The sequence below is a fragment of the Panulirus ornatus genome, chromosome 8 (assembly GCF_036320965.1).
Source record: "Panulirus ornatus isolate Po-2019 chromosome 8, ASM3632096v1, whole genome shotgun sequence".
Taxonomy (NCBI): Eukaryota; Metazoa; Arthropoda; class Malacostraca; order Decapoda; family Palinuridae; genus Panulirus; species Panulirus ornatus.
The window spans coordinates 33,120,211-33,264,389 of NC_092231.1; the positions used below are offsets into that span (position 1 = coordinate 33,120,211).

General features: G+C 42.5%; 1 long non-coding RNA gene and 4 other non-coding genes across 5 annotated transcripts; 2 read left to right on the forward strand and 3 right to left on the reverse strand.

The window, feature by feature from the left end:
• Positions 1-20,124: 20,124 nt before the first annotated feature.
• LOC139749682 (uncharacterized) lies at positions 20,125-112,699 on the reverse strand. The gene is made up of 3 exons (XR_011713012.1): positions 112,522-112,699; positions 21,334-21,445; positions 20,125-20,205 (listed from the first exon to the last, which is right to left on the reverse strand). It is a non-coding gene; the product is annotated as an uncharacterized lncRNA (long non-coding RNA).
• Positions 76,310-76,381, forward strand: TRNAP-AGG (transfer RNA proline (anticodon AGG)). The gene has a single exon. It is a non-coding gene; the product is annotated as a tRNA-Pro (tRNA).
• TRNAP-UGG (transfer RNA proline (anticodon UGG)) lies at positions 81,139-81,210 on the forward strand. The gene has a single exon. It is a non-coding gene; the product is annotated as a tRNA-Pro (tRNA).
• On the reverse strand, positions 82,073-82,144 carry TRNAH-GUG (transfer RNA histidin (anticodon GUG)). The gene has a single exon. It is a non-coding gene; the product is annotated as a tRNA-His (tRNA).
• Positions 82,664-82,735, reverse strand: TRNAP-CGG (transfer RNA proline (anticodon CGG)). Its single transcript has one exon. It is a non-coding gene; the product is annotated as a tRNA-Pro (tRNA).
• Positions 112,700-144,179: the final 31,480 nt, after the last annotated feature.

Below are 144,179 nucleotides of genomic sequence, written 5' to 3' on the forward strand. Positions count from 1 at the left end.
TAGAGGATAAATGATGTAAAGGTAGGAAATACAGTTGTAAAGATGAACAGACTGTACAGGAACATTACATGGTAACCAAAGATTATCCTCATTTTCTATATTCTAATCAAAATTCACCAGACTCATACAAAATTGGGCATTGCACTAACTACTGATGAATTTCAACAAACAGACAACAAACCAAGTGGCTATTTGTGTCATCAACCAGACTTATGACAGGACATGATTTCATGCTTCCCTTATCAACATATGACGTTATTGTTAAGATACTTCAAACATAAATTTTGGCCACTAGGCAAGATTAGGTAAGGTTTTTATCGTTTCTCTTCCTTGGCAAGATTAAGTGAGGTTTTCATAGGTTCTCTTAATCTGTACTGCAGAAATGTTACTTATCATCCATTTCTCTTTATGTGTGGGTAAATAGATTATTGAACCAATTTGCAAAAGCAGATTGAAAATTACCATAAGAATCACATATTCTGCAGATGATTTCAAACATAAGGTAAATACCAGCTGCTATGAAGGGTTAGATGAAGTTTTTGTGGTTTTGTTGGTTTTTACAAGTGTTTCACCAGCATTTGAATTAGTCACCACCACATTTTCCTTTTTATTTTCGACCATTATACATATGTCTGTAATGTCTGTATTATTTGAAATCAAATGCGATGCTCCACATCATGCTCAACAGCCCTCAAAATATTTTGAAATCACTACATTATCATTGAAGAGGAAAATTGCTCCAAAGCTATATTTACATGTACCTCATTTGATAAATTTACTTTTTCTTGTCCAATGATGAACAAGTCAGTAGCTGGGAGGGCTATGAATCACAGGGGAAGCATGAGGTTTGAAAAACAATGTCTGTGAAACATATCTAGGTATCCACTGAGCCTTTCATACTTTCACTAAACTGTCCTAAATAACCCTAACTTGTCTCAATGTTTAACTCCATATATGTAAAATATGAATTATTCTCATCTCAGTAAGCTCACAAGATCAAGCAAATGTAGAGACAAATCATCTTAGTGCAGAGATGAGTACAGGGCTGTGAGGATGACAAAAAAGGATGTGGAATTATTAAAGTAGCTGAAACAATTAGGTAAATCAACTTAACTTAGTAAAACTTAACCTGATTTCCAGTATCTGCCATCCATGCTGGAAAGTAGAGGCATATTTGAGTTTTCCCAGGCACTATCAAGTAACTGAATATCATCTATTCAGTTTTTATTCCTTTATGAATGATTCAACTGATGTCCCAGAATCCATTAGAGTTAGAAATCACTGTATTAAAGGTTGTCTGTATTTGTACTTGAACAACCGTGCAATACTCCGATCTTGTGGTTGAATAACATATCCACAGGTATGTTAAAATGTAATCTAACCACATTGTCCTTCACCAGATGTACTTCAGGTTGGGCAGAACATTTGTCAAGAATTACCAAGATTTTGCCCTTTAGATCCACTCCCCCAGACTTGAAATGAGCTCTAGTGTCAGATGCAAAATGACTTTTGAATCACTATAGGGTAAATGTATATCCATCCTCTTTTATTGGCATGGTAAATCACCAAAAGTTTTGACACCTTTAAATGTCATATGATGTAAATGTTTATCATTTACCATTGATTTGTACTTGTGTGTAACTACAGTTTTTTGATAACAAAGGAGAGTCAATTTGTCTTTTTTTTTTTTTTTTGTTCCAATAGGTGCCTCCTCATCCTCAGTCACTTAGGTTTCCTGGTCAGACAGTGCTAATAAAGAGAGATTTCATTAACAGTATTAATCTGCTTCAAAATTTAACTTGTCAAGGCTCTTGGCAACCACTTCATTCTTGGCAAGTGCATTCTTAACCACAAACAGCATGCACCCTAATACCATGCCTGTTCTTAAATTTTTGCAGACCCAATCATCCCTATGGCTAAACTTTTTATTGAATATTTTTATTTTTTCCTCTACTATTTCACCAGAAATACTAACATCATTATTCAACAAAGCTTAAACAACTGAACCAAAACACCATCCAATTCTCAATTCTTTTATTTGTTGAATGAATAATGAATGACCCTAGTCATCTTACTTCCAATGTCAGCATGGAATGTAAGGATTTTTTTTCTTCTTCAACTTCTTCAAATCTTACACTTTTGAGGACATAAATATTGTAAATCTCACGCAGAGCTCCAAATGAAGTGCCCTTGTCAACATTTTGAAAAAAATCTTCTTGTACTAAAAATGAAATATATTCACATATAACATCAACATTTGGACAGTTTGCTGATAATTTTGCAATAATATTTAGGTGTAGATTATCACTGAAGAAACCTGTGAATACTAAGAGGTTGCCACCATGAAGATTGGCTTACACCAGAGGATGTAAATAACAGCTGAGGGATCACTAGAAAACCACAATACCACTTTAGCCATGGAGCAGTTTGGCAAACTAATTCCGAATTTCAGAAGTTCTACCAAATTATGAAATTTCCTATTACTCTCTGAACCATGGATGTTTCCAGACCATGGAATGCCAGATTATATAGCTTCACCCTTTACACACCCAAGTAACTCAACCTAAACTAACCTAATTTAATCCAACCTAAGAAGTAATATAGCTACATCAGAAAGTAAATCTCTCGAACGACAAGTAGAAATTTGTGAAATTTTTTGTAACGCTTCATGCATCTTTTATTTTTTTTTTGTAGGTAATGGGGACCTGAAAGTATGATTCTTGATACCTTGCATGGCTCTAACTCCCTCTTTACTTGACTTTTATCCATTTTTCTTACTTTATGTGTTTATGTATTCACAAGATTTTATTATTCATTGTTGTTACTATCACCTTTGGACAGGTGAAAGGTTTGTTTGTCAGGTTTTAACAATAGATGTAAACTAGCTTCTCTTAATCACAGAATTCTAAAGTTAGTTTCATGATAGTCTAGGGTCACACTATTCCCTGACAAGCTGCTTTCAAAATCCAGAGAACATTATTTTGATAATGATGTGATTAGTGCCTGTGTTCACAATAGAATAGATAGGTTTCATGTCTCAGAAGCTCTGGTGATCTAAAAACATGAATTCTGTGCAACCTTGTCTTATGTAAGCCCTGTGTAATCTTGGTGTCAGATCTTTTACACTTCATCATTATAACGTGAATTTCATACTAGATCAGAAATGAAGCAACATATGTGGCCCTATGCAAAGGGAAAATGATTTCTGTAGATTTCAAGTGTACTATAAGAAGTTTTTCATTTTTATAGTAATTGACATCCCACAAGCAAAAAACATGCTTTAATGAATGCCATATAGCTCCATAGGTGTTTGTCAACCTAACTCTTAAAGGTGGAAGGGTTGAAGAGAGAGAGGAAGACTAAAGAAGGAAGCACATTCCATAGCTTTGCTCTTTGAGGAAAGGAGGTGGCACCATAATGATCATTTCTTATATGGCTGGTCTCCCCACAAAATATATGGAAAACAGCATCCAGGGCTGTACAACAGGTCCAAGTTTTAATGGCAGCAACACAAACTGAAGGCAGACAGCCAAAATTAACGAACATAGAAGTATTTGACATCAAAATAAAGTCAATCAGTTTTGGCCTCTCTGGAAAATTAGAAAAAATTCTAAACGTTTTGCTGAATACTATCATTGGTAATTTTGTTGTTCTTTCACAGTGATTTTCAGTGCCCCGATCTTTTTTGAGCTATTTATTGTAGTAGGATAAGAAGTATGGATATGAATTACCAATCACTGGTATCAATGTACCAAAACAAAGTCTGTAAACTTTGTTGCCAAAATCTAGTAGATATTATTCATGTTTAGATTAATTTTTTCTTTCTTTTCTTTCGTACTATTCGCCATTTCCCGTATTAGCGAGGTAGCGTTATCAACAGAGGACTGGGCCTTAGTGGGAATATCCTCACCTGGCCCCCCCCCTCCGTTCCTTCCCCCGGAAAAAAAAAAGATTACCATTACTGTGTCACAAAATGAACGAATGTAGGAAAGCATATTATTGGCATATTTCAATCACTTGGTCACACAATCACTGGTAAGTAATTTGCTTTACAGTTTAGAAGATAGCTGGAAATTAGGATGATCAACAGAGGGAACACATAAGTAGTGCAGAAATTCAGTGATATCAGTGAAATTCTTATATGAAATACCATGAGTGCTTCACAACTCCATATCCTTTGGTGTACCAGTGCTATCTATTGTTACATTAACTTCTTTAAAGTTTGGATAAAAGATGTGAAAAAGGGATTCCATTTTTCCAGAAGTACAAGCTAAATTAGAAGGTTAGATCAAACTAAGTTAATCATGACACTTTTGGTCATACAATATTTATTATATTTAAAAGCTTAAATCAATTGTGATTATTTTGGTCACATGAATAAAAACTTAGGGTTCAAAGCATGCTAAATTTGGTTAGGATATTAAGAGTATATTAGATTATGGTATCTATTTTAAGTAAGACCTGTCTTAGGAATTCAACCTAATAACTTATCAACCTTATTATCCTTGCAAAAACAATCATCTTCTTTGAATTTTTCATTAGAAATCTCTGTGAATCACAGTGATTGTGTATTGTGGAGCTGTTGGAGTATTTGTTCATATGTGTGAAAATTATATCAATCAGTTTGTTGCAGTTAGTTATTAGAAATTCTTCATTCTGATATGAATTCATCTAGTCAAGGGAAAGAATCTTGAAAGTAGTTAGGATGTTGAAGCAGAGGGTAAACATTAGTTAAAACAAAAGCAATATCAAATGAAGATTACTCAAAGCAACCATCTTGGTCTATTATAAAGATTAATATATTGGAGAAACTCTTTTTTATCTTTCTGAAAAAGGTAAAGCTGAGGAGCAGGAAGAAGAGTTTTCTGATAGCTGTCTGAGTGTTTCTTGTATATCTTTCCTTCTTATTAAATTTAAGCAGAAATATATCAAGTTCTCTTAGTTCTGATATAAGAATGCTCAAATAACCTGTTTATGTACTTGGCTGAAATCATCACCTCAGCATGTCCTTTCTGTAAAATATTTTTCATCTCAAGCATATCTGTGGATGTGTTAGGAATGAAATGTTTGATGACAATATATAGTGTGAGGTGGTTTGATTAATAAGTAACAAAATGACAAGAAGTGGTTGTGGTTATGAAAAGAATATGGGTAAGAGAGCTGGAGAGAGTATGCTTAAATTGTCTAGGCATATGGAAGGAATGAGTGAAAAGAGGTTGACAAAGACTTAAGTACTCCAACAGATTCTTATGTGTCAGATGTGGAGGGGACAAAGAGAAAGGAAAGACAAAATTGTCCATTCTAGGCGCTTCTTTGGTAATACAGGAAAATGGCGATCAAGTTTGAAAAAGTAAAATCTTTATCATAACTTTTCACAGTCCACTGGTAATAGTGACTGTCAGTTTGGACATGTAAACTTGTAAATATCAATTTATGATATGATAAATCAGCCTATTTTAGTTGCATGATTCAGATCTTGAAATTTATTGTTCATGTAAACTAATATCAAAATTGTACTTAGGATGTGTCTATACATGTTAACTAATTATTGGCAATTAGCATTACAGTGGAAAAATATAAAAGGAAAAGTTCAGCAATTATGATGTTTTTATGTTCAGTCATAGTATATAAATGTTTTTTATTTTCAGGTTATATCATTCAAAATAGAATTTAAGGCAGGCGTCTTAGCAACTTGAGAATAGTTATGTCATATCATTAAGTGGCATTCACTCTGTAAAATCCAAACGTATTTGTAATGAATATCTTTTTGATTAACCTGTGACAATTAGTGACATGTAAGTGAGCTGGGCATGGAAGATGAGGAAAAATATCTTGTTACTGTAAAACTTTTTTTCCATAAAAGTCAGTAGAACCTACAGAAACCTTAACTTTCTTATAGAGTTCAGAAAGTTATGAAATATCTAGGATTTTGTCATGTGGACTTTCTTAGATTAGATTTTATACATAAGTCTCTTGCTGTCCTTTGCTTCCAGTAAAGACATTTCTTATGTATATAAAATGTTTGTTCAGTTGCATAATCACCTTTAGTGGTGGCCTTAACTTGATGAGGGATTGACAAACCGCTTATTTATCTCCACTAGCAGCTTCACCAGTCACTTTGATATCGTGTACATTCATGATTAGCCATAAAAGTGTTAGCTTCTGAACTCATACCATGTTCCTTCTCTAGCTCTGCATACAAACATTAAGGTTTCTCCTAAAAATAAACTACATGCTTAAAAGAATGTTACATTGATTCTGGTCTTCCTTCCACATACCAAACAGTCATATCATATTCTCCATGAAGATGATGGACTTCTGCTGAGTGATTGTCGTAGCAGCTAAGGGTGAGGGGTGTCACACTTGGAGCATATTGTTTAATTTTCTCTTCATCCTCATGAATTGCCTTCACCTACATAACAGGCAAGCCAAGCACTCTACCAATAGCCACATGTCATTGGCCAACATTAAACTTCCTCAGCATTCAAATTCAACTTCCAAACTAATTCTCCTCTTGAATTTCTGTTTGTCAGAAGCATAAGTATCACTTCGGCATTTTCCACATGGTTTTATAGGTTTGATAACGTTTAGGTAGCTGAATCACACTGTAATCAAAACTAGCTTTTTCAAATATAGCAGTATCAATCAGACTGGCTTGCAGGGAGGAATTCAGGTTATTAATCAATGCTCCTCTACTATTATGTTGAGTATATTTTAGATGTTTGCACGGTATTCTAAGCTTTTTAAAACTTTAAAGAATTGTACATGTCCACATTATTTCCTCTGTTCTATCACAGACTTAGCAACATATAATTGGTCTGTATATAGTGTGGGCTAGGTATTCTGTTTTGTGTTAAATCTAGTATAACGATTACATCATCCAATTCCATTGGAAGATATGATTAGCTAAAAGTATACAGTACAAGTCTATATTCATAAGATCACAGATGTTCAGTATAGATTTCAGGTCTACAATATAAAGTTCTTCCTCTCTTTTATCTATTTGTTTCTCAATGATTTTCTTATCTTTAATATTAATACCCACTGGATGAAAGCAGAGAACAATAATAATCAAATTTCAAATTTAATGTTGAAAATAAGGAAACTTTGTCCCCTAGAAATATTGGTTGTATTTTCCAAGGTATTCTTTCTCCATCTTTAGACGTGCTTTTGTACATAAATCTTCCATCATTTGACACCCTGAATTCAAACTTGGGTCATATAAATGACTACCAGTGATTGTATCCACTTAAGTATGATAGGACTAAAGTGATCCATGAGATCCTACATCACCTCATGTGACTTAACAGATGAAGCATAACTTACCTGCACATTTCCAATGATTCCAAATCAACTCCAGGGTCACCACGATAGTGTTTTAATGATAGGTATTAAATTGACATAAATTAAATTAAATAAATTAAAATAAATTAAAGTTTTTATCGAGGATGTAAGGCATGTGTACGTGTAGGAAGAGAGGAAAGTGATTGGTTCTCAGTGAATGTAGGTTTGCGGCAGGGGTGTGTGATGTCTCCATGGTTGTTTAATTTGTTTATGGATGGGGTTGTTAGGGAGGTAAATGCAAGAGTCTTGGAAAGAGGGGCAAGTATGAAGTCTGTTGGGGATGAGAGAGCTTGGGAAGTGAGTCAGTTGTTGTTCGCTGATGATACAGCGCTGGTGGCGGATTCATGTGAGAAACTGCAGAAGCTGGTGACTGAGTTTGGTAAAGTGTGTGGAAGAAGAAAGTTAAGAGTAAATGTGAATAAGAGCAAGGTTATTAGGTACAGTAGGGTTGAGGGTCAAGTTCAATTGGGAGGTGAGTTTGTATGGTGAAAAACTGGAGGAAGTGAAGTGTTTTAGATATCTGGGAGTGGATCTGTCAGCGGATGGAACCATGGAAGCGGAAGTGGATCATAGGGTGGGGGAGGGGGCGAAAATTTTGGGAGCCTTGAAAAATGTGTGGAAGTCGAGAACATTATCCCGGAAAGCAAAAATGGGTATGTTTGAAGGAATAGTAGTTCCAACAATGTTGTATGGTTGCGAGGCGTGGGCTATGGATAGAGTTGTGCGCAGGAGGATGGATGTGCTGGAAATGAGATGTTTGAGGATAATGTGTGGTGTGAGGTGGTTTGATCGAGTAAGTAACGTAAGGGTAAGAGAGATGTGTGGAAATAAAAAGAGCGTGGTTGAGAGAGCAGAAGAGGGTGTTTTAAAATGGTTTGGGCACATGGAGAGAATGAGTGAGGAAAGATTGACCAAGAGGATATATGTGTCGGAGGTGGAGGGAACGAGGAGAAGAGGGAGACCAAATTGGAGGTGGAAAGATGGAGTGAAAAAGATTTTGTGTGATCGGGGCCTGAACATGCAGGAGGGTGAAAGGAGGGCAAGGAATAGAGTGAATTGGAGCGATGTGGTATACAGGGGTTGACGTGCTGTCAGTGGATTGAATCAAGGCATGTGAAGCGTCCGGGGTAAACCATGGAAAGCTGTGTAGGTATGTATATTTGTGTGTGTGGACGTGTGTATGTACATGTGTATGGGGGGGTTGGGCCATTTCTTTCGTCTGTTTCCTTGCGCTACCTCGCAAACGCGGGAGACAGCGACAAAGTATAAAAAAAAAAAAAAAAAAAAAAAAATTAAATTGACATATATCATTTACCCTTATCCATCCAGAATTCGAATTAAAGTCATGTATTCTCACAGCTGTAAGGGGACGCAGCTTACCCATCTTGGGCCATCTTCTGTGGTCTATGAGAAACCATTCACCTTATACAACCTAACTAGTCACAGATCACTTATCAACTTTAGGGATTTCAATCACAAACATGTATTGTGTATATAAAATTATCATCTTTTCACCTTTAAATGCCCTTGATTTGAACCAGGGTCATACAAATGACAACCAGTGGATATTTTATTGTATTTGACAAAATAGAATTTACTCATCTCACACTGTCTTTTGTTAGTCATGAGATCCTCTGTTATCTTACCTGATCTGAAGGGTAACCCACTTACCCTTGGCTGGATCTCAAAGAAGTACATCACATATGAAATTGATGCAAACCATCAACCAGTGGATGCCCAGGATTTAAACCTAGGTTAGGAAAATGACAACAATTAATCATATCCACTCAGCTATGACAAGGCAGAAGTTATCTATCTGAGACTGTCCCCTCGGGTTCATGTGTGTCACCTTGCATGGTCTCATGGGTGAAGGGTAACCCATCCACATTTGGGTAAAGATCTTATGAAATCAACTGTGGTTGAGCGTGGATACATTGTTTCTCATGTTAGGTCACACAAGGTGACGGGGAATCTTATGGACCATAGAAGATGGTGTGAAATGGGTAACTTTAGGTCTGTCATAGCCTAATGGATATGCTCACTGCTTGTTATGTTTATGAACTGGATTTGAATCCTGGGCTATCTATCTGTATTTTGATGCCTGTTCCACTTGGAACTCCTTCAAAGGGATGGCCACTTTGACCATGAGATACCACATCATGCCAATGCACTCTGTTTCTGCACGCCTCTCACCCTCATGCATGTTCAGGGCCCCAATCACTCAAAATCTTTTTCACTCCATCCTTCCACCTCCAATTTGGTGTCCTGCTTCTCCTTGTTCCCTCCACCTCTAACACATATATCCTCTTTGTCAACCTTTCCTCACTCATTCTTTCTCCATATGTCCAAACCATTTCAACACACCCTCTTCTGCTCTCAACCACACTTTTTATTATCACACATCTCTCTTACCCTTACATTACTTACTTGATCAAACCACCTTACACCACATATTGTCCTCATACATTTCATTTCCAACACATTCATCTTCCTCTGTACAACCCTGTCTATAGCCCATGCCTCACAACCATGTAGTATTGTTGGAACTACTATTCCTTCAAACATACCCATTTTTGTACTCCAAGATAATGTTCCCTCCTTCCACAAATTCTTCATTGCTCACAGAACCTTCAACCCCTCTCCCACACTATGACTTACTTCCACTTCTAGGGTTCCATTTGCTGCTAAGTCCACTCCCAGATATCTAAAACACTTCACTTCCTCCAATTTTTCTCCAATCAAACTCACATCCCAACTAACTTGTCCCTCAACATGCTACACCTAATGACCTTGCTCTTATTCACACACTTTTCCAAACTCAGTCACCTACTTCTGCAGTTTTTCACCCCAATCATCGGCAAACAACAACTGACACTTCTCAAGCCCTCTCATCCCCAAGAGACTGCATACTCACCCCTCTTTCCATAACTCTTGCATTTACCTCCCTAACCACCCCATCCATAAACAAATTAAACAATCATGGGGCCATCACACACCCCTGCTGCTTACCAACCTTCACTGGTAACCAATCATTCTCCTCTCTTTCTACTGGTAAACATGCCTTACACCCTTAATGAAAACTTCTCGCTGCTTCTAGCAGCTTACCTCACACACACCATATACTCTTAAAACTTTCCACAAAGCATCTCTATCCACCCTGTTATATGCCTTCCAGGTCCATAAATGCCAGATACAAGTTCATCTGTTTCTCTACATTTCTCCACATATCTGCTAACACTTGAAACCACATTGCTCATCCCTAATCTGATGTTTTGTCCATGCCTTCACCCTCTCAATCAATACCCTCCCATACAGTTTTCCAGGAATATTCAACAGTCTTATGCCTCTGTAATTTGAACACTCACCTTTATCCCCTTTGCCTTTGTACAGTGGCACTATACATGCATTCTGCCAATCTTCAGGCACTTCACCATGATCCATCAACAACAACAGTCACTCCCTTTCTTAATAAATTCAACTGCAATACCATCCAAACCCACTGCCTTGCCTGATTTCATCTTCTGCAAGGCTTTCACTACCTCTTCGCTCTTTTGATAATGATGAAATCTATTCTAAAAATAACAAATGCCACTGTATTATCATCTGATGATAAATAAAATATTTACCTAAATATGATGAAGTCATTATACTCTGTATAAGACACTCTAAACATTTCACTTTTAATACTACTTTGATCCAGTATTCATCCCATCAACAAATAGACTCAATGTCATTTTCATATATAAGGAGAAGGTGTTTCATAAAACAAACTTATCTGTCTCATTCTTTTATTTCAATTGGATAAGTAGATAGGGTATAACTAATGTTGGCCTATGTAGTACATACAAATAACTATTCTTATACAAATAGTGCAATGCATGCAAACAAAAAGCTTAAATAGAAATAAAAATAGCATGCATGAGTGAATGTTGATAATCATGCAGAGGTATAAGAAATGGAAATTATAACACAATGAAGCAGTGACATGACTTTAATGAGAACAGACATAACATGTTCTGGCATAATAAAAATTGCCTAAATATAAACATTTAGAATAATCTTAACAGTATAAGCTCTCCTGAGGTTCTAACATACACTGGAAAAATTGAAGATATAACAAATATGCAAGCGTAAATATAATCATATGAAAGAAAAAGACAACATGCAAGACAAAACATACCATACAAATGTAAACACAATGCAACATATAAAATACAAAATAAAGTAAATTTGTATATGCTGAAAGTAATGTAAAGTAACATACATATCATTGCACAAATATAATGTTCTAGCTCCAGATATGGAAAAATTTAATTCATAACGATGTTTACTTACTTTAAACTGTACATACAATTGGAATACTTCCTATCGTGCAATGGGAAAAGGATTACCAACAGCACAATATTCAGTTATGTGTGATCTTCATTAATTTTCTATTCTTTGTCTCGCCAGAAAAACTGCAGTGTGACCTTGGCCTCTTCATAAAGTTTTATTTAAGAATTTGGTAAAATAATAAACCACCCTTTTGACACACACTCATAATTTGCAGTTTTGCTCCCTCACATAAATTTAAGTTAGAAGTTATGTTTTCAGGCATTTTATCTATAATCTGATAAATGTTCCTTTCACATACTAATTCGTCAATATTGCTCTGAAAGACATTTTCTCATTTCCTAACAGTACCAATAAACTCTTGGCCTTCACCGTGTAAATATAAATATTTTTTCACGAGACCTTTTCTTTTGATATATTGTAGTGTCTCTGTTAAGTTCTGGAATATTATCAAGAATTTTTGATTAACAGGCCTCACAATTGTGCTTTAATAGAAGCCTGACAGACATAATCAGTATACGACAATGAGTTCATCTCTATTTTGGAAGTTAAGCTTTCCTAAAATTACTATATGCCTATTAAAATCAGAATGATCATTATTATCAAAATCATCAGCTAATGGATCAAAAGATGAAAAAAATTGCTTAGCTTTCATGATCATCCTCTACATATGGGTTACAAGAAGAAATCACTCATTGAATTAATATTCTTATATGAAATTCTAGTTTCTAAAACAAATTTTGAATCATCATTTTCTTATGAAATGGGAGCATTTTCATCACTTTGAATATCAAGATTGTTATTTTCATTTTTTTAGTAAATGTTAGTATATAGTGATTGCAGTGCAGTTTCTTTTCAATGACTTCATTAAATGACTTGTCATTGTAGTCCTAATTAAGTTAAAGAGCTTTGGAGCTGTTGGTGTGTCATTATTGCCACCAGAATTTGTAATGACACTAAATGAATTCTCTCAACAATCTTGGTTGATTCCATTAGTTAATAAACCAAAATTTGTTTAAACATTATTCTAAGGTAATTTCAAACTGATATTTAAGAGCCTCCCACTGATAGGGAATTTTACCTTTATTACCAATTATTTTCCATGAATTAACCCATATTTTGAACATATGATTTTCTATCTGCTGATTATCTGGATAAATTGTACACCAGTTTACTTTGAAATGATTTTGCTGCGAAAAGTTAAATGTGTCAAACATCATGTCCATTTAACAAATAAAATTAGGAGTATCCATTACTTCTGATGGCAAAGCCCCTAATTCTCTGTGAGTACATAAGCCAGCAGATACACTTCTACAGAAAACTTGAAATGCCAAGGAAACTGATTTTATCAAAGCCATGCCGAAAAATGTTTCTCTGAGAGTTTAGGAGCAAGACGAAGGTACATTTTGGCATCTCTTCTATAAAAATGTTCTATATATTTCCAGCTGACAGTCTTTCCATCAATTTCAAAGTCATACTTCATCATGTTATTTCTGACACTTCAATAAATGTTTTTTTTTTTCATACTATTCGCCATTTCCCGCGATAGCGAGGTAGCGTTAAGAACAGAGGACTGGGCCTTTGAGGGAATATCCTCACCTGGCCCTCTTCTCTGTTCCTTCTTTTGGAAAAAAAAAATGTAGGGTATCATAAAAGAAGTATATCTTGTTCTCATTGTGACTTATTGATGGTGATTTAATTGAAATGCCTAGTTGGTTGTAAACACTCCTATTTATGGGATCTTGGTCACAGATTACAAATTTGGGGCAAATCAGAATATTTCAGTTTTGTGGGGCAATCTAGAATCATTCTTTTAAGAACATTAGCAATGGTACTACTGTGGAAAAAAAATATCCCAAAGTCTGCTTCCATTTTGAAGACAACCCTCTTGCAATAAATACCATACTGTACAGAGCAATTATTAGTATCAATATTCTCCTAGATATTCATACCCTTGCATGTATCTTTACTTATAGTACACTCCTCTCTTTATTGCAATGGCATCAAAAACTATGCCACGTACACACACCTGTTCACTCATGGTGAATGCCTTTTTTTCAAGAACCTTAGATATTGAATTATTCCACCATAGTGAAATGGACATTTTTTGTATCCAGTACCTTTGCATTCATGGTGTTGGGAGAACAAATATTTGAGACAGTAGGTTATGTGCTCTGGCATTCTTAAAATATAGGGCAAGAGCAAATGCACGATGAATATCAGAGTACCTACGGCCCTTGGCTAAATTCAACCAGGTAGTAAAAAAATCAAAGGCATAACTGGAAGCATACTTTATTATTTGAGAAGACATAACACATTTATGGCAAGAACTTGTGAAATTTTGAAATCTCAAATTCTTTTTGATAGCCTATTAACTCTAATTCTGTAATGGTAAATTAAGGTTGCGGATTTGCTTTTTCTTCTATTACATCAGTCATCAACACCTGAAAAAAAGTAAAGACATTTGTATAAGAAATTTCAATATACATCAAACAATATTTTTTCTCATGCTGTCCTGTAAGTATAGTTTTTTGTATAAATATACTTTCAGTGATATCATCAGCTACTGAGCACAATCTGATGAATACTGTCTGGTTATACAATAAACAGAATATACTTTCATTGGGAACATCGGTGAAAGGGGCAAATGGGGAGACGATAACAAGTAGTGACGAAGTGAAGAGATGGAGTGAACATTTTGAAGGTTTGTTGAATGGGTTTGATGATAGAGTGGCAGATATAGGGTGTTTTGGTCGAGGTGGTGTGCAAAGCAAGAGGGTCAGGGAGAATGGTTCGGTGAACAGAGAAGAGGTAGTGAAAGCTTTGCAGAAGATGAAATCCAGCAAGGTGGCGGGTGCGGATGGTATTGCAATAGAATTTATAAAAGAAGGGGGTGACTGTGTTCTTGAGTGTTTGGTAAGGATATTCAGTGTATGTATGGATCATGGTGAAGTGCCTGAGGATTGGCAGAATGAATGCATAGTGCCACTGTACAAAGGCAAAGGGGATAAAAGTGAGTGTTCAAGTCATAGAGGCATAAGTTTGTTGAGTATTCCTTGGAAATAATATTGGAGGGTATTGATTGAGAGAGTGAAGACATGTACAGAGCATCAAATTAGGGAAGAGCAGTGCAGTTTCAGAAGTGGTAGAGGATGTGTGGATTAGGTGTTTGCTTTGAAGAATGTATGTGAGAAATACATAAAAAAACAGATGAATTTGTATGTAGCATTTGTGGATCTGGGAAAGGCATATGATAAGGTAGATAGAGATGCTTTGTGGAAGGTTTTAAGAGTATATGGTGTGGGAGGTAAGTTGCTAGAAGCTCTACTTGTTAAATAAAATCTATTAAATAAATTAAAAAACTAAATAAATAAAAATGTGACTAAAGGTGTGTGGATGTAACCAAGATGAGAAAGAAGGTAGTATGTTTGTGGATGATAAGGTAGATAGAGATGCTTTGTGGAAGGTTTTAAGAGTATATGGTGTGGGAGGTAAGTTGCTAGAAGCACTACTTGTTAAATAAAATCTATTAAATAAGTTAAAAAACTAGATAAATAAAAATGTGACTAAAGGTGTGTGGATGTAACCAAGATGAGAAAGAAGGTAGTATGTTTGAGGATAGGAACCTGGATGTTTTGGCTCTGAGTGAAACGAAGCTCAAGGGTAAAGGGGAAGAGTAGTTTCACCATGTCTTGGGAGTAAAGTGAAGGGTTGGTGAGAGGACAAGAGCAAGGGAAAGAGTAGCACTACTCCTGAAACAGGAGGTGTGGGAGTATGTGATAGAGTGTAAGAAAGTAAATTCTAGATTGATATGGGTAAAACTGAAAGTGGATGGAGTGAGATGGGTGATTATTCGTGCCTATGCACCTAGGCATGAGAAGAAAGATCATGAGAGGCAAGTGTTTTGGGAACAGCTGAGTGAGTGTGTTACAAGTTTTGATGCATGAGACCAGGTTATAGTGATGGGTGATTTGAATGCAAAGGTGAGTTATGTGGCAGTTGAGAGAATAATTGATGTACATGGGGTGTTCAGTGTTATAAATGGAAATGGGGAAGAGCTTGTAGATTTGTGTGCTGAAAAAAGACTAGTGATTGGGAATACCTGGTCTAAAATAAAAAGAGAGGCATATATAAGTATATAAGCATTATTGGATTACGTGTCAATTGATAGGCGCATGAAAGAGTGACTTTTGGATGTTAATGTGCTGACAGAAGCAACTGGAGGGATGTCTGATCATTATCTTCTGGAAGCAGTGAAGATTTGTAGAGGTTTTCAGAAAAGAAGAGAGAATGTTGGGGTGAAGAGAGTGGTGAGAGTAGGTGAGCTTAGGAAGGAGCCTTGTGTGAGGAAGTACCTGGAGAGACTGAATGTAGAATGGAAAAAGGTGCAAAGAAAGGACATAATGGGAGTGGGGGAGGAATGGGATGTATTTAGGGAAGTAGTGATGGCTTGCCCAAAAGATGCTTGTGGCATGAGAAGCATGGAAGGTGGGCAGATTGGAAAGGGTAGTGAGTGGTGGGATGAAGAAGTAAGATTGTTAGTGAAAGAGAAGAAAGAGGTGTTTGGATGATTTTTGCAGAGAAATTGTGCAAATGAATGGAAGGTGTAAAAAAGAAAGAGGCAGAAGGTCAAGAGAAAGGTACAAGAGGTGAAAAAGAGGCAAATGAGAGTTGAGGTGAGAGAGTATCATTTATTTTCAGGGAGAATAAAAAAAACATTTTAGAAGGAGGTAAATAAAGTGCGTAAGACAAGGGAACAAATGGGAACATCGGTGAAGGGGGTTAATGGGGAGGTAATAACAAGTAGTGGTGATGTGAGAAGGAGATGGAGAGAGTATTTTAAAGGTTTGTTGAACGTGTTAGATGATAGAGTGGCAGATATAGGGTGTTTTGTTCAAGGTGGTATGCGAAGTGAGAGGGTCAGGGAGAATGATTTGGTAAACAGCAAAGAGGTAGAGAAAGCTTTGCGGAAGATGAAAGTCGCAAGGTGGCGAGTTTGGATGGTATTTCTGTGGAATTCATTGATAAAGGGGGTGACTGTGCTATTGACTGATTGGTGAGGATATTCAATGTATGTACGGCTCATAGTGAAGTGCCTGAAGATTGGCGGAATGCATGCATAGTGCCATTGTACAAAGGCAAAGGGGATAAAGGTGAGTGTTCAAATTACAGAGGTATAAGTTTGTTGAGTATTCCTGGGAAATTATATAAAAGGGCATTGATTGAGAGGGTGAAGGCTTGTACAGGGCATCAGATTGAGAAAGAGCAATGTGGTTTCAGAAGTGGTAGAGGATGTGTGGATCAGGTGTTTGCTTTGAAGAATGTATGTGAGAAATACTTAGAAAAACAAATGGATTTGTATATAGCATTTACTGATCTGGAGAAGGCATATGATAGAGTTGACAGAGATGCTCTGCGGAAGGTATTAAGAGTATATGGTGTGGGAGGCAAGTTGTTAGAAGCAGTGAAAAGTTTTTATCAAGGATGTAAGGCATGTGTATGAGTTTGAAGAGAGGAAAGTGATTGGTTCCCAGTGAATGTCGGTTTGCGGCAGGGGTGCGTGATGTCTCCATGGTTGTTTAATTTGTTTATGGATTTGTTTGTTAGGGAGGTGAATGCAAGAGTTTTGGAGAGAGGGGCAAGTATGCTGGTCTATTGTGGATGAGAGAGCTTGGTAAGTGAGTTAATGGTTGTTCACTGATGATAAGGCACCAGTGGCTGATTTGGGTGAGAAACCACAGAAGTTGGTCACTGAGTTTGGTAAAGTGTGTGAAAGAAGAAAGCTGAGAGTAAATGTGAATAAGTGCAAGGTTATTAGGTACAGTAGGGTTGAGAGACAAGTCAACTGGGAGGTAAGTTTGAATGGAGAAAAACTGGAGGAAGTGAAGTGTTTTAGATATCTGGGAGTGGATTTGGCAGCAGATGGAACCATAGAAGTGATTCACAGGGAGGGGAGGGGGTAAAAGTTCTGGGAGCGTTGAAACATGTGGAGGGCGAGAACATTATCTCGAAAAGCAAAAATGGGTATGTTTGAAGGAATAGTGGTTCCAACAATGTTATTTGGTTGCGAGGTGTGGGCTATAGATAGAGTTGTGCAGAGGAGGTTGGATGTGCTGGAAATGAGATGTTTTAGGACAATACATGGTGTGAGGTGGTTTGGTTGAGTAAGTAATGAAAGGGTAAGAGAGATGTGTGGTAATGAAAAAAGTGTGGTTGGGAGAGCATAAGAGGGTGTTTTGAAATGGTTTGGTCACATGGAGAGAATGAGTGAGGATATATGTGTCAGAGGTGGAGGGAACGAGGAGAAGTGGAGACCGAATTGGAGGTGGAAAGATGGAGTGAAAAAGATTTTGAGTGATCGGGGCCTGAACATGCAGGAGGGTGAAAGGCGTGCAAGTAGAGTGAATTGGAATGATGTGGTATACCGGGGTCAACGTGCTGTCAATGGATTGAACCAGGGCATGTGAAGCGTCTGGGGTAAGCCATGGAATGTTTTGTGGGGCCTGGATGTGGAAAGGGAGCTGTGGTTTTGGTGCATTATACATGACAGCTAGAGACTGAGTGTGAACGAATGTGGCCTTTGTTGTCTTTTCCTAGTGCTACCTCGCGTGCATGCGAGGGGAGGGGGTTATCATTTCATGTGTAGCAGGGTGGCAAGGGGAATGAATAAAGGCAGCAAGTATGAATTATGTACATATGTATATATGTGTATGCCTGTGTATGTATATATATGTATACGTTGAAATGTATAGGTATGTATATGTGCGTGTGTGGATGTGTATGTATATACTTGGGTATGCGGGTGGGTTGGGCCATTCTTTCGTCTGTTTTCTTGCGCTACTTCGCTAACACAGGAGACAGCGACAAAGTATAATAAAATGAATAAAATACATATTATCAAGAGGTGAAAAAGAGGGCAAATGAGAGTTGGGGTGAGAGAGTATCATTAACTTTTAGCGAGAATACAATGATGTTTTAGAAGGAAGTAAAAAAAATGTGTATGACAAGAGAACAAATGGGAACATCGATGAAGGGGGCGAATGGGGAGGTGATAACAAGTAGTGGTGGTGTGAGAAGGTGATGGAGTGAGTATTTTGAAGGTTTGCTGAATGTGTTAGATGATAGAGTGGCAGACATAGGGTGTTTTGGACAAGATGGTGTGCAAAGTGAGAGGGTTAGGGAGAATGATTTGGTAAACAGAGAAGAGGTAGTAAAACCTTTGCGGAAGATGAAAGCCAACAAGGCAGCAGGTTTGGATGGTATTGCAGTGGAATTCATTAAAAAAGGGGGTGACTGTATTGTTGACTGGTTGGTAAGGATATATATATTGGTATTGATATATATATATATATATATATATATATATATATATATATATATATATATATATATATATATATATATATATATATTTATATATTTTTTTTTTTTTGCTTTGTCGCTGTCTCCCGCGTTTGCGAGGTACCGCAAGGAAACAGACGAAGGAAATGGCCCAACCCACCCCCATACACATGTATATACATACGTCCACACACGCAAATATACATACCTACACAGCTTTCCATGGTTTACCACAGACGCTTCACATGCCCTGGTTCAATCCACTGACAGCACATCGATCCCACTATACCACATCGTTCCAATTCACTCTACTCCTTGCACGCCTTTCACCCTCCTGTATGTTCAGGCCCCGATCACTCAAAATCTTTTTCACTCCATCTTTCCACCTCCAATTCGGTCTCCCACTTCTCCTCGTTCCCTCCACCTCTGACACATATATATCCTCTTTGTCAATCTTTCCTCACTCATTCTCTCCATGTGACCAAACCATTTCAAAACACCCTCTTCTGCTCTATCAACCACACTCTTTTTATTACTACACATCTCTCTTACCCTTTCATTATTTACTCGATCAAACCTCCTCACACCACATATTGTCCTCAAACATCTCATTTCCAGCACATCCACCCTCCTCCGCACAACTCTATCTATAGCCCATGCCTCGCAACCATATAACACTGTTGGAAGCACTATTCCTTCAAACATACCCATTTTTGCTTTCCAAGATAACGTCCTCGACTTCCACACATTCTTCAATGCTCTCAGAACTTTCGCCCCCTTCCCCCACCCTATGATTCACTTCCGCTTCCATGGTTCCATCCGCTGCCAAATCCACTCCCAGATATCTAAAACACTTCACTTCCTCCAGTTTTTCTCCATTCAAATTTACCTCCCAATTCACTTGTACCTCAACCCTACTGTACCTAATAACCTTGCTCTTATTCACATTTACTCTCAACTTTCTTCTTTCACACACTTTACCAAACTCAGTCACCAGCTTCTGCAGTTTCTCATCCGAATCAGCCACCAGAGCTGTATCATCAGCGAACAACACGTGTTATGTTTATAATTCATTCAGAATGAGCAACTAACGATCAATATGATTACCTAAATGTGATGCAGATACTGAGTCCTTCATGATAATCCTCAGGTGAAGTGCCATTTCTTTCTACTTTTTCCCTTCAATTTCTATAAAAGGAAACAGAAGAAGGAGTTAAGTGGGGAGTGCTCATCCTCCTCGGAGGTTCAGATTGGGGTGTTTGAATGTGTGTGGATGTAACCAAGATAAGAAGAAAGGAGAGATAGGTAGTAGTGTGAGGAGAGAAACCTGCTTGTTCTGGCTCTGAGTGAAACGAAGCTCAAGGGTAAAGGGGAAGAGTGGTTTGGGTAAGTCTTGGGAATAAAGTCAGGGGTTAGTGAGAGAAAAAGAGCTAAGGAAGGAGTTGCAATACTCCTGAAACAGTTGTGGGGGAGTATGTGATAGAGTGTAAGGAAGCAAATTCTAGACTGATGTGGGTAAAACTTAAAGTGGATGGGGAGAGATGGGCGATTATTGGTGCTTATGCACCTGGTCATAGAAAGAAAGATAATGGAAGCAAGTGTCTTTGGAGCAGCTGAGTGAGTGTGTTAGTAGCTTTGATGCATGAGACCGGGTTTTAGTGATGGGTGATTTAAATGCAAAGGTGAGTAATGTGGCAGTTGAGGGTATAATTTGTGAACATGAGGTATTCAGTGTTGTGAATGAAAATGGTTAAGAGCTTGTGGATTTATGTGCTAAAAAAAGACTGGTGATTGGGAATACCTGGTTTAAAAAGAGAGATATACATAAGTATGCGTATGTGAGTAGGACAGATGGTCAAAGGGCAGTATTGGATTTCATTTTCAACAAGAATTTCACCACCTCTTGTCTTGACCAAACCATAACTTAAATGAATTAATAAATTAAATGAATTAAAAAACTAAATAGATAAAATATAAATATAAATACTTTCATTGGAATCTTTTGATTATTAGGAAATTACAGATATACATATCATTAAGAAAGAAACCTTTGAAGAATCATTGTATAATAATTTCAGCTCTACATGAATATGTTTAGTGCACTTGTGACAAATATCATTACTGAGGAACTCTGTAGACTATCATTTTCAAGAAAAGTGAGCAAACAGTGCAAATACGTAACTTCATATATATGCCTGAACTTTACTGAGAATATGAAATATACATGGATATGATAACGTAATTTTCACAAAAGGGCAGTATATCTATGCTAACATTACTCGAAATGCAACATCCAACCTGAAGAAAAGGGCTTACCAGTGGATGCAGCTCCTGAAGTTGTTCTCGCATGGGATACAGTACTAGAAGGACATTTCTGAGGTTGATGTACCAGAGGATGCAGATTCTGATGTTCCAGAGGATTCCATTTCTGGAATTTAAGTGATTATCTATAATATCTACTGTTTACTAAAAGATACAAAATTTATGCACATTTCTGAATCCAGAATGAAAAAGACCTTTCTTGTGTTTTTCTAAATATGCCTTCCTATAGTTTTGAAATCAACAGAAATGAACATATTTTTTAGAGATTATGGAAATCCTCCCGTCTCGTTTTTGATTTTCCAAAAGAAGGAACAGAGAAGGGGGCAAAGAGAGGATTTCCCTCAAAGGCTCAGTCTTCTGTTCTTAACGCTACCTCGCTAACGTGGGAGATGGCGAATAGTATGAAAAATAGTATGAATGGAGAAAAACTGGAGGAAATAAAGTGTTTTAGATATCTGGGAGTGGATCTGGCGGCGGATGGAACCATGGAAGCGGAAGTGAATCATAGGGTGGGGGAGGGGGCGAAAATCCTGGGAGCCTTGAAGAATGTGTGGAAGTCGAGAACATTATCTCCGAAAGCAAAAATGGCTATGTTTGAAGGAGTAGTGGTTCCAACAATGTTGTATGGTTGCGAGGCGTGGGCTATGGATAGAGTAGCGAGCAGGAGGGTGGATGTGCTGGAAATGAGATGTTTTGAGGACAATATGTGGTGTGAGGTGGTTTGATCGAGTAAGTAATGTAAGGGTAAGAGAGATGTCTAGAAATAAGAAGAGCGTGGTTGAGAGAGCAGAAGAGGGTGTTTTGAAATGGTTTGGTCACATGGAGAGAATGAGTGAGGAAAGATTGACCAAGAGGATATATGTGTCGGAGGTGGAGGGAACGAGGAGAAGTGGGAGACCAAATTGGAGGTGGAAAGATGGAGTGAAAAAGATTTTGAGTGATCGGGGCCTGAACATGCAGGAGGGTGAAAGGCAAGCAAGGAATAGAATGAATTGGATCGATGTGTTATACCGGGGTCGACGTGCTGTCAATGGATTGAATCAGGGGATGTGAAGCGTCTGGGGTAAACCATGGAATGTTCTATGGGGCCTGGATGTGGAAAGGGAGCTGTGGTTTCGGGCATTATTGCATGACAGCTAGAGCCTGAATGTGAACGAATGGGGCCTTTGTTGTCTTTTCCAAGCGCTACCTCGCACACATGAGGGGGAGGGGGATGTTATTCCATGTGTGGCGAGGTGGCGATGGAAATGAATAAAGCCAGACAAAGTGAATTGTGTGCATGTGTATATATGTATATGTCTGTGTGTGTATACATATGTGTACATTGTGATGTATGGGTATGTATATTTGCGTGTGGGGACGTGTATGTATATACATGTGTATGGAAGTGGGTTGGGCCATTTCTTTCGTCTGCTTCGTTGCTCTACCTCGCAAACGCGGGAGACAGCGACAAAGCAAAATAAATAAATAAATATTATTATTCTTTTATTATACTTTGTCGCTGTCTCCCGCGTTTGCGAGGTAGCGCAAGAAAACAGACGAAAGAAATGGCCCAACCCTCCCCATACACATGTATATACATACGTCCACACACGCAAATATACATACCTACACAGCTTTCCATGGTTTACCCCAGACGCTTCACATGCCTTGATTCAATCCACTGACAGCACGTCAACCCCGGTACACCACATCGCTCCAATTCACTCTATTCCTTGCCCTCCTTTCACCCTCCTGCATGTTCAGGCCCCGATCACACAAAATCTTTTTCACTCTATCTTTCCACCTCCAATTTGGTCTCCCTCTTCTCCTTGTTCCCTCCACCTCCGACACATATATCCTCTTGGTCAATCTTTCCTCACTCATCCTCTCAATATGCCCAAACCACTTCAAAACACCCTCTTCTGCTCTCTCAACCACGCTCTTTTTATTTCCATACATCTCTCTTACCCTTACGTTGCTCACTCGATCAAACCACCTCACACCACACATTGTCCTCAAACATCTCATTTCCAGCACATCCATCCTCCTGCGCACAACTCTATCCATAGCCCACGCCTCGCAACCATACAACATTGTTGGAACCACTATTCCTTCAAACATACCCATTTTTGATTTCCGAGATAATGTTCTCGACTTCCACACATTCTTCAAGGCCCCCAGGATTTTCGCCCCCTCCCCCACCCTATGATCCACCTCCGCTTCCATGGTTCCGTCCGCTGCCAGATCCACTCCCAGATATCTAAAACACTTCACTTCCTCCAGTTTTTCTCCATTCAAACTCACCTCCCAATTGACTTGACCCTCAACCCTACTGTACCTAATAACCTTGCTCTTATTCACATTTACTCTTAACTTTCTTCTTCCACACACTTTTCCAAACTCAGTCACCAGCTTCTGCAGTTTCTCACATGAATCAGCCACCAGCGCTGTATCATCAGCGAACAACAACTGACTCACTTCCCAAGCTCTCTCATTCCCAACAGACTTCATACTTGCCCCTCTTTCCAAAACTCTTGCATTTACCTCCCTAACAACCCCATCCATAAACAATTGTACAAAGGCAAAGGGGATAAGAGTGAGTGCTCAAATTACAGAGGTATAAGTTTGTTGAGTATTCCTGGTAAATTATATGGGAGGGTATTGATTGAGAGGGTGAAGGCATGTACAGAGCATCAGATTGGGGAAGAGCAGTGTGGTTTCAGAAGTGGTAGAGGATGTGTGGATCAGGTGTTTGCTTTGAAGAATGTATGTGAGAAATACTTAGAAAAGCAAATGGATTTGTATGTAGCATTTATGGATCTGGAGAAGGCATATGATAGAGTTGATAGAGATGCTCTGTGGAAAGTATTAAGAATACATGGTGTGGGAGGCAAGTTGTTAGAAGCAGTGAAAAGTTTTTATCGAGGATGTAAGGCATGTGTACGTGTAGGAAAAGAGGAAAGTGTATACATATGTGTACATTGTGATGTATGGGTATGTATATTTGCGTGTGGGGACGTGTATGTATATACATGTGTATGGAAGTGGGTTGGGCCATTTCTTTCGTCTGCTTCGTTGCGCTACCTCGCAAACGCGGGAGACAGCGACAAAGCAAAATAAATAAATAAATATTATTATTTTTTTATTATACTTTGTCGCTGTCTCCCGCGTTTGCGAGGTAGCGCAAGGAAACAGACGAAAGAAATGGCCCAACCCCCCCCCCCCCCCCCATACACATGTATATACATACGTCCACACACGCAAATATACATACCTACACAGCTTTCCATGGTTTACCCCAGACGCTTCACATGCCTTGATTCAATCCACTGACAGCACGTCAACCCCGGTATACCACATCGATCCAATTCACTCTATTCCTTGCTCTCCTTTCACCCTCCTGCATGTTCAGGCCCCGATCACACAAAATCTTTTTCACTCCATCTTTCCACCTCCAATTTGGTCTCCCTCTTCTCCTCGTTCCCTCCACCTCCGACACATATATCCTCTTGGTCAATCTTTCCTCACTCATCCTCTCCATGTGCCCAAACCACTTCAAAACACCCTCTTCTGCTCTCTCAACCACGCTCTTTTTATTTCCACACATCTCTCTTACCCTTACGTTACTCACTCGATCAAACCACCTCACACCACACATTGTCCTCAAACATCTCATTTCCAGCACATCCATCCTCCTGCGCACAACTCTATCCATAGCCCACGCCTCGCAACCATACAACATTGTTGGAACCACTATTCCTTCAAACATACCCATTTTTGCTTTCCGAGATAATGTTCTCGACTTCCACACATTCTTCAAGGCCCCCAGAATTTTCGCCCCCTCCCCCACCCTATGATCCACTTCCGCTTCCATGGTTCCATCCGCTGCCAGATCCACTCCCAGATATCTAAAACACTTCACTTCCTCCGGTTTTTCTCCATTCAAACTCACCTCCCAATTGACTTGAACCTCAACCCTACTGTACCTAATAATCTTGCTCTTATTCACATTTACTCTTAACTTTCTTCTTCCACACACTTTATCAAACTCAGTCACCAGCTTCTGCTGTTTCTCACATGAATCAGCCACCAGCGCTGTATCATCAGCGAACTACAACTGACTCACTTCCCAAGCTCTCTCATCCCCAACAGACTTCATACTTGCCCCTCCTTCCAAAAGTCTTGCATTTACCTCCCTAACAACCCCATCCATAAACAAATTAAACAACCATGGAGACATCACACACCCCTGCCGCAAACCTACATTCACTGAGAAACCAATCACTTTCTTCTCTTCCTACACGTACACATGCCTTACATCCTCGATAAAAACTTTTCACTGCTTCTAACAACTTTCCTCCCACACCATATATTCTTACTACCTTCCACAGAGCATCTCTATCAACTCTATCATATGCCTTCTCCAGATCCATAAATGCTACATACAAATCCATTTGCTTTTCTAAGTATTTCTCACATACATTCTTCAAAGCAAACACCTGATCCACACATCCTCTACCACTTCTGAAACCACACTGCTCTTCCCCAATCTGATGCTCTGTACATGCCTTCACCCTCTCAATCAATACCCTCCCATATAATTTACCAGGAATACTCAACAAACTTATACCTCTGTAATTTGAGCACTCACTCTTATCCCCTTTGCCTTTGTACAATGGCACTATGCACGCATTCCGCCAATCCTCAGGCACCTCACCATGAGTCATACATACATTAAATAACCTTACCAACCAGTCAACAATACAGTCACTCCCTTTTTTAATAAATTCCACTGCAATACCATCCAAACCTGCTGCCTTGCCGGCTTTCATCTTCCGCAAAGCTGTCACTACCTCTTCTCTGTTTTTTTCGTTCATTTCAAGCTAGAAGTTTCAGTTTTCCAAATTGTTTCTTACATTTTTCATATGTATATATATGTATGTGTGTGTGTGTGTGTGTGTGTGTGTGTGTATATGTGCGTATGTATGTGTATGTGTGTGTATGTGTATATGTATATATATATGTATATTATCCCTGGGGATAGGGGTGAAAGAATACTTCCCACGTATTCCTCGCGTGTCGTAGAAAGTGACTAGAGGGGACGGAAGCGGGGGGCCAGAAATCCTCCCCTCCTTGTATTAACTTTCTAAAATGGGGGATATATATATATATATATATATATATATATATATATATATATATATATATATATATATATATTATCCCTGGGGATAGGGGAGAAAGAATACTTCCCACGTATTCCCTGCGTGTCGTAGAAGGCGACTAAAAGGGAAGGGAGCGGGGGGCTGGAAATCCTCCCCTCTCGTATTTTTTAATTTTCCAAAAGAAGGAACAGAGAAGGGGGCCAGGTGAAGATATTCCCTCAAAGGCCCAGTCCTCTGTTCTTAACGCTACCTCGCTATCGCGGGAAATGGCGAATAGTATGAAAAAAAAAAAAAAAAAAAAAATATATATATATATATATATATATATATATATATATATATATATATATATATATATATATATATATATATATTTATTTATTTTTTTCTTTCTATTATACTTTGGCGCTGTCTCCCGCGTTAGCGAGGTAGTACAAGGAACCAGACGAAAGAATGGCCCAACCCACCCGCATACACATGTATATACATACACGTCCACACACGCACATATACATGCCTATACATCTCAACGTATACATATATTTATACACACAGACATATAACTATACACACATGTACATAATTCATACTGTATGCCCTTATTCATTCCCGTCGCCACCCCGCCACACATGAAATGACAACCCCCTCCCCCCGCATGAGCTCACGTTAGCACTAGGAAAAGACGACAAAGGCCCCATTCGTTCACACTCAGTCTCTAGCTGTCATGAATAATGCACCGAAACCACAGCTCCCTTTCCACATCCAGGCCCCACAGAACTTTCCATGGTTTACCCCAGACGCTTCACATGCCCTGTTTCAATCCATTGACAGCACGTCGACCCCGGTACACCACATTGTTCCAATTAACTCTATTCCTTGCACGCCTTTCATCCTCCTGCATGTTCAGGCCCCGATCACACAAAATCCTTTTCACTCCATCTTTCCACCTCCAATTTCGTCTTCCACTTCTCTTCGTTCGCTCCACCTCTGACATATATATCCCCTTTGTCAATTTTTTCTCACTCATTCTCCCCATGTGACCAAACCATTTCAAAACACCCTCTTCTGCTTTCTCAACCACACTCTTTTTATTACCACACATCTCTCTTACCCTTTCATTACTTACCCGATCAAACCACCTCACACCACATATTGTCCTCAAACATCTCATTTCCAACACATCCACCCTCCTCCGCACAACTCTATCTATAGCCCACGCCTCGCAACCATATAACATTGTTGGAAACACTATTCCTTCAAACATACCCATTTTTGCTTTCCGAGATAACGTTCTCGCCTTCCACACATTTTTCAACGCTCCCAGAACTTTCGCCCTCTCCCCCACCCTATGATTCACTTCCGCTTCCATGGTTCCATCCACTGCCAGATCCACTCCCAGATATCTAAAACACTTCACTGCCTCCAGTTTTTCTCCATTCAAACGCACCTCCCAATTGACTTGTCCCTCAATCCTACTGTACCTAATAACCTTCCTCTTATTCACATTTACTCTCAACTTTCTTCTTTCACATACTTTACCAACTTCAGTCACCAGTTTCTGCAGTTTCTCACCTGAATCAGCCACCAGCGATGTATCGTCAGCGAACAACAACTGACTCACTTCCCAAGCTCTCTAATCCACAACAGACTGCATACTTGCCCCTCTCTCCACAACTCTTGCATTCACCTCCCTAACAACCCCATCCATAAACAAATTAAACAACCATGGAGACATCACGCACCCCTGCCGCAAACCGACATTCACTGAGAACCAATCACTTTCCTCTCTTCCTACTCGTACACATGCCTTACATCCTCGATAAAAACTTTTCACTATTTCTAACAACTTGCCTCCCACACCATATATTCTTAATACCTTCCGCAGAGCATCTCTATCAACTATATCATATGCCTTCTCCAGATCCATAAATTCTACATACAAATCCATTTGCTTTTCTAAGTATTTCTCATATTCATTTTTCAAAGCTAACACCTGATCCACACATCCTCTACCACTTCTGAAACCACACTGCTCTTCCCCAATCTGATACTTTGTACATGCCTTCACCCTCTCAATCAATACCCTCCCATATAGTTTCCCAGGAATACTCAACAAACTTATACCTCTGTAATTTAAGCACTCACTTTTATCCCCTTTGCCTTTGTACAATGGCACTATGCATGCATTCTGCCAATCCTGAGACACCTCACCATGAGTCATACATACAGTAAATAACCTTACCAATCAGTCAACAACACAGTCACCCCTTTTTTAATAAATTCCACTGCAATACCATCCAAACCCGCTGCCTTGCCGGCTTTCATCTTCAACAAAGCTTTTGCTACCTCTTGTCTGTTTACCAAATCATTCTCCCTAACCCTCTCACTTTGCACATCACCTCGACCAAAACACCCTATATCTCCTACTCTATCATCAAACACATTGAACAAACCTTCAAAATACTCACTCCATCTCCTTCTCACATCACCACTACTTGTTATCACCTCCCCATTAGCCCCCTTCACTGATGTTCCCATTTGTTCCCTTGTCTTACGCACTTTATTTACCTCCTTCCAAAACATCTTTTTATTCTCCCTAAAATTTAATGATACTCTCTCACCCCAACTTTCATTTGCCCTCTTTTTCACTTCTTGCACCTTTCTCTTGACCTCCTGCCTCTTTCTTTTATACATCTTCCACTCATTTGTATTATTTCCCTGCAAAAATCATCCAAATGCCTCTCTCTTCTCTTTCACTCATAATTTTAATTCTTCATATCACCACTCACTACTCTTTCTAATCTGCCCACCTCCCACTCTTCTCATGCCACAAGTATCTTTTGCGCAGTCCATCACTACTTCCCTAAATACATCCCATTCCTCCCCCAATCCCCTTACGTCCTTTGTTCTCACCTTTTTCCATTCTGTACTCAGTCTCTCCTGGCACTTCCTCACACAAGTCTCCTTCCCAAGCTCACTTACTCTCACCACCATATCATTATCAAACTTTGTTGCTGTTTCCCGCGTTAGCGAGGTAGCGCAAGGAAACAGACGAAAGAATGGCCCAACCCACCCACATACACATGTTTATACATACACGTCCACACACGCACGTATACAAACCTATACATTTAAACATATACATATATATGCATACACAGACATATACATATATACACATGTACATAATTCATACTTGCTACCTTTATTCATTCCCGTCGCCACCCTGCCACACATGAAATGACAACCCTCTACCCCCGCAGCACGCGAGGTAGCGGTAGGAAAAGACAACAAAGGCCACATTTGTTCGCAATCAGTCTCTAGCTGTCATGTATAATGCACCGAAACCACAGCTCCCTTTCCACATGCAGGCGCCACAGAACTTTCCATGTTTTACCCTAGACGCTTCAAATGCCCTGGTTCAATCAATTGACAGCACGTCGACTCCGGTACACCACATCGTTCCAATTCACTCTATTCCTTGCACGTCTTTCACCCTCCTGCATGTTCAGGCCCCGATCACTCAAAATCTTTTCCACTCCATCTTTCCACCTACAATTTGGTCTCCCACTCCTCCTCGTTTCCTCCACATCTGACACATATATCCTCTTTCTCAATCTTTCCTCACTCATATATATCAATCCCTGGGGATAGGGGAGAAAGAATACTTCCCATGCATTCCCCGCATGTCGTAGAAGGCGACTAAAGGGGACGGGAGTGGGGAGATAGAAACCCTCCCCTCCTTGGATTTAAACTTTCTAAAAGAGGAAACAGAAGGAGTCATGCGGGGAGTGCTCATCCTCATCGTAGGTTCGGACTGGGATGTATAAACGTGTGTGGATGTAACCAAGATGAGAAAAAAGGAGAGATAGGTATTATGTTTGAAGAAAGGAACCTGGATATTATGGTTCTGCGTGAAACGAAGCTCAAGGGTAAGGGGGAAGAATAGTTTGGGAATGTCTTGGGAGTAAAGTCAGTGGTTGGTGAGAGGACAAGAGCAAAGGAAGAAGTAGCACTACTCCTGAAACAGGAATTGTGGGAGTATGTGATAGAGTGTAAGAAAGTAATTCTAGATTGATATGGGTAAAACTGAAAGTGGATGGAGAGAATTGGATGATTATTGGTACCTATGCACCTGGTCATGAGAAGAAAGATCATGAGAGGCAAGTATTTTGGGAGTAGCTGAGTAAGTGTCAGTAGCTTTGATGCACGAGACCGGGTTACAGTGATGGGTGATTTGAATGCAAAGGTGAGCAATGTGGAAGTTGAGGGAATAATTGGTGTACATGGGGTGTTCAGTGTTGTAAATGGAAATGGTGAAGAGCTTGTAAATTTGTGTGCTGAAAAAGGACTGGTGATTGGGAATACCTTGTTTAAAAAGAGAGATATACATAATCAGGGCATGTGAAGCGTCCGGGGTAAACCATGGAAAGCTGTGTAGGTATGTATATTTGCGTGTGTGGACGTATGTATATACATGTGTATGGGGGTGGGTTGGGCCATTTCTTTCGTCTGTTTCCTTGCGTTACCTCGCAAACGCGGGAGACAGCGACAAAATATATATATATATATATATATATATATATATATATATATATATATATATATATTTTTTATTTATTATACTTTGTCGCTGTCTCCCGCGTTTGCGAGGTAGCGCAAGGAAACAGACGAAAGAAATGGCCCAACCCACCCCCATACACATGTATATACATACGTCCACACACGCAAATATACACACCTACACAGCTTTCCATGGTTTACCCCAGCCGCTTCACATGCCTTGATTCAATCCACTGACAGCACGTCAACCCCGGTATACCTCATCGCTCCAATTCACTCTATTCCTTGCCCTCCTTTCACCCTCCTGCATGTTCAGGCCCCGATCACACAAAATCTTTTTCACTCCATCTTTCCACCTCCAATTTGGTCTCCCTCTTCTCCTCGTTCCCTCCACCTCCGACACATATATCCTCTTGGTCAATCTTTCCTCACTCATTCTCTCCATGTGCCCAAACCACTTCAAAACACCCTCTTCTGCTCTCTCAACCACGCTCTTTTTATTTCCACACATCTCTCTTACCCTTACGTTACTCACTCGATCAAACCACCTCACACCACACATTGTCCTCAAACATCTCATTTCCAGCACATCCATCCTCCTCCGCACAACTCTATCCATAGCCCACGCCTCGCAACCATACAACATTGTTGGAACCACTATTCCTTCAAACATACCCATTTTTGCTTTCCGAGATAATGTTCTCGACTTCCACACATTCTTCAAGGCCCCCAGAATTTTCGCCCCCTCCCCCACCCTATGATCCACTTCCGCTTCCATGGTTCCATCCGCTGCCAGATCCACTACCAGATATCTAAAACACTTCACTTCCTCCAGTTTTTCTCCATTCAAACTCACCTCCCAATTGACTTGACCCTCAACCCTACTGTACCTAATAACCTTGCTCTTATTCACATTTACTCTTAACTTTCTTCTTCCACACACTTTACCAAACTCAGTCACCAGCTTCTGCAGTTTCTCACATGAATCAGCCACCAGCGCTGTATCATCACCGAACAACAACTGACTCACTTCCCAAGCTCTCTCATCCCCAACAGACTTCATACTTGCCCCTCTTTCCAAAACTCTTGCATTTACCTCCCTAACAACCCCATCCATAAACAAATTAAACAACCATGGAGACATCACACACCCCTGCCGCAAACCTACATTCACTGAGAACCAATCACTTTCCTCTCTTCCTACATATATATATATATATATATATATATATATATAAACCCCCTATCCCTGGGGATAGGGGATTAAGAATACTTCCCACGTATTCCCTGCGTGTCGTAGAAGGCGACTAAAAGGGGAGGGAGCGGGGGGCTGGAAATCCTCCCCTCTCGTTTTTTTTTTAATTTTTCCAAAAGAAGGAACAGAAGGGGGCCAGGTGAGGATATTCCACAAAGGCCCAGTCCTCTGTTCTTAACGCTACCTCGCTAACGCGGGAAATGGCGAATAGTTTAAAAAAAAAATACATAAGTATACGTATGCAAGTTGGACAGATGGCCAGAGAGCATTATTGAATTACATGTTGATTGATAGGCGCATGAAAGAAAGCCTTTTGGATGTTAATGTGCTGAGAGGTGCAACTGGAAGGCTGTCTGATCATTTTCTTGTGAAGGCGAACGTAAAGATTTGTAGAGGTTTTCAGAAAAAAAAGAGAGAAGTTTAGGGTGAAGAGTGGTGAGAGTGAGTGAGCTGGGAAGGAGAATTATGTGAGGAACTATATGAATAGATTGAGTGCAGAATGGAAAAAGATGAGAGCAAATGACGTAAGGGGAGTGGAGGAGGAATGGAATGTATTTAGGGAAGCAGTGATAGTTTGCGCAAAAAATTCCTGCAGCATGAGAAAGGTGGGAGGTGGGTAGATTAGAAAGGGTAGTGAGTGAAGGGATGAAGAAATAAGATTGTTAGTGAAAGAGAAGAGAGAGGCATTTGGACAATTTTTGCAGGGAAATAGTCCAAATGAATGGGAGACGTATAAAAGAAAGAGACAGGAAGTCAAGAGAAAGGTGCAAGAGGTGAAAAAGAGGGCAAATGAGAGTTGGGGTGAGAGAGTATCATTAAATTCTAGGAAGAATAAAAAGATGTTTTGGAAGGAGGTAAATAAAGTGCGTAAGACAAGAGAACAAATGGGTACATCGGTGAAGGGGGCAAATGGGGAGGAAATAACAATTAGTGGTGAAGTGAGAAGGAGATGGAGTGAGTATTTTGAATGTTTGTTGAATGTGTTTGATGATAGGGTGGCAGATGTAGGGTGTTTTGGACGAGTTGCTGTTCGAAGTGAGAGGGTCAGGGAGAATGATCTGGTAAACAGAAAAGAGGTAGTAAAAGCTTTGTGGAAGATGAAAGTCGGCAAGGGGGCGGGTTTGGATGGTATTGCTGTGGAATTCATTAAAAAATGGGGTGAATGTGTTGTTGACTGGTTGGTGAGAATATTCAATGTATGTATGGTTCATGGTGAAGTGCCTGAGGATTGGCGGAATGCATGCATAGCGCCACTGTACAAAGGCAAAGGGGATAAAGGTGGGTGTTCAAATTACAGAGGTATAAGTTTGTTGAGTATTCCTGGGAGATTATATGGGAGGGTATTGATTGAGAGGGTCAAGGCATGTACATAGCATCAGAATGGGGAAGAGCAGTGTGGTTTCAGAAGTGGTAGAGGATGTGTGGATCAGGTGTTTGCTTTGAAGAATGTATGCGTGAAATACTTAGAAAAACAAATGGATTTGTATTTAGCATTTATGGATCTGGAGAAGGCATATGATAGAGTTGATAAAGATGTTCTGTGGAAGGCATTAAGAGTATATGGTGTGGGAGGCAAGTTATTAGAAGCAGTGAAAAGTTTTTATCGAGGATGTAAGGTATGTGAACGAGTAGGAAGAGAGGAAAGTGATTGGTTCCCAGTGAATATCGGTTTGCGGCAGGGGTGTGTGATGTCTCCATGGTTGTTAAATTTGTTTATTGATGGTTTTTTTAGGGAGGTGAATGCAAGAGTTTTGGAGAGAGAAGCAAGTATGCAGTCTGTTGTGGATGAGAGAGAGCTTGAGAAGTGAGTCGGTTGTTGTTCGCTGATGATACAGCCATGGTGGCAGATTCATGTGAGGAACTGCAAAAGTTGGTGACTGAGTTTGGTAAAGTGCGTGAAAGAAGAAAGTTGAGAGTAAATGTGAATAACAGTAAGTTTATTAGGTTTAGTAGGGTTGAGGGACAAGTCAACTGGGAGGTAAGTTTGAATTGAGAAAAACTGGAGGAAGTGAAGTGTTTTAGATATCTGGGAGTGGAGCTACCAGCAGATGGAACCAGGGAAGCGGAAGTGAGTCACAGGGTGGAGGAGGGGGCGAAGGTTCTGGGAGCGTTGAAGAATGTATGGAAGGTGAGAGCGTTATCTCGAAGAGAAGAAATGGATATGTTTGAAGGAATAGTGGTTCTAACAATGTTATATGGTTGCGAGACATGGGCTATAGATAGGGCTGTGCGAAGGAGGGTTGATGTGATGGAAATGAAATGTTTGAGGACAACATGTCGTGTGAGGTGGTTTGATAGAGTAAGTAATGAAAGGGTAAGAGAGATAAGTGGTAATTAAAAGAGTGTGGTCGAGAGAGCAGAAGAAGGTGTGTTGAAATGGTTTGGATACATTGAGAGAATGAGTGAGGAAAGATTGAGAAAGAGGTTATATGTGTCAGAAATGGAGGGAACAAGGAGAAGCGGGACCAGTTGGAGGTGGAAGGATGGAGTGAAAAAGATTTTGAGGGATCGGGGCCTGAACATACAGGAGGGTGAGAGACGTGCGAGTAATAGAGTGAATTGGAACGATGTAGCTTATTGAGGTCGACGTGCTGTCAGTGGATTGAACCAGGGCATGTGAAGCGTCTGGGGTAAACCATGGAAAGTCTTGTGGGGCCTGGATGTGGATAGGAAGCTGTTGTTTCAGTGCATTACACATAACAGTTAGAGACTGAGTGTGAATGAATGTGGCCTTTTTGCCTGTTTTCATGGCTTTACCTCGCTGAAGTGGGGGGCAGCAATGCTGTTTCCTGTGCGGCAAGATGGCTCCGGAAATGGATTGAAGGCAAGTAAGTATGAATATGTATGTACATGTGTATATATGTATATGTCCATGTATGTGTATGTATATGTATGTATGTGTATATATTGATATGTATATGGATGGAATTACTATTCTTTTAAACCAATTTTTGCTTTCTGAGATAACGTTCACTCCTTTCATACACCCTGTGACTCACTTCCACTTCCATGGTTCCAGTCCGTGACAAGTTCACTTCCATATATCTAAAACAGTTCACTTCCTCCAATTTTCCTCCATTCAAAATTACATCCCAATTACCTTGTTCCTCAACCCTGATAAACCTTATAATCTTACTCTTATTCGCATTTACTCTCAACTTTCTCCTTTGACACACTTTTCCAAACTCAGTCAACAACTTTTGCATTTTCTCACTTGAAGCAGCCACCAGTGCTATATCACCAACGAACAGCAACTGAGTCATTTCCCAGGCCCTCTTATCTCCAACAGACTGCATATTCGCCTTTCTCTCAAAAACTCTTGCTTTAACCTTCCTAACCACCCCATCCATAAACAAATTAAACAACCTTGGAGATATTACACACCCCTGCCACAGACCAACCTTCACTAGGAACCAATTACTCATCCTTGATGAAAAAAAAATCACTGTTTCTAGCAGCTTACCTCCCACGCCATATACACTTAAGATCTTCCACAAAGAATCTGAATCTCCCCTATCATAAGCCTTCTCTAGATCCATAAGTGCCACATACAATTCCATTTTATTTTCTAAATATTTCTCACACATTTTTCACAGGAAACACCTGATCCACACATCCTCAACCACTTCTGAAGCCACTCTTCTCCTCCCCAGTCTGATGCTCTGTACATGCCTTCACCCTCTCAATCAATACCTTCCTTTACAATTTTCCAGGAATACTCAATAAACTTATGCTTCTTTAGTTTGAACACTCCCCTTTCTCCCATTTGCCTTTGTACAATAGCACTATACATGCATTCCACCATCCTCAGGCACTTCACCATGATCCATACATACATCAAATATCCTTACCAACCAGTCAATAACAAAATCATCCCCCTTCTTAATAAATTCAATTGAGATACCATCCAACTCGCCACCTTGCCGGATTTCATCTCCCGCAAGGCTTTCACTGCCTCTTCTCTCTGAACCAAAACATTATCCCTGACCCTCTCTCTTCGTACACCACCCCCACGACCAAAACACCCTACATCTGCCATTCTATCATCAAACACATTGAACAATCCTTGAAAATACTCCCTCCATCTCCTTCTCACTTCATCACTATCGGTTATGACTTCCCACGCATTCCTCACGTGTCGTAGAAGGCGACTAAAGGGGGCGGGAGCGGTGTACTAGAAACCCACCCCTCCTTGGATTTTAACTTTCTAAAAGGGGAAACAGAATAAGGTGTCACGCGGGGAGTGCTCATCCTCCTCGAAGGCTCAGATTGGGGTGTCTAAATGTGTGTGGATGTAACCAACATGATAAAAAAGGAGAGATAGGTAGTATGTTTGAGGAAACGAACCTGGATGTTTTGGCTCTGCGTGAAACGAAGCTCAAGGGTAAAGGGGAAGAGTGGTTTGGGAATGTCTTGGGAGTAAAGTCAGGGGTTAGTGAAACGACAAGAGCAAGGGAAGGAGTAGCACTACTCCTGAAACAGGAGTGGTTAGGTTAGGTTAGGTTAGGTTAGGTTAGGTTAGGTTAGGTTAGGTTAGGTTAGGTTAGGTTAGGTTAGGTGATAGTGTAAGAAAGTACTCTACACTGATATGGGTAAAACTGAAAGTGGATGGAGAGAGATGGGTGATTATTGGTGATATGCACCTGGGCATGAGAAGAAAAATCATGAGAGGCAAGTAGTTTGGGAGCAGCTGAATGAGTGTGTTAGTAGTTTTGATGCACGAGACCGGGTTATAGTGATGGGTGATTTGAATGCAAAGGTGAGTAATGTGGCAGTTGAGGCAATAAGTGGTGTACATGGGGTGCTCAGTGTTGTAAATGGAAATGGTGAAGAGCTTGTAAATTTATGTGCTGAAAGAGGACTGGTGATCGGGAATACCTGGTTGAAAAAGAGATATGCATAGTATACGTATGTAAGTAGGAGAGATGGCCAGAGAGCGTTATTGGATTACGTTTTAATTGACAGGCGCACGAAAGAGAGACTTTTGAATGTTAATGTTCTGAGAGGTGCAACTGGAGGGATGTCTAATCATTATCTTGTGGAGGCGAAGGTGAAGATTTGTAGAGGTTTTCAGAAAAGAGAGAATGTTGGGGTGAAGAGAGTGGTGAGAGTAAGTGAGCTTGGGAAGGAGACTTGTGTGAGGAAGTACCAGAAGAGACTGAGTGCAGAATGGAAAAAGGTGTGAACAAAGGAGGTAAGGGGAGTGGGGGATGAATGGGATGTATTTAGGGAAGCAGTGATGGCTTGTGCAAAAGATGCTTGTGGCATGAGAAGCGTGGGAGGTGGGCAGATAAGAAAGTGTAGTGAGTAGTGGGATGAAGAGGTAAGATTATTAGTGAAAGAGAAGAGAGAGGCATTTGGACGATTTTTGCAGGGAAATAATGCAAATGAGTGGGAGATGTATAAAAGAAAGAGACAGGAGGTCAAGAGAAAGGTGCAAGAGGCGAAAAAGAGGGCAAATGAGAGTTGGAGTGAGAGAGTATCATTAGATTTTAAGGAGAATAAAAAGATTTTTTGGAAGGAGGTAAATAAAGTGCGTAAGACAAGGGAACAAATGGGAACATCAGTGAAGGGGGCTAATGGAGAGGTGATAGCAAGTAGTGGTGATGTGAGAAGGAGATGGAGTGAGTATTTTGAAGGTTTGTTGAATGTGTTTGATGATAGAGTAGGAGATATAGGGTGTTTTGGTCGAGGTGGTGTGCAAAGTGAGAGGGTTAGGGAGAATGATTTGGTAAACAGAGTAAAGGTAGTAAAAGCTTTGCGGAAGATGAAAGCCGGCAAGGCAGCAGGTTTGGATGGTATTGCAGTGGAGTTCATTAAAAAAGGGGTGACTGTATTGTTGACTGGTTGGTAAGGTTATTTAATGTACGTATGACTCATGGTGAGGTGCCTAAGGACTGGCGGAATGCTTGCATAGTGCAATTGTACAATGGCAAAGGGGATAAGAGTGAGTGCTCAAATTACAGAGGTATAAGTCTGTTGAGTATTCCTGGGAAACTATATGGGAGGGTATTGACTGAGAGGGTGAAGGCATGTACAGCGCATCAGATTGGGGAAGAGCAGTGTGGTTTCAGAAGTGGTAGAGGATGTGTGGATAAGGTGTTTGCTTTAAAGAATTTATGCGACAAATACTTAGAGAAGCAAATGGATTTGTATGTAGCATTTATGGATCTGTAGAAGGCATATGATGGAGTTGATAGAGATGCTCTGTGGAAGGTATTAAGAATATATGGTTGGAGGTAAGTTGTTAGAAGCAGTGAAAAGTTTTTATCGAGGATGTAAGGCATGTGTGCGTGTAGGAAGAGAGGAAAGTGACTGGTTCCCAGTGAATGTTGGTTTGCAGCAGGGGTGCATGATGTCTCCATGGTTGTTTAATTTGTTTATGGATGGGGTTGTTAGGGAGGTGAATGCAAGAGTTTTGGAAAAGGGGCAAATATGCAGTCTGTTGTGGATGAGAGAGCTTGGGAAATGAGTCAGTTGTTGTCCGCTGATGATACAGCGCTAGTGGCTGATTCAGGTGAGAAACTGCAGAAACTGGTGACTGACTTTGGTAGAGTGTGTGAAAGAAGAAAGCTGAGAGTAAATGTGAATAAGAGTAAGGTTATTAGGTACAGTAGGGTTGAGGGACAAGTGAATTGGGAGGTAAATTTGAATGGAGAAAAATTGGAGGAAATGAAGTGTTTTAGATATCTGGGAGTAGATTTGGCAGCAGATGGAACCATGGAAGCGGAAGTGAATCATAGGGTGGGGGAGGGGGCGAAAGTTTTGTGAGCATTGAAAAATATGTGGAAGCCGAGAACGTTATCTTGGAAAGCAAAAATGGGTATGTTTGAAGGTACAGTGGTTCCAACAATGTTATATGGTTGCGAGGCATGGGCTATAGATAGAGTTGTGCGGAGGAGGGTGGATGTGCTGGAAATGAGATGTTTGAGAACAATATGTGGTATGAGGTGGTTTGATCGAGTAAGTAATGAAAGGGTAAGAGAGATGTGTGGTAATAAAAAGAGTGTGGTTATAGAGTAGAAGAGGGTGTTTTGAAATGGTTTGGTCACATGGAGAGAATGAGTGAGGAAAGATTGACCAAGAGGATATATGTGTCAGAGGTGGAGGGAACGAGGAGAAGTGGGAGACTAAATTGGAGGTGAAAAAATGGAGTGAAAAAGACTCTGAGTGATCGGGGCCTAAAAATGCAGGAGGGTGAAATGCGTGCAAGGAATAGAGTGAATTGGAACGATGTGGTATATCGGGGTCGACGTGCTATCAATGGATTGAACCAGGGCATGTGAAGCATCTGGGGTAAACCATGGAAAGTTTTGTGGGGCCTGGATGTGGAAAGGGAGCTGTGATTTCGGTGCATTATACATGACAGCTAGAGACTGAGTGTGAAGCCTTTGTTGTCTTTTCCTAGCGGTACCTCGAGAACATGTGAGGGGAGGGGGTTGTTATTTCATGTGTGGCGGGGTGGCGACGGGAATGAGTAAGGGCAGACAGTATGAATTATGTACATGTGTATATAAGTAAATATCTGTGTGTGTATATATATATGTATACGTTGAGATGTATAGGTATGTATATGTGCGTGTGTGGACCTGATATACATCGAAGAGACGAAGCTAGGACGCCATTTGGTAAACATGTTCACCAAATGGTGTCCTAGCTTCGTCTCTTCGATATATATCAACTGACATTTATTTCTCTCTTGTGTCTCCCCTGATGATGTCATTATCACACGAAAGTGCACTTGGGAACTTATCGTGTTTGTTTAAACAGACGAAGAATGACCTATCCACTCATATACACATATATACACATAAACGCCTATACAAACGCATATACATACATATACATATCAACATATAAACATAGATACATATACATTCACATTCACTGACATATACATGTATACATGTATACATATTCATACTTGCTACCCTTCATCCATTCCTGGCGCTACCCCCCCCTTACATGAAACAGCACCTCTACCACTTACTTCAGCGAGGTAGCGTCAGGACAACAGACAAAAATGGCCATATTCGTTCACACTCTAGCTGTAATGTGTAATGCACCGAAACCACAGCTCCCTTTCCACCTCCAGGCCCCACAAAACTTTCCATGGTTTACCCCAGACTCTTCACATGCTCTAGTTCAATCCATTGACAGCACTTCGACCCCAGTATACCACACCGTTCCAATTCACTCTCTTCCTTGTACGCATCTCACCCTCCTGTATATTTAGGCCCCAATCGCTCAAAATTTGGTCTCCCGCTTCTCTTCGTTCCTCCCACCACCTTATGACACATATATGCTCTTTGTCATTCTTTCCTCACTCATTCTCTCCGTATGTCCAAACCATTTCAACACACCCTCTTCTGCTCTCTCTACCACATTCTTTTTTATTACCACACATCACTCTTGCCCTTTCATTACTTAATCAAACCACCTCACACCACATATTGCCCTCAAACATTTCATTTCCAACACATCCACCCTCCTCCGCACAACCCTATTTATAGCGCATGCCTCGCAACCATATAACATTGTTGAAACCACTATTCCTTTAAACTTACCCATTTTTGCTCTCCGAGATAACATTCTCTCCTACCACACATTCTTCATCGCTTCCAGAACCTTCACCCCCTCCCCCAACCTGACTCACCTCCGCTTCCATGGTTCCATTCGCTGCTAAGTCCACTCCCAGATATCTAAAGCACTTCGCTTCCACCAATTTTTCTGCATTCAAACATACATCGCAATAGACTTGTTCCTCAACTCTGCTGAACCTAATAACCTTGCTCTTATTCACATTCACTCTCAAAAGATTGCATACTCGGCCTTCTCTCCAAAACCCACCCCATCCATAAACAAATTAAACAATCATAGGGATACACCCCCGCCGCAGACCGGCCTTCACTGGGAACCAATCACTCTCGTCTCTTCCTACTCGTACACATGCCATACATACTCACTGCTTCTAGCAACTTACATCCCACACCATATACTTTTAAGATTTTCCACAAAGCATCTCTGTCGCCCTATCATATGCCTTCTCCAGATACATAAATGCTACATACAAATCCATTTGTTTTCCCAAGTATTTCTCACATACATTCTTCAAAGCAAAAACTTGATCCACACATCCTCTACTACTTCTGAAACCACACTGCTCTTCCCCAATCTGAGGCTCTCTATGTGCCTTCATCCTGTGAATCAATACCCTTCCATACAATTTTCCAGGAATAATCAAGAAATTTATGCCTCTGTAATTTGAACACTCACCTTTATCCCCTTTGCCTTTTGTACTATGCATGCATTCCGCCAATCCTCATAAACAACACAGTCACCCCGTTCCTTAAAAAATTCAACTGCAGTACCATCCAATCCCACCGGCTTGCCGGATTTCATCTTTCGCAAGGCTTTCACCACCTCTTCCCTCTTCACCAAACCACTCTCCCTGACACTCTCACTTCGCACACCACCCCAACTAAAACACCCTACATCCGCCACTGTATCATCAAATGCATTCAACAAACCTCCGTCTCTTTCTCACTTCATCACTACCTGTTATCACTTCTCCGCTTACCCCCTTCACCGATGTTCCCCATTTGTTCTCTTCTCTTATTTACTTCCTTCCAAAACATCATATTATTCTCCCTAAAGTTCAATGATGCTTTCTCACTCCCAACTCTCATTTGCCCTCTTCAACTCTTGACACTTCCTCTTGACATCCCGAGGCTTTCTCTTATACATCTCCTATTCACTTGCACTCCTTCCTTGTAAGTATCGTCCAAACGCCTCTCTTTTCTCTTTTGCTAACAACTTTACTTCTTCATCCCACCACTCACTACCCTTTCTAATCTACCACCTCCCACCTTCCTCATGCCACATGCATCTCTTGCACATGACATCACTGCTTCCCTAAATACATCCCATTCCTCACCCACTCCCATGTTATTTGCTCTCACCTTCTGGCATTCTACACTCAATATCTCCTGGTACGTCCTTGCGCAAGTCTCCCTTTAAAGCTCACTTACTCTCACTACTCTCTTCTCGACATTCTCTCTTCTTTTTTTTGAAAATCTCTACAAATCCTCACCTTCGCCTCCACAAGATAGTGACCAAACATCGTACCAGCTGCCACTCTCAGCATATCAATATCCAAAAGTCTCTCTTTTACACGCCTATCAATTAACATGTAATCTAGTAATGCCCTTTGATCATCTTCCCTACTCACATACGTATACTTATGTATGTCACTTTTTAAAACACGGTATTCCCAATCACCAATCTTTTTTCTAGAAAGCAATGAAAGGGTAAGAGAGACGTGTGGTAATAAAAAGAGTGTGGTTGAGAGAGCAGAAGCGGGTGTGTTGAAATGGTTTGGACATATGGAGACCATGAGTAAGGAATGGTGGACAAAGATTATATGTGTCAGAGGTGGAAGGAAGAAAGAGAAGCGGGAGACCAAACTGGAGGAGGAAGGATGGAATGAAAAAGACTTTAAGCGATCTGGGCCTGAACATACAGGAAGGTGAGAGTCGTGCAAGGAATAGAGTGAATTGGAACGATGTCTTATATCGAGGTCGACGTGGTGTCAATGGACTGAACCAGGGGATGTGAAACGTTTGATGTAAACCATGGAGAGGTCTGTGGCGCCTGGATGTGGATAAGGATCTGTGGTTTCGGAGCATTACACATAACAGGTAAAGATTCGGTATAAAAAAAAATGGCACCGTACATTACGCAGAACAGAGACGAGGGTCGGTGAGTATCCAACCACCTTGGAGGCAGTTGACCCAGCCCGGGGGGAATAGCGTTAACATCTACTAGGGATCCTGTTAAGCCATACCTCGCCCTGTTACACAGGATGTCTTTATAAAGTGTGTAAGGCTCGCCCTCCTGTAAGGATAACGAGCCAATAATATGTCTACTAGAGACACTGATAACTTCAATTCCAACTGGGCACCAGCAATTTTTGAACAACAGTAGAGATCTTGTCGTACGTCAGTATGGGCCTCTGGGGAATATTAGCAATGTGTGGACGGAAACAGCGAGCTGTAGCAAGAACTTACATGCACCGCGCTGCATGTTGATTAGTGCTTGACCTGGGGAACGTTGGCCGTCGCTCGGCGAGGACTGCCGAACGCCCGGATCCCCCGTGCATGTACAGTCCAACCTGACCGGAAGGACATGTATAACCAGTTGATGCTGCCTTAAGTGAACTTTTAATACCAGAGGCCGATAAAAGCTGCTAGTCGGTATTATGCTGAGCAGTAGTAATTACAATGTAGTGCTTGTACTGAAGTGTGTAAATGCATTACCTAAATCTCCATTACACTCGTGAATTACAGTATCTTAGTTATCATTAGCAAGGGTGTTAGGATGCATGCTATATTATTTCTACAGCTGTTTTCAGAATTAAACGTCAAATGCAAGAATATTTGCGACCTTTCTTTACCCTACAGGAAAGTGAGTGGTGAAAGTATGCTTGGCAGTCAATTAGGATATTTGGGTCATTAATGTTCTCATTAAGGGGGTTTACCTAAACCATGGCATATGGGCCCCCATGGTAATCTCACTTGATCGTCATCATCGACTATCAAGTAATGATCAGTTTCTTTTCTATTTTGTCTTACCCTTATAACTGGTAGGGGAGCGTGTTGCCCAGTGCAGTACTCACGATCTATAGGCTACGGAGAGATGGAGGCTTGGATAGAAATTGTTAGCCATTATCTGGGTGGCAACACCAGCAGTGATGGTGTTGGTCACCATGTGGGGCTTGGTGACGAGCGGTGGTGGCAGCGGGTGGAGTCAGCACTCCGTCCCACTCACGTGTTGGGACAGAGAGGCCTCGGTGGTGAGCTTGACATCCGGGGGCGGTACAGGGTTGGGAGAAGGGGAGAGAAGCTGACTACCCCCGGGTTTGCCTATAGGAGACACTGGCCATAGTAAGGTACACTATGGGCAGCTGTGAGTAAGGACGGGGTGATGGGGGTGTATTACGCAAGAACAAGTGGAACAGAGATGGAGGGACGATGGTAAGACAGAAGCGGGGAAGATGAGAAAGGGAAGTGAGTGACAGGAGTGTAGGACACAGTATGTGAGATGGGAATAACATGGCAGTTGGCGATGCAGCGTATCTGGTGGTAACTGGCTAGAGGCACAGTCATTAAGGTCTAAATATCTCGAAAAATTAGCAAGGCATTTGTAGATGGGTCGCAGGGCTTGATAGTGTATAGCCGCGATTTTAGCCAGTTAGGCTGTGGAACAGGATTGAGGTACAGGTGGCGCCAGGATGATGGGTGAGGAATGGTACAATTGTCGGCTTGGTATCCCTACAGTGTGGGCTGGGGACAGGAGAGAGCTGGTGGTCAGGTACAACTGCTGTACGGAGGAACTTTCTCTACAATGTGATAATGCATCTCACTCCCTTGCAGTGTCCTGGACACGAAGACAAAAGGTCGGCCACATTGGTGGAGTACTGCAGAAATACCTACATCAGATGCATCACAATCAACCTCAAAAGGCAACTTTTCATCCACTGAGTGTAAGGTGGCTTCCTCGAGCTCCTTCTTGAGTAGGTTAAATGCATTCAGGTCTCTTCATCCAGTGGACACCTTCTCGTATTTACTAGCGGTGGTATTTTGTCTAAAAAGTCTTGAGCCCATTTTTCATTGTAGGCAAACATCCCGATTGTTCTTTAAGATCGCAAATCTGCCGGTGGAGGAAGATCTTGTAATAGACGAAGCCTTATGACCCCACACAGTAACCAAGAACACTGGTGGAATGCACAGACTTGACAGTCTTGGATTCATTAAGAGTTACGTGTCTTTGACTGACAACCTTAAGAAGGTGTTATACATTCCGATCTTGCTCCTCTTGTGTAAGCCCGGCAGTGGTGATGTTGTCAAGATAAGGAAGGACACCTTGTAGATTTTCCTCCTTAACTAACCTGTTCATAGCTCACTGAAAATCAGCTACCCCATTTGTAACCTCAAAAGAAATCCTACAAAACTGGTACATCCATTCATCCAGTGGCTTCAAAAATAGTATATTTCCTGTCTGACTTTTTCAGTGGTATTTGGTGGCAAGCACTTTTCGGGACTAAAGTAGAGAACACACTGCATTTTGCAAGGTCATTCACCATCTCATCAGTCCTTGGCAATGGGTCCACATCCAACTCTGTATACTGATGTATTGTCTGTGAACAGCCAATACACATCCTCTTTTATGCTAATTAGTGGAATCCTTCACAACTACAACTTGAGCTCGTAATGGAGATAAGCATGTTTCAGTTATACCTTCTGAGAATATCCTGCTAATTTTGTCTTCAATTCATTCATGGTCGTCCTTACGACAACGTCTTGATTGGATAGCAAGAGGTTTGCAGTTGAGGTGACAGATTAGGAGAGATGGTTCTTTTAATGCTGCTGCTGTGAGTATACAGTGTTTAAAGTCAGCTCAGGCCTGGGTCCACCAAGTTCATATTTCACACTCAGATGTTGTCGCTGGAAGTCCTGGCCAAGTACTACATCAGAACATAGGTCACTCAGTGTACCAAGTCGTGTAGCTGGTTATTGACATTGAGAATAAGGTCTACTACAACATATCCTGGAGAACTGGTATTCAAAGATTTCTGAGCCATAGTGATGCCCTTACAGGTTGGATGTACTTTTAATTTCACTTCCTGTCCGACTCTGTCCCTGACGTAGCTGTCAATACTGCATGAACCCATGCGAGTACACACCTTCCCACCATTAACGGTTACTGAAGTTGTGGCCTGTGAAAGACCCTGAGCTGAAGTTGTGGCCTGTGAAAGACCCTGAGCTGAAGTTGTGGCCTGTGAAAGACCCTGAGCTGAAGTTGTGGCCTGTGAAAGACCCTGAGCTGAAGTTGTGGCCTGTGAAAGACCCTGAGCTGAAGTTGTGGCCTGTGAAAGACCCTGAGGAATATTGGTAATGTAGGCAGAACATGAGAGCTGAACACTGTTGCCATTGAGCCTGATGGGGTTCTGGAGTTGCACATTCGTGCAAGATGACTCATCTTGGTACATATATCGCAGTTGGCTTCACGTGCCGGACAGCGATTACGAACATAGTTAAGGGCCTCCACAGAAGAAGTATTTCTTTCCTGCAGTATAAGTAGGAACTGAAGAATCGTAAGGTATGCTCCTCTCCTGAAAACCTGCCAAGGAATCCTCACTACAGCAGCTGTATGAGCAGCAGCCATCAGCAGTGCGTTGTGTTGGGTCTAATGAATAAACCTTTTCATAATGAATAAGCTTCTTCATAATGAATAAGCTGGTTTATAATGAATCAGCTTGTTTATAATGAATCAGCTTATTTATAATGAATAAGCTTGTTTATAATGAATCAGCTTATTTATAATGAATAAGCTTGTTTATAATGAATAAGCTTGTTTATAGTGAATCAGCTTATTTATAATGAATAAGCTTGTTTATAATGAATCAGCTTATTTATAATGAATAAGCTTGTTTATAATGAATCAGCTTATTTATAATGAATAAGCTTGTTTATAATGAATAAGCTTGTTTATAATGAATAAGCTTGTTTATAATGAATAAGCTTGTTTATAATGAATAAGCTTGTTTATAATGAATCAGCTTGTTTATAATGAATAAGCTTGTTTATAATGAATAAGCTGTTTATAATGAATCAGCTTAATTTATAATGAATAAGCTTGTTTATAATGAATCAGCTTATTTATAATGAATAAGCTTGTTTATAATGAATAAGCTGGTTTATAATGAATCAGCTTGTTTATAATGAATCAGCTTATTTATAATGAATAAGCTTGTTTATAATGAATCAGCTTATTTATAATGAATAAGCTTGTTTATAATGAATCAGCTTATTTAAAATGAAATAAGCTTGTTTATAATGAATAAGCTAGTTATAATGAATAAGCTTGTTTATAATGAATAAGCCTTGTTTATAAGAATTAAGCCTTGTTTATAATGAATCAGCTTATTTATAATGAATAAGCTTGTTTATAATGAATAAGCTGGTTTATAATGAATCAGCTTATTTATAATGAATAAGCTTGTTTATAATGAATAAGCTTGTTTATAATGAATCAGCTTGTTTATAGTGAATAAGCTTGTTTATAATGAATAAGCTTGTTTATAGTGAATCAGCTTGTTTATAGTGAATAAGCTTGTTTATAGTGAATCAGCTTGTTTATAATGAATAAGCTTGTTTATAATGAATCAGCTTGTTTATAATGAATCAGCTTATTTATAATGAATAAGCTTGTTTATAATGAATCAGCTTATTTATAATGAATAAGCTTGTTTATAATGAATAAGCTTGTTTATAATGAATCAGCTTATTTATAATGAATAAGCTTATAATGAATCAGCTTGTTTATAGTGAATAAGCTTGTTTATAATGAGTAAGCTTGTTTATAATGAATAAGCTTGTTTATAATGAGTAAGCTTGTTTATAATGAATAAGCTTGTTTATAATGAATAAGCTTGTTATAGTGAATCAGCTTGTTTATAATGAGTAAGCTTGTTTATAATGAATAAGCTTGTTTATAGTGAATCAGCTTGTTTATAATGAGTAAGCTTGTTTATAATGAATAAGCTTGTTTATAGTGAATCAGCTTGTTTATAATAAGCTTGTTTATAGTGAATAAGCTTGTTTATAATGAGTTAAGCTTGTTTATAATAAGCTTGTTTATAATGAATAAGCTTGTTTATAGTGAATCAGCTTGTTTATAATGAGTAAGCTTGTTTATAATGTTTATAATGAATAAGCTCGATTATGATGAATAAACTTGTTTATAATGAATAAGCTTGTTTATAGTGAATAAACTTGTTTTTAATGAATAAGCTTGTTTATCATGAATAAACTTGTTTATTATGAATAAGCTTGTTTATAGTGAATAAGCTTGTTTATAATGAATCAACTTGTTTATAATGAATGAGCTTGTTTATAATGAGTAAGCTTGTATATAATGAATAAACTTATTTATAATGAATAAGCTTGTTATAATGAATAAGCTTGTTGATAATGAGTAAGCTTGTTTATAATGAATAAACTTGTTTATCATGAATAAGCTTGCTTACAATGAATAAACTTGTTTATGATGAATAAACTTGTTTATAATGAATAAACTTGTTTATAAGCATCTCGTAGGTCGTGAGTGTCATTTTCCACGAGACGTTGACGTGTTAAAGGTGTGACAATACCAGGGATGAAGGTTACGTGACTCAATTCTTCACGTTACTGTTCTGCACTGACACCATCAAGGTTACAGTCTTTATTCAACTTATGCAGTTCTCTGAGACATTCATTAACACGTAAAATAATCCGTGGCATGTAGAATGAGTGTAGCTGTAGGGTAATTATGGAAATTTTATTGTATGGGACATGTCATCTTAGCAGTTTCCATGTAGGATTACACCAAGTGCAAAAGTTTACTATTTACGGTGCTCAGTTAAGAACATACAGTGAGACAGTTTCAAATAATGATACCATGAAAATGTATCGAGTGTGGAGAAGTGACAAAGTGACATAATGAAGTAATTAACCAGGGAAACTGAAATGCTCGCCTTGGCAACCCAACGTGATTCCGGGTCACGCAGTACACAGACGAGACTCAGTCAGTTAGTGTCAGTGAGTATCGTATCTCCTTGGAAACAGTTACCTATCCCTAGGGGCATAGCATTCAACATCCACTAAGAAATCCCAGTAAGCCAGCACCTCGATTTGTTACAAACTGTGTCTTTATGAAGTGTGCACGGCTCGCCCCCTGTGAGGGTAGTGAGCCAATAATGTGTCTACAAGACACTGATAACTTCAATTTCAACAGGACAGCCTGTTTGGGTTGAGGAGATGTGTGAATCCAGCCTGTGTGGGCCGAGTAGCTGTTTGGGTGGAGCAGCTGTAGGGGTCGAACACTTGTTTGGGTTGAGCATCTGTAAGGCACCAGTCAGGGCTCCAGCTGGGAAGAGTCTTAAGGACGTGTTTGAGGCGTGTTTGACTCAGCTGTTGCATGAAAGACGAGCACGAACCGACCTAACGTGGATGACGAGGGTCCTTCACTTGGCCACAGTTACACTCACGCCTAGAGACCCGGCTGCAGTTCAATTAGTCAAGTCCAGATAAGAACACGTGTACAAATGGAACCATTAAGTGAACTTTTAGCACCAGAGAATAAGAAGTCCTTTGCAATTGTGAAATAGGATGTTTAGTTACTACTAACATTTGTGTTAGGATGCATGCCACATTATTTCTGATACTGTGAGTAGCCTTAGATGTTAAGATATCCCAGTGACTGTGCACACAGACACATATCAATATCATGTTATGTGGATTCGTGTCATTTTACAAAGATATTAAATGCAAGAAGGTTATCAGCTTTTCCTGAGCCTACAGGAAAGAGAGTAGTCAAAGTATGCTTGGCAGTCCATTGGACTAGCTGGGTCATTAATGTCTGAATTATGGGGTTTTACTTAAACCATGGCTATGGGCCCCCGCGGTATTCTCACTTGACCATCATCAAACATCAAATAATAATCTCCAGTGAGCACTACCAGTAATAATAATCTCCAGTAAGCACTACTAGTAATAACGTAACTACAGTATCTTGCAAACATTTTTCTTTTTTCTCTTTTTTTTCGAGCTTCTTCCATTGATAGATAAGAGCGTGTTGCTGGGTAGACTGTTCACGATCTGTGGGCTACGGAAAGATGGAGGCTTGAATAATTGTGTTAGTCATTATCTGTGTGTCACCATCGCGATGGTATTGGTCAACATGTGAGGTGTGGTGACCAGTGATAGAGGCAGTGGGTGGAGTTAACTGACTCGGCAATCTCTCTCACCCATGTGGGAAGCCTCGACACCGGGGCGATATAAGGTGGGGAGTAAGGGAGAGAAGCTGGCTGCCCAAGGTATTTGTGTGGAGGAAACACTGGCCGTAGTAAGGTACACCATGGGCAGGTCTGAGTAAGGATGGGGTGAAGGGGGTGTATCAGAGGAGAAGAGGAGACATAGATAGAGGGAGGATGACAAGACAGAAGACTGGCGAGATGAGCGAGTGGGGTAGTGAGAGACACGAATGTAGTACAAGGTGTGTTGTGAGACTGCAATGATTTACGACAGTTAGCGCTGTAACGTATCGTGTAGTAGTTAGCCAGAGGAACCGTCATTATGTCTAGATCTCTCGAGAAATCAGCTAGATATTTGTAGATGGGTCGAAGAGCTTGATAGGATCTAGCCGCGACTACAGCCAATTAGGCTGTCAAACAGGATTGTGTTGCAGGTGGCGCCAGGATGATGGGTAAGGAGTGGTACAATTGTCGGCTTGGTATCCCTACAGTGTGGGCTGGGGACAGGAGAGAGCACAGCTGGTGGTCAGGCATAATTGCTCTACTGAGGAACCTCGAAAAAAGGACCAGACAGTAGGGAAGTGTAGGTAGAGTTCAGGTGGTCATGAGGAATTAGGAATGAGGGTAGTAGCCGGCTTTAGCATATCAGGTTAGAAAACGGCCGCAGGGTGGAACTGTCACATTTTCATGGGGGGAGGGGGGGGTGGGTGTCCGAATGTAACAGGGTTGACGCGTAGGACAAGGAGAGATCTGATTGTGTGCATCAAGTCATCGCGCGGTTTGTCTTTATCGGGCAGAACAAATACAGACGGACAACAAGGAACCAGATGGTCGACAGTGTTGCCAGATCTGTGTAACCTTCATGATAGTTTAGTGTTACTGAAGTACAGTTGTTATTTGATATATTGGGAAAGTTGTAACTTGCAGGTAAGCATACAGTATACAGTATCACTACCGCCACTATAAGGGGGAAGGCAACTAATTGTGGGAGCCCGCAATGTGAGGTCGCGCGAAGGAAAAGGAGGAGGAGGAGGGGGGGTTAAAGATGCCACTTATAGGTATTCTTGAAATACTGTCTAGCTAGTAAGGAGCAAATCATCATATTGTAAGAACAATGTGAGGAATCAACACGTATAATGACCAGAGGCATGTATCATGAGTATAACTGTCGGTTAATTATGCTCTGGATTAAATTGTTAAACTTATAAGGGACATGTCCTCGTCCATAGCAGTTCCCATACAGGATTAAGCCAAGGGCAAAAGTTTACCATTTACGGTGGTCAGTTAAGAACATACAGGGAAACAGTCTCAAATAATGATACCATGAAAATGTATCGAGTGTGGAAAAATAACAAAGTGACATAATGAAGTAATTAACCAGGGAAACTGAAATGATCGCCTTATCAACCCAACGTGATTCCAGATCACACAGTACACAGACGAGACTCAGTGAGTCTCCTATCTCTTTGGAGACAGTTATCCAGCCTGGGGGAGGGGGGTAGCATTCATCATCCACTAGGAAATCCCAGTGAGGCAGCACCTCGATTTGTTACAAACCGTGTCTTTATATAGTGTGCATGGCTGGCCCCTTGTGAGGGTGATGAGGCAACAGTGTTTACAATAGACACACACAACATAAATTCCACCACGGCAGCCTGGTTGGGTCGAGCACCTGGACGTGCTTGTGGAGTGCTTGACCCAGCGCCACTGCGTGAAACGCGAGGACGGACCCACCTGACGTGAAGGACGAGGGTCCATCACTTGGCCACACACTCACGCCCAGAGTGCAGCCCAGTCACTCAAAACCCAGCTAAGAACATGTGTCCAAATGGAAGCATTAAATGAACTTTTACCACAAGAGAACAAGAAGTCCTTTGCCATTGTCAATTAGGTTGTTTAGTTACTACTAGCATTTATGTCAAGATGCATGCCACATTATTTCTGATTATAGAAGTAGCCTTGGGTGTTAAGATATCCCAGTAACTGCGTTCACAGACATGTCACTGTCATGCTATGCGGACTCATGTCATTTCACTTATGTAATGAATGTAAGAAGGTTATTGGCTTTACCTGGGCCTACAGGAAATTGTGTAGTCAAAGTATGCTTGGCAGTCCATTGGCCTAGTTGGGTCATTAATGTCTGAATTATGGGGTTTAACTTAAACCATGGCTATGGGCCCCCGTGGTAATCTCACTTGAAAATCATCAAACATCAAATAATAATCTCCAGTAAGTAAGCACTCCTATAAATAACGTAACTGTAGCATCTTGTACACATTTTTTTCTCTTTTTTGGAGCCCTTTTATATGGATGAAGGCAGCAAGTATGAATATGTACATGTGTATATATGTATAAGTCTGTGTATGTATATGCATGTATACGTTGAAATGTATATGTATGTATATGTGCGTGTCTGGGTATTTACGTATATACATGTGTGTGTGTGTGTGTGTGTGTGTGTGGGTAGGTTGGGCCATTCCTCGTCTGTTCCCTTGTGCTACATCGTTGATACGGGAGACGGCGATTAAGTATAATAATAATGATTATATATATATATATATATATATATATATATATATATATATATATATATATATATATATATATATATATATATATATATATATATATTCCACTGCAATACCATCCAAACCTGCTGCCTTGCCGGCTTTCATCTTCCGCAAAGCTTTCACTACCTCTTCTCTGTTTATCAAATCATTTTCCCTAACCCTCTCACTTTGCACACCACCTCGACCAAAACACCCTATATCTGCCACTCTATCATCAAGCACATTCAACAAACCTTCAAAATACTCACTCCATCTCCCTCTCACATCACCACTACTTGTTATCAACTCCCCATTTGCGCCCTTCACTGAAGGTCCCATTTGCTCCCTTGTCTTAAGCACTTTATTTACCTCCTTCCAGAACATCTTTTTATTCTCCCTAAAATTTAATGATACTCTCTCACCCCAACTCTCATTTGCCCTTTTTTTCACCTCTTGCACCTTTCTCTTGACCTCCTGTCTCTTTCTTTTATACCTCTCCCACTCAATTGCATTTTTTCCCTTCAAAAATCTTCCAAATGCCTCTCTCTTCTCTTTCACTAATACTCTTACTTCTTCATCCCACCACTCACTACCCTTTCTAATCAACCCACCTCCCACTCTTCTCATGCCACAAGCATCTTTTGCGCAATCCATCACTGATTCCCTAAATACATCCCATTCCTCCCCCACTCCCCTTGCTTCCATTGTTCTCACCTTTTTCCATTCTGTACTCAGTCTCTCCTGGTACTTCCTCACACAGGTCTCCTTCTCAAGCTCACTTACTCTCACCACCCTCTTCACCCCAACATTCACTCTTCTTTTCTGAAAACCCATACAAATCTTCACCTTAGCCTCCACAAGATAATGATCAGACATCCCTCCAGTTGCACCTCTCAGCACATTAACATCCAAAAGTCTCTCTTTCGCACGCCTGTCAATTAACACGTAATCCAATAACGCTCTCTGGCCATCTCTCCTACTTACATAAGTATACTTATGTATATCTCGCTTTTTACACCAGGTATTCCCAATCATCAGTCCTTTTTCAGCACATAAATCTACAAGCTCTTCACCATTTCCATTTACAACACTGAACACCCCATGTATACCAATTATTCCCTCAACTGCCACATTACTCACCTTTGCATTCAAATCACCCATCACTATAATTTATAAAAAAAGGGGGTGACTGTATTGTTGACTGGTTGGCAAGGTTATTTAATGTATGTATGACTCATGGTGAGGTGCCTGAGGATTGGCGGAATGCGTGCATAGTGCCATTGTACAAAGGCAAAGGGGATAAGAGTGAGTGCTCAAATTACAGAGGTATAAGTTTGTTGAGTATTCCTGGTAAACTATATGGGAGGGTATTGATTGAGAGGGTGAAGGCATGTACAGAGCATCAGATTGGGGAAGAGCAGTGTGGTTTCAGAAGTGGTAGAGGATGTGTGGATCAGGTGTTTGCTTTGAAGAATATATGTGAGAAATACTTAGAAAAGCAAATGGATTTGTATGTAGCATTTATGGATCTGGAGAAGGCATATGATAGAGTTGATAGAGATGCTCTGTGGAAGGTATTAAGAATATATGGTGTGGGAGGAAAGTTGTTAGAAGCAGTGAAAAGTTTTTATCGAGGATGTAAGGCATGTGTACGTGTAGGAAGAGAGGAAAGTGATTGGTTCTCAGTGAATGTAGGTTTGCGGCAGGGGTGTGTGATGTCTCCATGGTTGTATAATTTGTTTATGGATGGGGTTGTTTGGGAGGTAAATGCAAGAGTTTTGGAAAGAGGGGCAAGTATGAAGTCTGTTGGGGATGGGAGAGCTTGGGAAGTGAGTCAGTTGTTGTTCGCTGATGATACAGCGCTGGTGGCTGATTCATGTGAGAAACTGCAGAAGCTGGTGACTGAGTTTGGTAAAGTGTGTGGAAGAAGAAAGTTAAAAGTAAATGTGAATAAGAGCAAGGTTATTAGGTACAGTGGGGTTGAGGGTCAAGTCAATTGGGAGGTGAGTTTGAATGGAGAAAAACTGGAGGAAGTGAAGTGTTTTAGATATCTGGGAGTGGATCTGGCAGCGGATGGAACCATGGAAGCGGAAGTTGATCATAGGGTGGGGGAGGGGGCGAAGATTCTGCGGGCCTTGAAGAATGTGTGGAAGTCGAGAACATTATCTCGGAAAGCAAAAATGGGTATGTTTGAAGGAGTAGTGGTTCCAACAATGTTGTATGGTTGCGAGGCGTGGGCCATGGATAGAGTTGTGCGCAGGAGGATGGATGTGCTGGAAATGAGATGTTTGAGGACAATGTGTGGTGTGAGGTGGTTTGATCGAGTGAGTAACGTAAGGGTAAGAGAGATGTGTGGAAATAAAAAGAGCGTGGTTGAGAGAGCAGAAGAGGGTGTTTTGAAGTGGTTTGGGCACATGGAGAGAATGAGTGAGGAAAGATTGACCAAGAGGATATATGTGTCGGAGGTGGAGGGAACGAGGAGAAGAGGGAGACCGAATTGGAGGTGGAAGGATGGAGTGAAAAAGATTTTGTGTGATCGGGGCCTGAACATGCAGGAGGGTGAAAGGAGGGCAAGGAATAGAGTGAATTGGAGCGATGTGGTATACCGGGGTTGACGTGCTGTCAGTGGATTGAATCAAGGCATGTGAAGCGTCTGGGGTAAACCATGGAAAGCTGTGTAGGTGTGTATATTTGCGTGTGTGGACGTATGTATATACATGTGTATGGGGGGGGGTTGGGCCATTTCTTTCTTTCGTCTGTTTCCTTGCGCTACCTCGCAAACGCGGGAGACAGCGACAAAGTATAAAAAAAATATATATATATATATATATATATATATATATATATATATATATATATATATATATATATTATTTATTATCTATTATACTTTGTCGCTGTCTCCTGCGTTAGCGAGGTAGCGCAAGGAACCAGACGAAAGGATGGCCCAATCCACCCACATACACATGTATATACATACACGTCCACACACAGAACATATACATATCTATAAATCTCAACGTATACATATATATATATATATATATATATATATATATATATATATATATATATATATATATATATATATATTTTTTTTTTTTTTTTTTTTTTTTTTTTTTTTTTCATACTATTCACCATCTCCCGCAATAGCGAGGTAGCGTTAAGAACAGAGGACTAGGCCTTTGAGGGAATATCTTCACCTGGCCCCCTTCTCTGTTCCTTCTTTTGGAAAATTATATATATATATATATATATATATATATATATATATATATATATATATATATATATATATATATATATATATATATATATATATATATATAAACATACAGACATATACATATATACACGTACATAATTCATACTGTCAGCCCTTATTCATTCCCGTCGTCACCCCGCCACACATGAAATAACAACCCCCTCCCCCCGCATGTGCGCGAGGTAGCGCTAGTAAAAGACAACAAAGGCCACGTTCGTTCACACTCAGTCTCTAGCTGTCATGTATAATGCACTGAAACAACAGCTTCCTTTCCACATCCAGGCCCCAAAGAAGTTTCCATGGTTTACCTCAGACGCTTCACATGCCCTGGTTCAATCCACTGACAGCACGTCTACCCCGGTATACCACATCATTCCAATTCACTCTATTCCTTGCACGCCTTTCACTCTCCTGCTGGTTCAGGCCCCGATCACTCAAAATCTTTTTCACTCCATCTTTCCACCTCCAATTTGGTCTTCCACTTCTCCTCGTTCCCTCCACCTCTGACACATATATCCTCTTCGTCAATCTTTCCTCACTCATTCTCTCCATGTGACAAAACCATTTCAAAACACCATCTTCTGCTCTCTCAACCACACTATTTTTATTACCACACATCTCTCTCATCTTTTCATTACTTACTCGATCAAACCACCTCACACCACATATTGTCCTCAAACATCTCATTTCCAGCGAATCCACCCTCCTCCGCACAATTCTATCTATAGCCCACGCCTCGCAACCATATATCATTGTTGAAACCACTATTCCTTCAAACATACCTATTTTTGCTTTCCAAGATAACGTTCTCGACTTCCACACATCCTTCAACGTTCCCAGAACTTTCGTCCCCTCCCCCACCCTACGATTCACTTCCGCTGCCAAGGTTCCATCCGCTGCCAAATCCACTCCCTGATATCTAAAACACTTCACTTCCTCCAGTTTTTCTCCATTCAAACTTACCTCCCAATTGCCTTGTCCCTCAACCCTACTGTACCTAATAACCTTACTCTTATTCACATTTACTCTCAGCTTTCTTCTTTCACACACTTTAAATAACTCAGTCACCAGCTTCTGCAGTTTCTCACCTGAATCAGCCACCAGCGCTGTATCGTCAACGAACAAATGACTCACTTCCCCAGCTCTCTCATTCACAACAGACTGCACACTTGCCCATCTTTCCAAAACTCTTGCATTCAACTCCCTAACAACCCCATCCATAAACAAATTAAACAACCATAGAGACATCACGCACCCCTGCCACAAACCAACATCACTGAGAACCAATCACTTTCCTCTCTTCCTACACGTACACATGCCTTACATTCTCGATTAAAAACTTTTCATTACTTCTAGCAAATTGCCTCCTACACCATATATTCTAAGTACCTTCCACAGAGCATCTCTATCAACTCTATCATATGCCTTCTCCAGATCCATAAATGCTACATACAAATCCATTTGCTTTTCTAAGTATTTCTCACATACATTCTTCAAACCAAACACCTGATCCACACATCCTCTACCATTTCTGAAACCACACTGCTCTTCCCCAATCGGATGCTCTGTACATGCCTTCACCCTCTCAATCAATACCCTCCCATATAATTTCCCAGGAATACTTAACAAACTTATACCTCTGTAATTTGAGCATTCACTTTTATCCCCTTTGCCTTTGTACAATGGCACTATGCAAGCATTCAGTCAATTCTCAGGCACCTCACCATGAGCCATACATACATTAAATAATCATACCAACCAGTCAACAATACAGTCACTCCCTTTTCTTTTTTTTTTTTAATAAATTACACTGCAATACCATCCAAACCTGCTGCCTTGCCGGCTTTCATCTTCCGCAAAGCTTTTACTAACTCTTCTCTGTTTACCAAATCATTCTCCCTAACCCTCTCACTTCGCACACCACCTCGACCAAAACACCCTATATCTACCACTCTATCATCTAACACATTCAACAAACCTTCAAAATACTCACTCCATCTCCTTCTCACATCACCACTACTTGTTATCACCTCCCCTTAGACCCCTTCATTGATGTTCCCATTTGTTCCCTTGTCTTACGCATTTTATTTACCTACTTCCAGAACATCTCTTTATTCTCTCTAAAATTTAATGATACTCTCTCACCCCAACTCTCATTTGCCCTCTTTTTCACCTCTTGCACCTCTCTCTTGACCTCCTGCCTCTTTCTTTTATACATCTCCCACTCATTTGCATTATTTCCCTGCAAAAATCGTCCAAACGCCTCTCTCTTCTTTTTCACTAATAATCTTACTTCTTCATTCCACCACTCACTACCCTTTCTAATCTGCCCACCTCCAACGCTTCTTGTGCCACAAGCATCTTTTGCACAAGCCATCACTGCTTCCCTAAATACATCCCATTCCTCCCCCACTCCCCTTACCTCCTTTGTTCTCACCTTTTTCCATTCTGTACTCAGTCTCTCCTCACACAAGTCTCCTTCTCAAGCTCACTTACTCTCACCACTCTCTTCACCCCAACATTCTCTCTTCTTCTCTGAAAACCTCTGCAAATCTTCACTTTCGCCTCCACAAGATAATGATCAGACATCCCTCCAGTTGCACCTCTCAGCACATTAACACCCAAAAGTCTCTCTTGCGCGCCTATCAATTAACACGTAATCCAATAACGCTCTCTGGCCATCTCTCCTACTTACATACATATACTTATGTATATCTGTCTTTTTAAACCAGGTATTCCCAATCACCAGTCCTTTTTCAGCACATAAATCTACAAGATTTTCACCATTTCCATTTGCAACACTGAACACCCCATGTACACCAATTATTCCCTCAACTGCAACATTACTCACCTTTGCATTCAAATCACCCATCACTATAACTCGGTCTCGTGCATCAAAACTACTAACACACTCACTCAGCTGCTCCCAAAACACTTGCCTCTCATGATCTTTCTTCTCATACCCAGGTGCATATGCACCAATAATCACCCATCTCTCTCCATCCACTTTCAGTTTTACCTATATCAATCTAGTGTTTACTTTCTTACACTCTAACACATACTCCCATCACTCCTGTTTCAGGAGTAGTGCTACTCCTTCCCTTGCTCTCGTCCTCTTACTAACTCCTGACTTTACTCCAAAGACATTCCCAAACCACTCTTCCCCTTTACCCTTGAGCTTCGTTTCACTCAGAGCCAAAACATCCAGGTTCGTTTCCTCAAACATACTACCTATCTCTCCTTTTTTCTCATCTTGGTTACATCCACACACATTTAGACACCCCAATCTGAGCCTTCGAGGAGGATGAGCATTCCCCGCATGACTCATTCTGTCTCCCCTTTTAGAAAGTTAAAAGACAAGGAGCGGAGGGTTTCTAGCCCCCCGCTCCCGTCCCCTTTAGTCGCCTTCTACGACACGTGGGGAATGCGTGGGAAGAGTGTGTGTGTATATATATATATATATATATATATATATATATATATATATATATATATATATATATATATATATATATATATATATATATATATATTTCTTTTTTTTTTTTTTTATACCTCGTCGCTGTCTCCCGCGTTTGCGAGGTAGCGCAAGGAAACAGACGAAAGAAATGGCCCAACCCCCCCCCCCATACACATGTACATACACACGTCCACACACGCAAATATACATACCTACACAGCTTTCCATGGTTTACCCCGGACGCTTCACATGCCTTGATTCAATCCACTGACAGCACGTCAACCCCTGTATACCACATCGCTCCAATTCACTCTATTCCTTGCCCTCCTTTCACCCTCCTGCATGTTCAGGCCCCGATCACACAAAATCCTTTTCACTCCATCTTTCCACCTCCAATTTAGTCTCCCTCTTCTCCTCGTTCCCTCCACCTCCGACACATATATCCTCTTGGTCAATCTTTCCTCACTCATTCTCTCCATGTGCCCAAACCATTTCAAAACACCCTCTTCTGCTCTCTCAACCACGCTCTTTTTATTTCCACACATCTCTCTTACCCTTACGTTACTTACTCGATCAAACCACCTCACACCACACATTGTCCTCAAACATCTCATTTCCAGCACATCCATCCTCCTGCGAACAACTCTATCCATAGCCCACGCCTCGCAACCATACAACATTGTTGGAACCACTATTCCTTCAAACATACCCATTTTTGCTTTCCGGGATAATGTTCTCGACTTCCACACATTTTTCAAGGCTCCCAAAATTTTCGCCCCCTCCCCCACCCTATGATCCACTTCCGCTTCCATGGTTCCATCCGCTGACAGATCCACTCCCAGATATCTAAAACACTTCACTTCCTCCAGTTTTTCTCCATTCAAACTCACCTCCCAATTGACTTGACCCTCAACCCTACTGTACCTAATAACCTTGCTCTGATTCACATTTACTCTTAACTTTCTTCTTCCACACACTTTACCAAACTCTGTCACCAGCTTCTGCAGTTTCTCACATGAATCCGCCACCAGCGCTGTAAGAGAGTGCCATTGAATTTTAGGGAGAATATAAAAGATGTTTTGGAAGGAGGAAAATAAAGTGCGTAAGACAAGAGAACAAATAGGAACTTCGGTGAAGGGGGCTAATGGGGAGGAAATAACAAGTAATGGTGATGTGAGGAGATGGAGTGAGTATTTTGAAGTTTTGTTGAACGTGTTAGATGATAGAATGGCAGATATAGGGTGTTTTGGTCGAGGTGGTGTGCGAAGGGAGAGGGTTAGGGAAAATGATTTGGTAAACAGAGAACAGGAAGAGGTAGTGAAAGCTTTGCGGAAGATGAAAGCCGGCAAGGCGGCCGGTTTGGATGGTATTGCAGTAAAATTTATTAAAAAAAAAAAAAAAAGGGGTGACTGTGTTGATGACTGGTTGGTGAGGATATTCAATGTATGTATGGCTCATGGTGAAGTGCCTGGGGATTGGCGGAATGCATGCATAGTGCCATTGTACAAAGGCAAAGGGGATAAAGGTGAGTGTTCAAATTACAGAGGCATAAGTTTGTTGAATATTCCTGTGAAATTATATGGAAGGGTATTTGTTGTTGATTGAGAGGGTGAAAGCATGTACAGAGCATGAGATTGGGGAAGAGCAATGTGGTTTCAGAAGTGGTAAAGGATGTGTGGATCAGGTGTTTGCTTTGAAGTATGTATGTGAGAAATATTTAGAAAAACAAATGGATTTGTATGTAGCATTTATGGATCTGGAGAAGGCATATGATAGAGTTACTAGAGATGCTCTGTGGAAGGTATCAAGAGTATATGGTGTGGGAGGAGGGTGGATGTGTTGGAAATGAGACATTTGAGGACAATATGAGGTGTGAGGTGGTTTGATCGAGAAAGTAATGAAAGGGTAAAAGAGATGTGTGGTATTAAAAAGCGTGGTTGAGAGAGCAGAAGAGGATGTATTGAAATGGTTTGGTTACATGGAGAGAATGAGAGGAAAGATTGACAAAGAAGATATATGCGTCGGAGGTGGAGGGAACGAGAAGTGGGAGACCAAATTGGAGGTGGAAAGATGGAGTGAAAAAGATTTTGAGCGGTCGGGGCTGAACATGCAGGAGTGTGAAAGGCGTGCAAGAAATAGAGTGAATTGGAACATTTTGGTATACCGGGGTCGACGTGCTGTCAATGGATTGAACCAGGCATGTGAAGCGTCTGGGGTAAACCATGGAAAGTTTTGTGGGGCCTGGATGCGGAAAGGGAGCTGTGGTTTTGATGTACTGTACATGACAGCTAGAGACTGAGTGTGAACGAATGTGGCCTTTGTTTTTTCCTAGCGCAGCCTCGCGCGCGTGCGGAGGAAGTGGGGTGTCATTTCACGCGTGGCGGGGTGGCAACAGGAATGAATAAAGGCAGCAAGTATGAATTATGTACATGTGTATATATGTGTATGTGTGTGTATGTATATATATGTATACGGTGAAATGTTTAGGTATGTATATGTGCGTGTGTGGACGTGTATGTATATACATGTGGATGTGGGTGGGTTGGGCCATTCTTTCTTCTGTTTCCTTGCGCTAACGCGGGAGACAGCGACAAAGTATAATAAATAAATAATATAAATATATATATATATCCAGTGGTTCTCGTATTTTCTTTCTGTTGAAGTCTATCATTCCACAAATCTGCAAGTCTGTTGTTGAGGAAATTCTTCCTGGCGTCCACTACTTCAAGGTTGGTTGGTTTGTTGGCCAGTGCCGTTTGAGGAAGGTCATTAAGCATGAAACCGTGTTTTGCTATTATGTGCTTTTGTTTAAAAAGCCCACTTGTTGTACAACTAATGTATATATTTGAATGGTTGACGCAGGAATTTTAACAGAAGGGACAAAGATCTGTCCCAACGACAAGATAATAATACATTTTGTAAATGGAACATATGACATAAACTGAATCTTATACATCATAACTCACATCCGATCCGTCTCTCTGAGTCAGTAAAATCATTACTAATCAAGTCTGTGTTGGAATCATCTCACAGAGGTTTTACCCAAAATTTTTCCTTTGTTGATACAAAATTCCGATAGTTCTCTCCTGTGTGTGTGTGTGTGTGTGTGTGTGTGTGTTTGGGCATCTAATAAATATGTTTTATATAGTTAGGACTGTGTTGCAATTTGTAGATTGTGGAAGGAGAAGCTGCAATGGTGTAAGGTAGAAGTTGGGTGAGATATGTTGTGTTCATACTGAGGCGGGCCAGCACGAACTCCTCCCGTGTGTATGCACGGTTGGAGACGTCGGTCAGTCGTCTATCTCCGATACTTTTAAGTTGCAACATAATCCCAGGTTGGTTCACTGACTGACTTTGCCACTGAGGATAATGTGATTTTCCCCGGAGATCGACCCTAGGAACCGCAGCTCCCGAGCAGTTCCGTGTATCTAGTTGACTTGGCAAGTTTGTTAGTCTGTTCATTGCTGTAAATGTTACAATGACCAGCCGACCAGATCCAGGTCATGGACTTATGACTTGATCAGTAATGCTGTCTTGTATCTTACTTGTGTCTGTTGCACCAGAATGTATAGCATCAAGTGCTGATACAATCTGATAGTATAGCAAAACTATCGTTTCAGTCCTTCCCACAGCAGCCGTCAGTCCTCCCCACAGCAGCCGTCAGTCCTCCCCACAGTAGCCGTCAGTCCTCCCCACAGCAGCCGTCAGTCCTCCCCACAGTAGCCGTCAGTCCTCCCCACAGCAGCCGTCAGTCCTCCCCACAGGAGCCGTCAGTCCTCCCCACAGCAGCCGTCAGTCCTTCCCACAGCAGCCGTCAGTCCTCCCCACAGTAGCCGTCAGTCCTCCCCACAGCAGCCGTCAGTCTCCCCACAGCAGCCGTCAGTCCTCCCCCACAGCAGCCGTCAGTCCTCCCCACAGCTAGCCGTCAGTCCTCCCCACAGCAGGCCGTCAGTCCTCCCCACAGTAGGCCGTCAGTCCTCCCCACAGCAGCCGTCAGTCCTTCCCACAGCAGCCGTCAGTCCGTCCCCCACAGCAGCCGTCAGTCCTCCCCACAGCAGCCGTCAGTCCTCCCCCACAGCAGCCGTCAGTCCTCCCCACAGCAGCCGTCAGTCCTCCCACAGGCAGCTCGTTCAGTCCTCCCCACAGCAGCCGTCAGTCCTCCCCACAGCAGCCGCAGTCTCCCCACAGTAGCCGTCAGTCCTCCCCCACAGCAGCCGTCAGTCCTCCCCACAGCAGCCGTCCAGTCTCCCCACAGCAGCCGTCAGTCCTACCCCACAGCAGCCGTCAGTCCTCCCCACAGCAGCCGTCAGTCCTCCCCACAGCAGCCGTCAGTCCTCCCCACAGTCAGCCGTCAGTCCTCCCCACAGCAGCCGTCAGTCCTCCCACAGCAGCCGTCAGTCCTCCCCACAGCAGCCGTCAGTCCTACCACAGCAGCCGTCAGGTCCTCCCCACAGCAGCCGTCAGTCCTCCCCACAGTAGCCGTCAGTCCTCCCTCAGCAGCCGCAGTCCGCCCCCACAGGAGCCGTCAGTCCTCCCCACAGCAGCCGTCAGTCCTCCCCACAGCTGCCGTCAGTCCCTCCCCACAGTAGCCGTCAGTCCTCCCCACAGCAGCCGTCAGTCCTCCCCACAGCAGCCGTCAGTCCTCCCCACAGCAACCGTCAGTCCTCCCCACAGCAGCCGTCAGTCCCTCCCCACAGCAGCCGTCAGTCCTTCCCACAGCAGCCGTCAGTCCTCCCCACAGTAGCCGTCAGTCCTCCCCACAGTAGCCGTCAGTCCTCCCCACAGCAGCCGTCAGTCCTTCCCACAGCAGCCCGTCAGTCCTCCCCACAGCAGCGTCAGGTCCTCTCCCACAGGCAGCCGTCAGTCCTTCCACAGCAGCCGTCAGTCCTCCCCCACAGCAGCCGTCAGTCCCTCCCCACATAGCCGTCATCCTCCCCACAGTAGCCGTCAGTCCTCCCCCCACAGTAGCCGTCAGTCTTCCCACAGTAGACGTCGTCCTCCCCACAGCAGCCGTCAGTCCTCCCCACAGCAGCCGTCAGTCCTCCCCACAGTAGCCGTCAGTCCTCCCCACAGCAGCCGTCAGTCCTCCCCACAGCAGCCGTCAGTCCTCCCCACAGTAGCCGTCAGTCCTCCCCACAGCAGCCGTCAGTCCTCCCCACAGCAGCCGTCAGTCCTCCCCACAGCAGCCGTCAGTCCTCCCCACAGCAGCCGTCAGTCCTCCCCCACAGCAGCCGTCAGTCCTCCCCACAGCAGCCGTCAGTCCTCCCCACAGCAGCCGTCAGTCCTCCCCACAGCAGCCGTCAGTCCTCCCCACAGCAGCCGTCAGTCCTCCCCACAGCAGCCGTCAGTCCTCCCCCACAGCAGCCGTCAGTCCTCCCCCACAGCAGCCGTCAGTCCTCCCCACAGCAGCCGTCAGTTCTCCCCCACAGCAGCCGTCAGTCCTCCCCCACAGCAGCCGTCAGTCCTCCCCACAGCAGCCGTCAGTCCTCCCCACAGCAGCCGTCAGTCCTCCCCCACAGCAGCCGTCAGTCCTCCCCACAGCAGCCGTCAGTCCTCCCCCACAGCAGCCGTCAGTCCTCCCCCACAGCAGCCGTCAGCCACATTACGTATCATAAAGAGGTTGAGGGACGCCACGGGAGGTGATGTGTAGGGTCACAACTTGGACGTTGTTAGCAGGTGTGATGTTGGGCCGAGGTTGGTTGTGGGTAGATGGTTTAACGTGGGGTCCCTGGTAGAGGGGTGAGGCTCAGCTGACAGGGACTGACAACTCTTGAACCACAAAAAATGGAGATATTGCCGCCATGAGCAAAATTAAAACAAAAAAAAATAAGGCAACTTGTTGAACAGTAAGGATCCCCAGGTAGTCGGACGAAGGCCAGGTTGAGTTCTCCTGCGGTGCTCACCTCACGATGACGAAACAATGCTGTACAACTAGTCTTCCAGTGAGGTAGTGGCAGGGTCTACGGCACAGTGATACCTCGCTCACTGCCTTGGATCACGCCGGGGAGGATGCTATCTCGGGGGCAGAGAGCAGCAGGAGGATGTGCTAGCCTCCGTGTACCACACACACGCACACAGGTATGGCCACCACAGAGTATGGAGGGGCACTAAACTGTGAGCGTGAGTCACGATGTTCAAGGTTCTCCCGTAATATCAAAGACACGTCTGAGTTATGTCGTCCCGGCCTCTCAGAAATCTTTACATGGCTAACATTTCTCTCTTTGTTCTTCTGTAGTCTAGTGTGGGTAGGTTAAAGCCCCCCCTCCCTCCACTTCGTATCTCATTCCACTCATGTTTGGCAACATTCTTCTTACCTTCCTCTGCACCACATGCAACAGTTGTATGAGGTTCATCAGGCGAGGGTCGACTGTTGCGCCACATTCCAGCTGGCGTCGATCCCAACGCACCTCAGTCCTTCTGCTTGAAGGATAAAGTTTAGACGTTGATCCAAATAGTTTGTCTTCCTCAAGGTCCATCTCACTTGATGTTCTGGTGACATGTTGGGCGTGATGTCAACCCCCGGCCTCTCTCACAGGACGGATCTTGGATCTTACTTCCTCACACATGGTGCTCACGAGCGCTCTGCTCTGTTTCCACCGCCTCCCGTCCTCGTGACCAATCTTATCCACGGTTAAATCTAATGAGCAATATGCCCGACCAACACCACCACAAGTAGGATTTTTGCAGAATGTAGGAATTCTTGTTGATTACCATTTCTTTCATGACTATCGCATTCTCACCAAACTTATCCAGGAATGAGGTCACCTCGTTTGACATAGTGATGGCTTCAGCAGTAATCCCTGAGCGATGCCACTTGTTGCCTCGCCCAGCCTGAACAGGCGCCTCTGACATGGTGTTTGTAAATCCACTTGAGCAGCACTCGTCTCTGACCCCAGCGAGGACATCTAAACTCATCATCCGTACTGTGTGAGGGACATAATCAAACCCTCTGGCAGACCAGGGATATACAATCCACCCTCGTGTCTTGGTTCTCAGGGATGTAACGGAGTCTCCATGGGAAACCAGCGGTTACTCACGTCTGTGTAGCTTATACTGTATGCCAGATTACTATCATTTAACTTGTGATATTTTCCCTTGATTGTTTGTCTTGTCTTCCAATACACCAACATTATATACTTTGTTACCCTCGGCCAACTTTCTCATGTTCACTGTAACTTATGAGTGTTCTGTTGTTACCTTCAGCTGTTGTCCTGAGGCGCCACATCCACGCCCGCCTCAGCTGTCTCCTTGCATCCCCCCCCTTCCTCCACCCTCACACTGAGGACGCTACGTTCATCCGTCAATTAATCATGTCGCCCTGTCGTTCTCCCTCCCAGCTTTGAGATCCCTCAAACTGAGGCAATTCTTCATTCTTCCTTAAGTGTCATCAATGTTTATCATTGTCTCGTTCCTTCCTCTTGTTCAGTACCACGGAAGAGATACCCCATTCGTCTTGCTCTGGTCTGGTTTGTATCATTTCTGCCATAAGCGCGGCTATTTTTGTGAGCACTCCTACCCACCCTGTGGGCGGTGGCGCAAAACATGATACAGTGCAGTAAAGGTGCAGGGACACGGGGCCTCCATGACTGAAACACATGATAGGTTACACAGTGAGGAATGTGGCAAGTTTCATGGTAAGTGAAGGCTACAACAGTAGGATAGCAGTGACTGGATTACGTATCGAGATAAATACCAAAAGAACCATTCACAGTAAACATAGTTATGACACCTGTAGTGTCCGAGGTGAAGCATTATCATGGACGAAGTGTTTGCACACATCTTGTAACGTGTGGTAAATATCGTCTCTGAACTGACTGATTCTGCAAGTCAAGTATGTGATGATGTAAGGGATGGCAATCACTTGTTCCGTTCATTATCAACAGAAGAGGCAACTCCCATGTGTATCTATAGCCCAGTCACACAACGTTATCGAGATGCCTATTCGCCCTGTTGGTGGAGCCATACATAAATATATGGCTTTTACTTGCATGACACTGTAGTGGTGGTGGTGGTGGTAGATGGACCTGTTTGTGTTAATTTCACTATTTAACTCTAAAAAAGATTTTGTTCATGTTCTTTTGTAATGCTGATTTAAAGGCTACCGCACGTAGACCCAGAGGTCATCAACTTCATCCTTCAAGGCAGAAGTTTCTGCTCGTCCATCAGCTTCATCATGCATTCTGAGTCCAGTGTGGGATGGAACCCACGTTAAGGATGTAGGTCTAAAGGCTTCAGGTTGGTTGGGTTTGGGTATTGATATAATACAGCTGTTCGTGAAGGAGGGAGGGAGAACTGCTGTCAGACAGGTCATGTTGTACACTGCAGGAGGAGGATGGCTGGTACGTCGTGTAGGAGTCGTAAGATCTCACAGGCAATACCATGCCCTCCTGGGGACGTAGCTTTGCCTTTCGTCATCACTGTGTCAGATTCAGTGTGTGGGATATTGAAGTCACCATGGCCTTTGTTCAATTTGATGTAGATCAATATACCTCTATGTTCAAGTATGAGATTATGTTTACCCTGCATCTCAGACGCCAGATTTGCAATACCAGACGTGGAGGCCCAAGTATTAGTAGGTCGTTGGCTCTTTGTAAAGGAATTGGATGGGAAGCTTGGCTTGCCTTAATACCTCTGATTTTGTGACTCTCTCCACGTTCTGCTGATAGATGTATACGTCTGCTCACTCCATTAACAAATGTTCTCCAGTTCAGTTATGCTCTGGTGGGCAGTTGCTGAGGCAGACTTGAATAGTTCCAATATTTCTGGTGTTCGTGATCGCCTGTAAGGTAATCCCATTGGGAGCTCCAAGCATGAGACATATTTTTTGGGTTAGGCTGCGATGTGTTCATGGAATGTGTTGTGAGTATTGCTGGACACTTTCCACCACATCATTATGAAGTTCCTCCACGGGGTTAGGCTGATACAACTCACACCAGCCGCAAATATGAGAAATAAAATTCCGACGCTGATCATCAAGGATTTTGAACCTGAGTGAGGATGGTATGAGAAATGTTATTACTGATTAGCCAAGGAAGGTGATCACTTAGCATATCATGAACAACAGAGGAAGAATGTGTAGTATGAGAGATGTTGAACCCTACATATAGATCAAGGATCCCACCACGGACATGTGTATTCAATAGTTACCAGATGCTGCCCATTAAGATCAGTATGGTTAGAATTACTAATCAAAATGTGTCTAGCGTTAAAACCTGGTTTTATAAATGTTGGTTCTAATCGGATACATTGTGGCGGGTCTGTTACATCAAGCGTGTCTGCTGGTGCATATAAACTGATGATGTTTATTGTTAAGTTACCTGTACAGACCTTGATACTGTGGTACTACATCCCACGACCTTCAGACTTCTTAACACGACTGGGAACAATGGGCCACAGTTCTCTTGTACACTGGACATGAGTTGTCATGATCTAAGATCATGGTAACTAAAGAAGAGCAATTTTGGTGGTACTGACACAGCTGGTGTTCTACAGTCCTGTAGGCACATCACATCTGTGGTCTCTGTGGTAACTTTATGGTGAAGGTCAGGTAACCTCTTCCTGGAAGTACAAGTATTGTCAGCCATTTTGCTGCTTTGTTCAGGTACACTCGAGTTTATCAACACAAAAATGACTGGTGATGGTGGCAACGCAGGTGATCAGGACATAAATGAACGTTGCTGTACCAGTACAGAACGTAATGTTTTTTTCCCCTTTTTTACCAACGTTATATTTATTGACGAAATTACTCACAGCAGCGCTCATTCTCTCCATATGCCCATATCATTTCAACACACCCTCTTCTGCTCTCTTAACCACACTCCTTTTCATTACCACACGTCTCTCTTACCCTTTCATTACTTATTCGATCAAACCACCTCACATCACATATTGTCCTCAAACATTTCATTTCCAACACATCCACCCTCCTCCGCACAACCATATCTATAGCCCATGCCTCGCAACCATATCACATTGTTGGAACCACTATACCTTCAAACATACCCATTTTTGCTCTCTAAGATAAAGGTCTCGCCTTCCACACATTCTTCATCGCTCTCAGAACCTTCGCCCCCTCCCCCACCATGTGACTCACTTCCGCTTCCATGGTTCCATCCGCTGCTAGTCCACTCCCAGATATCTAAAACATTTCACTTCCTCCAATTTTTCTCCATTCATACTAACATCCTAATTAACTTGTCCCTCAACCCTATTGAACCTAACATCCTTGCTCTTACTCACATTTACTCTCAACTTTCTCCTTTCACACACTTTTCCAAACTCGACTTCTGCAGCATCTCACTCGAATCAGCAACTAGAGCTGTATCATCAGCGAACAACAACTGACTCACTTCCCAAGCTCTCTCATCCACAACAGACTACATACTCGCCCCTCTCTCCAAATCTCTAGCATTCATCTCCCTAACCATCCTCTCCATAAACAAATTAACAACCACTGAGACATTACTGGGACCGACATTCACTGGGAACCAATCACTCTCCTCTCTTCCTACTCTTACACATGCCTTACATCTTTGGTAAAAATGTTTCACTGCTTCTAGCAACTTACCTCCCACACCATATACTCTTAAGACGCACATGGAATGTTCATATAAGACGCACATGGAGTATTCATATAAGACGCACATGAATGTTCATATAAGACGCACATGGAATGTTCATATAAGACGCACATGGAGTATTCATATAAGACGCACATGGAATGTTCATATAAGACGCACATGAATGTTCATATAAGACGCACATGGAATGTTCATATAAGACGCACATGGAATGTTCATATAAGACGCACATGGAATGTTCATATAAGACGCACATGAATGTTCATATAAGACGCACATGAATGTTCATATAAGACGCACATGGAATGTTCATATAAGACGCACATGGAGTATTCATATAAGACGCACATGGAATGTTCATATAAGACGCACATGGAATGTTCATATAAGACGCACATGGAGTATTCATATAAGACGCACATGGAGTATTCATATAAGACGCACATGAATGTTCATATAAGACGCACATGAATGTTCATATAAGACGCACATGGAGTATTCATATAAGACGCACATGAATGTTCATATAAGACGCACATGGAGTATTCATATAAGACGCACATGGAATGTTCATATAAGACGCACATGGAATGTTCATATAAGACGCACATGGAGTATTCATATAAGACGCACATGAATGTTCATATAAGACGCACATGGAGTATTCATATAAGACGCACATGAATGTTCATATAAGACGCACATGGAATGTTCATATAAGACGCACATGAATGTTCATATAAGACGCACATGGAGTATTCATATAAGACGCACATGGAGTATTCATATAAGACGCACATGGAATGTTCATATAAGACGCACATGGAATGTTCATATAAGACGCACATGGAATGTTCATATAAGACGCACATGAATGTTCATATAAGACGCACATGAATGTTCATATAAGACGCACATGGAGTATTCATATAAGACGCACATGGAATGTTCATATAAGACGCACATGGAGTATTCATATAAGACGCACATGGAGTATTCATATAAGACGCACATGGAATGTTCATATAAGACGCACATGGAATGTTCATATAAGACGCACATGGAATGTTCATATAAGACGCACATGAATGTTCATATAAGACGCACATGAATGTTCATATAAGACGCACATGGAGTATTCATATAAGACGCACATGGAGTATTCATATAAGACGCACATGAATGTTCATATAAGACGCACATGGAGTATTCATATAAGACGCACATGAATGTTCATATAAGACGCACATGGAATGTTCATATAAGACGCACATGGAGTATTCATATAAGACGCACATGAATGTTCATATAAGACGCACATGGAATGTTCATATAAGACGCACATGGAATGTTCATATAAGACGCACATGGAGTATTCATATAAGACGCACATGGAATGTTCATATAAGACGCACATGGAATGTTCATATAAGACGCACATGAATGTTCATATAAGACGCACATGGAGTATTCATATAAGACGCACATGAATGTTCATATAAGACGCACATGGAGTATTCATATAAGACGCACATGAATGTTCATATAAGACGCACATGGAGTATTCATATAAGACGCACATGAATGTTCATATAAGACGCACATGAATGTTCATATAAGACGCACATGAATGTTCATATAAGACGCACATGAATGTTCATATAAGACGCACATGGAATGTTCATATAAGACGCACATGAATGTTCATATAAGACGCACATGGAGTATTCATATAAGACGCACATGGAGTATTCATATAAGACGCACATGAATGTTCATATAAGACGCACATGGAGTATTCATATAAGACGCACATGGAATGTTCATATAAGACGCACATGGAATGTTCATATAAGACGCACATGGAATGTTCATATAAGACGCACATGAATGTTCATATAAGACGCACATGGAGTATTCATATAAGACGCACATGGAGTATTCATATAAGACGCACATGGAGTATTCATATAAGACGCACATGAATGTTCATATAAGACGCACATGAATGTTCATATAAGACGCACATGGAGTATTCATATAAGACGCACATGAATGTTCATATAAGACGCACATGAATGTTCATATAAGACGCACATGAATGTTCATATAAGACGCACATGGAATGTTCATATAAGACGCACATGAATGTTCATATAAGACGCACATGGAATGTTCATATAAGACGCACATGGAGTATTCATATAAGACGCACATGGAGTATTCATATAAGACGCACATGAATGTTCATATAAGACGCACATGAATGTTCATATAAGACGCACATGGAATGTTCATATAAGACGCACATGAATGTTCATATAAGACGCACATGGAGTATTCATATAAGACGCACATGAATGTTCATATAAGACGCACATGAATGTTCATATAAGACGCACATGAATGTTCATATAAGACGCACATGAATGTTCATATAAGACGCACATGGAGTATTCATATAAGACGCACATGGAATGTTCATATAAGACGCACATGGAATGTTCATATAAGACGCACATGGAATGTTCATATAAGACGCACATGGAATGTTCATATAAGACGCACATGGAATGTTCATATAAGACGCACATGAATGTTCATATAAGACGCACATGGAGTATTCATATAAGACGCACATGGAGTATTCATATAAGACGCACATGGAATGTTCATATAAGACGCACATGAATGTTCATATAAGACGCACATGGAGTATTCATATAAGACGCACATGGAGTATTCATATAAGACGCACATGGAATGTTCATATAAGACGCACATGAATGTTCATATAAGACGCACATGAATGTTCATATAAGACGCACATGGAGTATTCATATAAGACGCACATGAATGTTCATATAAGACGCACATGGAATGTTCATATAAGACGCACATGAATGTTCATATAAGACGCACATGGAATGTTCATATAAGACGCACATGGAATGTTCATATAAGACGCACATGAATGTTCATATAAGACGCACATGGAGTATTCATATAAGACGCACATGGAGTATTCATATAAGACGCACATGGAATGTTCATATAAGACGCACATGAATGTTCATATAAGACGCACATGGAGTATTCATATAAGACGCACATGGAATGTTCATATAAGACGCACATGGAGTATTCATATAAGACGCACATGGAATGTTCATATAAGACGCACATGGAATGTTCATATAAGACGCACATGGAATGTTCATATAAGACGCACATGGAGTATTCATATAAGACGCACATGAATGTTCATATAAGACGCACATGGAATGTTCATATAAGACGCACATGGAGTATTCATATAAGACGCACATGGAGTATTCATATAAGACGCACATGAATGTTCATATAAGACGCACATGGAATGTTCATATAAGACGCACATGGAGTATTCATATAAGACGCACATGGAGTATTCATATAAGACGCACATGAATGTTCATATAAGACGCACATGGAATGTTCATATAAGACGCACATGGAATGTTCATATAAGACGCACATGGAGTATTCATATAAGACGCACATGGAGTATTCATATAAGACGCACATGGAATGTTCATATAAGACGCACATGGAATGTTCATATAAGACGCACATGGAGTATTCATATAAGACGCACATGAATGTTCATATAAGACGCACATGGAATGTTCATATAAGACGCACATGGAATGTTCATATAAGACGCACATGGAATGTTCATATAAGACGCACATGGAGTATTCATATAAGACGCACATGGAGTATTCATATAAGACGCACATGAATGTTCATATAAGACGCACATGAATGTTCATATAAGACGCACATGGAGTATTCATATAAGACGCACATGGAATGTTCATATAAGACGCACATGAATGTTCATATAAGACGCACATGGAGTATTCATATAAGACGCACATGGAATGTTCATATAAGACGCACATGGAATGTTCATATAAGACGCACATGGAATGTTCATATAAGACGCACATGGAGTATTCATATAAGACGCACATGGAGTATTCATATAAGACGCACATGAATGTTCATATAAGACGCACATGGAGTATTCATATAAGACGCACATGGAATGTTCATATAAGACGCACATGGAGTATTCATATAAGACGCACATGGAGTATTCATATAAGACGCACATGGAATGTTCATATAAGACGCACATGGAGTATTCATATAAGACGCACATGAATGTTCATATAAGACGCACATGGAATGTTCATATAAGACGCACATGGAGTATTCATATAAGACGCACATGGAGTATTCATATAAGACGCACATGGAATGTTCATATAAGACGCACATGGAGTATTCATATAAGACGCACATGGAGTATTCATATAAGACGCACATGGAGTATTCATATAAGACGCACATGGAATGTTCATATAAGACGCACATGGAATGTTCATATAAGACGCACATGGAATGTTCATATAAGACGCACATGGAATGTTCATATAAGACGCACATGGAATGTTCATATAAGACGCACATGGAATGTTCATATAAGACGCACATGGAGTATTCATATAAGACGCACATGGAATGTTCATATAAGACGCACATGGAATGTTCATATAAGACGCACATGGAATGTTCATATAAGACGCACATGGAATGTTCATAAAAGACGCACATGGAATGTTCATAGAAGGAACAATATGAAATGTTCCAATATACAGTACACAGTAAGTGTACTAAGTGTTATCTCCTTCGAGAGAAGTCTGGAGAAGGATAAAGGACCTGAAAAAGCAAGTCTGAAATTACGGGCCAACTAACCTTCCAGTCAGGCGGGGACCAGAAGATCCCTTCTTCCCTGTAGGTAACTGCACCCACCAGGACAACACGAGAGAAGATGATAATGTAAACATCATTATGCCAGATATGTATAACTTACGTGTCATGTGGAGAGAACATTAAATTTCTGGCGTTCAGGAACCTTCACCTACAATGATGGAGGGTTGTGTTAAATAGTCTTCATCTACAATGATGGAGGGTTGTGTTAAATAGTCTTCATCTACAATGATGGAGGGTTGTGTTCAATAGTCTTCATCTACAATGATGGAGGGTTGTGTTCAATAGTCTTCATCTACAATGATGGAGGGTTGTGTTCAATAGTCTTCATCTACAATGATGGAGGGTTGTGTTCAATAGTCTTCATCTACAATGATGGAGGGTTGTGTTCAATAGTCTTCATCTACAATGATGGAGGGTTGTGTTCAATAGTCTTCATCTACAATGATGGAGAGTTGTGTTCAATAGTCTTCATCTACAATGATGAAGAGTTGTGTTCAATAGTCTTCATCTACAATGATGAAGAGTTGTGTTCAATAGTCTTCATCTACAATGATGGAGGGTTGTGTTCAATAGTCTTCATCTACAATGATGGAGCGTTGTGTTCAGGAGTCTCCATCTACAATGATGGAGGGTTGTGTTCAATAGTCTTCATCTACAATGATGGAGAGTTGTGTTCAATAGTCTTCATCTACAATGATGGAGGGTTGTGTTCAGGAGCCTTCATCTACAATGATGGAGGGTTGTATTCAATAGTCTTCATCTACAATGATGGGGGGGGGTGTGTTCAGGAGTCTCCATCTACAATGATGGAGGGTTGTGTTCAATAGTCTTCATCTACAATGATGGAGGGTTGTGTTCAATAGTCTTCATCTACAATGATGGAGGGTTGTGTTCAATAGTCTTCATCTACAATGATGGAGGGTTGTGTTCAATAGTCTTCATCTACAATGATGGAGGGTTGTGTTCAATAGTCTTCATCTACAATGATGGGGGGTTGTGTTCAATAGTCTTCATCTGCAATGATGGAGGGTTGTGTTCAATAGTCTTCATCTACAATGATGGAGGGTTGTGTTCAATAGTCTTCATCTACAATGATGGGGGGTTGTGTTCAGGAGCCTTCATCTACAATGATGGAGGGTTGTATTCAATAGTCTTCATCTACAATGATGGGGGGGGTGTGTTCAGGAGTCTCCATCTACAACACAATATTGTAAATGTTTCCCCTGAATCCCCCTCCTCTCTCTCTCTCTCTCTCTCTCTCTCTCTCTCTCTCTCTCTCTCTCTCTCTCTCTCCACCCTCGGAAAGTATAAATCCCGTTCACTTCTTTAGTACTGCATATCTATTTTTCTCCCCAGTGTAAACATATTCTATACACATATCACAAAGACTATCATAAATAACTGTATCTGCAAGTTATCTCTAATAATGAAAGAGGTGTTATCAATTACCATTTTTGTATCACACACAACAGCGGCCTGTTGGTCTAGGGGTATGATTCTCGCTTAGGGTGCGAGAGGTCCCGGGTTCAACTCCCGGACAGGCCCAAGAAACGTTTTGAGACACAGTTTCCTGCTGGCTACCTGCACGTCATGCTTTTCTTTTTCTCTATCAGTTATTCTCTGTGTTCGGTGATCGTGATACACCCCTCGCGTTCAGTGATCATATTACACGCCTCGTGTTCAGTGATCATGGTACACGCCTCGTGTTCATTGATCATGGTACACGCCTCGTGTTCAGAGATCATGGTACACGCCTCGTGGTCAGTGATCATATTACACGCCTCGTGTTCATTGATCATGGTACACGCCTCGTGTTCATTGATCATGGTACACGCCTCGTGTTCATTGATCATGGTACACGCCTCGTGGTCAGTAATCATGGTACACGCCTCGTGTTCATTGATCATGGTACACGCCTCGTGTTCATTGATCATGGTACACGCCTCGTGTTCATTGATCATGGTACACGCCTCGTGTTCAGTGATCATGGTACACGCCTCGTCTTCAGTGATCATGGTACACACCTCATGTTCGTTGATTATGGTACACGCCTCGTCTTCAGTGATCATGGTACACGCATCGTGTTCAGTAATCATGGTACACGCCTCGTGTTCAGTGATCATGGTACACGCCTGGTGTTCAGTAATCATGGTACACGCCTCGTCTTCAGTGATCATGGTATACGCCTCATGTTCATTGATCATGGTACACGCCTCGTGTTCAGTGATCATAGTACACGCCTCGTGTTCAGTGATCATGTTACATGCCTCGTGTTCAGTAATCATGGTACACGCCTCGTCTTCAGTGATCATGGTATACGCCTCATGTTCATTGATCATGGTACACGCCTCGTGTTCAGTGATCATAGTACACGCCTCGTGTTCAGTGATTGTGGTACACGCCTCGTATTCAGTACCGTGGTGCACGCCTTGTGTTGAGATATCGTGGTTAACCCTTTCATGCTCAGTGATCATGGTACACGCCTGGTGTTCAGTGATCATGGTACACGCCTGGTGTTCAGTGATCATGGTACACGCCTGGTGTTCAGTGATTGTGGTACACGCCTCATGTTCATGATCATGGTACCCGCCTCGTGTTCAGTGATCATGGTACACGCCTCGTGTTCAGTGATCATGGTACACGCCTGGTGTTCAGTGATCATGGTACACGCCTGGTGTTCAGTGATCATGGTACACGCCTGGTGTTCAGTGATCATGGTACACGCCTGGTGTTCAGTGATCATGGTACACGCCTGGTGTTCAGTGATTGTGGTACACGCCTCATGTTCATGATCATGGTACCCGCCTCGTGTTCAGTGATCATGGTACACGCCTGGTGTCCAGTGATCATGGTACACGCCTGGTGTTCAGTGATTGTGGTACACGCCTCATGTTCATGATCATGGTACCCGCCTCGTGTTCAGTGATCATAGTACACGCCTCGTGTTCAGTGATTGTGGTACACGCCTCGTATTCAGTACTGTGGTGCACGCCTTGTGTTGAGATATCGTGGTTAACCCTTTCATGCTCAGTGATCATGGTACACGCCTGGTGTTCAGTGATCATGGTACACGCCTCGTGTTCATTGATCATGGTACACGCCTGGTGTTCAGTGATCATGGTACACGCCTCGTCTTCAGTGATCATGGTACACACCTCATGTTCGTTGATTATGGTACACGCCTCGTGTTCAGTGATCATAGTACACGCCTCGTGTTCAGTGAGCATGGTACACGCCTGGTGTTCAGTGATCATGGTACACGCCTCGTCTTCAGTGATCATGGTACACACCTCATGTTCGTTGATTATGGTACACGCCTCGTGTTCAGTGATCATAGTACACGCCTCGTGTTCAGTGAGCATGGTACACGCCTGGTGTTCAGTGATCATGGTACACGCCTCGTCTTCAGTGATAATGGTACACACCTCATGTTCGTTGATTATGGTACACGCCTCGTGTTCAGTGATCATAGTACACGCCTCGTGTTCAGTGAGCATGGTACACGCCTGGTGTTCAGTGATCATGGTACACGCCTCGTGTTCAGTGATCATGGTACACGCCTCGTGGTCAGTATATGTAACTTCTGACGTTTCATATTCCCGGCAGGTTTCTCTGTGTCGTCTCATCTCCGACAGCCACTTTCGGCAGGACACACGTGGGACACCGCCTTCGCACGTCTCGAGAAGCACTTGAGAGTACAGTACCTACAGCCAAGTCCGCTGTACTCCAGCAGCACAAGCAATAACAGCCACGTTACATCTTCCTCGCATAGAGGCTCCACTAAGACTTAGCAGCCACACATCTCACCCAAGGGCCCCGGTCTCACCTTTTTCACTTGCATCAGCACTGCGACTCAGTCCTGGCCTCATTAAAACAACTCTACTCACCTTCTAATAGTAAGCTCGGATCTCTCGAAGTATCTTATCCTGGGCAACATATGTACATTACCCCATAAAGCACTGATGTTATTGTTCCTCGTGTTTCCGTATGCCCTCAGTTCCTTCACCAAACATACATGAAGCATAACAGTGACACTACTGCTAACCTGGTGACCCCTGGAGTTGACAGAGACGTTCAGAAATGGTTAACCAACCTTGACTCCTGCTGTCGTAATCCTGCAGGTCCAGCCTGCTTCTCCAGGAGTTCCCAAATGATTCTGTCTATCGCAGTTCCTACAGGATCTCAACAACGCCTCTCCTCCCTGCAGTAACCAGCCCTCACCTACCTCCCCGGCAGCACAGTAACAGGACACATGTATCTCCTCTCTGTCTTCTGCTGTAGAACCTTGGGACTTTGGCATCTCACTTTGTCTGTTGCTACACCTGAAGATCCTCCCCTGTGGGACTCCTACGTTATCATCTTCCAAGTGTTCATCTCAGGAGAAAAATACAAGGACGGGGAAGGAGAGCTACGTTGTGCTGGGTGGCGACATTAATCAGGAGGCGCTGCTTTAACTATCGCATTAAACAACTGACCTGACCTGACCTGACCTGACCTATCCCCACGTAGCTGCGGCGCCTGAACACTGAACCATATGCAATTAATTCCCCCACATGGGATACCAGTTATGAGTCCCTCCCCCCACCCTTCTCCTCCTCACAGAAGACTACAGTACAAAGTCAATGCTTGAGACCTTCGACCCTGACAAGACCCGTGATGACGCAAGTCCTGCTTTCACCTGGTCTTCACCAGCCAACGTGGCATACATCTCCCGTGATAACCGTCTCAACTCTCGAGCACCGCCTGACTGACCTGACGCGGCCACCCTTAAATCTAAATCTTGGGATTTACAGAATGCAACTCAATCAGAGTACAAGCGCGCCGGGAGGCGACGTAAGTCTTGGCCATGTGACGTCAGTGACTAGGAAGACTCCTCCATGAACAGGAGTCTATCATGTGACTTCCGATGTCTCATCTTCCTGGCAGGTTTCCTTGCGGTGTATCATCTCTGATATTCACATTCGGCGGGTCTTACGTGGGACACCGCCTCCGCCCTTCTCGAAAAGCAGATGAAACTCATCGAGACCTCTGGCCGTGGCATCACTGCACCACAACCATGAACACCGGCTGCCACTCACTGACTACGTGCCACACTTCCAGAAGCTCCATGAAGACTTGATAGCCTAGCAACTCTTCCATGGGTTCTTGCTTCTTCTAATGCATCTACATCAGCATCGCGGGACTCTATCACTCCTCTCCTCACTACACCCACTTCACCTTCTTACTGTTACTTCGAACCTGCAGTAGCTCCTTGCCCCGAGCTACAACACTCCTAAATACATCACGCAATACAAACGATTTTGTTGTTACTCGTTATTTCCTCACCGTCATTACTCTAAGTGTCACCCAAGATGCTGGTTGTGAGAGATTTAGGAGTGTCACCCAGGATGCTGGTTGTGACAGCTCTAGGAGTGTCACCCAGGATGCTGGTTGTGACAATTATATCTAGGGGTGTCAACCAGGATGCTGGTTGTGACAGTTAGATCTAGGAGTGTCACCCAGGATGCTGGTTGTGACAATTATATCTAGGAGTGTCAACCAGGATGCTGGTTGTGACAGTTAGATCTAGTATTGTCACCCAGGATGCTGGTTGTGACAGTTAGATCTAAAAGTGTCACCCAGGATGCTGGTTGTGACAGATCTAGAAGTGTCACCCAGGACGCTGGTTGTGACATCTAGGAGTGTTACCCAAGCTGCAGGTTGTGACATCTCGTAATATTCAGGAACCACAAGCGTTATCTTTGAGGCTATGTTTCAGAATGATTCTTGGTGTGTATCCGCAGTGAGAGCGTGTGTGGTCAGGGAACTACTGCATCTTGCCCGCCTGTTGGTGGACGCTGATGGCATTATGACCCTGGAGGTCGAAATAGGACTGCAACACAAATAACCAACCAGCAACAACGGGCTGTACACCTGGCGTTCTACATGTGCGGTATGGATCCTGGGTTAATGATCTTCCACACACACACACATATGGATAAGAAGCCTATGTCATCACAAGATAAGGGCTAGTCACAGACCATGTTATTGTAGACCACCATCATGAATCAATAGTTGACAATAAACAGCGTGAGGGTCTGACGCCAGGTATCCAGCATATATATATATATATATATATATATATATATATATATATATATATATATATATATATATATATATATATATATATATATATATATCACAAGTAAAGACTCAGAGACATTTAACATAAACACCATTATCCCAGAGCCAACAGCTCTTCATACGTTAAACAGAAACACGACAATAATCCAGCCAACGTTCACCCTCCACATACAGCTGGCCCGTTGGTCTAGGGGTATGATTCCTGCTTTGGGTGCAGGAGGTCCCGGGTTCAAATCCCGGACGGGCCCAAAAGTTTTTATTTTCTTCGTCTTTAATCCCTTGAGTACCATAACTTGACCTCTTCAGTACGACATCTTATCGTCTGAGCATCACTTATCCTCTTCAGTGGGACAGCTTAACCTCTTGAGTGATGATTCAACCTTGAGCACAGAGAGATTAATTCATTGCATTCATGGGGTTCTCATCGGACTGAAAGATAGAGTCGTCACGCTTAAGGAGCATTCATCGTCCTCAGATAAGTCGCACTCAAGGAGTCAAGTGATCGTACTGAAGGGGTCTAGTGCTACGTGTGACTGGAGATGTAAGGCTTTCAGAATGACCTGCTTATAAACAATGTTACTGGTGACCAGCACAACGTCTCCCTGATGATCACTGATCCACGTAGAATTACAGAAAGTATTCTAACAGCCTGGCTCTCTGGTTCCACAACAACAACAAGTTCAACATACTTTGCTTAATGTGAAAACTTGGGCATACAAAACAAACCGTCGAAATCTCAGCCAATATACGCATGCGTGACCATCTACATCGCCCTCTTTCAGTCAACGTTCATCGGCCATATTAAGAATGTTACAGCAAAGGTTTCCGCTAACTGACAAAAGCCATGAAGACCCTCAAACACTTTCTAGAGACACGAATGTTAACATCTTAGATCCTAGCCTACATTACCGTGCTGTTAGATCCTCGCCTACATTACCGTGCTGTTAGATCCTAACCTACATTACCGTGCTGTGTGCATAACCTCTTCACCACAACGCTACGACGCTTGAGCACGACCGTGTGATCCTTGACGTGTTCTCCGACAACATAAACCGAAATCCCATTTGGAATGTAGTAACAATCTAAAAATAGTGGGGACGCGGACCTTTCTGCCGTGACCAGGATTCGAACCTGGGTTATTGCGGCCACAACGCAATGTACTAACCACTATACGATCACGGCCACTGACCCACTGATGCTTCTTTATCAAAATACTAGTTTGGGTAATATTCCATATAGGTAACCCTTAAACTTATTGGACGTACAATGTAGATCAATTGTAATTCGATTCGTCAAAATTATGTTAACTCGAATATGTAAGTCTCTGTTCAATCATATTTTAAATGAAATCATTTTTCCAATACCTAGGATCAATATTGTTCCGTGTTGTCCCAGAACCTCCCAGCTACGATGTATTTCCGAGTATAATTCTTGAAGGCTGTACAATACTACTAAAACATATAAATACAACGTAGTCAGTACATATCATCATTATTAATGACAATATATCCACCTATCTCGAGCACTGCCTACCATTCTGTTTCGTCCTCTTCACGTCTCATTGGTCCCTGTGATTTGGACCAGAACATATTCAATGGTATTAACTTTTCCCCTGGCCTCTCCATGTTGCTGACATTCCCTCGCGTGCCGAGTGTAATGAAAGATTCACTTCTTACCGATGCTGCCGGACAAAAGAAGATCGGGCCTGTCCGGGAGTTGAACCCGGGACCTCTCGCACCCGAAGCGAGAATCATACCCCTAGACCAACAGGCCGACGCCAACAATGGTGGCCCAGCTTGCATGTTTGTACTCAATATTTACACCAGCTGGTGTTTTGGTCAGCCTGGCTCTGGTAACACCAGCAACTAATATGTATCAAACTTGAAGCTTCTGGAGAAATTTGCCAACTGTCTTGTTATGGTCCGTCGTCACCTACATTATTCATGACACTTGATATAAAACTAACCCAGGCAAGGGTCTGCGAGGCTAAACATGCCGAAGGAAGTCACAAATAAAGGGAGAAAGGCTATACACATACAGAAAACACAACACGAACAGAAATACCCATATACTAGAGAAAGAATATTAGAATATGAACTTGTGCAGCCGCCTGCCTTACACACTGAAATGTTCGCCACTCGTCGTACATCTACGCAACATCCACAAACAGTATCAGCTACGACTCTATCCTCAGTACGACAGTATCATCTACGGCTCTATCCTCAGTATGACAGTATCAGCTACGACTCTATCCTCAGTACGACAGTATCAGCTACGACTCTAACCTCAGTAAGACAGTATCAGCTACGACTCTATCCTCAGTACCACAGTATCAGCTACGACTCTATCCTCAGTACGACAGTATCAGCTACGACTCTATCCTCAGTACGACAGTATCAGCAGCGACTCTATGCTCAGTGCGACAGTATCATCTACGTCTCTATCCTCAGTACGACAGTATCATCTACGACTCTAGCCTCAGTACGACAGTATCAGCTACGACTCTATCCTCAGTACGACAGTATCACCTACGACTCTATCCTCAGTACGACAGTATCATCTACGACTCTATCCTCAGTACTTGTCATATATAACCTGAGACGAGAACGTAAACTTGTGGATTATCATACACGTACGTCTCCCACAACTTGATAAAGTGGATACCATAGCTCAGGTAAACCACAATGTGGATACCGTAGCTCAGGTAAACCATAAAGTGGATACCGTAGCTCAGTTAAACCATAATATGGATACCGTAACTCAGGTAAACCATAAAGTGGATACCGTAGCTCTAGTAAACCATAAAAAGGATACCGTAGCTCAGGTAAACCGTAAAGTGGACACCTTAGCTCAGGTAAACCATAATGTGGATACCGTAGCTCAGGTAAACCATAAAGTGGATACCGTAGCTCAGGTAAACCATAAAAAGGATATCGTAGCTCAGGTAAACCTAAAGTGGACACCTTAGCTCAGATAAACCATAATGTGAATACTGTAGCTCAGGCAAACCATAATGTGGATACCGTAGCTCAGGCAAACCATAATGTGGATACCGTAGCTCAGGTAAACTATAACATGGATTCCGTAGCTCAGGTAAACCATAATGCGGATACCGTAGCTCAGGTAAACCAAAATGTGGATACCGTAGCTCAGGTAAACCATTATGTGGATACCATAGCTCAGGTAAACCATAAAAAGGATACCGTAGCTCAGGTAAACCATAATGTGGATACCGTAGCTCAGGTAAACCATAATGTGGATACCGTAGCTCAGGTAAACCATGATATGGATTCCGTAGCTCAGGTAAACCATAATGTGGATACCGTAGCTCAGGTAAACCATAATGTGGATACCGTAGCTCAGGTAAACCATAATGTGGATACCGTAGCTCAGGTAAACCATGATATGGATTCCGTAGCTCAGGTAAACCATAATGTGGATACCGTAGCTCAGGTAAACCATAATGTGGATACCGTAGCTCAGGTAAACCATAATGTGGATACCGTAGCTCAGGTAAACCATGATATGGATTCCGTAGCTCAGGTAAACCATAATGTGGATACCGTAGCTCAGGTAAACCATGATATGGATTCCGTAGCTCAGGTAAACCATAATGTGGATACCGTAGCTCAGGTAAACCATAATGTGGATACCGTAGCTCAGGTAAAGAGCTCTGGTCAACCAAAGTTTACAAACTGTAATCACAGAGGGAGTAACAGATGTGTGGGAGTTACAGCAGTAGGTCAAGTGTGGGTGACAACACCATGATGTTACTGTTATGAGTTTAGCTGAGCGACAATTATCAATGGTACACGAGTCTGTTTGGATATGTTAACTACATGACTTGTAAAGTGTGTGGTCAGAGATTCGGATGGATACTGGTGCAGATACATAAGAATACATACTTATACATGTCTTACTAAACTGTAAAGTGTGTGGTCAGAGATAAGGATGTATACTAGTATAGATACATAAGAATACATACTTATACATGTCTTACTAAACTGTAAAGTGTGTGGTCAGAGATTCGGATGGATACTGGTGCAGATACATAAGAATACATACTTATACATGTCTTACTAAACTGTAAAGTGTGTGGTCAGAGATAAGGATGTATACTAGTATAGATACATAAGAATACATACTTATACATGTCTTACTAAACTGTAAAGTGTGTGGTCAGAGATATGGATGGATACTAATACAGATACATAAGAATACATACTTATACATGTCTTACTGAGCTGTAAAGTGTGTGGTCAGAGATAAGGATGTATACTAGTATAGATACATAAGAATACATACTTATACATGTCTTACTAAACTGTAAAGTGTGTGGTCAGAGATAAGGATGTATACTAGTGTAGATACATAAGAATACATACTTATACATGTCTTACTAAACTGTAAAGTGTGTGGTCAGAGATAAGGATGTATAATAGTGTAGATACATAAGAATACATACTTATACATGTCTTACTAAACTGTAAAGTGTGTGGCCAGAGATATAGATGTGTACTAAGTAGTATGTCTTAGTTTACGCAAAACAAAAAAAATACTTTTTAGGAATAATTCTAAAGAAACATAGTATAGGAAAATCGACGGGAAATTCTGCTATTGTATCTACTTCAAGAATGCACTAGATGCGTCTGCTGTAAGGAAAGGCTACAATACTATATAACAAACCAAGACTGTAACATCTCTTACTATCTGGCGTCTAGGAAGGACCCTTCGTCACAGCTGGAATTTGGTATGACATGAACCTGGCCACCACCTCACCGTTAACACATGAACCTGGCCACCACCTCACCGTTAACACATGAACCTGGCCACCACCTCACCGTTAACACATGAACCTGGCCACCACCTCACCGTTAACACATGAACCTGGCCACCACCTCACCGTTAACACATGAACCTGGCCATCACCACCTCACCGTTAACACATGAACCTGGCCACCACCTCACCGTTAACACATGAACCTGGCCACCACCACCTCACCGTTAACACATAAACCTGGCCACCACCTCACCGTTAACACATGAACCTGGCCACCACCTCACCGTTAACACAGGAACCTGGCCACCACCTCACCGTTAACACAGGAACCTGGCCACCACCTCACCGTTAACATAGGAACCTGGCCACCACCTCACCGTTAACACAGGAACCTGGCCACCACCTCACCGTTAACACAGGAACCTGGCCACCACCTCACCGTTAACACAGGAACCTGGCCACCACCTCACCGTTAACACATGAACCTGGCCACCACCTCACCGTTAACACAGGAACCTGGCCACCACCTCACCGTTAACACAGGAACCTGGCCACCACCTCACCGTTAACACAGGAACCTGGCCACCACCTCACCGTTAACACATGAACCTGGCCACCACCTCACCGTTAACACAGGAACCTGGCCACCACCTCACCGTTAACACATGAACCTGGCCACCACCTCACCGTTAACACATGAACCTGGCCACCACCTCACCGTTAACACATGAACCTGGCCACCACCTCACCGTTAACACATCAACCTGGCCACCACCTCACCGTTAACACAGGAACCTGGCCACCACCTCACCGTTAACACATGAACCAGGCCACCACCTCACCGTTAACACATGAACCTGGCCACCACCTCACCGTTAACACAGGAACCTGGCCACCACCTCACCGTTAACACATGAACCTGGCCACCACCTCACCGTTAACACATGAACCTGGCCACCACCTCACCGTTAACACATGAACCTGGCCACCACCTCACCGTTAACACATGAACCTGGCCACCACCTCACCGTTAACACATGAACCTGGCCACCACCTCACCGTTAACACATGAACCAGGCCACCACCTCACCGTTAACACATGAACCTGGCCACCACCTCACCGTTAACACATGAACCTGGCCACCACCTCACCGTTAACACAGGAACCTGGCCACCACCTCACCGTTAACACAGGAACCTGGCCACCACCTCACCGTTAACACATGAACCTGGCCACCACCTCACCGTTAACACAGGAACCTGGCCACCACCTCACCGTTAACACATGAAACCTGGCCACACCTCACCGTTAACACATGACCAGGCCACCACCTCACCGTTAACACATGAACCTGGCCACCCACCTCACCGTTAACACATGAACCTGGCCACCACCTCACCGTTAACACATGAACCTGGCCACCACCTCACCGTTAACACATGAACCTGGCCACCACCTCACCGTTAAACACAGGCAACCTGGCCACCACCTCACCGTTAACCATGAACCTGGCCACCACCTCACGTTAAACAGGAACCTGGCCACCACCTCACCGTTATCACATGGAACCTGGCCACCACCTCACCGTTAACACATGAACCTGGCCACCCACCCTCACCGTTTACACATGAACCTGGCCACCACCTCACCGTTAACACATGAACCTGGCCACCACCTCACCGTTAACACATGAACCTGGCCACCACCTCACCGTTAACACATGAACCTGGCCACCACCTCATCCGTTAACACATGAACCTGGCCACCACACTCACCGTTAACACAGGAACCTGGCCACCACCTCACCGTTAACACATGAACCTGGCCACCACCTCACCGTTAACACATGAACCTGGCCACCACCCTCACCGTTAACACATGAACCTGGCCACCACCATCACCGTTAACACAGGAACCTGGCCAACCTGGGCCACCACCACCTCACCGTTAAACACATGAACCTGGCCACCACCTCACCGTTAACACACTGAACCTGGCCACCCTCACCGTTAACACATGAACCTGGCACACCACCTCACCGTTAACACATGAACCTGGCCACCACCTCACCGTTAACACACAGAAACTGGCCAACCACCTCACCGTAAACACAGGAACCTGGCCACCCACCTCACCGTTAACACATGAACCTGGCCACCACCTCACCCGTTAAACCACATGAACCTGGCCAACCACCTCACCGTTAACACATGAATCTGGCCACACCTACGTTAACCTGACCTGCCACCACCTCACCGTTAAACATGAACCTGGCCACCTCCACCTCACCGTTAACACATGAACCTGGCCACCACCTCACCGTTAACACATGAACGCTGGCCACCACCTCACCGTTAACACAATGAACCTGAGGCCCACCACCTCACCGGTTAAACACAGGAACCTGGCACCACCTCACCGTTAAACACATGAATCCTGGCCACCACATCACCGTTAACAACATGAACCTGGCCACCACCACCCACGTTAACCATGAACCTGGCACCACCTCACCGTAACACATGAACCTGGCCACCCACTCACCGTTAACACATGAACCCTGGCCACCACCTCACCGTTAACACATGAACCTGGCCACCACCTCACCGTTAACACAGGAACCTGGCCACCACCTCACCGTTAACACATGAACCTGGCCACCACCTCACCGTTAACACATGAACCTGGCCACCACCTCACCGTTAACACATGAACCTGGCCACCACCTCACCGTTAACACATGAACCTGGCCACCACCTCACCGTTAACACAGGAACCTGGCCACCACCTCACCGTTAACACATGAACCTGGCCACCACCTCACCGTTAACACATGAACCTGGCCACCACCTCACCGTTAACACATGAACCTGGCCACCACCTCACCGTTAACACATGAACCTGGCCACCACCTCACCGTTAACACATGAACCTGGCCACCACCTCACCGTTAACACATGAACCAGGCCACCACCTCACCGTTAACACATGAACCTGGCCACCACCTCACCGTTAACACATGAACCTGGCCACCACCTCACCGTTAACACATGAACCTGGCCACCACCTCACCGTTAACACATGAACCTGGCCACCACCTCACCGTTAACACATGAACCTGGCCACCACCTCACCGTTAACACATGAACCTGGCCACCACCTCACCGTTAACACAGGAACCTGGCCACCACCTCACCGTTAACACATGAACCTGGCCACCACCTCACCGTTAACACATGAACCTGGCCACCACCTCACCGTTAACACATGAACCTGGCCACCACCTCACCGTTAACACATGAACCTGGCCACCACCTCACCGTTAACACATGAACCTGGCCACCACCTCACCGTTAAACACAGGAACCTGGCCACCACCTCACCGTTAACACATGAACCTGGCCACCACCTCACCGTTAACACATGAACCTGGCCACCACCTCACCGTTAACACATGAACCTGGCCACCACCTCACCGTTAACACATGAACCTGGCCACCACCTCACCGTTAACACATGAACCTGGCCACCACCTCACCGTTAACACATGAACCTGGCCACCACCTCACCGTTAACACATGAACCTGGCCACCACCTCACCGTTAACACATGAACCTGGCCACCACCTCACCGTTAACACATGAACCTGGCCACCACCTCACCGTTAACACATGAACCTGGCCACCCACCTCACCGTTAACACATGAACCTGGCCACCACCTCACCGTTAACACATGAACCTGGCCACCACCTCACCGTTAACACATGAACCTGGCCACCACCTCACCGTTAACACAGGAACCTGGCCACCACCTCACCGTTAACACATGAACCTGGCCACCACCTCACCGTTAACACATGAACCTGGCCACCACCTCACCGTTAACACATGAACCTGGCCACCACCTCACCGTTAACACATGAACCTGGCCACCACCTCACCGTTAACACAGAACCTGGCCACCACCTCACCGTTAACACATGAACCTGGCCACCACCTCACCGTTAACACAGGAACCTGGCCACCACCTCACCGTTAACACATGAACCTGGCCACCACCTCACCGTTAACACAGGAACCTGGCCACCACCTCACCGTTAACACATGAACCTGGCCACCACCTCACCGTTAACACATGAACCTGGCCACCACCTCACCGTTAACACATGAACCTGGCCACCACCTCACCGTTAACACATGAACCTGGCCACCACCTCACCGTTAACACAGGAACCTGGCCACCACCTCACCGTTAACACATGAACCTGGCCACCACCTCACCGTTAACACATGAACCTGGCCACCACCTCACCGTTAACACATGAACCTGGCCACCACCTCACCGTTAACACATGAACCTGGCCACCACCTCACCGTTAACACATGAACCTGGCCACCACCTCACCGTTAACACATGAACCTGGCCACCACCTCACCGTTAACACATGAACCTGGCCACCACCTCACCGTTAACACATGAACCTGGCCACCACCTCACCGTTAACACATGAACCTGGCCACCACCTCACCGTTAACACATGAACCTGGCCACCACCTCACCGTTAACACATGAACCTGGCCACCACCTCACCGTTAACACATGAACCTGGCCACCACCTCACCGTTAACACATGAACCTGGCCACCACCTCACCGTTAACACATGAACCTGGCCACCACCTCACCGTTAACACATGAACCTGGCCACCACCTCACCGTTAACACATGAACCTGGCCACCACCTCACCGTTAACACAGGAACCTGGCCACCACCTCACCGTTAACACATGAACCTGGCCACCACCTCACCGTTAACACATGAACCTGGCCACCACCTCACCGTTAACACATGAACCTGGCCACCACCTCACCGTTAACACATGAACCTGGCCACCACCTCACCGTTAACACATGAACCTGGCCACCACCTCACCGTTAACACATGAACCTGGCCACCACCTCACCGTTAACACATGAACCTGGCCACCACCTCACCGTTAACACATGAACCTGGCCACCACCTCACCGTTAACACATGAACCTGGCCACCACCTCACCGTTAACACATGAACCTGGCCACCACCTCACCGTTAACACATGAACCTGGCCACCACCTCACCGTTAACACATGAACCTGGCCACCACCTCACCGTTAACACAGGAACCTGGCCACCACCTCACCGTTAACACATGAACCTGGCCACCACCTCACCGTTAACACAGGAACCTGGCCACCACCTCACCGTTAACACATGAACCTGGCCACCACCTCACCGTTAACACATGAACCTGGCCACCACCTCACCGTTAACACATGAACCTGGCCACCACCTCACCGTTAACACATGAACCTGGCCACCACCTCACCGTTAACACATGAACCTGGCCACCACCTCACCGTTAACACATGAACCTGGCCACCACCACCTCACCGTTAACACAGGAACCTGGCCACCACCTCACCGTTAACACATGAACCTGGCCACCACCTCACCGTTAACACATGAACCTGGCCACCACCTCACCGTTAACACATGAACCTGGCCACCACCTCACCGTTAACACAGGAACCTGGCCACCACCTCACCGTTAACACAGGAACCTGGCCACCACCTCACCGTTAACACATGAACCTGGCCACCACCTCACCGTTAACACATGAACCTGGCCACCACCTCACCGTTAACACATGAACCTGGCCACCACCTCACCGTTAACACATGGAACCTGGCCACCACCTCACCGTTAACACATGAACCTGGCCACCACCTCACCGTTAACACATGAACCTGGCCACCACCTCACCGTTAACACATGAACCTGGCCACCACCTCACCGTTAACACATGAACCTGGCCACCACCCTCACCGTTAACACAGGAACCTGGCCACCACCTCACCGTTAACACAGGAACCTGGCCACCACCTCACCGTTAACACATGAACCTGGCCACCACCTCACCGTTAACACATGAACCTGGCCACCACCTCACCGTTAACACATGAACCTGGCCACCACCTCACCGTTAACACATGAACCTGGCCACCACCTCACCGTTAACACATGAACCTGGCCACCACCTCACCGTTAACACAGGAACCTGGCCACCACCTCACCGTTAACACATGAACCTGGCCACCACCTCACCGTTAACACATGAACCTGGCCACCACCTCACCGTTAACACATGAACCTGGCCACCACCACCTCACCGTTAACACATGAACCTGGCCACCACCTCACCGTTAACACATGAACCTGGCCACCACCTCACCGTTAACACATGAACCTGGCCACCACCTCACCGTTAACACATGAACCTGGCCACCACCACCTCACCGTTAACACATGAACCTGGCCACCACCTCACCGTTAACACATGAACCTGGCCACCACCACCTCACCGTTAACACATGAACCTGGCCACCACCTCACCGTTAACACATGAACCTGGCCACCACCTCACCGTTAACACAGGAACCTGGCCACCACCTCACCGTTAACACATGAACCTGGCCACCACCTCACCGTTAACACATGAACCTGGCCACCACCTCACCGTTAACACATGAACCTGGCCACCACCACCTCACCGTTAACACATGAACCTGGCCACCACCTCACCGTTAACACAGGAACCTGGCCACCACCTCACCGTTAACACATGAACCTGGCCACCACCTCACCGTTAACACATGAACCTGGCCACCACCTCACCGTTAACACAGGAACCTGGCCACCACCTCACCGTTAACACAGGAACCTGGCCACCACCTCACCGTTAACACAGGAACCTGGCCACCACCTCACCGTTAACACAGGAACCTGGCCACCACCTCACCGTTAACACAGGAACCTGGCCACCACCTCACCGTTAACACATGAACCTGGCCACCACCTCACCGTTAACACAGGAACCTGGCCACCACCTCACCGTTAACACAGGAACCTGGCCACCACCTCACCGTTAACACATGAACCTGGCCACCACCTCACCGTTAACACAGGAACCTGGCCACCACCTCACCGTTAACACAGGAACCTGGCCACCACCTCACCGTTAACACAGGAACTATAAAAGTACGAGGTGGTCGCATACCAATAATACAGATGTGAAATGGAAAAAAAAAATTATATATGAATATGTTTACGAAAGCCTGACAAAGCTGGCTGAAACGAGGAGAGTCAAACAAATGATTGGTAATGATGTATCTGTTTTTAGTATAGATATATCTTAAGCACAACGGTATCATGACGAGGGCCTGACTCCTGGGTATGATGGCTTAGCCTCTGACCTGACCCTCGAGATGTGGTTGAAACGCCAGAGGGTCGTATGTACGGTCGTGTTCACGAGGGTAAGACATACCATAGATGAAGTAACTGTAATTCTCCCCACCACCTGACATCCTTTAAGGTTCCTATATTTCACGTCTCCGTGACCAGAAGAAGACCTTTCGCAACCTCTCATTTCCTGGACAATGTAGATCAACGCATATCAAAATTAGTATATCTTAATGAACTATGATGGCAACTTCCAAGCTCTTCTTTCATCTAAGCCATTAAGATATGCCACAAACATGTCACCGACCTCAGGGCCGGGTTGGATGTCTGTCACGCTTCACAGGCCACACATCATGTTTATATTGCCAGTCTTGTAATGTTTGTGTACACTGAATAGCTAAAGGAAAGTGTTCTCAGTGCAACCCAGGCGTTGACCAGTACATCACGAGTCTGTGTGAGTAGTGCATCACCCTTAGTCAAGCAGGTCTCCAAACTGCAGCTGTGACAAACTCCCTGCACTCACCTGCAGTGTTGTGCTGCTATCCCAGGTACATTCATCGTGGTCCTTTCTGCCGTTACCAGTTCGTGTACTGAAGACCTTAGTTTTATCTGCAGAAATGAGAAAGCCAAGGCTTTCACAGGCTGTGTGTATGTAGTTAAGAATAGTTTGCATTTCACGATATGTTTTGGTATGTACAAGAATAGCATCAGCATGACTAATAGTGATATTTCTGGGACACTGTGAATTCGATTTCAGTAATGCATTGATTAGTTCACTGAACTAAGAGGGGCTAAGTACTCCACCTTGAGGAGTGCCAAGTAGTATGTCTTTAACTTCACCTTTGTGGTCTTGAAACAACATAGTTGACTCTCTCTTAGAGAGATAACCGAGTATTCAGTGCAGGAGCCAGCCATCTCTATATATTCTTGCTAACTCATATAAAATAACTTTCCTATTGGCAATATCAAATGCAGCTTTTAGGTCAAGGAAAGTGGTGTACTTGTGCCTTTTTGTTCCCATGAACTGTTAAGAAAGTAGTGATACAGTTGTATTCACTTTTGCCGTGTGTGGAACCATTAATATTTGGTGACATATGGTCTTTGATTCTGTGTAGTAATCTGTCCATTAATCTTAGGTGACATATGGTCTTTGATTCTATGTAGTAATCTGTCCATTAATCTTAGGTGACATATGGTCTTTGATTCTGTGTAGTAATCTGTCCATTAATCTTAGGTGACATATGGTCTTTGATTCTGTGTAGTAATCTGTCCATTAATCTTAGGTGACATATGGTCTTTGATTCTGTGTAGTAATCTGTCCATTAATCTTAGGTGACATATGGTCTTTGATTCTATGTAGTAATCTGTCCATTAATCTTAGGTGACATATGGTCTTTGATTCTATGTAGTAATCTGTCCATTAATCTTAGGTGACATATGGTCTTTGATTCTATGTAGTAATCTGTCCATTAATCTTAGGTGACATATGGTCTTTGATTCCATGTAGTAATCTGTCCATTAATCTTAGGTGACATATGGTCTTTGATTCCATGTAGTAATCTGTCCATTAATCTTAGGTGACATATGGTCTTTGATTCCATGTAGTAATCTGTCCATTAATCTTAGGTGACATATGGTCTTTGATTCCATGTAGTAATCTGTCCATTAATCTTAGGTGACATATGGTCTTTGATTCCATGTAGTAATCTGTCCATTAATCTTAGGTGACATATGGTCTTTGCTTCTATGTAGTAATCTGTCCATTAATCTTAGGTGACATATGGTCTTTGATTCCATGTAGTAATCTGTCCATTAATCTTAGGTGACATATGGTCTTTGATTCTATGTAGTAATCTGTCCATTAATCTTAGGTGACATATGGTCTTTGATTCTATGTAGAAGTCTGCTGATCATCATCCTCGCAAATGTTATGCACACACGATTCGTCAGGGAGATGGGACGAGATTCATCAGGTTGACTGTGTTGGTCCATGAGGAGGGTAGATGACCCGTGGCATAACTCATGTTATGTACAGCTTTAATAATGGATCACCAGGTACACGTCTTAGAAGTCTAATGATGTCGTAAGTGATACCATCCACACCAGGGGCAGTGCCCCTGCCCATGGTTAGAGCTGCATCAAGGTCAAACTCAGTGAATGGCACATCACATTCATCATGTTGCATGTTTAGTATGAACTGGGTAAGATCTTCTCTTTCTTTGGATTTATTGTAAAAAAACATCCCTAGTCTCTGGTGGCAGTATGTTATATAGCTAGAGGTATGAGCCCATTTCGTGATTAATTCGTTAGCCTTCTGCAGCTGATTGGGATGAGATACTTGTTCATTTTTCTTTCCAATGATTCTGATAATACCCTTCCAGGTTTGGCTTAATAGTCTGTGAATGTAATCAAGATGAGAAGAAAGGATAGGTGGTATGTTTGAGGAAAGAAACATAGATGTTTTGGCTCTGAGTGAAACGAAGCTCAAGGAGAAGAATGGTTTGGAAACGTCTTGGGAGTAAAGTCAGGGGTTGGTGAGAGGACAAGAGCAAAGGAAGGAGTAGAACTACTCCTGAAGCAGGAGTTGTAGGTGTGTGTTAGAGCGTAAGGAAGTAAATTCTAGATTCATGTGGGCAAAACTGAAAGTGGATGGAGAGAGAGATGGGAGATTATTGGTGCCTATGCACCTGGTCATGTGAAGATCACGAGAGGCAAGTATCTTGGGAGCAGTATGTCAGCAGTTTTGGTGCACGAGACCGGGTATAAGTGATGGGTGATTTGAATACTAAGGTGAGTAATGTGGCAGTTGAGGGTATAATTGATGCGCATCGGGTATTCAGCATTGTGAATGGAAATCGTGAAAAGCTTGTGGAATTGTGTGCTGAAAAAAGAATGGTGATTGGGAATACCTGGTTTAAAAGAGAGATATACACAAGTATACGTATGTGAGTAGGAGAGATGGTCAAAGGGCATTATTAGATTACGTATTAATTGATAGGGTTGCAAAAGTGAGACTTTTGGATGTAAATGTGCTGAAAGGGGCAGCTAGAGGGATGTTTGATCACCATCTTGTGGAGGCGAAGGTGAAGATTTGTAGAGGTTTTGAAAAAAAAAAAAAAAAAAAAAGGAAGAACAATGTAGGAGAGCATAGAGTGGTGGGAGTAATTAAGCTTGAAAAGGACACTTGTGTGAAGAAGTACCAGGAGAGATTGAGTGTAGAATGGTAAAATCTGAGAGCAAATGAAGTGGAGGGAGTGGGTGAGGAATGGAATGAATGATGGCATGTGCAAGAGATGCATTTGGCATGCAAAAGTGGTGGGCAGATTATAAAGGGTAATGAGCGGTGGCATGAAGAAGAAACTTTGTTTGTGAAAGAGAAAAGAGAGGCGTTTGGATTGTACTTACAAGGAAGGAGAGCAAATAACTACGAGATGTGCAAGAGAAAACGGCAGGAGGTCAAGAGGAAGGTGCAAGGGTTGAGAGGGCAAATGAGAGTTGGGGTGAGAGAGTATCATTAAACTTTACGGAGAATAAAAAGATGTTTTGGACGGAGGTAAATAATGTGAGAAAGACGACAGAACTAATAGGAACATCGGTGAAGGGGGCAAGGGGGGAAGTAATAGCAGGTGGTGATGGAGTGGGGAGGAGATGAAGCCAGTATTTTGAAAGATAGTTGAATATGTTTGATGATTGAGTGGTAGATGAAGGGTGTTTCGGTCGGGGTGGTGTGCGAAGTGAGAGTCAGGGAGAGTGGTTTGGTGAAGCAAGAAGAAATGGTGAAGGCCTTGAGGAAACTGAAATACGGCAAGGCGTCGGAAATGAATGGTAATGCAGTTGAATTCATTAAGAAAGGGGGGTGACTGCTGTTGATTGGCTGGTAAGGATACTCAATGTATGTAAGGATCATGAAGTGCCCGAGGATTGGTGGAATGCATGTATAGTGCCACTGTACAAAGGCAAAGGGGATAAAGGTGAGTGTTCAAACTACAGAGGGATAAGTGTGTTGAGTACACCTGAAAATTGTATGGGTGGGTATTGATTGAAAGAGTGAAGGCATGTACAGAGCACCAGACTGGGAGGATGAGTGTGGTTTCAGGTTTTAGAAGTGGTAGGGATGTGTGGATCAGGCGTTTACTTTGAAGAATGTATGAGAAATACTCTGAAAAACAAATGGATTTAGAAAAACTGATGGATCTGTATGTGGCATTTATGGATCTGGAGAAGTGAACATATGACAGGCTTGATGGAGATGCTTTGTGGAAGGCCTTCAGAATTTATGTCGTGGAAGGTAAGCTGCTAGAAGCACAGGTTCCCAGTGAAGGTTGGTCTGCGGCAGGGGTGCGTGATGTCTCCATGGCTGTTTAACTTGTTTATGGATGAGGTGGTTAGGGAAGTAAATAGTTGAGTTTTGGAAAGAGGGGCGAGTATGCAGTCTGTTGCGGATGAAAGGGCCTTGGAAGTGAGTCAACCGTTGTTCGTCGATGATACAGCACTGGTAACTGATTCGAGTGAGACACTGCAGAAGTTAGTGAAAAGTGTGTGAAAGGAGAATGTTGAGCGTAAATGGAACAGGTTAGTTGGGATGCAAGTTTGAGTGGAGAAAAATTGGAGGAAGTGAAGTGTTTTGGATATCTGGGAGTGGACTTCGCAGCAAATGAAACTATGGAAGCAGAAGTGAGTCGTACGGTGGAGTAGGGGGTTAAGGTTCTGGGAGCGATGAAGAATGTATGGAAAGAGAGAACGTTATCTTGGAGAGGATAATTGGTATGTTAGAAGGAATAGCAGTTCCAACAATACTACATAAGCGCGAGGCATGGGCTATAGATAGGGTTGTATAGAGGAGGGTGGACGTGTTGGAAATGAAATGTTTGAGGACAATATGTGCTGTGAGGTGGTTTGATCGAGTAAGTAATCAGAGGGTAAGAGAGATGTGTGGTTATAAAAAGAGTGTGGATGAGAGAGCAGAAGAGGGTGTGTTGAAGTGGCTCGGACATATGGAGAGAATGCGTGAGGAAAGGTTGACAAAGAAGAACAAGGAGAAGCGGGAGACCAAATTGGAGGTGGAAGGATGGAGTGAAAAAGATTTTGAGCGATCGGGGCCTGAACACACAGGAGGGTAAAAGGCGTCCACCAAATAGAGCAAAGTGGAGCGATGTGGTATACCTGGGTAGACGTGCGGTCAGTGGACTGAACCAGTGCATGTGAAGCTACGGGGTAAACCATGGAAAGATCTGTGGGGGCCTGGATGTGGATAGGAAGCTGTGGTTTCGGTGCATTACACATGTCAACTAGAGAATGAGTGTGAGCGGATTTAGCCTTTTTTCTTCTGATTCCTGGCGCTATCTCGCTGGCGAAGGGGGTGGCGATGCTGCTTCCTGTGGGGCGGGATGCCGCCCAGGAGGGATGAAGGCATGCAAGTAGGGGAAGGGGAGAAGGTACTGGGAGCGTTGAAGAATGTGTGGAAGGCGAGACCGTTATCTAGGAGAGCAAAAATGGGTATGTTTGAAGGTATAGTGGTTCTAACGCTCCCAGAACGTTCGCCCCGTCACCCACCCTGTGACTCACTTCCGCTTCCATGGTCCCATCCGCTACCATATCCACTCCCAGATATTTAAAACACTTCACTTCCTCCACTTTTTCTCCATTTAAACCTACCTCCCAATTGACTTGATCCTCAACCCTACTGAACCTAATAACCTTGCTCTTATTAACATTTACTCTCAACTTTCTTCTTTCACACACTTTACCAAACTCAGTCACCAGCTTCTGCAGTTTCTCATCAGAACCAGCCACAAGGACTGCATCATCAGCAAACAACAACTGACTCACTTCCTAAGCCCTCACATCGGCAGCAGACTGCATACTTGCCCCTCTCTCTCTTCATAACTCTTGCATTCACCTCCCTAACAACCCCATCCATAAATAAATTAAACAACCATATATACATCACGCACCCCTGCCGCAAACCGACATTCACTGGGAACCAATCACTTTTCTCTCTTCCTACTCGTTCACATGCCTTACATCCTCGATAAAAACTTTTCACTGCCTCTAGCAACTTACCTCCCACACCATATACTCTTAATACCTTCCACAGAACATCGCTATCAACTCTTATCATATTCCTTTTGCAGATACATTGATTCTACATACAAATCCATCTGTTTTTCTAAGTATTTCTCACATACATTCTTCAAAGCAAACTCTTGATCCACACATCCTCTACCGATTCTGAAACCACACTCCTCTTCTCCAATCTGATGCTCTGTACATGCTTCACCCTCTCAATCAATACCCTCCCATATAGTCTCCCAGGAATACTCAACAGATAGTCTCCCAGGAATACTCAACAGACTTATATCTCTGTAATTTGAACACTCACGTTTAACCCCTTTGCCTCTGTACAATGGCACTATGCAAGCATTCCTCCAATCCTCAGGCACTTCAACATGAACCATACATACACTGAATATCCTCACCAACCAGTCAACAACAATCACTCCTTTTTGTAATAAATTCCACTGCAATACTATCCAAACCCGCCGACTTGAAGGCTTTCATTTTCCGCAAAGCTTTCCTTACTTCTTCTCTGTTTACCAAACCATTCTCCCTGCCCCTCTCACTACGTACATCACCTCGACCAAAACATCCTATATCTGCCACTCTATCATCAATTACATTCAACAAACCTTCAAAATACTCACTCCATATCCGTCTCACTTCACACTACATGTTATTACCTCCCCATTTGCCCCCCTTCACCGATGAGCCCATTTGTTCTCTTGTTTTACGCAATCTATTTACCTCCTTCCAAAACATCTTATTCTCCCTAAAATTTAACGATACTCTCTCACCCCAACTCTCATTTGCCCTCTTTTTCACCTCCTGCACCTTTCTCTTGACCTCCTTTCTCTTGACCTCCTTTCTCTTTCTTTTATCAATTAACACGTAATCCAATAACGCTCTCCGGCCATCTCTCCTACTTACATACATATACTTATGTATATCTCATTTCAAACCAGGTATTCCCAATCACCAGTCCTCTTTCAGCACACAAATGCACAACCTCTTCACCATTTCCATTTACAACACTGAGCACCCCATGAACACCAATCATACCCTTATCTGCCACATTACTCACCTTTGCATTCAAATCACCCATCACTATAACCCGGTCTCGTGCATCAAAGCTGCTAACACACTCATTCAGCTGCTCCCAAAACACTTGCCTCTCATGATCTTTCTTCTCATGACCAGGTGCATAGGCGCCAGTAATCACCCATCTCTCTCCATCCACTTTAAGTTTTACCCATATCAACCTAGAGTGTACTTTCTTATACTCTATCACATACTCCCACAACTTCTGCTTCAGGAGTAGTGATACTCCTTCCTTTGCTCTTATCCTCTCACCAACCCCTGACTTTACTCCCAAGACATTCCCCTCTACCCTTGAGCTTCGTTTCACTCAGAGCCAAAACATCCATTTTCCTCTCCTCAAACATATTACCTATCTCCCCTTTTTTTCTCATCTTGGTTACATCCACACACATTTAGACATCCCAATCAGAGCCTTCGAGGAGGATGAGCACTCCCCGCATGACTCCTTCTGTTTCCCCCCCTTTAGTCGCCTTCTACGACATGCGTGGAATGCGTGGGAAGTATTCTTTCTCCCCTATCCCCATATATATATATATATATATATATATATATATATATATATATATATATATATATATATATATATATATATATATATATATTTTTTTTTTTTTTTTTCTTTTTTTTGTTTTGCTTTGTCGCTGTCTCCCGCGTTTGCGAGGCAGCGCAAGGAAACAGACGAAAGAAATGGCCCAACCCACCCCCATACACATGTATATAACATACTTCCACACACGCAAATATACATACCTACACAGCTTCCCATGGTTTACCCCAGACGCTTCACATGCCTTGATTCAATCCACTGATAGCACGTCAACCCCGGTATACCACATCGCTCCAATTCACTCTATTCCTTGCCCTCCTTTCACCCTCCTGCATGTTCAGGCCCCGATCACACAAAATCTTTTTCACTCCATCTTTCCACCTCCAATTTGGTCTCCCTCTTCTCCTCGTTCCCTCCACCTCCGACACATATATGCTCTTGGTCAATCTTTCCTCACTCATTCTCTCCATGTGACCAAACCATTTCAAAACACCCTCTTCTGCTCTCTCAACCACGCTCTTTTTATTTCCACACATCTCTCTTACCCTTACGTTACTTACTCGATCAAACCACCTCACACCACACATTGTCCTCAAACATCTCATTTCCAGCACATCCATCCTCCTGCGCACAACTCGATCCATAATCCACGCCTCGCAACCATACAACATTGTTGGAACCACTATTCCTTCAAACATACCCATTTTTGCTTTCCGAGATAATGTTCTCGACTTCCACACATTCTTCAGACTCCCAGAATTTTCGCCCCCTCCCCCACCCTATGATCCACTTCCGCTTCCATGTTTCCATCCGCTGCCAGATCCACTCCCAGATATCTAAAACACTTCACTTCCTCCAGTTTTTCTCCATTCAAACTCACCTCCCAATTGACTTGACCCTCAACCCTACTGTACCTAATAACCTTGCTCTTATTCACATTTACTCTTAACTTTCTTCTTTCACACACTTTAAATAACTCAGTCACCAGCTTCTGCAGTTTCTCACATGAATCAGCCACCAGCGCTGCATCATCAGCGAACAACAACTGACTCACTTCCCAAGCTCTCTCATCCACAACAGACTTCATACTTGCCCCTCTTTCCAAAACTCTTGCATTCACCTCCCTAACAACCCCATCCACAAACAAATTAAACAACCATGGAGACATCACACACCCCTGCCGCAAACCTACATTCACTGAGAACCAATCACTTTCCTCTCTTCCTACACGTACACATGCCTTACATCCTCGATAAAAACTTTTCACTGCGTCTAACAACTTGCCTCCCACACCATATATTCTTAATACCTTCCACAGAGCATCTCTATCAACTCTATCATATGCCTTCTCCAGATCCATAAATGCTACATACAAATCCATTTGCTTTTCTAAGTATTTCTCACATACATTCTTCAAAGCAAACACCTGATCCACACATCCTCTACCACTTCTGAAACCACACTGCTCTTCCCCAATCTGATGCTCTGTACATGCCTTCACCCTCTCAATCAATACCCTCCCATATAATTTGCCAGGAATACTCAACAAACTTATACCTCTGTAATTTGAGCACTCACTCTTATCCCCTTTGCCTTTGTACAATGGCACTATGCACGCATTCCGCCAATCCTCAGGCACCTCACCATGAGTCATACATACATTAAATAACCTTACCAACCAGTCAACAATACAGTCACCCCCTTTTTTAATAAATTCCACTGCAATACCATCCAAACCTGCTGCCTTGCCGGCTTTCATCTTCCGCAAAGCTTTTACTACCTCTTCTCTGTTTACCAAATCATTTTCCCTAACCCTCGCACTTTGCACACCACCTCCACCAAAACACCCTATATCTGCCACTCTATCATCAAACACATTCAACAAACCTTCAAAATACTCACTCCATCTCCTTCTCACATCACCACTACTTGTTCTCACCTCCCCATTTGCGCCCTTCACTGAAGTTCCCATTTGCTCCCTTGTCTTACGCACTTTATTTACCTCCTTCCAGAACATCTTTTTATTCTCCCTAAAATGTAATGATACTCTCTCAACCCAACTCTCATTTGCCCTTTTTTTCACCTCTTGCACCTTTCTCTTCGACCTCCTGTCTCTTTCTTTTATACGTCTCCCACTCAATTTCATTTTTTCCCTGCAAAAATCGTCCAAATGCCTCTCTCATATATATATATATATATATATATATATATATATATATATATATATATATATATATATATATATATATATATATATATATCTTTCTTTTAACTATTCGCCATTTCCCGCGTTAGCGAAGTAGCGTTAAGAACAGGACTGGGCCTTTTTTGGAATATCCTCACCTGGCCCCCTCTGTTCCTTCTTATGGAAAATTAAAAAAAAAAAAAACGAGAGGCGAGGATTTCCAGCCCCCCGCTCCCTCCCCTTTTAGTCGCCTTTTACGAAACGCAGGGAATACGTGGGAAGTATTCTTAATCCCCTATCCCCAGGGATAATATATATATATATATATATATATATATATATATATATATATATATATATATATATATATATATATATTTTTTTTTTTTTTTTTTTCTTTTTTTTGTTTTGCTTTGTCGCTGTCTCCCGCGTTTGCGAGGCAGCGCAAGGAAACAGACGAAAGAAATGGCCCAACCCACCCCCATACACATGTATATACATACTTCCACACACGCAAATATACATACCTACACAGCTTCCCATGGTTTACCCCAGACGCTTCACATGCCTTGATTCAATCCACTGATAGCACGTCAACCCCGGTATACCACATCGCTCCAATTCACTCTATTCCTTGCCCTCCTTTCACCCTCCTGCATGTTCAGGCCCCGATCACACAAAATCTTTTTCACTCCATCTTTCCACCTCCAATTTGGTCTCCCTCTTCTCCTCGTTCCCTCCACCTCCGACACATATATGCTCTTGGTCAATCTTTCCTCACTCATTCTCTCCATGTGACCAAACCATTTCAAAACACCCTCTTCTGCTCTCTCAACCACGCTCTTTTTATTTCCACACATCTCTCTTACCCTTACGTTACTTACTCGATCAAACCACCTCACACCACACATTGTCCTCAAACATCTCATTTCCAGCACATCCATCCTCCTGCGCACAACTCGATCCATAATCCACGCCTCGCAACCATACAACATTGTTGGAACCACTATTCCTTCAAACATACCCATTTTTGCTTTCCGAGATAATGTTCTCGACTTCCACACATTCTTCAGACTCCCAGAATTTTCGCCCCCTCCCCCACCCTATGATCCACTTCCGCTTCCATGTTTCCATCCGCTGCCAGATCCACTCCCAGATATCTAAAACACTTCACTTCCTCCAGTTTTTCTCCATTCAAACTCACCTCCCAATTGACTTGACCCTCAACCCTACTGTACCTAATAACCTTGCTCTTATTCACATTTACTCTTAACTTTCTTCTTTCACACACTTTAAATAACTCAGTCACCAGCTTCTGCAGTTTCTCACATGAATCAGCCACCAGCGCTGCATCATCAGCGAACAACAACTGACTCACTTCCCAAGCTCTCTCATCCACAACAGACTTCATACTTGCCCCTCTTTCCAAAACTCTTGCATTCACCTCCCTAACAACCCCATCCACAAACAAATTAAACAACCATGGAGACATCACACACCCCTGCCGCAAACCTACATTCACTGAGAACCAATCACTTTCCTCTCTTCCTACACGTACACATGCCTTACATCCTCGATAAAAACTTTTCACTGCGTCTAACAACTTGCCTCCCACACCATATATTCTTAATACCTTCCACAGAGCATCTCTATCAACTCTATCATATGCCTTCTCCAGATCCATAAATGCTACATACAAATCCATTTGCTTTTCTAAGTATTTCTCACATACATTCTTCAAAGCAAACACCTGATCCACACATCCTCTACCACTTCTGAAACCACACTGCTCTTCCCCAATCTGATGCTCTGTACATGCCTTCACCCTCTCAATCAATACCCTCCCATATAATTTGCCAGGAATACTCAACAAACTTATACCTCTGTAATTTGAGCACTCACTCTTATCCCCTTTGCCTTTGTACAATGGCACTATGCACGCATTCCGCCAATCCTCAGGCACCTCACCATGAGTCATACATACATTAAATAACCTTACCAACCAGTCAACAATACAGTCACCCCCTTTTTTAATAAATTCCACTGCAATACCATCCAAACCTGCTGCCTTGCCGGCTTTCATCTTCCGCAAAGCTTTTACTACCTCTTCTCTGTTTACCAAATCATTTTCCCTAACCCTCGCACTTTGCACACCACCTCCACCAAAACACCCTATATCTGCCACTCTATCATCAAACACATTCAACAAACCTTCAAAATACTCACTCCATCTCCTTCTCACATCACCACTACTTGTTCTCACCTCCCCATTTGCGCCCTTCACTGAAGTTCCCATTTGCTCCCTTGTCTTACGCACTTTATTTACCTCCTTCCAGAACATCTTTTTATTCTCCCTAAAATGTAATGATACTCTCTCAACCCAACTCTCATTTGCCCTTTTTTTCACCTCTTGCACCTTTCTCTTGACCTCCTGTCTCTTTCTTTTATACGTCTCCCACTCAATTTCATTTTTTCCCTGCAAAAATCGTCCAAATGCCTCTCTCATATATATATATATATATATATATATATATATATATATATATATATATATATATATATATATATATATATATATATATATATATCTTTCTTTTAACTATTCGCCATTTCCCGCGTTAGCGAAGTAGCGTTAAGAACAGGACTGGGCCTTTTTTGGAATATCCTCACCTGGCCCCCTCTGTTCCTTCTTATGGAAAATTAAAAAAAAAAAAAAACGAGAGGCGAGGATTTCCAGCCCCCCGCTCCCTCCCCTTTTAGTCGCCTTTTACGAAACGCAGGGAATACGTGGGAAGTATTCTTAATCCCCTATCCCCAGGGATAATATATATATATATATATATATATATATATATATATATATATATATATATATATATATATATATATACATATCTTTTTATTTTTTTATTTTTTTTTTTTTTTGCTTTGTCGCTCTCTCCCGCGTCTGCGAGGTAGCGCAAGGAAACAGACGAAAGAAATGGCCCAACCCACCCCCATACACATGCATATACATACGTCCACACACGCAAATATACATACCTACACAGCTTTCCATGGTTTACCCCAGACGCTTCACATGCCTTGATTCAATCCACTGACAGCACGTCAACCCCGGTATACCACATCAATCCAATTCACTCTATTCCTTGCCCTCCTTTCACCCTCCTGCATATTCAGGCCCCGATCACACAAAATCTTTTTCACTCCATCTTTCCACCTCCAATTTGGTCTCTCTCTTCTCCTCGTTCCCTCCACCTCCGACACATATATCCTCTTGGTCAATCTTTCCTCACTCATTCTCTCCATGTGCCCAAACCATTTCAAAACACCCTCTTCTGCTCTCTCAACCACACTCTTTTTATTTCCACACATCTCTCTTACCCTTACGTTACTCACTCGATCAAACCACCTCACACCACACACTGTCCTCAAACATCTCATTTCCAGCACATCCACCCTCCTGCGCACAACTCTATCCATAGCCCACGCCTCGCAACCATACAACATTGTTGGAACCACTATTCCTTCAAACATACCCATTTTTGCTTTCCGAGATAATGTTCTCGACTTCCACACATTCTTCAAGGCTCCCAGAATTTTCGCCCCCTCCCCCATCCTGTGATCCACTTCCGCTTCCATGGTTCCATCCGCTGCCAGATCCACTCCCAGATATCTAAAACACTTTACTTCCTCCAGTTTTTCTCCATTCAAACTTACCTCCCAATTGACTTAACCCTCAACCCTACTGTACCTAATAATTAACCTTGCTCTTATTCACATTTACTCTTAACTTTCTTCTTTCACACACTTTACCAAACTCAGTCACCAGCTTCTGCAGTTTCTCACATGAATCAGCAACGAGCGTTGTATCATCAGCGAACAACTGACTCACTTCCCAAGCTCTCTCATCCACAACAGACTTCATACTTGCCCCTCTTTCCAAAACTCTTGCATTCACCTCCCTAACAACCCCATCCATAAACAAATTAAACAACCATGGAGACATCACACACCCCTGCTGCAAACTTACATTCACTGAGAACCAATCGCTTTCCTCTCTTCCAACACGTACACATACCTTACATCCTCGATAAAAACTTTTTACTGCTTCTAACAACTTGCCTCCCACACCATATATTCTTAATACCTTCCACAGAGCATCTCTATCAACTCTATCATATGCCTTCTCCAGATCCATAAATGCTACATACAAATCCATTTGCTTTTCTAAGTATTTCTCACATACATTCTTCAAAGCAAACACCTGATCCACACATCCTCTACCACTTCTGAAACCACACTGCTTTTCCCCAATCTGATGCTCTGTACATGCCTTCACCCTCTCAATCAATACCCTCCCATATAATTTACCAGGAATACTCAACAAACTTATACCTCTGTAATTTGAGCACTCACTCTTATCCCCTTTGCCTTTGTACAATGGCACTATGCACGCATTCCGCCAATCCTCAGGCACCTCACCATGAGTCATACATACATTAAATAACCTTACCAACCAGTCAACAATACAGTCACCCCCTTTTTTAATAAATTCCACTGCAATACCATCCAAACCTGCTGCCTTGCCGGCTTTCATCTTCCGTAAAGCTTTTACTACCTCTTCTCTGTTTACCAAATCATTTTCCCTAACCCTCTCACTTTGCACACCACCTCGACCAAAACACCCTATATCTGCCACTCTATCATCAAACACATTCAACAAACCTTCAAAATACTCACTCCATCTCCTTCTCACATCACCACTACTTGTTATCACCTCCCCATTTGCGCCCTTCACTGAAGTTCCCATTTGCTCCTTTGTCTTACGCACTTTATTTACCTCCTTCCAGAACATCTTTTTATTTTCCCTAAAATTTAATGATACTCTCTCACCCCAACTCTCATTTGCCCTCTTTTTCACCTCTTGCACCTTTCGCTTGACCTCCTGTCTCTTTCTTTTACACATCTCCCACTCAATTTCATTTTTTCCCTGCAAAAATCGTTCAAATGACTCTCTCTTCTCTTTCACTAATAATCTTACCTCCTCATCCCACCACTCACTACCCTTTCTAATCAACCCACCTCCCACTCTTCTCATGCCACAAGCATCTTTTGCGCAATCCATCACTGATTCCCTAAATACATCCCATTCCTCCCCCACTCCCCTTACTTCCATTGTTCTCACCTTTTTCCATTCTGTACTCAGTCTCTCCTGGCACTTCCTCACACAAGTCTCCTTCCCAAGCTCACTTACTCTCATCACCCTCTTCACCCCAACATTCACTCTTCTTTTCTGAAAACCCATACAAATCTTCACCTTAGCCTCCACAAGATAATGATCAGACATCCCTCCAGTTGCACCTCTAAGCACATTAACATCCAAAAGTCTCTCTTTCGCGCACCTGTCAATTAACACGTAATCCAAGAACGCTCTCTGGCCATCTCTCCTACTTACATACGTATACTTATGTATATCTCGCTTTTCAAACCAGGTATTCCCAATCACCAGTCCTTTTTCAGCACATAAATTTACAAGCTCTTCACCATTTCCATTTACAACACTGAACACCCCATGTATACCAATTATTCCCTCAACTGCCACATTACTCACCTTTGCATTCAAATCACCCATCGCTATAACCCGGTCTTGTGCATCAAAACCACTAACACACTCATTCAGCTGCTCCTAAAACACTTGTCTCTCATGATCTTTCTTCTCATGCCCAGGTGCATATGCACCAATAATCACCCATCTCTCTCCATCCACTTTCAGTTTTACCCATATTAATCGAGAATTTACTTTCTTACATTCTATCACATACTCCCACAACTCCTGTTTCAGGAGTACTGCTACTCCTTCCCTTGCTCTTGTCCTCTCACTAACCCCTGACTTTACTCCCAAGACATTCCCAAACCACTCTTCCCCTTTACCCTTGAGCTTCGTTTCACTCAAGAGCCAAAACATCCAGGTTCCTTTCCTCAAACATACTACCTATCTCTCCTTTTTTTACATCTTGGCTACATCCACACACATTTAGACACCCCAGTCTGAGCCTTCGAGGAGGATGAACACTCCCTGCGTGACTCCTTCTTCTGTTTCCCATTTTAGAAAGTTAAAAAATACAAGGAGGGGAGGATTTCTGGCCCCCCGCTCCCGTCCCCTCTAGACGCCTTCTACGACACGCGAGGAATGCGAGGGAAGTATTCTTTCACCCCTATCCCCAGGGATATATATATATATATATATATATATATATATATATATATATATATATATATATATATATATATATATATATATATTAAATCTATGCTGTTCGAAGTGCTTCACAACGAGAACTGCCGACGCTGTCTTGTTCATCAGTACTTCCAACACTAATGGTCACCAGTCTCGACACAGCGGTCCAGTGGTTATATAACCGATCAGTTACCAGTACAAGGCAGTCGCCTTTATTGTGAACTATGAAACACCGGAGGTACATCTTCCTTCCTCCAGGTACTCTTTTTAACACTATCTTGTCAAACTACACACACTACATGGCTCTACCATACTCCACCGGTGACAAGCTAAACCCAACACTGACACCCCTTTATAAGACTACCAACAGTTTTCATTAACACTCATTTTCCAGTTGATCTCCACGATGAACTAACTCCTCACCACACATCATGTCACCCAACACTCACGGGGAAACCTCTTCTCTCTCCACGTCATCTAGGGCACCACTGTGAGTCCCATCACGTTCTAATCGTCCTTACCCCTTCATCACACCCTATGCTTATCCCATCACCTCCCACACACCATAGCAGAAGAGCAGACTACGACGAAACCAGTTCCCTAACACACTGCACGTACAACCCCATCTTCGAGAACCGACCAGTCACAACAACAGACACAGTGGACATCAACACACGATCGTACACACACGCAGCCGACAAAGTACTTCCTCCCCCCTGCGAGAAAACCCAGCGAATAACTTTCTGATGTTGTCGACGATTTGGCCAAAACAGACAAAGGCTAGGCAGAGTACCTGGGATTTAGCAACCACAGCCTTATCGTCCTTACAGATGACAACAGACACAGGCAAACCCTACACAAAACTGCAGAGTAAGGTCAAACACAATCCTCAAAGACTTCTGTGAAAGCTCCGTAAACCAAGCCACAATCAAGACAGATTTCAACAATTTTAAGATAACATTCTACATCAAATCTCCCAAGATATTGCCAAAATCTTTTAAAATCACTGGAAGGGCATTTTTCAGTCTGACCTCCCACGCCCCTTGGCACACCACAAACAAGCGGTTAAACAAGACTTACAAAGCTGACCCAGCAACCTCCACCCACACCAAATTCTACACATGGACTACATTACAGACGAACACACGCACTCACACCTCCCACAACAGTTCATTGAGGTAATGCGCGGCTTGAGAACCCCAAATGCACCCCCGTTAGTTTGAACAGAAGCTGCAGCTGGTCAGACATCTCGCTGATAACACCATCACCACAGTCACTACCCTACACAATGTTATACTGGCTTTGGAATATTTCCCAAAACGATCAACTCCAACAAATCCAACAAAAATAAAATTCGCTGCAGATCAATCAGGCAACTTGAATCATACGGTAAACTTCTGAAAGTCTAATCAAACCATAGACTAAACCTGATAATGATATCATATTTCACGAACATTTCGAGTATCGACATTCATCCATCCATGGTAAAGTTCAACGTAATTGCCTACTCCTCACTCCACAACAAACACACCAGACAGCAATCCTTACAAAAGACGTTGCGAACTCCTTCCACATGTCAGAAATAAATGAAACGCAAAACATGCGCCCAAGCTGACCTTCCCTATCCCAGAGCAAAACTTTGATCCAGACATCAAACCGTATGATGCGCATAATGTACAAAAACGCTGTTTAATGTGACTTCCCCCTCACTGCCCCCGTATCTCGACCGTTGAAAATCAACAGGATCTTTAAGAACGCAGCCTAACCTCCATAGCAGTCAAGATTTAATACTGAACATTCTAGTGGAAACATACCAGTTATATCAATGAAAATGAACCACTAATGTGCCCCAAATGTCACAAAATGAACCACCAATGTGCCCCAAATGTCACAAAATGAACCACCAATGTGCCCCAAATGTCACAAAATGAACCACCAATGTGCCCTAAATGTCACAAAGTAGATGACATATCACGACACAACTATGATGGTATATTTCCATTATGTTGATACTACGTGAGGTAATTATACACGAGTTCTGTTCTTATTTCAGTTATGTGTTAACAACCTTTACGATGATTAACATCATAATTTCCCTGATATACCAATTACAGAATAAATATTGTTCAGTGAAATACAATGGTCCAAACCATTCCCTCGTCGCGACCCCATGGTACACACTAGTCTTTCTTCTCCCTCAAAGGTAATAAACAACTCGACAGTGAGGTGGTCTACAAAGATCAGAGGAAAATATGGAGTGAAGTAATCTACAAATAGCTGAAACACCTAAATATCAATAAAATCATAGAAACTTTAACCTTGTGAGCCGGAAATGGTCGTCAACGCTGCTTACTTTCTCTATTACGTTTCTTCTTGCCTGTTGGCCTACGTTAAGAATCGTCATGACAAAGTGGGACATACATCAAGACTACTGATACCTTATGTTGAATATGTCCTTAATGACCATAATTCCACAGTAAATATTTTTGATGATGGACAATGGATTCACGCACTTTTTTCATTGTTTATTTCCCCACTGAAATTCCATGACGAAAGTCGCTGACATCTACAAGGCTGACACTGTACACCAAATATAATGCATAGGATCAGGTAACACGACACTGAATGAATGACCTTCAAAACCACACAATCCATCAAATTTCTAAAAATATCGATGACCTATCTATGTGAAATCGGGGTCTCTTGTCTGCCTCTCACGATGTGTTGCGAATATCTGGAGTATTTACCACATTAAACATACATTTTCACATTTTTCTCAGTGGTTATTATGCCATTCAGTCGACACGGAAAACTTGAAGTTCAAGTAGCAGAGTCAAGAGACGTACTTGCCTTATTGTTTCCCTCCTTATCTAAGACTCATTCGATACCCTAAGTGTTAGGTCAAGTTAAGTTACCGTCCCTGGAATGATATCAGTTCTTCTAATGTTTAATTTCTACCATTTTACAATAAACTTTACCGCCCTGCCCACTTGGGGTTGGGCAGGAATACGCCTCTTACACGTGATCGGAACACGTCTACACGCTCCTACGACGTCTAACGAATGCCTTGTAATTTTCGTCCATAGCGAATTAAACACTTGTTATAGTGAAGTAAACATTTCGTCACGGTCACCATATACAAAATCTAAAAACTTTAAGAAAACAGCAGCTGAGTAACGACACACATGCAACACAGAATGTTCCACTTACTGATACATTGAGGTCCAGCCACCTTGAAATATAACTATGCAGAGCAATACCTCTACAGATGACCTTCTGAAATGGTCAGCACGGAATAACACTCTCGGTTTATGTCACACAGTTACTGATAGGTCAGTACTGTACGTATAGTGGTGTAACACTTACTTTATAATGCACGTTAATCCATTTCATAACAGCAATCCCAAGGTGGCTATAGCATATACAAATATATTCCTTTATCAAAATTCTCAAAGAACTCCAAAATAACACTATTTCAGCCATAAACTTAAACTGGGTCGTTTTAACGTTGAATATAGACAGGATTAGGCATCCTTGGGTACACGGCCGCACTGCCATACACAAACACTGAGCCACGCGGGTCCTGGCCTCCAGCAGGAGTTGTCACCTCTGGCCATCATCACTGTTACCATCCACACTGGTGTCAACACTGACCAATAGTGAATATTTACTGTAATATTAACCACCTTTCCCCTAAAACAACATGTCTTTAAACTTGCATTTTTTGTAGGAAGATGGAACCGTTCATTTTGAAATAACTGTTATGATATAGTGTTAATATGGTAACGCTTGTGTACTGCCACGGAAATGTTAATCATCATAACTTGATTTAAAGATTTAACTTGTGAATCTGAAGTGGTCAAAAGTAGATTCATGTGATGGAATGTTTTGCTGAATCCCACTCGACCATTGGATGGTTTAAATACGTAATATGGATGGAACTATTGAAGTACTTAAAAGCTCTCTTAACCGATGGTTTTCGGCCAGGGATCCATTGATCCACAAGGATCTGTCCACAGAGGTTTTCTGAGATCGGGTAGGTCCATGGAGGAAAACAAGCTTAGTAAGGTCAACTAACAGAACTACGTTCACCGCAGATACATAGTTTCGAAAAAGTTCTGATAATCTTAAGCCAGTAACATTATATTGGATAAAAGAAAAATCATATTTACATATATTTTTGATAAAATTCAAATTTTAGCATAATTTTGACGTAATTTCAGCTTGATAACTAGGAAGAAACTCGTGGATTAACTAGAGGATTCAAGCATCTCATCTGCTATATAAAGACTTTCCTCTAATGCTGCCGCTGAGAAAATAAGAAAAAAAAAAGCCAAGATAACGTGGAATAACTCCAAAATACACCCCCACACCCCCTTCCCTTCAAAAATACAAATATGAAATAAACATATAAGTAAATATATACATAGATCGAAAATAAAACATGATTAGCTACTGGTTATAATATTAAAGCTACAACAACAATAAGCATTATTTTCTCAACTGCGACAAAGTCGAAATTATTACAGAAAGACTTGTAGTGGGCAATATTCTGGCTAACTGGCAACTCTGATACCTCTGAGCGACAGCGGCTGGTAAACCATTTCACGCGTGATGGACCTTGAGTACACCACCTCACCTATCCAAGGTAAATTCAGTATTTCAAATGTGGTGTTTGTTGATCATGTTTGTCTTCAATTTAAGTAGCAATACTACGTATCAGATATAGTGATTCGATTTTAGAATTTTCCTTTACAGTTCAATGTAATTATTTCCATAGTGTCATAACTAGATAATTATTTCGTCTTGCTTATTCTTTAATTTCCGATGTTCATTTGGATGTGTTGATTTCTCGACCACTCTGTAGCCTTTGTGTTTTCCATCCATAAAGAATAACAGAAAAAACAAGATTCGTGGAATTTTCATTCAGTATTTTCAAGAACTCTTGCAGAAGCAAGACGTGGTTGTGGCATCACTGCTTTCCATCGAAAGAAATAACTATCATTTTGGGTGACAATCTTATAATTTACAAATTTTCCAAACACAAATAAAGTTTTATTCCGTACGTAGTATATATATATTATATATTATTATTATTATTATTATTATTATTATTATTATTATTATTATTATTATCATTATCATTATTATTATTTTACTTTGTTTCTGTTTCCCGCGTCAGCGAGGTAGCGCAGGGAAACAGATGAAAGAATGGCCCAACCCACCCACATACACATGTATATACATACACGTCCACACATGCACATATACATACCTATACATATAAATACATAAGCAGACATATACATATATACACATGTACATAATTCATAATGCCTTTCTTAATTTCCGTTGCCACCCCGCCACTCATGAAATGACACCCCCCCTCCCCCCCGCACGCGCGCAAGGCAGCGCTAGGAAAAGACAAAGGCCACTAATATACTATTATTATATTATTTACATTTATCTATTTTGCTTTGTCGATGTCTCCCGCGTTAGCGAGGTAGCGCAAGGAAACAGACGAAAGAATGGCCCAACCCACCCACATGCAAATGTATATACACACAAGTCCACACATGCACATATACATACCTATACATCTCAACGTATGCATATATATACACACACAGACATATACATATATACACATGTACATAATTCATAGTGTCTGCCTTTATTCATTCCCATCGCCACCCCGCCACTCATGAAATAACAAACCCCCTCCCCCCTCATATGCGCGAGGTACCGCTAGGAAAAGACAACAAAGGCCCCATTCGTTCACACTCATTCTCTAGCTGTCATGTAATAATGCACCGTAACCACAGCTCCCTTTCCACATCCAGGCCCCACAGAACTTTCTATGGTTTACCACAGACGCTTCACATGCCCTGGTTCAATCCATTGACAGCACGTCGACCCCGGTACACCACATCGTTCCAATTCACTCTATTCCTTGCACGCCTTTCACCCTCCTGTATGTTCAGGCCCCGCTCACTCAAAATCTTTTTCACTCCATCTTTCCACCTCAAATTTGGTCTCCCGCTTCTCGTACCCTCCGCCTCTGACACATATATTCTCTTAGTCAATCTTTCCTCCCTCATTCTCTCCATGTGACCAAACCATTTCAAAACACCTTCTTCTGCTCTCTCAACCACACTCTTTTCATTACCACACATATCTCTTACACTATTATTACTTACTCGATCAAACCACCTCACACCACATATTGTCCTCAAACATCTCATTTCCAGCACATCCACCCTCCTCCGCAGAACTCTATCCATAGCCCACACCTCGCAACCATATAACATTGATGGAACCATGATTCCTTCAAACATACCCATTTTTGCTTTCCGAGATAATGTTCTAGACTTCCACACATTCGTCAACGATCCCAGAACTTTCGCTCACTCCCCCACCCTATGATTCACTGCCGCTTCCATGGTTCCATCCGCTGTCAAATCCACTCCTTGATATCTAAAACACTTCACTTCCTCCAGTTTTTCTCCATTCAAACTTACCTCCCAGTTGACTTGTCCCTCAATCCTACTGTACCTAATAACCTTGTTCTTATTCAATTTTACTCTCAGCTTTCATCTTTCACACACTTTACCAAACTCAGTCACCAGCTTCTGCAGTCTCTCACACGAATCAGCCACCAGCGCTATATCATCAGCGAACAACAACTGACACTTCCCAAGCTTCTTCATCCGCAACAGACTGCATACTTGCCCCTCTTTCCAAAACTCTTGCATTCACCTCCTTAACAACCCCATCCATAAACAAATTAAACAGCCATGGAGACATCACACCCCTGCCGCAAACCTACATTCACTGAGAACCAATCACTTTCCTCTCTTCCTACACGTACACATGCCTTACATCCTCGATAAAAACTTTTCACTGCTTCTAACAACTTGCCTCCCACACCATATATTCTTAATACCTTCCACAGAGCATCTCTATCAACTCTACCATATACCTTCTCCAGATCCATAAATGCTACATACAAATCCATTTGCTTTTCTAAGTATTTCTCACATACATTCTTCAAAGCAAACACCTGATCCAAACATCCTCTACCACTTCTGAAACCACACTGCGCCTCCCCAATCTGATGCTCTGTACATGCCTTCACCCTGTCAATTAATACCCTCCCATATAATTTCCCAGGAATACTTAACAAACTTATACATCTGTAATTTGAGCACTCACTTTTATCCCCTTTGCCTTTGTACAATGGCACTATGCAAGCATTCCGCCAATTCTCAGGCACCTCACCATGAGTCATACATACATTAAATAACCTCACCAACCAGTCAACAATACAGTCACCCCCTTTTTTAATAAATTCCAGTGCAACACCATCCAAACCCGCTGCCTTGCCAGCTTTCATCTTCCGCAAAGCTTCTCTGTTTACCAAATAATTTTCCCTAACCCTCTCACTTTGCACACCACCTCGACCAAAACACCCTATATCTGCCACTCTATCATCATACACATTCAACATACCTTCAAAATACTCACTCCATCTCCTTCTCACATCACCACTACTTGTTATCACCGCCCCATCAGCCCCCTTCACTGGAGTTCCCATTTGTTCCCTTGTCTTACGCACTTTATTTACCTCCTTCCTAAACATCTTTTTATTCTCCCTAAAATTTAATGATACTCTCTCACCCCAACTCTCATTTGCCCTCTCTTTCACCTCTTGCACCTTTTTCTTGACCTCCTGCCTCTTTCTTTTATACATCTCCCACTCATTTGCATTTTTTTTTCCCTTCAAAAATCGTCCAAATGCCTCTCTCTTCTCTTTCACTAATACTCTCACTTCTTCATCCCACCACACACTACCCTTTCTAACCTGCCCACTTCCCACGCTTCTCATGCCACAAGCATCTTTTGCGCAAGCCATCACTGCTTCCCTAAATACATCCCATTCCTCCCCCACTCCCCTTACCTCCTTTGTTCTCACCTTTTCCCATTCTGTACTCAGTCTCTCCTGGTACTTCCTCACACAAGTCTCCTTCCCAAGCTCACTTACTCTCACCACTCTTTTCATCCCAACATTCTCTCTTCTTTTCTGAAAACCTCTACAAATCTTCACCTTCGCCTCCACAAGATAATGATTAGACATCCCTCCAGTTGCACCTCTCAGCATATTAACATCCAAAGGTCTCTCTTTCGCGCACCTATCAGTAACACGTAATCCAATAACGCTCTTTGGCCATCTCTCCTACTTACATACGTATACTTATGTATATCTCTCTTTTTAAACCAGGTATTCCCAATCACCAGTCCTTTTTCAGCACATAAATCTACAAGCTCTTCACCATTTCCATTTACAACACTGAACACCCCATGTACACCAATTATTCCCTCAACTGCCACATTACTCACCTTTGCATTCAAATGACCCATCACTATAACTCGGTCTCGTGCATCAAAACTACTAACATACTCACTCAGCTGCTCCCAAAACACTTGCCTCTCATGATCTTTCTTCTCATGCCCAGGTGCGTATGCACCAATAAGCACCCGTCTTTCTCCATCAACTTTCAGTTTTACCCATATCAATCTAGAGTTTACTTTCTTACACTATCACATACTCCCACGACTCCTGTTTCAGGAGTAGTGCTACTCCTTCCCTTACTCTTGTTCTCTCACTAAACCCTGACTTTACTCCAAAGACATTCCCAAACCACTCTTCCCCTTTACCCTTGAGCTTCGTTTCACTCAGAACCATAACATCCACGTTCCTTTCCTCAAACATACTACCTATCTCTCCTTTTTTTCTCATCTTGGTTAAATCCACACACATGTAGACACCCCAATCTGAGCCTTCGAGGAGGATGAGCACTCCCCGCGTGGCTCCTTCTTCTGTTTCCCATTTTAGAAAGTTAAAATACAAGAAGGGGAGGGTTTCTGGCCCCGCGCTCCCGTCCCCTTTAGTCGCTTTCTACGACACGTGAGGAATGTGTGAGGAGTATTCTTTCACCCCTATCCCCAGGGATATATATATATATATATATATATATATATATATATATATATATATATATATATATATATATATATATATATATATATATATATATATTGCTTTGTCGCTGTCTCCCGCGTTTGCGAGGTAGCGCAAGGAAACAGACGAAAGAAATGGCCCAACCCACCCCCATACACATGTATATACATACGTCCACACACACAAATATACATACCTACACAGCTTTCCATGGTTTACCCCAGACGCTTCACATGCCCTGATTCAATCCACTGACAGCACGTCAACCCCGGTATACCACATCGATCCAATTCACTCTATTCCTTGCCCTCCTTTCACCCTCCTGCATGTTCAGGCCCCGATCACACAAAATCTTTTTCACTCCATCTTTCCACCTCCAATTTGGTCTCCCACTTCTCCTCGTTCCCTCCACCTCCGACACATATATCCTCTTGGTCAATCTTTCCTCACTCATTCTCTCCATGTGCCCAAACCATTTCAAAACACCCTCTTCTGCTTTCTCAACCACGCTCTTTTTATTTCCACACATCTCTCTTACCCTTACGTTACTTACTCGATCAAACCACCTCACACCACACATTGTCCTCAAACATCTTATTTCCAGCACATCCATCCTCCTGCGCACAACTCTATCCATAGCCCACGCCTCGCAACCATACAACATTGTTGGAACCACTATTCCTTCAAACATACCCATTTGTGCTTTTCGAGATAATGTTCTCGACTTCCACACATTCTTCAAGGCTCCCAGGATTTTCGCCCCCTCCCCCACCCTATGATCCACTTCCGCTTCCATGGTTCCATCCGCTGCCAGAGCCACTCCCAGATATCTAAAACACTTTACTTCCTCCAGTTTTTCTCCATTCAAACTTACCTCCCAATTGATTTGACCCTCAACCTTTCTGTACCTAATTACCTTGCTCTTATTCACATTTACTCTTAACTTTCTTCTTTCACACACTTTACCAAACTCAGTCACCAGCTTCTGCAGTTTCTCACATGAATCAGCCACCAGCGCTGTATCATCAGCGAACAACAACTGACTCACTTCCCAAGCTCTCTCATCCCAACAGACTTCATACTTGCCCCTCTTTCCAAAACTCTTGCATTCACCTCCCTAACAACCCCATCCATAAACAAATTAAACAACCATGGAGACATCACACACCCCTGCCGCAAACCTACATTCACTGAGAACCAATCACTTTCCCCTCTTCCTACACGTACACATACCTTACATCCTCGATAAAAACTTTTCACTGCTTCTAACAACTTGCCTCCCACACCATATATTCTTAATACCTTCCACAGAGCATCTCTATCAACTCTATCATATGCCTTCTCCAGATCCATAAATGCTACATACAAATCCATTTGCTTTTCTAAGTATTTCTCACATACATTCTTCAAAGCAAACACCTGATCCACACATCCTCTACCACTTCTGAAACCACACTGCTCTTCCCCAATCTGATGCTCTGTACATGCCTTCACCCTCTCAATCAATACCCTCCCATATAATTTACCAGGAATACTCAACAAACTTATACCTCTGTAATTTGAGCACTCACTCTTATCCCCTTTGCTTTTGTACAATGGCACTATGCACGCATTCCGCCAATCCTCAGGCACCTCACCATGAGTCATACATACATTGAATAACCTTACCAACCAGTCAATAATACAGTCACCCCCTTTTTTTTAATAAATTCCACTGCAATACCATCCAAACCTGCTGCCTTGCCGGCTTTCATCTTCCGCAAAGCTTTTACTACCTCTTGTCTGTTTACCAAATCATTTTCCCTAACCCTCTCACTTTGCACACCACCTCGACCAAAACACCCTATATCTGCCACTCTATCCTGAAACACATTCAACAAACCTTCAAACTACTCACTCCATCTCCTCACATCACCACTACTTGTTATCACCTCCCCATTTGCGCCCTTCACTGAAGTTCCCATTTGCTCCCTCGTCTTACGCACTTTATTTACCTCCTTCCAGAACATCTTTTTATTCTCCCTAAAATTTAATGATACTCTCTCACCCCAACTCTCATTTGCCCTCTCTTTCACCTCTTGCACCTTTCTCTTGACCTCCTGTCTCTTTCTTTTATACATCTCCCACTCAGTTGCATTTTTTCCCTGCAAAAATCGTCCAAATGCCTCTCTCTTCTCTTTCACTAATAATCTTACTTCTTCATCCCATACAAATCTTCACCTTAGCCTCCACAAGATAATGATCAGACATCCCTCCAGTTGCACCTCTCAGCACATTAACATCCAAAAGTCTCTTTTTCGCGCGCCTGTCAATTAACACGTAATCCAATAACGCTCTCTGGCCATCTCTCCTACTTACATACGTATACTTATGTATATCTCGCTTTTTAAACCAGGTATTCCCAATCACCAGTCCTCTTTCAGCACATAAATCTACAAGCTCTTCACCATTTCCATTTACAACACTGAACACCCCATGTATACCAATTATTCCCTCAACTGCCACATTACTCACCTTTGCATTCAAATCACCCATCACTATAACCCGGTCTCGTGCATATATATATATATATATATATATATATATATATATATATATATATATATATATATATATATATATATATATATATATATATATATATATATATATACTATTCGCCATTTCCCACGATAGCGAGGTAGCGTTAAGAACAGAGGACTGGGCCTTTGAGGGAATTTTCTCACCTGGCCCCCTTCTCTGTTCCTTCTTTTGGGGGAAAAAAAAAAACGAGAGGGGAGGATTTCCAGCCCCCCACTCCCTCCCCTTTTAGTCGCCTTCTACGACACGCAGGGATTATGTGGGAAGTATTCTTTCTCCCCTATCCCCAGAGATTGTTGGCAGTTTTCACCCAAATTAGCCGTCCTGCGTGGCTCTTCCTGCGTCAGGTGCACAGGACGTCATCCCCAGTTGGCCCGTCATCTACCTGTCTCATAGAAGAAGTGCTAGCTGGCTGTGGGAGAGTTGCAGCGGTTCGTGAAGCAAGCCAGAGGACAGCACTTCACGCCAGCTGTTTGGGCTCACACACCAGTTCCTCAACACCTGATTGGACACCTCGTTGACGGATGTGGACGACCATCGTACCGATAAAGGTATTTCTTGGCCTGAAGCTACGACGACGGCTACTACTACTACTACTACTACTCTCTTTGGGGAGTTTGGCAGCCAATTGCGTGCCTCTTCGTCCTCAGGTTGCATCACGGCTGGACCCGAAAGGCTACTTGCGTCCCGCATATACTTAACTGGCGGTCGGGAACACGAAGGACAGTGCCTATGCTGTGTCCTCCCCACGCACACTTCTCCCCATAAGCTGGAATTAACGTTTTTCGTGACGTCTTCAATCTGTCTTCATTTGAGAGGTGATACACCTTTGATACTCGTGTGAGAGACGGTCAGAGGCGTCACGACTGTAAACCACTCCTTCTCCCTTGTTAAGGAATTGAAAAAAGAGGAAAGGCACACCATCCAATAAAGGAAGTGGCAGGAGAAGAGCCACACGCAGAACAGGGACTCTGGCCAGCGAGAACGTCGCGTGGTGGTGGTAAGAGGCAGCCTGGCGTGGTGGGTTATCATAGAAGACTACCCCAGCAGCCAGACCTGACCCTGCTTCCCAGGAGAACACCCTAGGAGCCAACCCTGAACCTGATCCCTAGGAGAACACCCCAGTAGCCAGACCTGACCCTGATCCCTAGGAGAACACCCCAGCAACTAGTCGTATCCTTGATCTCCAGCAAAATTCAACCACCAAGATGGCTAAAGCACTGATTATGCCAGAAATACCATTGCCAAAGCTGGTTACTACAGGAACCTCCACTGCATGGAGAGCAGGAGGATGCACCGTTCCTTGGGATTGCAGTACAAGTAGTTGCACGGACTGTGATCCTTGCTGTGGTTACAAGAATGTTTCTTCCGCCCACCAGTGATGCTACTACGTTTGTGAATTAAGAACCATTGCAACATAAACCTCGCCAGGTGGTAGAGTGTCCCGCAGTGTATCGAGACAGACTTCCCCAGAACTTTTTTAAAGGGGAAGTAAATGTTTATAGTTGTGTTACTGGAGTGATAGTTTTTCAAGAAAATAGTGAAATTGGAAAAGAATGTAGCTTAGACATTGAAGCTTATTCTTTCATTGAAATGTGAACAAATGGAGCATTTTTTCAAAGTGATAGAGATGGAAAGCAAAAAGGTGTTATTCATGAATGTACTGGGAAACTTGAGGTCCAGATAAACTTTTGGTCTGTCAAGACTTTATTATGGCGGATGACCAACTACCTACCCTCATGTATCCAAGATATGGTTGTACTTTGTGTAATGAAGACAATTGAGAAACATCATAAGCCAATATTCCAGTTTCATGATAAGAGAAGAAGTGGACCAGGCAGTATGATACAGTGGTTAAATTCATGAAAACTACTATTGACGTTTGTGTAAATGAATTATACATTTCCCTTTTCCATAACCAGAGGTTGAACCATTATGTGACATTCATTTTTCATTTCATTTCAAGCTAGAAGTTTCAGTTTTCTAAATTATTTCTTACATTTTTCATATATATATATGTATATATATATATATATATATATATATATATATATATATATATATATATATATATATATATATATATATATATAGGGGATAGGGGAGAAAGAATACTTCCCACGTATTCCCTGCGTGTCGTAGAAGGCGACTAAAAGGGGAGGGAGCGGGGGGCTGGAAATCCTCCCCTCTCTTTTTTTTTTCAATTTCCAAAAGAACGAACAGTGAAGGGGGCCAGGTGAGGATATTCCCTCAGAGGCCAAGTCCTCTGTTCTTAACACTACCTCGCTAACGCGGGAAATGGTGAATAGTATGAAAAAGAAAAAAAAATATATATATATGTATATATATATATATATATATATATATATATATATATATATATATATATATATGATCCCTGGGGATAGGGGATTAAGAATACTTCCCACGTATTCCCTGCGTGTCGTAGAAGGCGACTAAAAGGGGAGGGAGCGGGGGGCTGGAAATCCTCCCCTCTCGGTTTTTTTTTTTTCAATTTTCCAAAAGAAGGAACAGAGAATTGGGCCAGGTGAGGGTATTCCCTCAAAGGCCCAGTCCTCTGTTCTTAACGCTACCTCGCTAATGCGGGAAATGGCGAAGTTTGAAAAAAAAAAAAAATATATATATATATGAATATATATATATATATATATATATATATATATATATATATATATATATATATATAATATATATATATATATATATATATATATATATATATATATATATATATATATATATATATATATATATATATATATATATATATATATATATATATATATATATATTATCCCTGGGGATAGGGGAGAAAGAATACTTCCCACGCATTCCTCACGTGTCGTAGAAGACGACTAGAAGGGACGGGAGTGGGGGGCCAGAAATCCTCCCCTCCTTGTATTTTAACTTTCTAAAATGGGAAACAAAGAAGGAGTCACGCGGGGAGTGCTCATCCTCGTAGGCACAGACTGGGGTATCTAAATGTGTGTGGATGTAACCAAGATGAGAAAAAAGGAGAGATAGATAGTATGTTTGAGGAAAGGAACCTGGATGTTTTGGCTCTGAGTGAAACGAAGCTCAAAGGTAAAGGGGAAGAGTGGTTTGGGAATGTCTTGGGAGTAAAGTCAGGGGTTAGTGAGAGGACAAGAGCAAGGGAAGGAGTAGCACTACTCCTGAAACAGGAGTTGTGGGAGTATGTGATAGAATGTAAGAAAGTAAATTCTAGATTAATATGGGTAAAACTGAAAGTTGATGGAGAGAGATGGGTGATTATTGGTGCATATGCACCTGGGCATGAGAAGAAAGATCATGAGAGGCAAGTGTTTTGGGAGCAGCTGAATGAGTGTGTTAGTGGTTTTGATGCACAAGACCGGGTTATAGTGATGGGTGATTTCAATGCAAAGGTGAGTAATGTGGCGGTTGACGGAATAATTGGTATACACGGGGTGTTCAGTGTTGTAAATGGAAATGGTGAAGAGCTTGTAGATTTATGAGCTGAAAAAGGACTGGTGATTGGGAATACCTGGTTTAAAAAGCGATATATACATAAGTATACGTATGTAAGTAGGAGAGATGGCCAGAGAGCGTTATTGGATTACGTGTTAATTGACAGGCGCGCGAAAGAGAGACTTTTGGATGTTAATGTGCTTAGAGGTGCAACTGGAGGGATGTCTGATCATTATCTTGTGGAGGCGAAGGTGAAGATTTGTATGGGTTTTCAGAAAAGAAGGGTGAATGTTGGGGTGAAGAGGGTGGTGAGAGTAAGTGAGCTTGGGAAGGAGACTTGTGTGAGGAAGTACTAGGAGAGACTGAGTACAGAATGGAAAAAGGTGAGAACAAAGAAAGTAAGGGGAGTGGGGGAGGAATGGGATGTATTTAGGGAAGCAGTGATGGCTTGTGCAAAAGATGCTTGTGGCATGAGAAGCGTGGGAGGTGGGTTGATTAGAAAGGGTAGTGAGTGGTGGGTTGAAAAAGTAAGATTATTAGTGAAAGAGAAGAGAGAGACATTTGGACGATTTTTGCAGGGAAAAAATGCAAATGAGTGGGAGATGTATAAAAGAAAGACAGGAGAAAGAGAAAGGTGCAAAAGGTGAAAAAGAAGGCAAGTGAGAGTTGGGGTGAGAGAGTATCATTAAATTTTAGGGATAATAAAAAGATTTTTGAAAGGAGGTAAATAAAGTGCGTAAGACAAGGGAGCAAATGGGAACTTCAGTGAGGGGAGCTAATGGGGAGATGATAACAAGTAGTGGTGATGTGAGAAGGAGATGGAGTGAGTATTTTGAAGGCTTGTTGAATGTGTTTGATTATAGAGAGCAGATATGGAGTGTTTTGGTCGAGGTGGTGTGCAAAGTGAGAGGGTTAGGGAAAGTGATTTGGTAAACAGAGAAGAGGTAGTAAAAGCTTTGCGAAAGATGAAAGCCGGCAAGGCAGCAGGTTTGGATGGTATTGCAGTGGAATTTATTAAAAAAAGGGGGTGACTGTATTGTTGACTGGTTGGTAAGGTTATTTAATATATGTATGATTCATGGTGAGGTGCCTGAGGATTGGCGGAATGCTTGCATAGTGCTATTGTACAAAGGCAAAGGGGATAAGAGTGAGTGCTCAAATTACAGAGGTATAAGTTTGTTGAGTATTCCTGGTAAATTATATGGGAGGGTATTGATTGAGAGGGTGAAGACATGTACAGAGCATCAGATTGGGGAAGAGCAGTGTGGTTTCAGAAGTGGTAGAGGATGTGTGGATCAGGTGTTTGCTTTAAAGAATGTATGTGAGAAATACTTAGAAAAGCAAATGGATTTGTATGTAGCATTTATGGATCTGGAGAAGGCATATGATAGAGTTGATAGAGATGCTCTGTGGAAGGTATTAAGAATATATGGTGTGGGAGGCAAGTTGTTAGAAGCAGTGAAAAGTTTTTATCGAGGATGTAAGGCATGTTTACGTGTAGAAAGAGAGGAAAGTGATTCGTTCTCAGTGAATGTAGGTTTGCGGCAGGGGTGTGTGATGTCTCCATGGTTGTTTAATTTGTGTATGGATGGGGTTGTTAGGGAGGTGAATGCAAGAGTTTTGGAAAGAGGGGCAAGTATGAAGTCTATTGGGGATGAGAGAGCTTGGGAAGTGAGTCAGTTGTTGTTCGCTGATGATACAGCGCTGGTGGCTGATTCATGTGAGAAACTGCAGAAGCTGGTGACTGAGTTTGGTAAAGTGTGTTACAGAAGAAAGTTAAGAGTAAATGTGAATAAGAGCAAGGTAATTAGGTACAGTTGGGTTGGGGGTCAAGTCAATTGGGAGGTAAGTTTGAATGGAGAAAAACTGGAGGAAGTAAAGTGTTTTAGATATCTGGGAGTGGATCTGGCAGCGGATGGAACCATGGAAGCGGAAGTGAATCATAGGGTGGGGGATAGGGCGAAAATCCTGGGAGCCTTGAAGAATGTGTGGAAGTCGAGAACATTATCTCGGAAAGCAAAAATGGGTATGTTTGAAGGAATAGTGGTTCCAACAATGTTGTATGGTTGCGAGGCGTGGGCTATGGATAGAGTTGTGCGCAGGAGGGTGGATGTGCTGGAAATGAGATGTTTGAGGACAATGTGTGGTGTGAGTTGGTTTGACCGAGTAAGTAATGTAAGGGTAAGAGAGATGTGTGGAAATAAAAAGAGCGTGGTTGAGAGAGCAGAAGAGGGTGTTTTGAAATGGTTTGGGCACATGGAGAGAATGAGTGAGGAAAAATTGACCAAGAGGATATATGTGTCGGAGGTGGAGGGAACGCGGAGAAGTGGGAGACCAAATTGGAGGTGGAAAGATGGAGTGAAAAAGATTTTGAGTAATCGGGGCCTGAACATGCAGGAGGGTGAAAGGCGGGCAAGGAATAGAGTGAATTGGATCGATGTGGTATATCGGGGTCGACGTGCTGTCAATGGATTGAATCAGGGCATGTGAAACGTCTAGGGTAATCCATGGAAAGTTCTGTAGGGCCTGGATGTGGAAAGGGAGCTGTGCTTTCGGGCATTATTGCATGACAGCTAGAGACTGAGTGTGAACGAATGGGGCCTTTGTTGTCTTTTCCTAGCGCTACCTCGCACTCATGAGGGGGGAGGGGGATGTTATTCCATGTGTGGCGAGGTGGCGATGGGAATGAATAAAGGCAGACAGTGTGAATTGTGTGCATGTGTATATATGTATGTGTCTGTGGGTGTATATATATATATGTGTACATTGAGATGTATGGGTATGTATATTTGCGTGTGTGGACGTGTATGTATATACATGTGTATTGGGGTGGGTTGGGCCATTTTTTCGTCTGTTTCCTTGCGCTACCTCGCAAACGCGGGAGACAGCGACAAAGGAAAATAATAATAATAATAAATATATATATATATATATATATATATATATATATATATATATATATATATATATATATATATATATATATATATATATATATGTGTGTGTGTGTGTGTGTGTGTGTGTGTGTGTGTGTGTGTGTGTGTGTGTGTGTGTACGGACGTGTATGTATATACATGTGTATGTGGGTGGGTTGGGCCATTTTTTCGTCTGTTTCCTTGCGCTACCTCGCTAACCCAGGAGATAGCGACAAGTATAATAGATAAATAGATAAAAAAGATGGTTTGGATGGTATTGCAGTGGAATTCATTAAAAAAGGGAGTGACTGTATTGTCGACTGGTTGGTAAGGTTACTTAATGTATGTATAATTCATGGTGAGGTGCCTGAGGATTGGAGGAATGCTTGCATAGTGCCATTGTACAAAGGCAAAGTGAAGTGCTCAAATTACAAAGGAATAAGTTTGTTGAATATTCCTGGGAAATTATATGGGAGGGTATTGATTGAGAGGGTGAAGGCATGTACAGAGCATCAGATTGGGGAAGAGCAGTGTGGTTTCAGAAGTGGTAGTGGATGTGTGGATCAGGTGTTTGCTTTGAAGAGTGTATGTGAGAAATACTTAGAAAAGCAAATGGATCTGGAGAGGGCATATGATAGAGTTGATAGAGATGCTCTGTGGAAGGAAATAAGAATATATGAGTGGGAGGCAAGTTGTTAGAAGAAGTTAAAAGTTTTCATCGAGGATGTAAGGCATGTGTACGTGTAGGAAGAGAGGAAAGTGATTGGTTCTCAGTGAATGTTGGTTTGCGGCAGGGGTGTGTAATGTCTCCATGGTTGTTTAATTTGTTTATGGATGGGGTTGTTAGGGAGGTGAATGCAAGAGTTTTGGAAAGAGGGGCAAGTATGCAGTCTGTTGTGGATGAGAGAGCATGGGAAAAGAGTCAGTTGTTGTTCGCTGATGGTACAACGCTGATGGCTGATTCGTGTGAGAAACCGCAGAAGCTGGTGACTGAGTTTGGTAAAGTGTGTGAAAGAAGAAAGCTGAGGGTAAATGTGAAATAGAGCAAGGTTATTATTAGGTACAGTAGGGTTGAGGGACAAGTCAACTGGTAGGTAAGTTTGATTGGAGAAAAACTGGAGGAAGTGAAGTGTTTTAGATATCTGGGAGTGGATTTGGCAGCAGATGGAACCATGGAAGCGGAAGTGAATCATAGGGTGGGGGAGAGAGTGAAAGTTTTGGGAGCGTTGAAGAATGTGTGGAAGTCGAGAACATTATCTCGGAAAGCGGAAATGGGTATGTTTGAAGGAATAGTGGTTCCAACAATGTTATATGGTTGCGAGGCGTGGGCTATAGATAGAAATGTGCGGAGGAGGGTGGATGTGCTGGAAATGAGATGTTTGAGGATAATATGTGGTGTGAGGTGGTTTGATCGAGTAAGTAATAATAGGGTAAGAGAGATGTGTGGTAATAAAAAGAATGTGGTTGAGAGAGTAGAAGAGGGTGTTTTGAAATGGTTTGGTCACATGGAGAGAATGAGTGAGGAAAGATTGACCAAGAGGATATATGTGTCAGAGGTGGAGGGAACGAGGAGAAGTGGGAGACCAAGTTTGAGGTGGAAAGATGGAGTGAAAAAGATTTTGAGTGATCGGGGCCTGATCATGCAGGAGGGTGAAAGGCGTGCAAGGAATAGAGTGAATTGGAACGATGTGGTATACCGGGGTCGACGTGCTGGCAATGGATTGAACCAGGGCATGTGAAGCGTCTGGGGTAAACCATGGAAAGTTTTGTGGGGCCTGGATGTGGAAAGGGAGCTGTGGTTTCGATGCATTATACATGACAGCTAGAGACTGAGTGTGAACGAATGTGGCCTTTGTTGTCTTTTCCTAGCGGTACCTCGCGCACTTGCGGGGGAAGGGGGTTGTTATTTCATGTGTGGCGTGGTGGCGATGGGATTGAATACACGCAGACAGTATGAATTATGTACATGTGTATATATGTATATGTCTGTGTGAGTATATATATGTATACGTTGAGATGTATAGGTATGTATATTTGCGTGTGTGGACGTGTATGTATATACATGTGTATGTGGGTGGGTTGGGCCATTCTATCGTCTGTTTCCTTGCGCTACCTCGCTTATGCGGGAGACAGCGACAAAGTGAAATAAATGATATATATATATATATATATATATATATATATATATATATATATATATATATATATATATATATATATATATATATATTTCTCACATACATTCTTCAAAGCAAACACCTGATCCACACATCCTCTACCACTTCTGAAACCACACTGCTCTTCCCCAATCTGATGCTCTGTACATGCCTTCACCCTCTCAATCAATACCCTCCCATATAATTTACCAGGAATACTCAACAAACTTATACCTCTGTAATTTGAGCACTCACTCTTATCCCCTTTGCCTTTGTACAATGGCACTATGCACGCATTCCGCCAATCCTCAGGCACCCCCTTTTTTAATAAATTCCACTGCAATACCATCCAAACCTGCTGCCTTGCCGGCTTTCATCTTCCGCAAAGCTTTTACTACCTCTTCTCTGTTTACCAAATCATTTTCCCTAACCCTCTCACTTTGCACACCACCTCGACCCAAACACCCTATATCTGCCACTCTGTCATCAGACACATTCAACAAACCTTCAAAATACTCATTCCATCTCCTTCTCACATCACCACTACTTGTTATCACCTCCCCATTTACGCCCTTCACAAATGGATTTGTATGTAGCATTTATGGATCTGGAGAAGGCATATGATAGAGTTGATAGAGATGCTCTGTGGAAGGTATTAAGAATATATGGTGTGGGAGGCAAGTTGTTAGAAGCAGTGAAAAGTTTTTATCGAGGATGTAAGGCATGTGTACGTGTAGGAAGAGAGGAAAGTGATTGGTTCTCAGTGAATGTAGGTTTGCGGCAGGGGTGTGTGATGTCTCCATGGTTGTTTAATTTGTTTATGGATGGGGTTGTTAGGGAGGTAAATGCAAGAGTCTTGGAAAGAGGGGCAAGTATGAAGTCTGTTGGGGATGAGAGAGCTTGGGAAGTGAGTCAGTTGTTGTTCGCTGATGATACAGCGCTGGTGGCGGATTCATGTGAGAAACTGCAGAAGCTGGTGACGGAGTTTGGTAAAGTGTGTGGAAGAAGAAAGTTAAGAGTAAATGTGAATAAGAGGAAGGTTATTAGGTACAGTAGGGTTGAGGGTCAAGTCAATTGGGAGGTGAGTTTGAATGGAGAAAAACTGGAGGAAGTGAAGTGTTTTAGATATCTGGGAGTGGATCTGTCAGCGGATGGAACCATGGAAGCGGAAGTGGATCATAGGGTGGGGGAGGGGGCGAAAATTTTGGGAGCCTTGAAAAATGTGTGGAAGTCGAGAACATTATCCCGGAAAGCAAAAATGGGTATGTTTGAAGGAATAGTAGTTCCAACAATGTTGTATGGTTGCGAGGCGTGGGCTATGGATAGAGTTGTGCGCAGGAGGATGGATGTGCTGGAAATGAGATGTTTGAGGACAATGTGTGGTGTGAGGTGGTTTGATCGAGTAAGTAACGTAAGGGTAAGAGAGATGTGTGGAAATAAAAAGAGCGTGGTTGAGAGAGCAGAAGAGGGTGTTTTGAAATGGTTTGGGCACATGGAGAGAATGAGTGAGGAAAGATTGACCAAGAGGATATATGTGTCGGAGGTGGAGGGAACGAGGAGAAGAGGGAGACCAAATTGGAGGTGGAAAGATGGAGTGAAAAGCATTTTGTGTGATCGGGGCCTGAACATGCAGGAGGGTGAAAGGAGGGCAAGGAATAGAGTGAATTGGAGCGATGTGGTATACAGGGGTTGACGTGCTGTCAGTGGATTGAATCAAGGCATGTGAAGCGTCCGGGGTAAACCAAGGAAAGCTGTGTAGGTATGTATATTTGCGTGTGTGGACGTGTGTATGTACATGTGTATGGGGGGGGGCTGGGCCATTTCTTTCGTCTGTTTCCTTGCGCTACCTCGCAAACGCGGGAGACAGCGACAAAGTATAAAAAAAAAAAAAGAAAAAAAAAAAAAAAAATATATATATATATATATATATATATATATATATATATATATATATATATATATATATATATATATATATATATATATATATATATATATATATATATATATATGTGTGTGTGTGTGTGTGTGTGTGGTTTTGCCATGTTTCGTCTGTTTCCTTGCGCTATCTCACTGACGCGGGAAACGGCGGTTAAGTATTTAGTATTAAGTGTTATACTTAGTCGCTGTCTCTCGCTCAAAATCTTTTTCACTCCATCCTTCCACCTCGAATTTGGTCTCCCACTTCTTCTCGTTCCCTCCACCTCTGACACATATATCCTCTTTGTCAATCTTTCCTCACTCATTCTCTCCCTGTGACCAAACCATTTCAATACACCCTCTTCTGCTCTCTCAACCACACTCTTTTTCATTACACACATCTATCTTACCCTTTCATTACTTACTCGATCAAACCACCTCACACCATATATTGTCCTGAAACATTTCATTTCCAACACATCCACCCTCCTCAACACAGCCCTATCTATAGCCCAGGCCTCGCAACCATATAACATTTTTGGAACCACTATTCCTTCAGACATACTTATTTTTGCTCTCCGAGTTAATGTTCTCGCCTTCCACACATTCTTCAACGCTCCCAGAACCTTAGCCCCCTCCCCCGCCCTGTGACTCACTTCCGTTTCCATGGTTCCATCCGCTGCTAAATCCACTCCCAGACATCTTAAACACTTCACTTCCTCCACTTTTTCTCCATTCAAACTTACCTCCCAATCAATTTGTCCCTCATCCCTACTGAACCTAATAACCTTGCTCATATTTACATTTACTCTCAGTTTTCTTCTTTCACACACTTTACCAAACTGTCACCAACTTCTGCAGTTTCTAACTCGAATCAACCACCAGCGCTGTATCATCAGCGAACAAGTGACTCTTTTCCCAAGCCCTGTCGTCCACAACAGACTGCATACTTGCCCCTCTCTCCAAAACTCTCGCATTCACCTCCCTAACATCCCCATCCACAAACAAATTAAACAACCATGGACATCACGCACCAGTGCCGCAAACCGACATTCACTGGGAACCAATCACTTTCCTCTCTTCCTACTTGTACACATCCTTACATCCTCGATAAAAAACTTTTCACTGCTTCTAACACTTGCCTCCCACACCATATATTCTTAATACCTTCCACAGAGCATCTCTATAACTCTATCATATGCCTTCTCCAGATCCATAAAAAGCTACATTTCAAATCCAATTTGCTTTTCTAAGTATTCTCACATACATTCTTCAAAGCAAACACCTGATCCACACATCCTCTACCACTTCTGAAAAACCCCATGCTCTTCCCAATCTGATGCTCTGTACATGCCTTCACCCTCTCAATCAATACCCTCCCATATAATTTACAGGAATACTAAACAAACTTATCCCTCTGTAATTTGAGCACTCATCTTCCCCCCTTTGCTTTTGTAAAAGGGGCATAGCACCTTCCCCCAAACCCTCAGGCACCCCCCAATGGTCATACATAAAAATAACCTTACAAAGTAAAATCACCCCCCCCCTTTTTTTTAAAAATTTCCCATGCAATACATCCAACCTGTGCCTTCCCGGTTTCTTTTCCCGCAAAGTTTTTATACCCTTTTTGTTTCCCAAATCATTTTCCCTCCCCTCTACTTTGCACCCCCCCTGGGCCCAAAAACCCCTTATCTGCATTACCCTGAAAAACATTCAACAACCCTTCAAAATCTCATCCTTCCCCTTCCACATCCCCATATTGTATCACCTCCCTTTGGCCCTTCACTGAATTTCCCCATTTGCCCCCTCTTTCTTAGCACTTATTTACCCCTTCCCAAAAACATCTTTTTTTTTCCCCCTAAAAATTTAATGAATTTTCCACCCAATCTATTTGCCTCTCTTTCCCTTTTGACCTTTCCCTTTTTGACCCCCTGTCTCTTTCTTTTATACATTCCCCCACTCAGTTTTTTTTTCCTCAAAAATGCCCAAACCCTCTCTTTCTTTTCCAATAATTTTTATTTCTTCATCCCATAAAATTTCCCCTTAGCCCCCAAAAGATAATGATCAGAACCCCCAGTTGCCCCTTCAGCACATTAACATCCAAAAGTCTTTTTTTTTCGCGCGCCTGTAATTAACCGTAACCCAATAAGCTTTTGGGCCCATTCTCCTACTTAATGAAATTTATGTTTTCGTTTTTAAACCCAGGTATTCCCAACCCCCAGCCCTTTTCGACTTTAAATTCAAGCTCTTCCCTTTCCAAAAACTGAACCCCCCATGTATAAATTTTCCCTCAACTGCCCTTTACTCCCCTTTCATTCAAATCACCCATATATCCCCCGGTCTCGTGATTAAAATTTTTAATATATTTTATATATATATTAATATATATTTTATATATATATATTTATATATATATATATTATATATATATTATATATTTTATTCGCCTTTTCCCCACGATAGCGAGGTAGCGTTAAAAAGAGGAGGGCCTTTGAGGGAATTTTCCTCCCCTGGCCCCTTTCTGTCCTTCTTTTTGGGGGAAAAAAAAAAACGAGAGGGGGGGATTTCCGCCCCCCATCCCCCCCCTTTTAGTCCCTTCTACGACACGCGGGATTATGTGGGAAGTTTTCTTTTCCCCCATCCCCAGAGATTTTTGGCAGTTTTCCCCCAAAATTACCCGTCCTGCTGGCTCTTCCTGCGTCAGGTGACAGGACGTCATCCCCCGTTGGCCCCTCATCTACCCGTCTCATAGAAGAAGTGCTGCTGTGTGGGGAGTTTCAGGGTTGTGAAGCAACAGAGGCAGACTTCACGCCGTGTTTGGGGTCCACACCAGTTCCTCAACACCCGATTGGACACCCCGTTGGGATTTTGGGCGACCACGTACCCAAAAGGTATTTTTTTGGCCCGAAGTAGACGACGGCTATATATATACTATATCTCTTTGGGGGGTTTGGCAGCCAATTGCGTGCTCTTTGTCCTCAGGTTGCTCACGGCTGGCCCAAAGGTACTTCGTCCCGCATTTATTTTAAATGGCGGTCGGGGGAAAACGAAGGACAGTGCCCATGCTGTGTCCTCCCCACGCACACTTTTCCCCCTAAGTGGAATTTAAAGTTTTTCGTGACGTTTCAAACTGCTTTATTTGAGAGGTGATAACCCTTTTATCTCGTGTGGGGAGCGGTCAGAGGGTCACGATGTAAACCACTCCTTTTTCCCCTTTTTAAGGAATTGAAAAAAGAGGAAAAGGCCACCCATCCCAAAAAGGAAAGGGGAGGGGAAGAGCCCCCGCGAACAGGGACTGGCCCGCGAGAATCGCGTGTGGTGGTAAGAGGCGCCCGGCGTGGTGGGTTTTTTAGAAGATACCCCCGCAGCCCGACCTGACCCCGCTTCCGGGAAACCCCAGGAGCCAACCCTGAACCCGATCCCCAGGAGAACACCCCAGTAGCCAGACCTGATGATCCCCAGGAGAACACCCCGCAACTAGTCGTATCTTGATCCCGCAAAATTACCACCAAGAGGTAAAGATGATTTTGCCAGAAAAACCCCTTTTTCCAAAGTGGTTACTCAGGAACCTCCCCTGCATGGAGAGCAGGAGGTGCACCCTTCCTTGGGATTGCAGTCAAGTAGTTGCACGGACGTGATCCTTGCTGTGGTTAAAGAAAGTTTCTTTCCCCCCCACCAGTGTGCTATAGTTTTTGAAATTTGAACCTTGCAACTAAACCCCGCAGGTGGTAGAGTGCCCGCAGTGTATCGAGACAGACTTCCCCAGAACTTTTTTAAAGGGGAAGTAAATGTTTAAGTTGTGTACTGGAGTGATAGTTTTTCAAAAAAATAGTGAAATTGGAAAAGAATGTAGCTTGACATTGAAGCTTATTCTTTCATTGAAATGTGAACAAAGGGAAGCATTTTTTCAAAGTGATAGAGATGGAAAGCAAAAAGGTGTTTTTTCATGAATGTACTGGGAAACTTGAGGTCCAGATTAAATTTTGGTCTGTGCAAGACTTTATTATGGCGGATGCCCAACAAACCTACCCTCATGTATCCAAGTATGGTTTACTTTGTGTAATGAAGACAATTGAGAAACATCATAAGCCAATATTCCAGTTTCATGATAAAGAAGAAGTGGCCCAGGCAGTATGATACAGTGGTTAAATTCATGAAAACTACTATTGACGTTTGTGTAAATGAATTATACATTTCCCTTTTCCATAACCAGAGGTTGAACCATTATGTGACATTCATTTTTCATTTCATTTCAAGCAAAGAGTTTCAGTTTTTCTAAATTATTTCTTACATTTTTCATATATATTAATTATTTATATATATTATATTATAATATATATATTTTATAAATATTTATATTATACTATTATATTATTATTATTGGGGATAGGGGAGAAAGAATACTTCCACGTATTCCCTGCTTTGTCGTGAAGGCGACTAAAAGGGGAGGGAGCGGGGGGCTGGAAATCCTCCCCTCTCTTTTTTTTTTCAATTCCAAAAGAACGAACAGTGAAGGGGGCCAGGTGAGGATATTCCCTCGAGGCCCAAAGTCCTCTGTTCTTAACATACTCGCTAAGCGGGAAATGGTGAATAGTATGAAAAAGAAAAAAAAAAAAATTTTGTATATATTATTATATATATAATATATATATTTATATATATATATATCCCTGGGGATAGGGGAGAAAGAATACTTCCCACGTATTCCCTGCGTGTCGTAGAAGCGACTAAAAGGGGAGGGAGCGGGGGGCTGGAAATCCTCCCCTCTCGGTTTTTTTTTTTCAATTTTCCAAAAGATAGGAACAGAGAATTGGGCCAGGTGAGGGTATTCCCTCAAAGGCCCAGTCCTTGTTCTTAACGCTACCTCGCTAATGCGGGGAAATGGCGAATAGTTTGAAAAAAAAAAAAAATATATATATATATGAAATTATATATATATATATATATATATATATATATATATATATAATATATATATATATTATATATATTATATATTTTAATATATATATATGATTATATAATAGATGATATATATATATATTTATATATATTATATAGATAATATATATATATAGTGTATATATATATATTATCCCTGGGGATAGGGAGAAAGAATACTTCCACGCATTCCTCACGTGTCGTAGAAGCGACTAAAGGGACGGGAGTGGGGGGCCAGAAATCCTCCCCTCCTTGTATTTTAACTTTCTAAAAATGGGAAACAAAGAAGGAGTCACGCGGGGAGTGCTCATCCTCGTAGGCACCAGATTGGGGTATCTAAATGTGTGTGGATGTAACCAAGATGAGAAAAAAGGAGAGATAGATAGTATGTTTTGAGGAAAGGAACCTGGATGTTTTGGCTCTGGTGAAACGAAGCTCAAGGGTAAAGGGGAGATGGTTTGGGAATGTCTTGGGAGTAAAGTCAGGGGTTAGTGAGAGGACAAGAGCAAGGGAAGGAGTAGCACTACTCTGAAACAGGAGTTGTGGGAGTATTGTGATAGATGTAAGAAAGTAAATTCTAGATTAATATGGGTTAAAACTGAAAGTTGATGGAGAGAGATGGGTGATTATTGGTGCATATGCACCTGGGCATGAGAAGAAAGATCATGAGAGGCAAGTGTTTTGGGAGCAGCTGAATGAGTGTGTTAGTGGTTTTGATGCACAATACCGGGTTATAGTGATGGGTGATTTGAATGCAAAGGTGAGTAATGTGGCGTTGACGGAATAATTGGTATACACGGGGTGTTCAGTGTTGTAAATGGAAATGGTGAAGAGCTTGTAGATTTATGAGCTGAAAAAGGACTGGTGATTGGGAATACCTGGTTTAAAAAGCGATATATACATAAGTATACGTATGTAAGTAGGAGAGATGGCCAGAGAGCGTTATTGGATTACGTGTTAATTGACAGGGCGCGAAAGAGAGACTTTTGGATGGTTAATGTGCTTGAGAGGTGCAACTGGAGGGATGTGTCTGATATCATTATCTTGTGGAGGCGAAGGTGAAGATTTGTAGGGTTTTCAGAAAAGAGGAGTGAATGTTGGGGTGAAGAGGGTGGTGAGAGTAAGTGAGCTTGGGAAGGAGACTTGTGTGAGGAAGTACTAGGAGAGACTGAGTACAGAATGGGAAAAAGGTGAGAACAAAGAGAGTAAGGGGAGTGGGGAGGAATGGGATGTATTTAGGGAAGCAGTGATGGCTTGTGCAAAAGATGCTTGTGGCATGAGAAGCGTGGGAGGTGGGTTGATTAGAAAGGGTAGTGAGTGGTGGGTTGAAAAAGTAAGATTATAGTGAAAAGAGAAAGAGAGAGACATTTGGACGATTTTTGCAGGGAAAAAATGCAAATGAGTGGGAGATGTATAAAAGAAAGACAGGAGAAAGAGAAAGGTGCAAAAGGTGAAAAAGAAGGCAAGTGAGAGTTGGGGTGAGAGAGTATCATTAAATTTTAGGGATAATAAAAAGATTTTTGAAAGGAGGTAAATAAAGTGCGTAAGACAAGGGAGCAAATGGGAACTTCAGTGAGGGGAGCTAATGGGGATGTGATAAACAAGTAGTGGTGATGTGAGAAGGAGATGGAGTGAGTATTTTGAAGGTTTGTTGAATGTGTTTGATTATAGAGTGCAGATATGGAGTGTTTTGGTCGAGGTGGTGTGCAAAGTGAGAGGGTTAGGGAAAGTGATTTGGTAAACAGAGAAGAGGTAGTAAAAAGCTTTGCGAAAGATGAAAGCCGGCAAGGCAGCAGGTTTGGATGGTATTGCAGTGGAATTTATTAAAAAAGGGGGTGACTGTATTGTTGACTGGTTGGTAAGGTTATTTAATATATGTATGATTCATGGTGAGGTGCCTGAGGATTGGCGGAATGCTGCATAGTGCTATTGTACAAAGGCAAAGGGGATAAGAGTGAGTGCTCAAATTTACAGAGGTATAAGTTTGTTGAGTATTCCTGGTAAATTATAGGGAGGGTATTGATTGAGAGGGTGAAGGCATGTACAGAGCATCAGATTGGGGAAGAGCAGTGTGGTTTCAGAAGTGGTAGAGGATGTGTGGATCAGGTGTTTGCTTTTAAAGAATGTATGTGAGAAATACTTAGAAAAGCAAATGGATCTGGAGAGGGCATATGATAGAGTTGATAGAGATGCTCTGTGGAAGGAAATAAGAATATATGAGTGGGAGGCAAGTTGTTAGAAGAAGTTAAAAGTTTTCATCGAGGATGTAAGGCATGTGTACGTGTAGGAAGAGAGGAAAGTGATTGGTTCTCAGTGAATGTTGGTTTGCGGCAGGGGTGTGTAATGTCTCCATGGTTGTTTAATTTGTTTATGGATGGGGTTGTTAGGGAGGTGAATGCAAGAGTTTTGGAAAGAGGGGCAAGTATGCAGTCTGTTGTGGATGAGAGAGCATGGGAAAAGAGTCAGTTGTTGTTCGCTGATGGTACAACGCTGATGGCTGATTCGTGTGAGAAACCGCAGAAGCTGGTGACTGAGTTTGGTAAAGTGTGTGAAAGAAGAAAGCTGAGGGTAAATGTGAAATAGAGCAAGGTTATTATTAGGTACAGTAGGGTTGAGGGACAAGTCAACTGGTAGGTAAGTTTGATTGGAGAAAAACTGGAGGAAGTGAAGTGTTTTAGATATCTGGGAGTGGATTTGGCAGCAGATGGAACCATGGAAGCGGAAGTGAATCATAGGGTGGGGGAGAGAGTGAAAGTTTTGGGAGCGTTGAAGAATGTGTGGAAGTCGAGAACATTATCTCGGAAAGCGGAAATGGGTATGTTTGAAGGAATAGTGGTTCCAACAATGTTATATGGTTGCGAGGCGTGGGCTATAGATAGAAATGTGCGGAGGAGGGTGGATGTGCTGGAAATGAGATGTTTGAGGATAATATGTGGTGTGAGGTGGTTTGATCGAGTAAGTAATAATAGGGTAAGAGAGATGTGTGGTAATAAAAAGAATGTGGTTGAGAGAGTAGAAGAGGGTGTTTTGAAATGGTTTGGTCACATGGAGAGAATGAGTGAGGAAAGATTGACCAAGAGGATATATGTGTCAGAGGTGGAGGGAACGAGGAGAAGTGGGAGACCAAGTTTGAGGTGGAAAGATGGAGTGAAAAAGATTTTGAGTGATCGGGGCCTGATCATGCAGGAGGGTGAAAGGCGTGCAAGGAATAGAGTGAATTGGAACGATGTGGTATACCGGGGTCGACGTGCTGGCAATGGATTGAACCAGGGCATGTGAAGCGTCTGGGGTAAACCATGGAAAGTTTTGTGGGGCCTGGATGTGGAAAGGGAGCTGTGGTTTCGATGCATTATACATGACAGCTAGAGACTGAGTGTGAACGAATGTGGCCTTTGTTGTCTTTTCCTAGCGGTACCTCGCGCACTTGCGGGGGAAGGGGGTTGTTATTTCATGTGTGGCGTGGTGGCGATGGGATTGAATACACGCAGACAGTATGAATTATGTACATGTGTATATATGTATATGTCTGTGTGAGTATATATATGTATACGTTGAGATGTATAGGTATGTATATTTGCGTGTGTGGACGTGTATGTATATACATGTGTATGTGGGTGGGTTGGGCCATTCTATCGTCTGTTTCCTTGCGCTACCTCGCTTATGCGGGAGACAGCGACAAAGTGAAATAAATGATATATATATATATATATATATATATATATATATATATATATATATATATATATATATATATATATATATATATATATATATATATTTCTCACATACATTCTTCAAAGCAAACACCTGATCCACACATCCTCTACCACTTCTGAAACCACACTGCTCTTCCCCAATCTGATGCTCTGTACATGCCTTCACCCTCTCAATCAATACCCTCCCATATAATTTACCAGGAATACTCAACAAACTTATACCTCTGTAATTTGAGCACTCACTCTTATCCCCTTTGCCTTTGTACAATGGCACTATGCACGCATTCCGCCAATCCTCAGGCACCCCCTTTTTTAATAAATTCCACTGCAATACCATCCAAACCTGCTGCCTTGCCGGCTTTCATCTTCCGCAAAGCTTTTACTACCTCTTCTCTGTTTACCAAATCATTTTCCCTAACCCTCTCACTTTGCACACCACCTCGACCCAAACACCCTATATCTGCCACTCTGTCATCAGACACATTCAACAAACCTTCAAAATACTCATTCCATCTCCTTCTCACATCACCACTACTTGTTATCACCTCCCCATTTACGCCCTTCACAAATGGATTTGTATGTAGCATTTATGGATCTGGAGAAGGCATATGATAGAGTTGATAGAGATGCTCTGTGGAAGGTATTAAGAATATATGGTGTGGGAGGCAAGTTGTTAGAAGCAGTGAAAAGTTTTTATCGAGGATGTAAGGCATGTGTACGTGTAGGAAGAGAGGAAAGTGATTGGTTCTCAGTGAATGTAGGTTTGCGGCAGGGGTGTGTGATGTCTCCATGGTTGTTTAATTTGTTTATGGATGGGGTTGTTAGGGAGGTAAATGCAAGAGTCTTGGAAAGAGGGGCAAGTATGAAGTCTGTTGGGGATGAGAGAGCTTGGGAAGTGAGTCAGTTGTTGTTCGCTGATGATACAGCGCTGGTGGCGGATTCATGTGAGAAACTGCAGAAGCTGGTGACGGAGTTTGGTAAAGTGTGTGGAAGAAGAAAGTTAAGAGTAAATGTGAATAAGAGGAAGGTTATTAGGTACAGTAGGGTTGAGGGTCAAGTCAATTGGGAGGTGAGTTTGAATGGAGAAAAACTGGAGGAAGTGAAGTGTTTTAGATATCTGGGAGTGGATCTGTCAGCGGATGGAACCATGGAAGCGGAAGTGGATCATAGGGTGGGGGAGGGGGCGAAAATTTTGGGAGCCTTGAAAAATGTGTGGAAGTCGAGAACATTATCCCGGAAAGCAAAAATGGGTATGTTTGAAGGAATAGTAGTTCCAACAATGTTGTATGGTTGCGAGGCGTGGGCTATGGATAGAGTTGTGCGCAGGAGGATGGATGTGCTGGAAATGAGATGTTTGAGGACAATGTGTGGTGTGAGGTGGTTTGATCGAGTAAGTAACGTAAGGGTAAGAGAGATGTGTGGAAATAAAAAGAGCGTGGTTGAGAGAGCAGAAGAGGGTGTTTTGAAATGGTTTGGGCACATGGAGAGAATGAGTGAGGAAAGATTGACCAAGAGGATATATGTGTCGGAGGTGGAGGGAACGAGGAGAAGAGGGAGACCAAATTGGAGGTGGAAAGATGGAGTGAAAAGCATTTTGTGTGATCGGGGCCTGAACATGCAGGAGGGTGAAAGGAGGGCAAGGAATAGAGTGAATTGGAGCGATGTGGTATACAGGGGTTGACGTGCTGTCAGTGGATTGAATCAAGGCATGTGAAGCGTCCGGGGTAAACCAAGGAAAGCTGTGTAGGTATGTATATTTGCGTGTGTGGACGTGTGTATGTACATGTGTATGGGGGGGGGCTGGGCCATTTCTTTCGTCTGTTTCCTTGCGCTACCTCGCAAACGCGGGAGACAGCGACAAAGTATAAAAAAAAAAAAAGAAAAAAAAAAAAAAAATATATATATATATATATATATATATATATATATATATATATATATATATATATATATATATATATATATATATATATATATATATATATATATATATATATGTGTGTGTGTGTGTGTGTGTGTGGTTTTGCCATGTTTCGTCTGTTTCCTTGCGCTATCTCACTGACGCGGGAAACGGCGGTTAAGTATTTAGTATTAAGTGTTATACTTAGTCGCTGTCTCTCGCTCAAAATCTTTTTCACTCCATCCTTCCACCTCGAATTTGGTCTCCCACTTCTTCTCGTTCCCTCCACCTCTGACACATATATCCTCTTTGTCAATCTTTCCTCACTCATTCTCTCCCTGTGACCAAACCATTTCAATACACCCTCTTCTGCTCTCTCAACCACACTCTTTTTCATTACACACATCTATCTTACCCTTTCATTACTTACTCGATCAAACCACCTCACACCATATATTGTCCTGAAACATTTCATTTCCAACACATCCACCCTCCTCAACACAGCCCTATCTATAGCCCAGGCCTCGCAACCATATAACATTTTTGGAACCACTATTCCTTCAGACATACTTATTTTTGCTCTCCGAGTTAATGTTCTCGCCTTCCACACATTCTTCAACGCTCCCAGAACCTTAGCCCCCTCCCCCGCCCTGTGACTCACTTCCGTTTCCATGGTTCCATCCGCTGCTAAATCCACTCCCAGACATCTTAAACACTTCACTTCCTCCACTTTTTCTCCATTCAAACTTACCTCCCAATCAATTTGTCCCTCATCCCTACTGAACCTAATAACCTTGCTCATATTTACATTTACTCTCAGTTTTCTTCTTTCACACACTTTACCAAACTGTCACCAACTTCTGCAGTTTCTAACTCGAATCAACCACCAGCGCTGTATCATCAGCGAACAAGTGACTCTTTTCCCAAGCCCTGTCGTCCACAACAGACTGCATACTTGCCCCTCTCTCCAAAACTCTCGCATTCACCTCCCTAACATCCCCATCCACAAACAAATTAAACAACCATGGACATCACGCACCAGTGCCGCAAACCGACATTCACTTGGAACCAATCACTTTCCTCTCTTCCTACTTGTACACATGCCTTACATCCTTGATATAAACTTTACACTGCTTTTAGCAGCTTACCTCCCGCACCATATACTCTCAATATCTTCCACAGAGCATCTCTATCAACTCTATCATAGTCCTTCTCCAGATCCATTCTTCAAGGCAAACACCTGATCCACACATCCTCTACCACTTCTGAAACCACACTGCTCTTCACCAACCTGATGCTCTGTACATGCCTTTACCCTCTCAATCAATACCCTCTCATATAATTTCCCAGGATTACTCAACAAACTTATACCTCTGTAGTTTGAACGCTCACCTTTATCCTCTTTGCCTTTGTAGAATGGTACTATGTATGCATACATACATTGAACATCCTTACCAACCTGTCAACAACACAGTCACCCCTTTCTTAATGAATTCCACTGCAATACCATCCAAACCCGCCGCCTTGCCGGCTTTCATTTTCCGCAAAGCTTTCAATACCGCTTCTCTGTTTACCAGACCATTATCTCTGACCGTCTCATTTCACACACCACCTCGACCAAAACACCCTATATCTGCCTCTCCATCATCAAACGCATTCAACAAACCTTCAAAATGCTCACTCCATCTCCTTCTCACTTCACCCCTACTTGTTATTACCTCCCCATTAGCCCCCTTCACCGATGTTCCCATTTGTTCTCTTTTCTTACGCACTTTATTTACCTCCTTCCAAAACATCTTTTTATTCTCCCTAAAATTTAATGATACTCTCTCACCCCAACTCTCATTGGCCTCTTTCTTTTATACATCTCCCAGTTATTCGCACTATTTCCCTGCAAAAATCGTTCAAACGCCTCTCTCTTGTTTTTCACTAACAATCTTAACTTCTTCATCTCACTACTCACTATCCTTTTTTTTTTTTTTATCTGCCCACCTACCATCTTTCTCATGCCACAAGCATCTTTTGCGCAAGCCATCACTGCTCCCTAAATACATCCCGTTCCTCCCCCACTCCCCTTACGTCATTCGCTCTTACCTTTTTCCATCCTGCACTCAATCTCTCCTGGTACTTCCTCACACAAGTCTCCTTTCCAAGTTCACTTCCTCTCACCACTCTCTTCACCCCAACATTCTCTCTTCTTTTCTGAAAACCTCTACAAATCTTCACCCTGGCCTCCACAATATAATGATCAGACATCCTTGCAGTTGCCCCTCTCAACACATTAACATCCTAAAGTCTCTCCTTCACGCGCATATCAATTAACACGTAATCCAATAGCGCTCTCTGTCAATCTCTCCTACTTACGTAGACTTATGTATATTTTTCTTTTTAAGCCAGGTATTCCCA